We start from the raw sequence: 121,216 nt of genomic DNA, 5'->3' as shown, positions 1-121,216 counted from the left end.
CACAGTGGAAATGTGCAGGTATGACAATGTGTGAAAACAGGTTAAAAGTAGCTTTATTGTGGTGATGACACATGCTGGACTAAAGGATAAATAAAGCATGTGGGCATCAAGAGAAACGGTGAAAAGCTTGTTTCTCACGCTCATGTCTTTAAGAGTCTCTGCATGGACGTGCTGTAAATGCTCATTTATCTCTGAAATAAATAAAATCATCCATCACTCTCTCTGTCCACAACATCATATACAGACATGTTTTTCTTCTTACTGCAACTTCCAAACATGTCAGTTCCTCACAGTATAACACAAAACTCCAAAGTATAATCACAGCTTTGTAACCAGCAGAGGAGTCAGTAAATCATCTAAACCTACTGATACTAATGTGTCTGTTTGGCTGCTGTTACAGAAATGGTTCCTACACCTGTGATGATGACGTCAGTGTTTGACTCCAAACTGTCTGCTGTGGGGCTGTGCTATTTGACCAAAATCTCATATCCTGATATTAGACATTTATCATCCTGACGACGATATAAATCCCAAAAATCTAACATTTTCTGTAAATTCTGTGAATCTCAGGCAACTCAACTTGCATGAAGTGTTTCCAGCTGGGCGTCCTTTACCTGGAATGAGTGTTTTAACCGATGCATGAAACGATACATTTTTAGACATAAATTGTAACGGCCAATGTTTATTTTTTAGCACCTGACGGATCTTTTTTGCTTCTCATCCGTAAACTCTCTGCATACTTTTTCTACGTGAATCAATTTATTTTGAAAAGTCTTGAGCTTTATTGTGAAAGGTTCACGTGGAAAACAAACTGGCGGAGAGCGGAGCCACGCAATGGTTTTAACATCATTTTTGGTAACGACAACACTTAAAAACAGGCGCTTGTCTGTCCGTATATTAAATATAAGAGAAAGAGAGAACTTTAAGAAATGAATAAAGCCACTATAGTGGCCATTAAAACGATGAAAAAAATATTGCGTAATAGGAAACGATAGACGTTTTTATATCGTCATCCGATACATATCGTTATATTGAACAGCCCTATCCTGCTGGAATCTGCAGTATCACAGAGTCCCCAAGTTTTTAGGCTTTATTAGACGTCATATCTTGAAGCATTATAAACTCTTAAAATATTGATATGTACTGAAACACTCCACTTACTTCAAGGTATAAGCTACAAATAAGCGAAAAACAGGACGTTAAGTCTTAATGTATTTTTCCTTTCCCACAGAAAAGTGGAGGGATGGAGAAACACACATGCTGTTAAACAATATAAAACACTTGGATATCAACATGTTTGTGAGTGTGTGTAGATGATACTGCAACAAACCTTAATCATAACCTTTGTAAGAAAGTGTTTGACAGAATGAAGGATGGAGTTTGGCACTAGTCAGTGACAAAATACTTATGAGGCCCTGAAACGAGACCCAGGTTGTGGTTAAGCAAAGAGGCTGATCGATTGTCTGAAGCAGTTACAAGAGCACAAAGCTATTGACCTGACCTCATTCCACAGTCTATACCCAGGGGAAGCCACACCAAGTCTGTATGTTTTAATGAATGCTGAGCCTTTAAGACCAATTGTCTGTATGATCCAATTGGTCACCTATAACATCTCAAAGTTATAGCTGGCTTTAATCCTCAACCCGTTGATAGGCAGTCTAAACACCACATCCAGAACACCTTGGATTTTGTTGAGAGGGTACGAGGTGTTATTATGAAGGTAGATAACACAATGGACTTGTGTTCCAGTCACTGGAGCAGTGGAGGTAGTTTGTAAGAGATTACTGGATAACCCCAACCTCAGCAACAGGACCACTCTCAGCACCGACCAAGTGTGTTTGCTCTTGGTACCGTGTCTTCATTCCACCTACTTCACATACAAGGGTCAGTACTTTTATGTGAAGCATTATAAACAGCACTGTTTATAATGTTGGGAAACCTGCAGTCAGCTGAGACTGAAGGAGTCACTTGGATGAGTGAGAAAAGTTTTTCTCACTGAAAACTACATCCAGATGATCAGAATCAACTTTTTGAGAATGAAGGATGGAGGCTGTGTTTGTGTGCTTTTCCTGTGATTGATACTACAGACTGTATATTGGCAATGGCCATTGCCATGTGTTTTGATCGAGTGAAAACTGAGGTACACTGTAGGCTCATATAGAGGAGACTAACAGAGTAGCCAGAGTAGCTGGAGAGAACCCAGACAGGTGGAGGGAGAACATGCAATCTCCACACAAAAAGCCCAGCTGGTGGATTCAAACCCACAAACTTCTTTCTGTGAGGTAACAGTACGAACCACTGTACCTCTGTGCCACCCATTTGTCTTATTGTTTAATATCTGTGTAGGTTCTCAGTCATCCAGGTCATGGTTGTCTAAGGAGTTTGGAAAGAAAGTCACTAAACTTCCTTAAGTTTCTTGAAGACGTCTCACCTCTCATCTAAGAGGCTTCTTCACTTCTAAAAGCAAAGGGTGGAGAGTCCCGAGTGTTTAACCTTAGTGGGAGATTGTCCCTTAAGAGGGTTATACACCCATTTTTAATCATGTGTGTCAGGTGTGAAAAAAGATGTGCGTCATTATGGACCTAAACATTTTTGGACTAACTCACTGTATGTTTGTCTGCTCAGACGAGTGGAAAATCCGAGCTGAGGGGGCATTCAATGAAAAAACATCCGACATCTGGGAACTCAGAATTTACATTTTTTATTACTTATTCAGAGATTACCACTGGAGATTTTGGGTGAGATCAGGGTGAGAGCTTGCCTCACCCTATCATGTGACATATTATGGTCAACTGAGGAAAGAAGGTAGGTGACTGACAGCCTCTGAGAATAAAACATAATTATGAGCTGGTAAATATGTCACCTGACCTGAAACAACAGAAGGTAAGAAGCAAACACAAGAAGCAAGCCTGCATGTTTGCAGTGGACAGGAAATGTGAACACGTCACACAACTGCTGTGGTCAAAGCTACAGGAGCTGTTTGAGGTTTGTATAAAAGGAAAGGAAGCACAGAGAGGCCACAGTCAGAAGAAACACTCTGGTCTTATCTGTATTAAATGCAGCTTCTCTTTTTATTATTGATGTAAAGTCAAAGTGTTTGAGATCAGCTGAGGATCAGAGTGCAGCAGGGCTGGATGTGAGGATGGGGCACTCTTTGCTCTGCATGACGGGGTTATTGTGTAAGTACATTTGTGACATTGTTTGAATGGCACTGATTAATGAAAGTGTTTCTCATGTGTGAGAATTAGAGTGTATCACTGGTTTGAAGTGTTTATGTGAGAGTTTGAACAAAGCATATTTGTGATGTTTATGATAGTTACAGACAAATGTTGGCTGGTTCCTTGGTTCAGTTTAGTCTGGAGTATCATGTTGGATACATCGCTGCTTGTTGCACTTGACTCACTGTTGTGTACAAGTTCATATATTCATATTGTTTTACAAATATATACAATTTTATAGGGTACTAAAAATGTTATAATATTTTTTTATGTTTCAAACTTGTTACTAAATTAATACAAATACTAAATGTGCACAGAAAGATTGTGATGAGCAGTAACTGCGTCATGTGAAAATGAATCTTTAAAAATACTTTTGTTCATTTTGACTTTGATTTTCTGTCAGTTTGATCCTGATGATGTTTAATCTTTACTTTAGTGCTCGATACTCTCTTCTACATTAATGCTGAAGGTGAGAAATGTTTCTTATTCTTTTCTTCACATTTATAAAATATGTATAATTTTGCTCCGATATTTCATATTTCATTCACCATTTGAAATCACATCCTGTCTCTCTGTTTGTGCATCGTTTTATTTAAGGCACAAAATCAGTATATTAACAATGAAGTAAGTCAGATACTGTAATCACAATTTTCCTGGTTGCGATTTTGAATCAATAACAACATCATCATCAACAACAACAACAACAACAATAACAACAACAACAATAACAATAACGATAACGATACTAAAAAGTTAGAGGTTTAGGATTTTGCTGAAGAGGTGAGTTTCGAGAAGTTTTTTAAGGATTCCAGTTACAGGGAATTACAGATCTCATATGGAAGAGAGTTCCCAAAGGTGGGGGGCGCTGCACTGAAGACTCTGTCCCAAAGGCATTGAGGTTTATGTGAAGGACAGAAAGCAGACTCTTGGCTTAGGACCATAGCATCAAGGGGTCCGTTCTTCGTACTTCGCTTACTACATCCAAGACCAAATCATCGCGCTAACTTTGAGCTCGCTAATCCGGTTCCCCGAACACACCTGCTGTTGACGATTAGTACAGCTGGATGAAGTAATGTGAGATCACTGGGTGGCTTAACAGGGGCTACGCATCGATAGTAGAAACATTGATCGGCAACCCTCTGATTGGTCGGCGAAAATGTCAAAAGGAGCGCGCTCGGTATTTTTCGGCAGCAGAGCAAGAACCCTTGAGTGAGGGATTTCAGGAGTTTCAGAGTTTAATCAGAACGCAAGGGAACACTGCAAAGGCTGCAAAAGCAAGGAGAGAGGGCTGGCAGAAAGTTGCTGACAAATTAAACTCGTAAGTAATTTAATAATAACAATAATAATGGAGTGGATTTATATAGCGCTTTTCAAGGCACCCAAAGCGCTTTACAATGCCACTATTCATTCACTCTCACATTGACACACTGGTGGAAGCAGCTACGGTTGTAGCCACAGCTGCCCTGGGACAGACTGACAGAAGCCAGGCTGCCATATTGCGCCATCGGCCCCTCTGGCCAACACCAGTAGGCGGTAGGGTAAATTTATTATATTATATTACATTATATCATATTATATTATATTACATTATGTCCTCTTTCACATTAGAGCCACAACAGGACCCACTAGAACATGGGAACAAGTAAAAGTGAAATATAAGAATATTCTACAGATTGGTAATATTTATCACAAAAAAAGACAGGTGGTGGTCCTGCACCCCCTCGTCAACAAGTTGGTTAAGTAAATAATACCCTCACGGGAAAATCGATATCTCTCTATGAGCACACTGTCGCGCTGAGCTAAAGGATCCTGTCTATCCCGCAATATACGCTGAATTCTGAGGACTCTCCTTATCAATCTTGCACCTTCCGCAATGGGTTGGTCGCGTAAACGGACAGGACATGGCTGCGACAGGCTTCCCAAATCCACCTTTGCTTTTATAGCCGTGGTCTCTCATCTTGATTACATGAAGTAATTTACAATTACTACTCTGAAATATGAATTACATCTGAAATAATCAAATACATGAAATAGATTGATTAATAGTAAATTTCCCTTTTTTTAGGAAATGACCTGTATGTATCTGTATGGAATCAATAAAAGGATCAAGTGCTGCATTATCTTTAGTTACATTGATGTTATTTATTTATGGTAAAACAGTGGTAAAATATCGCTGTTGCTTTCGTATAAATGAAGCGGACATACCTGCGTGGCCGCGATCTAATCTTGTTTACATAAAGTAAACCTGCTCCCGAGCAGGTTTACGCTCACGGATCTGTTGCTATGACAGCAAGTCCCGGATGAGCTTCGGAGAACCGAACGATCCAAGATCACGCGAAATCGTCAACAATCAAATCCAGCTAACTTACTTAGCGAGGTACGAAGAACGGACCCCAAGACTGTGTAGTTGCAGCAGGTCAGAGATACTAAGGTGCCAGGGCATTGAGGGATTTGTAAGTAAGCACAGAACCTTGGGGCACACAGTGGTTAACTGGAGCAGAGGTGGAGCTGAAGTCTCCCATGGTGACAAAGACAAACTGTGTTCTGTTGGAGAGGTTTGACTGAAAGCAAGAGAGCACGGTACCAGTGAGAAGACGATGATTGATTACGCAGGAAGGAAGGATGGTGTGAGGGCTGCAGAGAGGTCCAGGAGGATGAGGATAAGAACAGTCTCAGTGCTGTGTCGTGTTCTGAAGCCAGATTGGAAGAGTTCATAGAGCTCATGGTATGACATGTGTTGATGTGGTGGCCACTGCTCTTTCCAAGGATACACAGGCATGGGTACACCTGCACAGGAACACAACAGGGTCAGTCATAGAATAAAGTGATGTAATCATCATTCAAGAAACTGCTGAGTTTATAAATTCAGAAGAAAAAGATTCTCCAAACAGACGAGGAGATTGATTTAGAAACCAGCGTTTATAACAGCTGTAAATGTGCACAGTTCACTGAATGATGTAAGCTCAGTAAATCTTCTTGATTCTATCTTCAGTTCATGCGTAGACACATTTGTGTATTTGAGGATGACTTTACTTGTTTCAAGAATTTTACATTTGAATATCTGCAGCCACTTCTCGTGTTATTTGTGCTCCTTTCCCTGATACAGAAAATATTCAATCATGTGTTTCAGCTGTGAAGTGTTCAAGGATAAGACATAAAAGGCAACTACAGGGGATTATCATGTTTAAACTACAGGCAAGTGTCTCGATTAGCTGAGACACTGTTCAGTAACTGAATCGTCATAATATTAATAAATGAGTATGTTTAAAAAGTCCTCAAGAACTCATGAAAACTGTGGTCATAAATGTAAAGATGAAAATGCAAAAATAACAGCTCAACATTAATAAAATAAAACTTCCTGTTTCAATTTAAAAATGGACAGCTCACACGGACAAATAACAAACTCTGACTTTGTGTGTTTATGTGTTGATCTCAGCCTCACAGATCTGTGCAGTCACTCTGTTGTTTTATTCAGAATATTTATATGGTTTCATTTGTTTGATGAAAACACATCTTATTATTTTCAAGTCCAAATGTCACCAGGATGCAGTAAATCTTTTGACTCTTAACAGCAGCAATAAAAATCAGGACATCTTCAAAATGGCTTTATGCTTCCATCAATCTCTAACTTGATGTTTCTATGTGAACAGTTCCCATTAAGCCCACCGTGATCCTCGAGCCACCCTTGACTCAGATATACAGCAGTGAGACAGTCACTGTCAGATGTGAGATTCAGGAAAGTGATGGAAGCCATTTGATGTTTATAATGTCATCAGCCAAGTTAGAACCACCGTCAACATCTGAATACAGAATCAGCAGAGCTACAGAGTCTCACAGTGGAGAATACAGATGCTGCACTTTTACATTGTGCGGTGACATCATCACACTGACTGTATCATGTAAGTTGGACACATTTCATTTGGTAATATTGTTCTCTGTTTTATCTGTTTTATCTTAGTAGCAAAATCAGTGAGAAACAGTTTTAAATGTGGTGATAAAAAAAACACAATAATCGCCAGAGTGAAAAAAAACTTTGTAACATAAATATTAAACTCAGATGTGATGATCTCAGTTTCTTCCATATGTGCATGTGTGTGGTTTTCACCACTGCAGCTCTGAATTATGACACAATTACTTTATTTATTTGTTTTTAATTTTTATTTTAAGTTGATCAAACATGATCAATAAATACAGAATGAGCAGAGCTGCTGCCTGAAAATACAGATGCTGAAAAAAGAAAAGGCTGATCATCAACAGAGAAGAGTTCTGTTATCACATCACAGCCCTGGTTGGGGTCGGGGATAGCATACAGTATGAATAACATCTGTGTAAATTATGACTGATAAATGCTGCTGACTGTGCACTGGTTATGTATCTTTATGCATATATATTTATGTGATCATGATCCTTAAAACAAACATTTAAATAAAAAACAGATTAACAAAAAATCTGAAAATAAGAGCGACCACAATCAACTGGCCTCAGATCAGCTAACAGTGTATAGTTCGCCTGTTTCTGCATTTAGGAGTACAGTTTGATGGCAGAGCATAAAATCAGTCTCACCTGATTCTTGATTCACTCTGATAAAGTTTTCATCATGTTATATACATCCAGCGTTAGCTCCTGGCTCTCTAGCTGGCTAACAGTTAGCTGAGATACCTGTGCTGTCCTCATGTGTGCTGCTGCCAGTTGTTGATTCTCATCAAATTTGCTTTGAAGACACTTTTTTGTTCTTGTGCTGTTGGTGCCTGTTTGCATCAAGTGTGATGATCACACTGAGATCAGGGACCGACCTACCTGAGAAACCTGAGATCTATTATTGAATTCCATCCATCTTCTCAACCCATCATCCAGGGTCGTGACATATTAAGCACTTACTGAATTAAAAAAATACATAAATTGTAAATTAATAAAAATAAATTGGATTTTTTTAAATTACTATTGAGTTTTTATGTTGATCTTTATTTGTTATATAACAAAGTTTTTCCTGAAGCAACTGACGGTCTGATGTTTGTCTTTCCTGTAACTTCAACAGCAAGTAAACCCAGAGCCACACTGACAGCACAAAGTTCAGTCATACCAGCAGGGGGCAGTGTGACACTGAGCTGCTCTGTGGAGGGCTCTGCTGGCTGGAAGTTTGACTGGTTCAGACGTGATTCAGAGTTTTCTGGAGCTCAGAAAATAGGAGCTGGAACATCAGAGCACACGATCAGTATTTCAGAAGGAGGCATCTATTACTGCAGAGGAGGGAGAGGAGATCCAGTTTTCTCCACAGAGGACAGTGCTGCAGTTACAATTCAGAAACAAGGTGAGGGTGAAATTTTGTTGTGAAATAAAACGAAACATCATGATTAAACTGAAGTAACAATTGATTTATGATTTTTTTCAGTTTAATATTTGTGTTTATTTGTTTGTTAGGGAAAGTTTGGGCTGCTGTGAAACTGCAGCACAGCTGGTCTCAGATATTCACTGGTGAGACAATCACTCTCAGATGTGAGATTCAGGGAGGTGAAGGAAAGGTGTGGAAATATGAATGGACAGCACCCAACACAAACAGCCCTCCAACATCCAGTGAATACAGGATCAGCAGAGTTTCAGTGTCCCACAGTGGAGACTACAGATGTCGGGGTAGCAGTGACTATCTCTTAACAGGATGGAGTGATGCCTTCACACTGACAGTTTCATGTGAGACACCATGGAGGCTCTTAAAATATCAGCAGTTTAAAGAGGAATGTACAGAGATGACAGTTTGATAAAAGAATGATAAATCAGTGAAATCTTTAGTTTGTTAAACAGTCTAATGTGTCACATGCAGGGAAACTATTTTTTTAATTACTCTGTTAATGTTTAAAGTGTGATTAGTGCTGTAAGAAATGTATTCTTTATGATGATTTTTTTTTTTTAATGGTTTTGTTTCTTCAACAGCAAGTAAACCCAGAGCCACACTGACAGCACAAAGTTCAGTCATACCAGCAGGGGGCAGTGTGACACTGAGCTGCTCTGTGGAGGGCTCTGCTGGCTGGAAGTTTGACTGGTTCAGACGTGATTCAGTCTCTTCTAAAGCTCAGCTCATGAGAGGAAATGAAGCAAACAGAGTTATTAGTGTCTCACAAGGAGGTCTGTACCACTGCAGAGGAGGGAGAGGAGATCCAGTTTACTACACAGAGGACAGCAGTGATGTCACAGTTACAGAAACTTGTGAGATTAATTATTTTATTTCTACCAGACTAAGAGGTCATAATATGTTCTGTGCTAAGAACTTTATTCAACAACTGCAAGTTTATTAACCCTTAAATAGGGAAAGTCTTTAGTTTTCCGTTCATTAAGATTACTTGGAGAGGCGAGAAATGGAAAAATAGAAAACATTTCTCGGCCTTATTTTTGATCTTTATGTTTCTTTTTGTCTCTAACTTTTTCACTTCATTACTTAAATCACGCTGCTGTTATTGTGTATATATTTATTTATATTTCTTCATACATTCTTATATAGTTCTATATTGTGTATTTTGTTGTACAGTTATTTTATTTTCAACTTTAATTTATATATTTTATCTTATTCTTTCCCAGTTAAATTTACCCTTCATTCTAATTTGTGTTGTACAGTTATCTCCTTTTTAACCTTAATTTATATCTTATTCCTTCCTAGTAAAATTTACCCTTTTTAATTTTTCATATTTATTTCCTATCTTATTCATAGCTTTTTCCTTTTTTGTGTTCTTTAGGTCACGAGCAGTTGTCCAAGCATTTCACTGCATATCGTACTGTGTATGACTGTGTACGTGACAAATAAAATTTGAATTTGAATTTGAATTTAACTGGATATTTTTCTGTGAACAGTTCCCAGTAAGCCCACTGTGACCCTGCAGCCATCCTGGACTCAGATATACAGCGGTGAGACAGTCACTGTCAGATGTGAGATTCAGGGAGGTGAAGGAGCTCAGTGGACGTATGAATGGAGAGCAGCCAAGTTAAACACACCTCCAACATCCAATGAATACAGAGTTAAAGAGGAATGTACAGAGATGACAGTTTGATAAGAGAATGATAAATCAGTGAAATCTTTGGTTTGTTAAACAGTCTAATGTGTCACATGCAGGGAAACTATTTTTTTAATTACTCTGTTAATGTTTAAAGTGTGATTAGTGCTGTAAGAAATGTATTCTTTATGATGATTTTTTTTTTTTAATGGTTTTGTTTCTTCAACAGCAAGTAAACCCAGAGCCACACTGACAGCACAAAGTTCAGTCATACCAGCAGGGGGCAGTGTGACACTGAGCTGCTCTGTGGAGGGCTCTGCTGGCTGGAAGTTTGACTGGTTCAGACGTGATTCAGTCTCTTCTAAAGCTCAGCTCATGAGAGGAAATGAAGCAAACAGAGTTATTAGTGTCTCACAAGGAGGTCTGTACCACTGCAGAGGAGGGAGAGGAGATCCAGTTTACTACACAGAGGACAGCAGTGACGTCACAGTTGTGGAGATTTGTGAGTTTTAAACTTTCTGTTATTTAAGTTTCTCATGTGTTTCATACAAATGTAGAAATAAACATTGTGGCATCAACTCCAAAAAAACCTGCATATTTATCGCTCATTAGCTGCTGTTAGTCTTTAAATTGTGTTTTATTAAATATTTTTGGCCTCTCTTTCTAAATGCTTCTTTATCCTAAACTGACTTTAAGTGGATCCGTTTAGGATCTGTGTATTAAGCCACAGAGCCATAAAAACAAACAAACAAACAAACAAACAAACAAACAAACAAACAAACAAACAAACAAACAAACAAACAAACAAACAAAAATAAAGGTTAATCCTGAACATGTTGTTATCTGAGGTCATCAACAGCTCAGCTAACATCAAATCAGATCAGGGTCGGTAACCCGCGGCTCTTCCGCCCCTCAGCTGTGGCTCCCACAAGCTTTGGGTGAAAAAATGAAAAATAAAAGTCCCACACAACATCCCAACATCTGCAGGAGGAAGTTTACAGAGTGAGAAAAAGAAAAGTGTGTTTATAGCAGCAGCTACTGCAGCCAGAGAGAGTCTGACAGGCCCAGCTGTGAGCCACATGTTAGTATCCAGCTGTTCACTGTGTTCACCGCCTCCAGAGGAAGAAAGTGTGCTGCTGTAACCTTCCCTCGCCTCTCTCCATCTCTGCACTTTGCCATAAGTTGACCCAGAGCAGAAAGCTAGTTAGCAGCTACGAGCCAAACTCAGAACACTGAGCATCAGCCAGAGGTCTCCGTGGGTCAGAGCCGTGGATCTGGAGATAAACCTGCCGTTCTGACACTCATGTCAACATGACAAAGTCTGCTTTCCATAAGGAGACAAATTTGTGTTGAAAGTGTTACAAACACACACGACATGATCAACAAGCAATGATTTGTGACTTGAAAGCAGCTCACATTTGTGGATCTGTGTGAAGCTGGCAGTTAAATTAGACTCAAAACCCCACGTGGGCACGAGACGTGATCTGTGCGTGTCAGGTGACTCGTCCACATGTATTTAAGCTGTTGTGAGCTGTGTATTATCACCAGATATGCTGTTATTGTGCAATAAATATCTTTATGTTTTCGACCCTGAGCTGATGTATTTTATACTCAGGGCTGCCCGTGGCTGCATGAAAACAACAGAAGATGATCGCTCATTGAAATGGACTGAAGACATAATTATATACAAATAGTTTTCATGATTATTCTTCTTATTTTACAATTATTGGACCACAGCTACATTTTATTTACTTATTCTGAACTCAAACAGACCTGCAGAATGATGCTTTATTTAAAGTAGGCCTGCACAGGCCTGTGCTGTTTTTCTCCTCTTTAAAGTTTTTGTTAAAAAGTTCTTAAAAGGTAAAAAAGCTCTTCTTCTTGTTAAGACATCTTGTATTGTATTAAGTATATTTATTATCATCTCTGAATTATGGACGATGAATTTTAAAGAAAGAAATATGAAAAACAATCCAGACGTTAAAATTTGTGCCTCAATGATCAGCAGTTACTCAGGTTTGTGTCGACACATTTGTACAATAATTTGTGTGAACTGGAGACCTGAAAAGTTGCACACAAATCACTGCACACATCTGTAAATCTTACTTTCTGCTTGTGAATCATATTATACACAGTTGTACCACTTTCAAGGTAAATTTGTTGCCATAAAAACAAGGATATACTGTCCACCTTCACTCCCTGTCTCTGTAGCTGTAAGTGGTTCTTCAAAGGGAAAATGCAGCTGTTAGCTGTAATGTTAGGATTTGTAGATCACTTTATAAATGTGGAGTGTGTGGAGAACAGGCTGTGTGAGTCAGATACACCAGTGGGCCACCACACACGTGTACCACACGGTAAATAAATGTAAACACTGATTTTTAAATCCAGCTTCATTTACAGTCAAAGTGTCACCAGGATGCAGTAAATCTTTCTCCTCTGAACAACAGCAAAAAGAAAACCAGGCTTCAAAATGACTTCATGTTTCTATTTGTGTCTAACTGGATAATTTTCTGTGAACAGTTCCCAGTAAGCCCACTGTGACCCTGCAGCCATCCTGGCCTCAGATATACAGCGGTGAGACAGTCACTGTCAGATGTGAGATTCAGGGAGGTGAAGGAGCTCAGTGGACGTATGAATGGAGAGCAGCCAAGTTAAACACACCTCCAACATCCAATGAATACAGAATCATCAGAGCTACTGAGTCTGACAGTGGAGGATACAGCTGCCGGGGCAGGGGGGACTATTTCTTCACAGAGTGGAGTGATATCATCACACTGACTGTATCATGTAAGATCTTTCATCCAGATTATTTCAAATTACTTATTGTGTTAATCTAACCTTTAATTGGGAAAATGAGTCATCTGCCTATTAAATAAAATCACAAATCAGATGTTAATTTATTTTTTTTTATTCTAGTAACTTTCAAACATGATAACAGACAGTTTGTGTTTATATTACAAAACTGATCATTTAACCATTTGTGGACAGGCTGCAGTCTTCAGTGTCCATGAACAGCATCAACATGCTGGTTCAGACGTTTCTTCTCAGGGTAGATATTATTTCTTTTCTTCTTGTATAAAAATATTTTTAATGTTAGTTTTAATTCAAAATTAATGGTTAAAAACATGTTACACATGTGAACATCATAGAAAAAGCAAGTGAATGTTTCAGTTCAACAAGTGCTCCAGTCAGACATTAAACTTCAGTAACACTGTGCAGTTATGAAACTTTAATCTGAGTCAAACTGATTTAATCAGCATTAAATAAATCAATGAAATAAACATCACCCCACAGATACAACCTCAGTGAATTATGTCCAGTGTTCACTCAGTGTGGGTGTTAAACTGTGTGACTGGAGTCGTGCTTTGTGGCATCGAGAGCTCAAAACACTCCGTCAGCAACAAACTGAGTATGGATTAAAAAAGTACACTTGGTGACAGACAAACAGGGTATTTTAAAACTTTACTTATACTCGATAGCACTATAATTACTGCTTGTCAATTGAAATGCATTCTGGGATACCTGGCTGCCCCACGTCCACAGTACCACCAGTTCATCGCAGTCGATTTTCTAGTATTGATCTGTGCTGACTTACTCTACATGGTAACCAATCAGATGTTAGACAAGCTGCAGTGGCAGCGTTAAACAAGACCCTCCACAGGTTGATCACTGTTAAGTCTAATTGTTGAATGTCGCCATTGTGTTTCTTAAATTTGTATAGTCTTAGTTTAAGCAGTAGGATCAAAGCCATTCCTTTGATCCTGACCACCTCTCCAGCCACTCTGTGCTGGGGGAGGTTTTATTGTAGATACATCCTAACTTGAAGAGCTGTTTGATGTTTGGTAGAGCTTCCTACCCTTTGTATGGTTTCACTGTGTTATCTTTGGTAAACCATACATTGGGTGTGGGGGAAGACTACCCTCTTTATGACCAAGGATGTTGTTCCTGCTTTTAGGTTTTATGACCCTTTGACCACATAACACACACACACACACACACACATTCTCACATAACACACACACACACACACACATTCTCACACACACACACACATTCTCACACACACACACACACACACACTCAGTGTATACATTTACATACAGTGCCTTGTCTTTGTAACCAAAGGGGGGTTGCAAGGGGAGGTGTTTTGTAAACTATTGTTTGAAGTTTGTCAATAAAAGGCGGCGAGAGGAGGCCACCAGTGTGGTCATTTCAACGTGCTGGTCACAGACGAGAGGCCTCCCTTGCGCAAGAACTCGAACGTTGTTGCCTTGCTTTTCTTTCATGGGAATAAGTCTTAGATACAGCGGGGTCTGAGTTTAGACCCAACAATCACATTTTGGAAAGTTTGGTCTCATGAGGAACACAAACTGTTGGGTCTGTGTTTCCACAAACCCCACTAATTCTAGAGACTTATTCATCATGAAGAAAACAAGACAGTCGATCGATCGATTATTTGCGCAAGGGAGGCCTCGTCTGTGTCCACCACGAAAATGACCCCCAGATCTGACCTCCTCCTGCTACCTTTTATTGGGAGACAGTTCACACAAAACACGTCAGAACAAAACCACGCCCCCTTGGTTCTAAGACAAAGCATTTTATGTATATGTGTGAACTTCTGTAAGTGTGTGTGTGTGTGTGTGTGTGTTATGTGAGAATGTGTGTGTGTGTGTTATGTGAGAATGCGTGTGTGTGTGTGTGTGTGTGTGTGTGTGTGTCCTCCTGCTGACCAAAGGGTCGTAAACCCAGGAAGCTTACATCAAAAGAAACAGATCTTTCAGATAGGATGTATCTACAATAAAACCTCCCCCAGCACAGAGTGGTTGGAGAAGTGGTCAGGATCAAAGGAATGGCTTCGATCCTACTGCTTGAACTAAGACTGTACAAATTTAAGAAACACAATGGCAACATTCAACAATTAGACTTAACACAAACTCCATCTTTAGCAGAATTAAACTCAAAGGACTCCTGTGTGGTTTTATTTTATTGGAGACTTCATTGGAGTCTGTCAGCCTCTCTGATTGTTGAGTTTTCCTCTGTAATTAAATTTAAGATCATAGAAAACTACATAAACATGATGTTGGAACCATGTCAGCGATGGTCGCGGTGCTCGAACAATAACAGACACCATTCAGTGTAGTGTGATTTTAGACTATTATTAAAGGGAAAAGTAGAGGGGACACAAACAAACTGACCATGGATTAAACATGGATAAAGTACTTTGTATTTGTAACATTTGTCTTTGAATAGATGAAGAATAAATCAGAGGGAATCTGTAGTGTAGTTGTGCATGAAGACAGTCTAATGTGTCACATGCAGGTAAATGTTTTCTGTTTGGTGCTAGAAGCTAAATGACTGAGTGAATGTGTAAAGTTTGATCATTACTATTAAGCACTTACTGAAAAAAACAACAAATTGCATATTTCTAAAATGATTCTTGAAGTTTTTTACTTTCTCTTTAAAATCTTTATTTATTGTAACACAGTTTTTCCTGAAACAACTGACAGTCTGATGTTTGTCTTTCCTGTAACATCAACAGCAAGTAAACCCAGAGCCACACTGACAGCACAAAGTTCAGTCATGCCAGCAGGGGGCAGTGTGACACTGAGCTGCTCTGTGGAGGGCTCTGCTGGCTGGAAGTTTGACTGGTTCAGACGTGATTCAGAGTTTTCTGGAGCTCAGAAAATAGGAGCTGGAACATCAGAGCACACGATCAGTATTTCAGAAGGAGGCATCTATTACTGCAGAGGAGGGAGAGGAGATCCAGTTTTCTCCACAGAGGACAGTGCTGCAGTTACAATTCAGAAACAAGGTGAGGCTGAAATTTTGTTGTGAGATAACACAAATTAATGATTAAATGAAAGTAACACATAAATATGATTTTTTTTTTTTATTCCTTGTTGATTTTTTTTTTTCAATTTAATATTTGTGTTTATTTGTTTGTTAGGGAAAGTTATGGCTGCTGTGAATCTGCAGCACAGCTGGTCTCAGATATTCACTGGTGAGACAATCACTCTCAGATGTGAGATTCAGGGAGGTGAAGGAAAGGTGTGGAAATATGAATGGACAGCACCCAACACAAACAGCCCTCCAACATCCAGTGAATACAGGATCAGCAGAGTTTCAGTGTCCCACAGTGGAGACTACAGATGTTGGGGTAGCAGTGACTATCTCTTAACAGGATGGAGTGATGCCTTCAGACTGACAGTTTCATGTGAGTTGGACCATGATTCATGCTGACATTTCATGTTTTCATGTTTACATCTGTCTTAACAGGAAAACTCCAACAATGATCCAGCTGTCTGCAGGCAGCTCAGGACAACAGTTTTTCTCACTGTGCAAACAGAAAGGAGAGACACCATGGAGGCTCTTAAAATATCAGCAGTTCAAAGAGGAATGTACAGAGATGACAGTTTGATAAGAGAATGATAAATCAGTGAAATCTTTAGTTTGTTAAACAGTCTAATGTGTCACATGCAGGTAGGGATGGGAATTGATAAGAATTTATTGATTCTCATTGGCTCCACTTTGAGAGTCGCCACCATCTCTAAGCAGAATATCAAAGACATTCATGCAGATTAGAGGCTGTGAGGTCAAATGTTTGTGCATGTTGGAGGTATTTCCCCTCTTTGTTGGGATCAGTGTTGGGATCATTTCTCAAAAAAAGTAAAGCAAAAAAGTTCTTACACAAAACCAGCACAAAGAAACTTTAAAGCGGTCGTCATGGTGATTTTACTGTAGAAACATGAACAACTTTTTTTTTTTTTTTTTTTTTTTTTAAACTTGAATGAGGAAAATAAAAGAGAGAAAGAAAGAGGGGGAAAAAACAGCGGGGAAGAGGGACGGGGATAAAGGGCAAAAAACAAAAACCAACAAAATAAGCAGACAAAAAATACATATATCAATCACCTGGATCACCTGTTGAGAAAGAAAAAAGAAAACAAGCAGAAGAAAACGAGAGTAATAGAATAAACAACATCACGATGATCTATGGGAATATAACAGTAAATACTAAATATTAAACATTATTGTGCAGCACGTAAGATCAACAGAACACAGTGTGCTTTGAGGTAGGAGCCAAAAAGGGTGTAGTTTGTGTGTTTGTGAGCACCCGTGTGTACACCTGTGAGCATGGACGCGCTTGTATTTAAAAGGTTCCTTCATGTAATGATCTGCTAGAGGGTGTGGGGGGGCCACAGCCCCGTCCTCCAGGGCATGAAGCAGGTATGGAGGAGATCAAAACTCCAGACATCCAGAGGCCCCCAGAACACAAGAGACCAAGGAAGACCAACAGAGGGGCAGCCGCGCCACTGTCCCAGAAAGAGCTGAGGAGAGTCCCAGATGAGGGGTCACTCAGCAGCCGCGGAGCAGAAGCCAGGGGGAGTTGCAGTGACGCGCCCGTGAGCTCCGCCGGCAGCCAGCTGTGCCTGAGTGACCGAGCCCCAGGCCGAGAGGCCGGGGGCACCCCACCTCCGAAGTGGCCCGAGCGAGCCCCAGGCTCCAGGCCCTGATAAGCAGCCACCAAGGAGTGAGCCGGTGTGTACCTTGGCGCCCATCCCCAGACACAAAGAACCACCAACGCACTGATGTCTGAGGGCGTCTGCCACTGGCCTGAGATGTCCCCAGAGAGATGGCGTCTGATACCCAACCTGACATATAGACACAGACAAACAGGCACACACAGATACAAACATCCATTCCCACCCTCATGCTCTCATATGCAATTACTCAACACTCACCCAACGTGGAGACAGACATAGAGAGACACTGTACACACGATCACACTCCCCAAGCGCACTCTATACCCCGGGTAGGTACCCTAGCCCCTGGAGGGGGAAACTGCACCCAGACCCAGGTGGTGTTACCCTTTTCTCTGCGGTGGGGAGAGGCAGACCGCCCCGACTCCGCAGCAGCAGGGAGGCCCCACACTCCAGACCGCAGTCGGATGGCCAACTCCTCCTCCTAGCCCCCCCGCTCCAGCAGGTCGCAGAGAATGGGGGTGAGAGAAAACTCCAAACCTCCCTCCACCCGCTCATTGTAGTGTTGATGCATGTGTGTTCTAAGGTGCCTTTAAAACCCAGGAGGGCATGGAGCTACCTGCCAGAGAGCAGCAGGTAAGCGCATAGTCCCTCCTGTTAGCCCTCAATGTCTACGTGTATTTAAAATTGAGAGGTGGGCAACAACGCCAGGGGTGAGGTGTACAACCGATTGTAATTTGGAGTCCGTCTAGCGTGCCCACCCCCAAGATCCTATATGTATGTGTTATAAGAGTGTGAGTAATATGAATGTCTAAGTTGTGAGATAAAATTGAGGCACAGACAGCCAGAAGGGGATCCGGAGGGGTGGGGGGGTGCCTCCCCTGCACCCTGGTGACACAAGGCCCTGCATGTGTGGGTGATTGTCTCCACATCCACGCTGGAGACTGCGCCACCATTTTCCTCTGAAAGCGAGAGTTCATAAATTGGATCGATAAGCAGGCAGACTAACAATTCCCAGGACTTGGACAACTGTAATCCAGTTCTCTACTCCCATCCCATTACTAATTACTGTTTGTGTTTGTAGATAAATTAATCAGTGAATGTTTAAAGTGTGATCAGTACTGTAGCAAGTTTATCCTTGATTATGTTTTAATGTTTTACTTATTTTGTTTCTTCAGCAGCAAGTAAACCCAGAGCCACACTGACAGCACAAAGTTCAATCCTACCAGCAGGGGGCAGTGTGACACTGAGCTGCTCTGTGGAGGGCTCTGCTGGCTGGAAGTTTGACTGGTTCAGACGTGATTCAGTCTCTTCTAAAGCTCAGCTCATGAGAGGAAATGAAGCAAACAGAGTTATTAGTGTCTCACAAGGAGGTCTGTACCACTGCAGAGGAGGGAGAGGAGATCCAGTTTACTACACAGAGGACAGCAGTGACGTCACTGTTACAGAAACTCGTGAGTTTAATTGTTTTATTTCTACCATACTAAGAGGTCATTATGTAATGTGTGCTAACAACTTTATCTAATAGCTGTGAGTTTATTAACCCTCAGATAAGTTTTCTGCTCATTAAGATTACTTGGAGAGGTGGGAAAATAGAAACATTTATTGAACTTTGTTTTTGATTTAAGTCCACAATTGTGAGATTAAGGACTCACCCTCACAGAGAATGTGCTCTCCAAAAAACATCAACAAAACAATTCAGACCTTTAAAAAATGTATTTTAGCTACAAAAGTTCAGATTCCAAAGAAAAATGAGATCTTGCAGTGAAAAGTTTCAGATTTTGTTTTAATAACAAACAACAATACAATTGTTTCTTTGTTACAGTGTTGATGTAAATACCAGCCGTACCTGCAGGTGTAAACATGAGACTGTGCTATAACAATGTAAACACTGTATACAGTGGGGCAAAAAAGTATTTAGTCAGCCACCGATTGTGCAAGTTCCCCCACTTAAAATGATGACAGAGGTCAGTAATTTGCACCAGAGGTACACTTCAACTGTGAGAGACAGAATGTGAAAAAAAAATCCATGAATTCACATGGTAGGATTTGTAAAGAATTTATTCGTAAATTAGGGTGGAAAATAAGTATTTGGTCACCTCAAACAAGGAAAATCTCTGGCTCTCACAGACCTGTAACGTCTTCTGTAAGACGCTTTTCTGTCCCCCACTCGTTACCTGTATGAATGGCACCTGTTTGAACTCATCATCTGTATAAAAGACACCTGTCCACAGCCTCAAACAGTCAGACTCCAAACTCCGCCATGGCCAAGACCAAAGAGCTTTCGAAGGACACCAGGAAAAGTATTGTAGACCTGCACCAGACTGGGAAGAGTGAATCTACAATAGGCAAGCAGCTTGGTGTGAAAAAATCAACTGTGGGAGCAATCATCAGAAAATGGAAGACATACAAGACCACTGATAATCTCCCTCGATCTGGGGCTCCACGCAAGATCTCATCCCGTGGGGTCAAAATGATCATGAGAACGGTGAGCAAAGATCCCAGAACCACACGGGGGGACCTGGTGAATGACCTGCAGAGAGCTGGGACCAAAGTAACAAAGGTCACCATCAGTAACACACTACAACGGCAGGGAATCAAATCCCGCAGTGCCAGACGTGTTCCGCTGCTGAAGCCAGTGCATGTCCAGGCCCGTCTGAAGTTTGCCAGAGAGCACATGGATGATACAGCAGAGGATTGGGAGAATGTCATGTGGTCAGATGAAACCAAAGTAGAACTTTTTGGTATAAACTCAACTCGTCGTGTTTGGAGGAAGAAGAATACTGAGTTGCATCCCAAGAACACCATACCTACTGTGAAGCATGGGGGTGGAAACATCATGCTATGGGGCTGTTTTTCTGCCAAGGGGACAGGACGACTGATCCGTGTTAAGGACAGAATGAATGGGGCCATGTATCGTGAGATTTTGAGCCAAAACCTCCTTCCATCAGTGAGAACTTTGAAGATGAAACGAGGCTGGGTCTTCCAACATGACAATGATCCAAAACACACCGCCCGGGCAACAAAGGAGTGGCTCCGTAAGAAGCATTTGAAAGTCCTGGAGTGGCCTAGCCAGTCTCCAGACCTCAACCCCATAGAAAATCTGTGGCGGGAGTTGGAAGTCCGTGTTGCTCGGCGACAGCCCCAAAACATCACTGCTCTCGAGAAGATCTGCATGGAGGAATGGGCCAAAATACCAGCTACTGTGTGTGCAAACCTGGTAAAGACCTATAGTAAACGTTTGACCTCTGTTATTGCCAACAAAGGTTATGTTACAAAGTATTGAGTTGTATTTTTGTTATTGACCAAATACTTATTTTCCACCCTGATTTACGAATAAATTCTTTACAAATCCTACCATGTGGATTCATGGATTTTTTTTCCACATTCTGTCTCTCACAGTTGAAGTGTACCTCTGGTGCAAATTACTGACCTCTGTCATCATTTTAAGTGGGGGAACTTGCACAATCGGTGGCTGACTAAATACTTTTTTGCCCCACTGTATGAGAGTTGTGTTGGATCTGATTGTTCAGTGTTCAGCATGGTGATGGCTGAGGGATCAAAGCTGTTCCTTAGTTTGTTAGTTTTTGTCTTTATGGCTCTGAAATGTCTGCCTGAAGGTAGACGTTCACACAGTGCATGACCTGGGTGAGATGGATCCTGAAGGATTTTCTTCGTGTTCCTGAGACTGCGGGAGCTGTGCAGGTCTTCAAGTGAGGGCAAAGGATGGCCGACTATCCTCTGGGTGACCTGTATAACCCTGTGGAGCTATTTCCTCTGTGCAGCTGTGCTATACAGTTCTTCATGTAGCACAGTATGCTATCAAAAACCGGCTACAGGTCAGGGTGTTTGAAAATATCTCAGTGCATCCTGATGAAACAATCCTGCCTCTGGCCTGGTTTTGACTGTCTTTGTGCTGATTGTAGCTATTTTACTAAGTGGGATGTGGCCGTGATCAAAAACAGTTATCAGTGGTCAGACTGGCCCGAGGTGTGGTTTAACCCTGTAGCCTGTTTGAGGTTGATTTTTTTTCACTCACGTTACTCTCATGTTTTAAACAGCAGAATTTTTATGTTTCTATTTGTCTCTAACTGGATATTTTTCTGGGAACAGTTCCCAGTAAGCCCACTGTGACCCTGCAGCCATCCTGGACTCAGATATACAGCGGTGAGACAGTCACTGTCAGATGTGAGATTCAGGGAGGTGAAGGAGCTCAGTGGACGTATGAATGGAGAGCAGCCAAGTTAAACACACCTCCAACATCCAATGAATACAGAATCATCAGAGCTACTGAGTCTGACAGTGGAGGATACAGCTGCCGGGGCAGAAGGGACTATTTCTTCTCAGAGTGGAGTGATATCATCACACTGACTGTATCATGTAAGATCTTTCATCCAGAGTATCTAAATAAGGAAAAAGCACTTCTTCTTTCTTACAGCTTTATAACTGTCTTTCATGTTGGTCAGTAAAATGTTTAGTTTTTATTCCAACAACAAAAACCTGAACAGCAGCTTTTTATTCACAGTGAAGAGAACAAAACATATGAGAGTAACTTCTCTGCTGTGCAGCTCTAATACATGAAAGATGAAATGCAGAACAAATGCTGAATCTGTCTCAGCTGCTCCACCACATCCACTAAGAAACATTAAATCCACTGATTGTTCCTCATGTGTGTTTTTAACTTAGAAATGCAGCAAATTAAATATGAAAGATTAGTGTTGTGTTTGTGTGATAGTTGTACAGTTTGTTGTAGCTTCACCATTAAAGTTATGTGATATTTATTATTGACATATTTCCACCAAGTTATTTCAACTGGTTTGATTCAGTCATTGACTTTTGTTCTTTTTCTAAACTGAACTGCAGATAAACCAAAGGCCAAACTGAGAGCTGATAACACAGCTGTTCCAGTAGGGGGCAGTGTGACCCTGACCTGCTCTGTGAACCCATCATCATCATCTGGATGGAAATACTACTGGTACAGAGATGAGAAATCCTCTGAAGCCCTGACCACACAAGATGCAGTTTTCCACTCAAATGGACAAATCAGTGTCTCACAGGAAGGACTCTACAGGTGCAGAGGAGGAAGAGGAAACCCAGTTTACTACACAGAGGACAGCCAGTCAGTCAGGATTGGGAAAACTGGTGAGTTTAACATGAAGTCAGATAAATTCCTGATTAAGGAGGAAGATGAAGAACAAAAGGCATTAACATTTTTGACATTCATGTGTTTTTATTGTACTTTCTTGAACAGTAACAGCCTCAAACAGGCCTGTTGTGACTCTGTATCCAAACTGGTCTGAGATATACAGAGGAGAGACGATCACTGTCAGATGTGAGATCCATGGAGGAGACACTGAGTGGGATTATGAGTGGGAAACAAACAGCATGATAAAAGCTCCAAATCAAAATGAATACAGGATTAGATCTGCTTCATCATCCAACAGTGGAAACTATCGCTGTAAGGGCAGAATGAAAAGTTCACAGCATGAAACAACAGAGTGGAGTGATTCAGTCACACTGACAGTTTCTGACAGTAAGTAGAGTCATAGTTCATTTAACCTGGAAATAGAAACAGTTTGTAAAAATGTGTTTTTATTAGTACATGTTGAGATATTTGACATGTTTAGATAGTCTCACTCTTAAAGTTCATCATAAATATTTGTGAGTCAACATTTTAGCGACATTGAATTCAGAGTTAAGAGACGAAACATTGAGAGAAAATCTTTGTTGATCAGATGAACCCCGTCCTGTCCTCACTGTGTCTCCATCATGGCTGAGTCCTGGAGCCTCAGTAACTCTGAACTGTGAGGTTGAACATCCGTCTGCAGGATGGAGCTTCTACTGGTATAAAGCTGTTGCTGATCTATCAGAGAAATCCTCCAGTTATGAGCTGCTACCTGATGGCAGTGGGACTGCACAGGACTCCTACATCATTCATGGACAGACACACACAGCAGGATATGTGTGCAGAGCTGGAAGAGGAGACCCAGAGTATCACACTGATCACAGTCAACCAAAGTTTGTCTGGTCTGCAGGTCAGTTTGATTCTCTCTGTCCTTTCAATGAAGATATTTTGTGTTGTAACCTTTATTCAAGAAGTGTTCAATAAGATTGACCTCATTAAAATCATTTTGATATTTTGAATTGTAACATCTGTGAGCTTTGTGTCTTCACTGCATGTTGTTCCCAGATGTTCATTCAGCAGCGTCTCTCACAGTGAGTCCTGACAGAGTGCAACACTTCACCTCTGACTCTGTCTCACTGACCTGTGAGGGAAACTTCACTGAGTGGAGAGTGAGGAAGTTCTCTGAGGACGGCCGACTCTCTGACTGTAGGAGAATGACTGGATCCACATGTGACATCAACACATCAAAGTCAGATACTGCAGTGTACTGGTGTGAGTCTGGATCAGGAGAGTTCAGCAGTGCAGTCAACATCACTGTACAGAGTATGTTATTATACATTTACTACTTGGATTTGGATGATTTAGACGTCACATGAACATTTGTTCCAGCTTTGCTGTATGTGAAGTCATTTCATGTGGGAAAAATAAAACACATACAGCAGTTTTTAAACACACAAGATCAGATCTTCATGATGAACATTTGTACAATCTGTTCTTGTTATTGTTTGTCAGCTTTTTCTCAAAGTGTGCACCAGCTGATGTGACTGAAACAATTGTGTGTGGTTGTGTCACAGATGATGGTAATGGTCCTATCCTGGTGAGTCCTGTTCATCCTGTGACTGAGGGAGCTTCTGTTAGTCTGAGCTGCAGTTTGAGAACACAAAAAATACTTTCCAATGTGTTTTTCTATCACAATGACAAACTTATTCAAAATGATCTCCGAGGGGAGCTGAAGATCTCTGCAGTGTCAAAGTCTGATGAAGGTTTCTACAAGTGTCAGTACTCAGGAAGAGAGTCAGCACAGAGCTGGATGTCAGTTAAAGGTGAGCAGGATCAAAACATACATTTTTGTAAATGAGTTTAATGACTGAGAAGGAACATTAGATTGTCTGATTTAATTCTCAAAGTCACCTGGCTCCATTTTATGAATGTATTTATTTATAAGATTATAATTTATTAATAATTAATTTCTGTTTGTGTTACAGTAACCATGTCAGGAGCTGACAGCTCTTCATCTCCTGTGTGGTTGATTGTTGGACTGGTTTGTGGAGTCTCTCTCATTATTATTCTCCTGCTCTTGTTGTATCGCTGCAGACAGTCCAAGTGTAAGAGCCTCTTTTCTATTTTTATTATTATTCATATTACATTAGGAATCTTTCAGGGTTACTAAACTAAATGACAACTTTGTTGTAGAAATTAAACTCAGTACAAATCCAAATTTAAATAAAAGTTGGAAACCACATTTCTACAATTCTTAGAAAAACAAACTATGAGGAAAGATGTGACAAAACAAAGGAAAACTGAGGCAGTTTATAAAACACATGATAATGAGATGATGAGTAACAGGTGTGAACTCAGCTGGTGATAACTAACGCCTCTTTTCCATTAATAATTACTCAGATCGACTGGTTTTCCATCACGCTCAAGTACCACCTAATGTGTGTGGTCATCGTCATAGTGACGTGGTCGAGCACCCCATGACTTAATTAGTATTTGTCATAAATGATTCAACAAAGGTGAACATCACGGCGATGATTTACCTGCAGTGTTGGGGAGTAACGGAATACATGTACCTCCGTTACGTATTTAAAATACAAAATATGAGTAACTGTATTCTGTTACAGTTACCGTTTTAAAAGGTGGTATTCAGAATACAGTTACTTTGTTGAAATAAATGGATTACACTGCGGTACTTTCCTGTTTCATATTGTCGCGGGTCAGGACTGTTTGGGTTTTGTTTGACAGCTACGTTCTGTTGTTCCAGGTGCCATGGTTACAGGGTGACGCTCTCTCTCTCTGCGTGTTTCTTGGGTGAGAGAGCGCCTTTTTGTTGTTGCTGTTGTTGTTGTTGTGCTAAGCTAATAGGCAGAATGCTACAGGTATAGCTCTAAAGAATGTAGCCTCATGGGCAGTGTAGTCCGTGCTGCAGGGAGAATGGACGGCCACACCCGTTATGTGTGAGCAAGGGAGGGAGAAAAAGGAAAGGTACGAGTTGTCATCGAGCAAAAACGGGAGCTGGAAGCATGTAAATATAATAATAACCACTGCAGCCAAGAAGAGTGCCTGACAAGCCCAGGTACGCTATTAAGACTCGACTGTACACCGTGTTCGTGTTTTCCTCCGAAACAATAAGTTCCATTGAAGCAGCCTTTCAACGCCTCTCTCTGTCTCTTGCAAGAAAAGTTAACCCAGACAACAAAGTAAAGCTATTTTTCGGCTACGAGCCGACACGGACCCCGCCGTATTAGTCAGAGGTCCCTTTACTACAGTTCGGAGCCGCGGACCTTCAGTAATAGTAATAAATCACACAGCAATAGTACATTCACGTAGTCAAGTCAAGTTTATTTATAAAGCACATTTAAAAACAACCAAGGCTGACCAAAGTACTGTACAATAAAATACAAATATAAAATACAATAAAACGCAAGTACATAAAACACCTCACTGATAAAACAATAAATTAAAACAATAAGTTAAACCTTGCTAAAGGCCAATGAGAAGAGGTGAGTTTTAAGAGCAGTTTTAAAAGTTCCTAGGCTTGTGGAGAATCTGATGTGAGGAGGTAAACTGTTCCACAGTCTGGGTGCAGCCACAGCAAAAGCCCTCTCTCCCTTAGTCTTTAATCTGTATGTTACACACTTGAATTAAAATGAATTGAAACCAGTGTGGCTTTGTGAGTTCGCCTTTACTGCATCTGCAAATATATACATGGACATAGCACAGCGTTACACACTTTTGCAGTCTCACATAACGCTTATAGGCGCACTGCCTTATGGGTAGTGTTTAAACTCAAATCACTAATATTTCTTACAGTGGAACAATGAAATAAACATAAACACAAGGTAGTGTGATCCACCAGTCTACATCTGCTGTGATTACAGCCCGGTACAGGTATAAATCCACAAAAGTGCCACGAGGTTTCCACACAAACTAATGAATCAGATCTAGCTGCTAATCGTTAGCATCACAGCTAATTCACATCGCTACCAATAACTTATACACTAATGACACATAGTGGGGATTAACGGCCAACTTTCCCACATTCTCTGCAACCCCGTGGACTCATCTGTAGACACATTTTAAGTTATTTACCATCTTGTATCTGCTTACCTGCAAATATATACATGGACATAGCACAGCGTTACACACTTTTGCAGTCTCACATAACGCTTATAGGCGCACTGCCTTGTGGGTAGTGGCTGGCTTCTTTACTCCCGCTAGAGCTGCTCATTTTAGGGGATACTCCCTCTTGTGGTGTAACGGAGGAATAACTACGCTTCCTGCACTATGTCATTTTTGGAGACTGGGGCACACATTATTTTACCACAATCAAAGAAAATACAGATGTGAACAATCAGACCATTTAACTAACTACAATATTGTCACTAAAGATTATGGGGGGTGTCTTGTTTTGTCCACAATGTCTTTCTTGTCCTTACACTCTCCCCTCAAAAAGTTAATGGCGTCCCGACATTCTACCAATATCAGTCCTTATGTGGCAACTATACATTGCTCGTAGGAGGCTACATCCCTTTAGGAGTCAGAGTTCAGCATCACTGCTAGCCACAGTGAAACACATGACATGTATCTCCCCTTCATGTCATATGTCGCAGCAGGTGTTATTGTGCACGATAACAGTCCACTGCTTTTCCATCCATATCACGGGTATCTGCATCTTTACTGAGTAAGGTGCTCTCACCTGGACATAACCTCGCTACATGACATGGGTGCCATTCTCATTACAGGTCATTCCACTGTCTTCTTTATAGCTAACAAAACAGAATTAATATTTCTATCCTTCTAATAAGCATTAATAAAAACCCAAAAATGTAACTGTTATAACTGCTTTACTGCAATATGTAACATATGACTGTGTCTGAGGTATTTATTCAAGTGCTAACGTTGGCTGTCCTAACTTGTGGTAAGTAAACATTAGCTTTTGTTTTCTCATTCTGAAAGGATACTTTTTCACACTGGCAGGTGACTGGTCAGTGTCCTCTTGGTCACTGCACTCCATCTCGAGCTGGTGCGTCTGCTCTGTGTCTTTAATGTCCTCTTGTGCCTCTGTATCCTCGTCATGCTGGTCGCGTTGGTGTTCTATATCATTCACGCCCAGATTCTCTTCTTCGCAATCCTCCTGGTGTTCCCTGTCATTGTCATCACAGAGATCCTCCCTACTGCCTGCTCCACTTTCTGCATTGAACTCTGATGCTTCTGTCCACCAGGACTGTCTACCACGTTCCCCTTGTTCTGTTGCCAGTCCTCTGATTGCCCTCCAGTCATCTTCATCCTCCGAACTGTGCTCTTGCTCATGCCGCTCATGTCTGTCCTTGTTGTTTTTCTGTTTTTGCTTTCCCAGTTCTGCATGTGAGTTGACTTTTCCGGCTGGTAAGAAGTCACACAGCAGCAGGAGGTTCCTGTGGACGACTCTGACACGTCCCTTGCCATTTTCTGGCTTAATCTCATATACTGGGCTCTCCTTATGTTTCCTTTGTGTCACCTGAAACACCTGGTCCTCCCAGAAGGATCTCAGTTTCCCTGGTCCTCCCTTCTCACCAAAATTCCGGACCAGTACTCTGCACCCTGGGTACAGCTCTGCACCATGTGTTTTTCTGTCATAGAGCACTTTTCCCCGTCGACTCTCCTTACAGGCTGTCGCTGAGGCCAGTTTGTAAGCGTCCTGCATGCGAATCTTCCACTTCTCAGCATAGTCTTGATGAGAAGGGCTTTGGTCATTAGCTGTGAGACCAAAAATCACATCAATGGGGAGTCTGGGGTTTCTCCCAAACAAGAGGAAATAAGGTGCATATCCAGTAGCCTCGCTGCGCGTACAGTTGTACGCATGGACCACCTTTGCCAGGGATGCCTTCCAGTCTGCTTTTGCCCCCTCTGGGAGGTTCCGAAGCATGGCCAGCAGTGTCCTATTGAACCTTTCTACCTGACCATTTCCCTGGGGGTGGTATGGTGTGGTTCTGGACCCCTTGACTCCACTGTATCCCTCCAGCTTGGCAAAGAGTTTGTTTTCGAACTCTCTTCCCTGGTCATGATGGAGCCGTGTGGGAAAACCAAACTTCAACACAAAGTCTCCAAATATTTTCTCTGCCGCTGTTTTGGCACTTTTATCTCTGCAGGGATAAGCCTGAGCAAATCGTGTAAAGTGGTCCATGGCCACGAGGATATACTCATACCCTCCCTTACATTTCTCCAAATGTAGAAAATCAATGGAGACCAGCTCAAACGGGTACGTTGTAGTGATATTGATCAGTGGGGCTCTGGTGGGCTTGTGGGGACGCTTGTTTTTTAGACAACTACACACCTGTGTTATGTAGTGCTCCACGTCCTTCTGCATGTGAGGCCAGTAAAAGCGATCCCGAATGAGGGCCAAAACTCTCTCCACCCCCAAGTGACCCATGTCTTCATGTAGTTCTTTATAAATGAGCGAATGGAACTTCTTAGGCAGAAGTAGCTGTGTTCGGCTGAGTGTTTTCCTGTACAGTAAACCATCATTATCAAGGTGCAGTTTCTGTTTTTCCCTTGCCAGAGCAGCGATCTCCTTGTTGCCTGCCTGTTTTCTGCCTTTTGGCCACCGATTAGAGATGACATACTTCAGGACTTCCCCGATCACAGAATCCTCTTTTTGTGCATCTCTTAAGTTTGCCTTAGGGATTTCCAGACCTGACATCCCTACCTCCTCACTTTGCTCTTCTACCACAGTTGAGATGTTTAACGGGCAGAGCCAGGGTTCACTTCCCTGCAGCTGAACAGCCAGAGCCTGAGTCACGCTGTTTAGGACCTCAGGTGTCACTGCTTCTGTACACGTTTGTATGTAGTGTTCCATATCCAAGGGCATTCGTGAGAGACCATCTGCATCCCTGTTAGCTCTACCAGGTCGATACTTGATGGAGAACTGGAAGTCAGCGAGTTCAGCCACCCATCTGTGTGTGGTTGCATTCAGTTTTGCCGTTGTCAGCACATATGTGAGGGGGTTATTGTCAGTGTAGACAATGAAGGGTGGTGAATAGTAGAGATAATCTCTAAACCTCTCACATATGGCCCACTTCATGGCAAGAAATTCCAGCTTCCCTGAATGGAGGTGGTAGTTCTTCTCTGGGGCAGTAAGGGTCCTAGACCCATATGCTATAACCACTAGCTTCCCATTTTGTCTTTGGTAAAGCACAGCTCCAAGTCCCTCCTGTGATGCATCACAGTGTAAGATGAATGGTTGCTCAAAGTCAGGATAACCTAAAACGGGGGGCTGAATGAGGAAGTTGACGAGCTGACAGACCACCTGATGATGCTCAGCTGACCATACCACTGGGTGAGAGGATGGTAGCTGACCCCCTTGATTCTTTGTCTTTTTGTTGTCTTTTGACGCCCTGACTCTCCCTTCCCCTGGCTTTTCTGAGGAGAGCAGGTCATAGAGTGGCTTTGCAATGCGCGAAAAGTTAGGAATATAGTTGCGATAGTATGAGATGAATCCCAACAGCTTCCTCACTTCCCCAATGGTGGTGGGGTTCCTTTGTTTTAAGGCTTGGACAGGCGCAATGTCAGCGGGGTCCATGGTGTGACCATCTTGAGTTACCAACCTCCCCAGGAATCTCACCTGATTTTTGAACAGTTCACATTTCCTGGGTGTTAATTTCACTCCATGGCTCTGATAACGCTGCAGGACCTGCTTTAGATCATTTAAGTGGTCCTCAAATGCTTTTGAATGAACAAGGTTGTCATCCAAGTAAGGCAGACATGTGTCGTCCCGCAGCCCTGCAAGGCATTCTTCCATCGACCTCTGAAACTCTGCCGGTGCAGACGACAGCCCAAAAGGAATTCTTACCCATTCATACAATCCCCAGGGTGTGATGAATGCTGTGAGAGGGCGACTTGACTCTTCCAGGAAGCCCTGGTGATAAGCCTTCCCTTGGTCTAAGACCGAGAACCAGGAGCTTCCTTTCAATGTGTTGAGCATATCCTGTATGCGTGGTATGGGATGGCGGTCCGGGATTGACTTCGTATTTAGCTCCCTATAGTCGCAGCACAAGCGGAGGCCGCCATCCTTTTTTCGCACACATACAATGGGGCTGGAGTAGGGGGATATTGATTTCTTTATCCACCCTCTATTCAGCAAGTCTTCCAAATATTCTTTTACTTCTTTATGAAGTGGCTTAGGCACTGATGTATATGTTCGGCGAACAGGTGTGGGGTCGCTGAAGCGGATCTTAAGCTGCAGTGAGGGGATATTGCCAACATCGTGTTCATCACGAGCAAAGGCATTACTCTCCTCCCTTAATAGCTGCCTGATCTTCAGCTGCTGTGCCGGAGAGAGATGGTCGAGGGGAACTGGGGGGTCTCAAACACCTTCACTGTTGCTTCTTGTTCTGTTTTCCTGTTCCCCAATTTGGCTAGCTGGAGGTGTAGCTGTTGCTTCTACAGTAGATCTTGTTGTTCCCATTTGTTCTATTTCCACTGTCACTGTGTTTGCTGGGTAAATAGTTCGAACCCTCTGAGTTTGTCCCAAAACAGTTCTCGGAGGCAGTATGATCTCATAAGCTTTGGTATTAGTGACTGGGAGGCTCATACGGGACCAGCTGCCTTGCTGTAAATGGACAACGCCCTCTTGCACCTCCAATCCCTCTGACGTCTGAGGGTAGGGGCTGGGCTCGAACAGTACATCCTGACCTGCTGGGAGTGGGCCTGCTCTCACACTACACTTGACCACTCTTGTCTGACCAGGTGGGATACTCATTAATTCTCTCCCAGTTTTCACTCTGCCCTCACCTAGCCCGTCGTCTCCACTCTTCATCACCTTTATAAAGACCTCAGCTTTCTTACAGTCAATGGAGAATGCTGTGCTAACAGCTTCTGTTACAGCATGAGGTGGCTCTATTCCCCTCTCTAGCATGTATTCAATCACGTTGAAGCCAATTATTGGCTCCTCCGCCACCCCGTCTTCCTGAGCTACTAATACTGGCACGAGAAGTTCTAACTGTGCAGCCTCTTCTGTGGGCAACCTGAATTTGATTTCAACCCACCCGGAAAATGGGATTGGCGTCTGGTTTACTGCCCTCCCATCTAATATACCAGGCCCAATGATTTCAGTTAAACTCCTAACTTTGAGGTGTGGGATGTTCTGTTGTCTCCATTTTTCATTTATGAGACAAACCTGTGATCCCGTGTCCCACAACGCTGCGGTTTTTACTCCCTCAAGCAGGCAGGTGATCAGGTGCTTCCTCCCTATAAGATTGAGGAGCTGGGCTCTTCGTTTTGGGGAGAGGAGGCTGACGGAGACCGCTTCATTCCTCTTATCTGGTGTGGCGGCTGCTGCTTTTGTCTCCAAATGTTTTATACTGTCCGTCAAGAGTTTGTGAACATCTTGTTGTTGCTCACCTTGGTTTAGTAGCTGAAAAGAGGGTGACGGGCGTGGGTTCACTGTGCTAGCTGACATACCAATCTGCTCTGCCCTGTCTGGAAGTTTTCTCCGGGTGCGGCATCCCCTAGACAAATGCCCACTTTGTCCACATTTGAAGCAGTGGTCGCAGTTTTCTCCTCTATTGCTGTCCTGACAATCCCTGCAGCCACGTTTGAGGCTTGGGCGGTGTAAGGGAGAAGGTCGGTGCGACTCACGAATCACTCCTTTTATTTCAGCTATTTCCCCTTTTAGTTGATTGATGATATCAAACAGCTCAGTTTCCTTGCGTGTCACTGTTGCTGGTGCTTTAGCAGCTTTACCTTTTGTCGAGGTGGAGAATTGCTGGTCTTGCCCACCCACTGCACCAACTGCTGCCTCTTGCACTGACTGTGCCTCTGCTTTTATCTCTCTTACTTTCATTTCTCGGGTGGTCTTTCTGAATTTTTGTTGCCTCTCCCACTCAAGGCTGGCCGCTTCATTTGTCTTTGCAATCAGCACATCGTCAGTGACTGCTGGATCATCCAGGTAGGGTTTGATCTGGTATTTCACATTGTCGCTAATCAGACCTGTGCCAACGGCTCGCAGAAACTTTTTCTGAATCAGTTCGACACTGTATTGTTCATCTGTCCCTGGCTCCCTTGATGATGCTAGGAGTCTTTCTTTCAGCTCGATTGCCCTAAATAGAAAGTTCTGTGGGGACTCATTACTTCCTTGAGTGATATTTATCAGCCGATGATAGAGGTCAGTAGAGCTATCCTCCTTGTAGTGTCCCCTCAGTATGGTACGAAGCTGCATGAGGGTGAGGTCTGTTTTAATCTCCAACATATCACGGAGACTTAGGCCTGGGCTTATGGCCCTAACAACAGCTTCAATAATTTCAGCTTCGCTGTGATTCTTTTTAAGTCCCATTTCGATTTGATGAATCAGGTTGGAGTATGACAGTTTGTCTTTCTGACCCCGTTCCCCAATTTGGCCACTGATTCTAAATTCCCTGCGTATAGTCACTTCAGGGGGCTGTGTTGCTGGTGAAGCAGGTAACGGTGATGGACGAGTAGGTAACTGTGCAGCCAGACCCTGACTAGTTTCTTGGGAGGCCATTCTGTCTGTCAATCTTGCCATTTCTTCCTCTAACCTTTTTGTTGAGGTTTGAAAACTTAGTTGCAATGCTGCATATTGTTCTTGTAGACTGGCCAATGCAACCGCATCCCTACTGACACTCTCTTCACGTTCCTGTGTAGGGTCATCTCTTTCCTTTAATTCTTTAACAGTTTTAATTAATCTGTCCAGGAATGTGTGTGCTACTTCCTCTTCCTCCACTACAATAATTGTTTCAACTGCTTCACTTATTGTTCTGATCAGCGTGTGCTTCTTTGTCTGTTTTCCGATTGAGATTTTAGCTTGTAAACACACTTCTTGTAGTTGATCTGACCTTAACTGTAGCAAGCTCTCACTTAGCTGGTCTTGCAGTTGCTCCAACTCCATACTGTGGGTGACGATTCTGTAATCTCACACTGCTTCTCAGTAGCACCGCTGATCCCACCGCTGCCACCAAATTTTGTTGCACACTTGAATTAAAATGAATTGAAACCAGTGTGGCTTTGTGAGTTCGCCTTTACTGCATCTGCAAATATATACATGGACATAGCACAGCGTTACACACTTTTGCAGTCTCACATAACGCTTATAGGCGCACTGCCTTATGGGTAGTGTTTAAACTCAAATCACTAATATTTCTTACAGTGGAACAATGAAATAAACATAAACACAAGGTAGTGTGATCCACCAGTCTACATCTGCTGTGATTACAGCCCGGTACAGGTATAAATCCACAAAAGTGCCACGAGGTTTCCACACAAACTAATGAATCAGATCTAGCTGCTAATCGTTAGCATCACAGCTAATTCACATCGCTACCAATAACTTATACACTAATGACACATAGTGGGGATTAACGGCCAACTTTCCCACATTCTCTGCAACCCCGTGGACTCATCTGTAGACACATTTTAAGTTATTTACCATCTTGTATCTGCTTACCTGCAAATATATACATGGACATAGCACAGCGTTACACACTTTTGCAGTCTCACATAACGCTTATAGGCGCACTGCCTTATGGGTAGTGGCTGGCTTCTTTACTCCCGCTAGAGCTGCTCATTTTAGGGGATACTCCCTCTTGTGGTGTAACGGAGGAATAACTACGCTTCCTGCACTATGTCATTTTTGGAGACTGGGGCACACATTATTTTACCACAATCAAAGAAAATACAGATGTGAACAATCAGACCATTTAACTAACTACAATATTGTCACTAAAGATTATGGGGGGTGTCTTGTTTTGTCCACAATGTCTTTCTTGTCCTTACATGTACCTGGGAACATCTAAAAGCATCAGGTCTGCTGACCTCAAAGATCTCCTGGGGCGGTAAATGCTAAGAAGCTCTGCCAGGTAAGGAGGTGCAGTACCGTTAAGAACCTTAAAAACCAGCAGTAAAATTTTAAAATCAATCCTAAAAGCAACTGGGAGCCAGGTAGTTGTAAACAGCATGATAATATATTAAGTAATCCAAAGTATTCAGAATACGTTACTGTCATCGAGTAACGTAACGGAATACGTTACAGAATACATTTTGGGGCATGTAATCTGTAATCTGTAATGGAATACATTTTAAAATTAACCTTCCCAACACTGTATACCTGCTGCTCGGTCTGTGGCTTTCTATAGACTCGGGGGCCACGGTGTTGCTTGTGTAGCCATTTCCGGGTTGCCGGGTTTCAAAAATGTCCTTTTTGTTTTTTATCAACAAGACGCTCTCATAACTCATCGAGTGATGCCACTGACCAGTCAATCGGTGGCATGTACTCTATTGACGTCACATTTTGGGATCACCTCGGATCACTTGGAACTCCGGCTGAGTAAATACTAAAATAGTACTACTGGATCTGATGGAAAACCCTGAAAACTGTGTTTTAGTTACTAATGGAAAAGAGGTAACAGAATGACACAAGATACAGGGGAGAATAAAACAGGAAATGACTGACACTGAGACCTGGACTAAGACACATGAGACCGTAGACAAATCATGGAAAGAGATAAAGAACAGAGTGAGAATACACAAGGAGATAAACAACCTCTCATTAACTAAAAAATAAAAAGATAACTACAATGTAAACATAACATTATAAGAGAAAGCCCTAATGTCAACAATAAAAAAAATATTAAACCAGAGAAACCAAAACACCAAAACCCGGGTCAACCATTCAAGGACCTTAAAGGAAGCACAGGCAGGAAGACACCTGCTAGACACTGTTGCCTGTCTCCCTACTGTCCCTGCAGCTGACCCTAGGACGCTTGTCTCCCCCACATGTGGTCTTTCCAGATCTCCATTAACTTTTACATGTCTTAGATTCAGTTTGTGCTCAGTTTTTTATTAAAATTCAGTTGGACAAACATCCAAATAACCAACTGACTACATGCACAAAAGATCAGAAACAAACAGGATTTTACAACCTGATTGTATCTTTAACTCGACTGAAAGAATCCACAAATGTTGTTGTTTCATATCAGAACAACACAAAAAGTAACACCATGATGGGTTCATGCTCTGAAAATATCTGACAGTCCTGTTGTTGATTTAAACACAACTAATGAAACTCTGTAAAAGGTTTTTCTGTTTTTTCATTTATCTTTGAAAGATCTGTCATGTTGGTTTTCATGTGTGAGCCACTGAAACACTGGTGCAGTACATCATGTGAAAAGCACAGAGCAGCTAGAGATGAAACAGCCTTTTAATTTAAGGAAACTGGCACCATGTCATTGGTTTACAATTGTGTAACTAAAATATGAACATTTCAGGTGCAGATAAACCTCCAGATGTCATTTACTCTAATATTGAACTGGAAAACTTTGGAAATAAGTGTGAGTACACAAAACATACAATGTAGAAAAAAAGCCTGGAAAGTTTTTGAAATATTTAAAAATGTGGCTCAAGAGTTGGGAGTTTGCCTTGTAATTGGAAGGTTGCCAGTTCGAGCCCCGGCTTGGACAGTCTCAGTCGTTGTGTCCTTGCGCAAGACACTTCACCCGTTGCCTACTGGTGGTGGTCAGAGGGCCCGGTGGCGCCAGTGTTCGGCAGCCTCGCCTCTGTCAGTGCGCCCCAGGGTGGCTGTGGCTACAACGTAGCTTGCCATCACCAGTGTGTGAATGTGTGTGTGAATGGGTGGAAGACTGAATGTGTAAAGCGCTTCGGGGTCCTTAGGGACTAGTAAAGTGCTATACAGATACAGGCCATTTACCAAAAATGTATTAAATGTTTTTCTTTTGTGGATTCGATCATCTTAACAGGGAAGCATCATAAACCAGAGCAGAGTGCTGTTTACACTAATGTGAAGACGGGAGCTGCAGGTACAGTCACAACAGTCTCATTCAGTGTTTGTACTTGAATGTGTCATCACATCATTATATTGCAGGTAATTATAGGTCAACATGGAGTTTAGTTATTCACTTACTAATCAGTGTTTCAGCTTTACTGAATCACAGCATCCACAGATTCTGACCCAGACCTCAATCACAAAACACACACATGCAAAGCTGAAGTGTCACAGGCAACAAATGATTTTTACTTAGATTTCTTTCACTTTAGTTGCAAAAAGTTTAAATTCCATGTGTATCCAACATGTTTGTATCATATCTGTGCTGAACAAATGTGTCCTGAGCTCTGACGTCTCTTTTAGAGGACAGTCTGATGTATGCTGAGGTCAAACAGCCCAAAAAAGAAAAAGCCAAGAAAAACAAAGGTGAGCAAAGTCTGCCATCATCTCCACTGAATGTTGTTCAACATGTTTATCTGCTCCTAAAATGTAAATCTGTTTATATTAATATTTGTATTTAGGTTTTCATGCGTACTAATTACTTGGTTAATAAAATCTAGTTCTATCTTTGCATCAGTGGAGACATCCAGTTTCCTCCTGGTTAATGATATTATTGTTTTCAATGATCTTCTCTTCATTCACAGGAACATCAAGTCCTGCAGCTGATGCAGCAGTTTATTCTGAAGTCACATCAGGAAGCTCTCTCAGTAATTCTGCTGCCATGCAGGCTGATTTATTCTTCACATTATTAAATGTCTTCAGCTCATAATATCTTTACATGTTGGAAATCACTTTGTCTTTTTGTCCTTGTCTTACAGGTCAGTGAGGAGAGCTGTAGCAGCAAAGCCAAGAAGAAGCTTTTTATGAAGCCACTCTTGCTCCTCTGCTGCCCAAATATCAGACATGCTCAGCTTTATGTACAGTTACAATATTACATCATAATATCAGACATATTGCTCTCTTATAGCATAAAACAAATGCAGGTGTATTCGTGCTCTTTATATTCAGTTATTTGTATAAAGATTTTGTAATAAACCTTGAATGTATCTAACATGTTCCAACAGCAGTGAGAACAAAGTGTGAAATATGTGATCTTTAGTATCTGACAGCACAACTTAAAGTCAGTGTTTGCAGTGTTTCACAAGTAAATACTGATATGGGCACCAACAAATACTTTAACTGTGTTTGTCCAAAGATCTCGTACATTATATAAATAAGAATTATTTCTTATTAAACGTGCATATATGTATATTTTTGTTTCTGATCATTCTGTGCTTTTGTAGTTTGAAGGAGAAATAAAATCTTTTCACATTTGAACATTTTATCTTAGATTTTTGTTTCCTGTATGAGATTATTCACAAAGTAACAAAACAACCACTTAAACAGTTTGTAATGGTGTTGTCATGGAAACCTGAAATAAACAGATGCATTATCTGCAAAGCGGTCACTAAGAGTTCAGAGCATGACAGCAGTCTGCATGTATCTGACACAGAGGACTGAAGTAGAACATTTACAGAGAGAAGCTCTCTGTGTGCTGCTGTCACAGGATGCAGTTAAAGGAAAAGATAACTTGTACATGTGATGAATCTCATATGAAAGATGGAGACAGAACATCACAGAGAACTAAAGCTCTGCATCAATCGTGGTCAGCATGACTGAAAGAAGTAGAAGGATTAAACCTTTCCATTACGCTCCCTTTTGATCATTAACTGATCGCACAAGAATTTAAAAATATGACACAAACACAAACATTTAGTCACAGTAAGGTGGAGGTACAGGTCAGGCTCCTGCTCAGTCAGGTAAACTAAACCAGCTGGGTTGAGCTAGCTCAGTGTTTTCCCCTGAAGTCAGCATGATGGTGATAAACACTGCTGGTCATATGCTCTAACACAGCAAGTATGTGCTGTAGATGGTTTTCTCTCTTCACTAGCAATCATGACCTTGTCCTAGAAAGTAGGTGAACAACTATAACTACACTGGTGACTGTTTTTATTTCTTCTATTTTCTTTTTGTCTGAAAGAGAAAACAAAGAGGTCATCAGTGCAACTCTGAGTATCTGTATTTCTATCCTGTAACTGTCAAGATGCAAGTTATTATACATGTGTATGTAAATGTATCAATAACAGTTACCAGGGTGCCGCCTGGTGGCATTACCTGAATATGCTCTGCATTGTCTATTCTATTCTCCACATCAGAAAGCCTAGTTATTCTATTTTCAATTCATTGCTACCCAACACCCCATGCAGGAGACTCTGACAGCACTGAGCAGCTCCTTCAGTGGCAGGCTGCAGCACCCACTGAGTGGGACGGAGAGATTTCGCAGGTCTTTCCTCCCCACTGCTGTCAGACTCCACAACAAAGACTTTTGCAGCTGATCAAACACACACATGTGCAATAAGACTAAGTGCAATACTGTTTTCTGACAAAGTTATATTTTTACTCAGTTGTATATAGCATTTGTATTCTATTTTTATCCTATTGTATATTTTATTTTATTCTATTCTATTCTATTCTGTACAGTTGTGTACAGTATATTATTCTTATTGTTTTCCAGTGTTCTCTAATTTTTGCTAATTAAATATATAACTGCTGAAATGTGTTTTCCCTTAGTGTGTTATTTATTGTGCTGCTTAACCTCAGTTAAAGACGTGAAAACATTTTGAGCTGTTGAGCACCAGTGCAAGTTGTTTTTGATCCATGTTTGTGTCTCTGAATTCATCTTTTGAAAGGTTTTCCACATTGGGAATGTTTTATGTTTTTAATTTATGTAAAACTTTTAAAACATTGAAATAAAACTCCAATAAATGCACACATGAAGTCATTTTTTTATTCAAGCAGCAACATCAAACAATAATAAAACATCAAACTGCAAAAGTGACAATACAGAAGAACATTTTAGTCCTTCCGAGCAGCTACAATGCATCTGTGTGTGAAAGACAGTTTTTGGTCCTTGTCTATTCTGCTACATGCTTATATTTATCTACTGGCAGACCTTGTGGTTTGTTTCACCATGAAAGGAGGAAATGCAGCCTGTGGTTTCAGCCTAAAGTCTTCAGCTTAGCAGATGTCTTGTTTTATGTTATCAGCTCACAGCAGAAAGTTAACAAGGAATTCAGACAAAGAGCACAGTGGAAATTTCACTTTTACCTTTGTGTGCATGACACATGTTTATATGACCTGCCTGTACTGAAATAATAGCAATAATTTCCACTGCTACATTAAAGTATGCATGGCAGTGTGTGAAAACAGACAAAAATAGCATCATTGTGGTGATAAGACAGTAAAGGAAAAAGAAATCTTTGTGGGCATCATGAGAAAATGTGAACAGCTTGTTTCTCACGCTGAAAAGCAGCTGCCTTTAAGTCTCTGTATGGACGTGCTGTAAAAGTTCATCTATCTGTGAATTAAATAAAATAATTTCTATTTCTACCCACAAAATCTTAACTTGTAACATATGATGGGTTTGTAAACAAACATTAATACTTCACTCATATTTATCTGTCTGCTGGACTCTGCAGTTACATTAAGCTGCTCCATCCAGGAGGAGTTTGGTCTGTGATGGAGAAGCTGAGCCTTTCAGTAAAATCAATATTATCGTTCTTCATTAAACAATGTAATAGATCTGTAAATCAAACCAAAGTTAAATTATTCAAAACTAATAACTGAAAACAAAAAATTAAGAAGTTTTAACAACAAGCTTACATTTCTGTATGTTTTTCTGTAAGTACAAGTCAGGTACTTCAGTACTTGTTTTTTCATTGGAAAAAAAAAGAAAAAAGAATTTCTTGGATACGAAAAGGAAAATATATAAAATGAATTTATACAGAAGCTAGCTAAGAAAAAAACGACAAAATTAAAACTTTGTTTCAGAGGATTGAAAGACACTTGTGTATCACAAAACAAGAAAAAGTTTGAACATGAACACGTCACACAACTGCTGCAGTCAAAGCTACAGGAGCTGTTTGAGGTTTGTGTAAAAGGAAGGAAGCACAGAGAGGTGATAGAAGGAGGAGCTGAATATAAACTCTGGTCTTATCTACATTAAGTGCAGCTTCTCTTTGTTCTGCATTTATTATCAATGCAAAGTCGAACACGTTGAGATTAGATGCAGATCAGCGTGCAGGGCTGGACGTGAGGATGGGGCACTCTTTGCTCTGTTTGCTGGGGTTATTCTGTGAGTACAATACACACCTTTACTGTTTGAATGGCAGCGATGAAGGAAAATGTTTCTCACTGGTGACAATTACAGTGTATCACTGCTTTAACCTGTTTACCTGACAGCTTCAACCAGAGGCGGAGGCAGACATTTGATACACCCGGGGCTTAGCCCTAAAGGGTAGTATGATGCATGTGGGATTGGGGGGGGGGGTGGTTAGAAATGACTGAAAGATTAATAGGCTCTGTTTTGAGTTTTGTTAAAAAAAGAATCACTTCATATAGGGAAAAATATATATCACATGTGCAGGACACCTTAAACTAGTTTTTTAATTAAGCAGCAAGGCAGAACAGAGTCGGGCCTGTATCAAGACACAGGGACTAAACCCCAATTCAACCAGACCCAGAACTGATCCAGAATTAAAACAGGACTACAACAGTTCAAAATCAGGACTACTTAGGATTTAACCAAAACAGAACCAGAACTAGATGATAGTAGCACTAAAAATCTTCATAGACCTGCACTACACTTATTTTTTAATTCTACCAAAGAACACTATTTAGATTGAGAAAAGTTTATATAATTATTTAGCCTTGTTGTGCAAACAAGCCTGCATAACTTAATAAATATAGAATTTGAAAAATAACAAACCTAAAAAGAAACACTAGGTACGAGATACATGAGGACCTATGATACGGTGATACTTTTGGTAAACAACCATTTGACTAACATGTGTCTCACCTGCTCTTGTTCATCTCTGTTCTGTCCTCATTCTCCTCTCTCTCCCTCTCTGTTCCTCTCTCTCCCTCTCTGCTCCTCTCTCTCCCTCTCTGTGCTGACAATCAAACCAAACACCAACATCATCAAATATACAGTTGTAACCAGATATTTACAAACTCTTCAGATAAAAACACTTTTTAAATTGTAACATCAAATCAGACTAAATGTTTATTTTTTTTAGATTGATAAATATAAAAACATATTTGTTAACTTTAAGAGTAAAGAGAGAAACTATCTGTATTTCTTAATTGTAAATGGCACCAAATTGTATTCAAACTTGAGCCACACTTATGGAGCTCCACAGTTCTTTTCCTGGTGTTTTGGTTGATATCTCTTGATTTTCCCATGTTGAAGAAACAGGCTCTGTGTTTTGCCTTATATGCATCCACAGGTGTGCCACCAGTTTACTCACATGGACTCTACGAACCTATCAGAAGCTTCTTCAGCTCAGAATGGAATCGTCTGGAGTTTTCTTATTAATGAACAATAAACTTAGTGTATATGTACTCCTAAATTTGATGAAAGTGATAAAAATAGAAGCTCTGTCTCTTTATTCTGGCATTTAACTAATTCAAAAGATATTTCAATATTTATTCATCCAAAACAAAACAAGTTTACTCTAAATTGATGTTCTACAGTAAAAAAAATGTTCTTGTGTTTTCCATAAAGTGTATGTAAATATCTGGTTTCAACTGTGAATATACTGCTGTGTGCTGAAATTCTTCTTGTTTTGCATAGAAATATACTGAACAACACACAAAGCATAATATACAAAATAACATCTACCAGAGTTTTTTCTTTGAAAGAAGCCCCTTATGTCCATTCTTGTATATCAGTGCATTACTGAAACCGATTTATTTAGCCGTGGAGGGAAACAACTGAAAATATGAAATAAACACACATGTAAGCTAAGACTCTCTAAAGAAACAGCATTGTTGTTGTTCGGCTTTTCATTTCGCCATTTGTTGATTCGCTTGAAGAGCAAGTAACGTAATATGGGTCAAGTGATCCGTTTGACATCAATCTATCGTGATGCACCGTCATATTTACATTATTTGCACAGTATGAATGATTTGCTTTGGTACCTGGTCAAACTTCAGTTCTCCTCTGTCTGCCTGGCTGCGCTTCTCCAACAGCACACTCGCAGGCAGCAGCTCCCCCCGCCCCCTCGCTCAGTCACTTTGTGTCTGAGCTCGGATCATACCAATATTAGGTGGGATTTACGCACAGTTGTAAATTCCCACAGTGTGCGCTATGTGCTTCGAATATTGTGTGTAGTTTTTGTTTTATACAGTTGTATAAAACAAAAACTTCTGGGGCTTCTGAAAAAACAACCCGGGCTTAAGCCCAGTAAGCCACCCCCCCGCTCCGCCACTGGCTTCAACACAGCAGACTAGATTTTTTTTTCATGTTTTCAGCCTGTTTGACAGCTAATAGAAACACATAAATTAGGTGATGAGCAATAACTGTGCCATCTGAAAACTTACCTTTAAAAAGCCTCAGTTTATATATTTGTTGTGATTTTGTCAGTCGCATAATGTCTGATGATGTTTCATTCATTATTTTAGTGCTCAGTACAGTCAACCATGGAAACACTGAAGGTGAGAAATAGTTTTTTTCTTCCTCTGTTGCTCTAAATGACGTCCTCTGTGTTATATTTTGTATCATAAACCAAACATTTCATTGAGATTATTGGTTAAAATGCTAATATAACCATGTTAAGTGTGTGAGCACTCAAGCACACACCCACGATACAAACTGTATATTTACTGAACAGCTGTGGTTTCATACATGTGGATTTTCTTTTCATGCATGTTTATCTGATCTGAAAACATCAACAGTGTGTGTAGTGAAGATTATGTCACTGAGTTATGCTGTTGGCATGTATGCTGGATTATATAGTGGGATATTTTGGATTACCTCTTGGAGTTGTAACAATGCTAATAATGAAAATCTACACATAGGTGGCATATTAAAGTAAAACCAAGATGAAATATGGTAACCAAATGCTGCTCTGAGCTCAGCATAGAGTTTGTTACCTTCATACTCCCTCATTTGGTGTTTTGATTGGAAGCTGTCTAACACGTCACTCCAAAGTCTCTGTAGATGTTCAGTGTGTTGAATTGTGTATCTGCAAAAACTCAAACTAATGATTCACTTTATTTAAGCATTCAGAGCAACAATTTTATAGTTTTGATCTTTTTCTAAATTACAGAACTTGGAGTGAAGGCCACTCTGACAGCAGACAGATTAACCATACCAGCAGGGGGCAGTGTGACACTGACCTGTGATGTGAAGTAGGGGTGGGCAGTGGCGTCGTTAGGCCTATTTTAGGGGTGCTTAAGCCTCCCTAAAATATTCTTAAGCCCCCCTAAATAATTTGGTGTTTAGTTTTTTGTTGTTTTTTTTATTCGATTTTTTTTACAGAACTTGCAGACAAATTCAATATAAAGATGCAGGAATATGAGTTTAAAGAAATAATAATATAAACCTGTCGCTATTCACATAAATATGATCATAACTCGGTTGGTTCCTTTCACTTTACACTGTTAAGGTAGCGTCAGTGCTTCGTTATCCAATCCGTTCCAGTTGTTCACAGGGGACATCCACATTACTGAAAATCCAGTCCTCGTTTTCACTGCTACTTTACACTCCGCTCGTATATACCTGCGGACACACTAGCATACATGCGGCAAACAGCAAGAAATCATGGATATACGCAAGTTTTTCAAGAAAGTAAGTCTTCATCACTGGCTGATAGTAACAATTAGTTAGCTCCAGCTAACAACAGAGAGTCCCATGTAATTAATGAACCAGGTGCTCCCCATTTTGATAAATAAAAACCTGGCTAGCGCACTAAGTTAAATTGTTAGCATAATGTTCATTTCTGTCACTCGTTTTAGCTCTGAAAAATCGAGCTGAGCTCATTCAGGTATGGTTAGCATCAGTGAAAACAATAATAATCACTCCTCCATCCCCATTAACCCGTAGGAGTCTGGACAGAGGATCACAGAGAGGGAGAGGGGAGAGACCTCTGCTGGAGAGGTGAGTCAAAGATTTCACAGGATGGAGTCATTTGTGATGCAGACAGTCTGATTAGAATGTTATGGAACTCAATATGGATATGAAATATGAAACATTTCAGTCACGGTACAACATATAAGACCTGTTTAACTTGAGCTTTTATTTAGGAGAGTCAAGGTTAGAAAGTAGAGAGCAAAGATATATATATATATATATATATATATATATATATATATATATATATATATATATATATATATATATATATATATATATATATATATATATATATATATGTATTTAGAACAAGGTTGCTTGAAAGCCAATCAGAAACCTGGGTTAAGCACTGGACTAGGGTGGACAGCCTATCCAGCTGATGAGGCTTAAAGGACATATGGAGCTGAATGTCATCAGCATAAAAATGATAAGACAGGTTGCTAAAAGATTGAATGATACTAGCTAAAGGAAGGAAGGAAGGAAGCATATAAAAAGAAAATAGTAATGGACCTAAAACTGAGCCCTGTGGGACACCACAAGTCAGGGCAGCAGTGTTAGAGGAGAACCTATCAGTCAGCTTAAAATGTGAAACAAAAATAGATTTAATTTCTCTGACAAAAACATCGGAGTGGCAGGTGGATACATACTTGTGAAGTATACTTGTTTGGAGGTATGGAGGAGATCAAAACTCCAGACATCCAGAGGCCCCCAGAACACAAGAGACCAAGGAAGACCAACAGAGGGGCAGCCGCGCCACTGTCCCAGAAAGAGCTGAGGAGAGTCCCAGATGAGGGGTCACTCAGCAGCCGCGGAGCAGAAGCCAGGGGGAGTTGCAGTGACGCGCCCGTGAGCTCCGCCGGCAGCCAGCCATGCCTGAGTGACCGAGCCCCAGGCCGAGAGGCCGGGGGCACCCCACCTCCGAAGTGGCCCGAGCGAGCCCCAGGCTCCAGGCCCTGATAAGCGGCCGCCAAGGAGTGAGCCGGTGTGTACCTGGACGCCCATCCCCGGACACAAAGAACCACCAATGCACCGACACCTGAGGGAGTCCGCCACCGGCAGGGGAAGTGGTGGTAGGGGGAGATAGGCCTCCAAACCTTGGAGGGCCTAAGATGTCCCCAGAGAAGTGGCGCCTGACACCCAACCTGACATATAGACACAGAAATACAGGCACACACAGATACAAACATCCATTACCACCCTCATGCTCTCATATGCACTTACTCCACACTCAACCAACGTGGAGACAGACATAAAGAGACGCTGTTCACACAATCACACTCCCCAAGCGTACTCTAAGAACCGGGTCTAGGTACCCTTGTCCCTGGAGGGGGGAACTGCACCCAGACCCAGGTGGTGTTACCCTTTTCCCTGCAGTGGGGAGAAGCAGACCGCCCCGACTCCGCAGCAGCAGGGAGGGCCCGCATTCCAGACCCCAGTCGGACGTCCAACTCCTCCTCCTAGCCCCCCACTCCAGCAGGCCGCAGAGAACGGGGGTGAGAGAAGACTCCAAACCTCCCTCCACCCGCTCATTGTAGTGTTGATGCATGTGTGTTCTAAGGTGCATTTAAAACCCAGGAGGGCTTGGAGCTACCTGCCAGAGAGCAGCAGGTAAGCACATAGCCCCTCCTGCTAGCCCTCAATGTCTACGTGTATTTAAAATTGAGAGGTGGGCAACAACGCCAGGGGTGAGGTGTACACCCTGATGGTAATTTGGATTCCGTGTAGCGTGCCCACCCCCAAGATCCTATATGTATGTGTAATGAGAGTGTGAGTAATGTGAATGTCTAAGTTGTGGGATAAAATTGAGGCAGGGGCAGCCAGAAGGGGACAGGGGGGGGGGGGGGGGTAGCCTCCTCTGCACCCTGGTGACACACCCCTACTCCAAGGCCCTGCATGTGTGGGTGGTTGTGGTGGAGCGGGAAGAGGGAGGCAGCTGGAGATGGGGAGGGAAGGAAGGGAGGGGCAAGTGACCCCTCCCTGGGGCCAGCTCCCCCGCTGACCCCAGTAGGCACCCCCGTACTCCGCGACCCGCCAGGGAAACGGGGCCCAGGCCCATCCGGACCGGGGCCCAGTGCAGCAGCGCCGCCTGGCCCCACAGAGCTGAATAAAATTATTGATCTGAACTGTGCAGAAACATCAAACTTCTTCATCCTGTCATGTGATGATAGATGAGGACCTAAATGCACTTTGAGACAGACTGAATAAGAAAAAGTGAAACTTGAAGTGAACAACACACACACACACACACACACACACACACACACACACACACACACACACACACAAACAAACACACTGAGAGGGAAGTAAAACTCAACATAAGACACAAGAAACAGGGTAACAGTTAACACAGGGGAACTGACACAGGAGGATGAGACAGGAAAACACAGAGGAAACAAATTAAACTCTAAGACTAAATTACAAGAAGAACTAAAGCTCCATAAATGCTCAAAAATAAATGAAGCTCAATAAACAACTAGAGATGGCACGATACCACTTTTTTATGTCCGATACGATATCATAAATTTGGATATCTGCCGATACCGATATGAATCCGATATAGTGTGTTTTTTAATCAATAAAACAGTTTTTTAATATATTGCTGCATTTTGTATAAGCTCATACTCAAGTTTAAATAAACAACAACACTAAAGCTATTCTGTTATCCCTGTATGTAAAAAATACACTGCACCCAAAATAATTCATAGTTCAGCAAAACTGATCAATCTAATAAACTTAAACCTACTCAAACCTCCCTATTCTGGTATTTTAAAGAGTACTTAGCAGAAATATTAAGCAACCTAACTAATAGGGTTGGAAACTCCCAGCAAAAAAAAAAAAAAAAAAAATAGGGAACCACCCACCCTCCACCTCATGGTGCTAAATCGACGTAATCAACTTTAATTTGATGCAGTGTGGAAAAAAAATGCACAGAAATAAATTATTTTTCAAGAATAATTAAATAGATTCAACATCTTTCTTCAACAGAATTGCAGACTGCACAGATGGTATCTTCCCAAAGGAAAAAGTAGTATAGCTAACTAGGGTATATTAGACTTAATAGTTACTATATACAGTAATGGACTTCTATATATTTTACATCAGATTAAAACTTTGGGTGTAAGATTCAGATAATTATTTATTAAAATCTAGACATTTTAAATGAGAATAAGAAAGAAAAGTATGTCTTTGTCCCCCTTTTCCCTGTTAATGCCCTATCGGCCCCCCTGGCTAAACTTTGCTAGATCCGCCCCTGCACAGTTACCAGCCACCAGCTACTTAGAAAAGGATCCTGCACTGTAAAAAAATTCTGTAAAAATACAGTACAATCTACTGTATAAACGTGAAGGAATTTCCCGTATTAGTTTACAAGTATTTTTCTGTATTTCTCAACTACTGCAATGCATTGTGGGAAAAAAAACCTGAAAAGGAGGGAAAAGTAAGCGCAAGAGCAACCATTAGGCTTCTTTCAGGCTTCATCTGGATTTTGGACTCTGAAGTTGGAGAAACTGCCTTCAAATTTCTGTGGTAAGTATTAAAACTCATGTTTCCTTTTATTAGAATAATGTTTTTCAAAAGACTCCGCATTTTTATTTAGAAAGAATTGTTAATGTATTTGTTAACTGGTTTCGGCTGTCTCCAGACAAGTCAGGAATATTTTGCTGACTCATTTTTTAAAATAATTGTTATTTAGGTTTAACATGACTTAAGCTTTATTTTAGTTAATGTTAAAATAACTTTTACTGTGATACCACCAGTTTTGCCCTTCAGTGGCTGAACCAGTTTTCCTAAATATTATAGTTAGCTCTCTGTGTCTCTCTGGATATTACACAGCTGTGACTGCTAACTAGCTAATTAGCAAAAGTCAGCGATGTGGATAACTGGGAAAAGTGAGAACTTCATGGTCCTAGAAATTATTCTAGGACTCTAATAAGTACTGTATCAATACCTGTGTTTTACAGTTGGCTCTACTGTATACTTAAAAGGGTTTCAGGAAAAGTTACACTAACCCTAGTTTAAGCCTCAGACCTTCCTGGCTGTCGCTAGCAGATGCTAATGTTAGCCTCTGATTTGGGCTGCTAAAGTAAATACTTTTAGCTAGCTGACCAGCATAGATTATTTCGGTGGTTAACAGACTGCAGTGGTAATATTATGGAAAGTATAGTTTCACCTCAGCACATTTACAATTATGTCTACACTGAAAAAAATGTTTCGTTCAATTTACTCAATTTTTTTATGACAAGTGGTTGCACGAAATAAATTTGTTTGAATCCAGAAATATTTTTTAAGTACACTGAATTTAATTTAAGCGAGTAAAACCAACATATATTTTTAAGCTACTTTAACTTAACTGTTGTGGATACGTCTTAGTCAAATATTATTAGTAAGTCCAACTAAGGTCGTGTTAAATGTACCAGAATAATTTGTTTCCTTTACACTTATGTCCCAAACGTATATTCAAATCAATCAAATTGTTAATTTCTCTCTATTTCAATTAAGTTAAGTTTACTTAAAAAATATTGCTTACCCTGATTTGTAGTTTTTAAAAACGTCAATAATGAAAACTACAACATTCTTTCACATCATTTATTAATGCAAAATTTGTTGCAAACAGAATAAGAATCCACATCTCTAAGGGAAATTGCTGCAATTTGTATAATACAAATTACAAAACTTTTGCCTATGAACTAGTAGCTTTAAAAAGCTGTATTCAAACAAAACAGAAACAACAGACAAGAGAAATGTTAACCAATATTTCTCTTCCTCTAAAAAAGAAAAAAAAACCAAACTCCTTACATAAAAGAATAAAACACTACCAGCAGTATAATGTATCACAATTAGAAACTGATGCATCCACAAACTAACCAGTTTCAGACTTGCTGTTCTGCGATCCATATTTAGAAATTGCATTTTAATAAGGTAATTAGACTTAAAATTAAACTTGTGTTTTCCTTACTGCTTATTGACCACTGTCTTTCCATTCTAGTCCTTCCTTGAAGATTCTGAATGTTTTACATATTTTCTGACCTAACATACTCGCTTCAAAACAATTAATAGTCTTTAAAGTGTTACCAGTGTGCTGCAGTGTGGTAATCATGAATGGTTTTTTTTGTTTTTTTTATCCGGTTGAGTTAACACTGATTATACGCAGGGCAGCAGCTATTACTGAATAATTACAAAGTTGCTCTTCAAGCTACTCAAATGTACCACGCGTGAAACATTCATTATTGAAAGTTAAAATGTTCAATCGAAACATAACACAGAACAAATGATGGTTGTACAAGAGTTTCACTCCTATTCACAAGAGCACCAGTCATTGGTAATTTACATAACAGCATTCTCTTGATGTGTTATTTTAGAAATCTTCCTATCCAGTAGCAATTTTGTTCTTCAGCCCAAAGACTTTGGGGGAGAGCTTTTCACCATCGAATCCCATCAACACTTTCTAAATGAATTCATAATAGTCCTTCAATTCCTTGGGGAAGGCTAGGTTTAGTGCATAGATTACTCCAAGCATCAATGCACAAGCTTGGGCCAGAGATCCAATGTTGTCCATGACTATCTCCCCTTCAACAAATATTCCAATGTCATCATAATGTCCATTTTGTCCATCCTCCCTGTTGATGACATAAATGCCCATGGTGTGCTTCTTCAGGTCTCTCTGGATATCATCTCCTTCAATGTCCTAAACATTTAATAAAAAGGTAAAAGAAAAAACAATTAACTCTACAATTAAATTCCAATCTAGTCGTTTGTGTGTGTGTGTGTGTGTGTGTGTAATACACACACACACACACACAGATATCTATCTAAAAAGTGTGTGTATAGATGACTTGCTTACAATGACTTAAATGACTTACAAAGAACTCCCGAATAAGGCTTCCGTCCTCTTCACCAAGGTAGAGGCAAAGTGCCCTGAGAACTGCTTCCCTTTTCACTTTAACATCACTTTCAGCCTGTTTAAAGAGAGTTGCTGATTAAACCAATTTGGAAAAAAGAACAATGTCTGACATTCGCAATAAGTAAATTTTATCATATGTCAGTTCAAACATAGTAAATAAAATTTATATATGAAATTTCAAAATTTTGATTGCTTGGCTGGACACCTAAAACGGCTTATTGGACTCACCAGTGACCTGCCACTTAAGACAAAAGAAATCCAAATAGAATTTGCAATATTCAGATTTACCTCTTGCATGATCTGCAAGTGGTGGGCAAGTTTCTGCCCAGAAACACCGCCCTTCTTCTGGAAAACTGTCATCAACTGAGGTGTAATTCTGTCTAACTGTGCCGCGAAGGTCATCTCCAGTTGAAGTGTTGTAATACACTGGAATTCAGCATTTACCTGTATCTCACACACACACACACACACACACACACACACACACACACAAAAAGAAGACTGGTGCTTAATCATTGGTATGATTATTTTGTTATTTCTTCATTAAATGCTACAATGCAATTGCCATCACTTCATAAAGCATGATTATCATATGGGTTAGTATACAGTGCATGAAGGATGTTACTACTGTTAATCAAAGAAGAAATGAATGGCATCAGTCCATTTAACGGGTTTAAAGGGTTTTAAAAAGCAGATATTTGTCTGTTTCAGGTGGTTGGCAACACATTTTCCTGTGCTCTTTGTCCACTGGTGGGAGTGTCTCACCTGTGAGGTCAGCGGGGCAGAACTCTGCCATCAGCAACAGAGAGCAGAGAAAATTTAGATGTGCAACTAAAAACATGCTTGCCATGTAAGCCCCAAACATCTCTGAAATTGCTCTGCAAACTTCAGAGTACTTATACTTCAGGAGTCCTGTGGGTACCGTAAAGACTCATGTATGCAAACAAACCACATTTTTTTTTGCAATCTGATCCTTTTTCTCTTGGCTGTTTCCTTCAGGGATCACCACAGTGAATGATCCACCTCCATCTAACCCTATGCTCTGCATCCTCTTAACTCACAAGAACTAAATTCCTGTTTTTCATTTCACTTTCGCAAGTTTTTTTTTTCTTTTGTCCTGGATAAAAGAAATTTAATCATATATATTAATTGATATTAATTAATATCAATATTAATAATCACAAGAACCCTTAAGATGAGATAGATAAACTTGTCCCTGCAATACTGTGACAAATACTGTTGTGATAAATATGTAAGGAATTTGCATGTACTTACCAAAATAACACCATCTTCTTGAATAAACAGTAGTAACACATAAGGGGAAGAAAATCTGCCAGAAAAGGAAGACAAATAAAAAAAAAAAAAAAAAACTTTAGAAAGACAAACAATTACCGTTTCCAAGCCATTAGTGCATTACTTCATGATACTCCCTTGTAACAAAACAAATCTTACTTGTGCCTCTGTGCAAACTACAGATGGCACGATACCACTTTTTTATGTCCGATACCGATATCATAAATTTGATTATCTGCCGATATGAATCCGATATAGTGTATTTTATAATAAATAAAACTGTTTTTATAAATATTTTGCTGCATTTTGTATAAGTTCATACTCAGTTTTAAAAACAAAACATTAAAGCTATTCTGTTATACCTGTATGCAAAAAATACACTGCACCCAAAATATTTTATACTTCAGCAATACTGATCAACCTAAAAAACTTACACCATCCTCCTTATTCAGGTATTCTAAACAGTACATAGAAATATTAAACTAACTAATAGGACTGCCAACTCCCAGCAAAAATATTAGGAAACCACCCCGCACCCTTCGCCTGATAATGCTTAATTGATGTAATCTACTTTAATGCACAGAAATCAATTATTTTTCTATAATAATTTGATTCAACATTTTTCTTCAATACAGTTGCAGACAGCGCAGACAGCGTACCTTCCCAAAGGAAAAAGTGCTATATGTACTACTATTACTAGGGCATATATTAGACTTAATATTTACTACATACAATAATGGATCTCTATACATTTAACCAGATCACCACTTTGGTAGTAAGATTTAGAATAATTATTTATTAAAAGCTAGACATTTTAAATGAGAATAAGAAAGAAAATTATGTCTTTGTGTCTCCCTTTCCCTGTTAATGCCCTACCTGCCCCCTGGCAAAACTTTGCTAGATCCGCCCCTGCACAGTTACCAGATGTCAGCTACATAGAAAAGGATCCTGGTGTTATTTGTCTCTCATAAACAGTTCATAACTTCCTTTCAACTCATTCATGTGACCTAAAATGTAAACCTGTTTCTTCATTACCTGTTCAGCTCTAATGATTCAGTAAAAACTTCTCCTGGTTTCACCTTCATGTTTCCTTCTCACCACATATCCAAACTATCATGACCAGCAGCTATTACGGCTGTGGCTCCAGAAAACATAAGCGGATACTAGAAGTAATATTAAAAAAATTCTAGCAACAGCTTATCAAGCTTAAACGTGCTGCTGTTGTTTATCTGCCGTTTTCCTCTTTCTAGCGCAAACTGGGTGACTAACAAATGAGAGAGACTAGCGACAGAAAAGCCGATCAGCTGATAATCGATCAGTTTCATGATTGAAGTAGCAACAGGAGAGGGAGGGGGGAGAATGAGGGAAGAAGTTTTAGCTGTTCAGCATGAAGACACCGAATAACTCCAGCTTTGTGTCTTTTTTCATTCTAGCTGAAGTATAAAACAAATCGCTTCCTTTCCCCCACAATACAAAACTCCGACAGCCAGTCCAGCTGTGGCTCCATACATCGGTTGTTAAGCTCAACATGGAAATACTATGCAAACATACAGAGATGAACTTACACACTTGCTTTACTTCTCTGTGTTAGTTTTCTCTGAGATTAAATGCAGCGGTTTGGAAGCACGTAGCGAGGCTTTAAATGCTAAACCAGACCGCTGACAGGTCTCGCACTCAACAGCTCTATCAAGTGAAGCAACTTCTTTTCTGAGTTAATTTCAGTTCTGACAAACATCACTCTCAGTGCCTTTTGATCTCACATTTTTGGCAACCACTGAGTTATTCTCCTCCACAGTTTACAACCATTATTTGTTTCTGCACAAAAGACGTTGTGCAACGCCAATCCTACTTATTTCCTACTGCACCCCTGACTGTGCAGGCGCGTTCAGAAGCCCCCTCCCCCGCCCGACTATTCCTTAATGCCAATGTTGTGGCGGGAGGGACGATTTCTCAACTTAAAACTGCAGGCGACTGTACAGTGAACTTTACAGCTAACTACAGAGAAATTGCCTCGTTCCATAATTTGTTAGTACAAAGTGTGCCACAAGAACTAAGCTAAAAACATATGACATTTTAACGCATCAATACAATTACTCTTTTAATAGAGCAGTAGCTAATAGAGCACATAGCTAGCTTAAGTCAAATTCATGACAAAGTTCAGAGGTGTACAACTACTTAGACTTCTTTCTCCATGTGCACACGTCTTAAAGAGTCAACATGCTTTGACTGAGGTAAAAAAAATAAAACAAAAACGACCGTAAAAGGTTTACTTACCGAAGCTAGACCACCTTTATATGAAGTTGTGCGATTAACTTGAGCCCGCTTGCAGCACACAAAGAGTCCGCTTCTTCAGTCCGCGTGCAAAATGGTGGCCTGTCCTAACTAGAGATGGCACGATACCACTTTTTTATGTCCGATACCGATACCGATATCATAAATTTGGATATCTGCCGATACCGATATGAATCCGATATAGTGTTTTTTAATCAACAAAACTGTTTTTTAAAATATCTTGCTGCATTTTGCAAGTCTGCAAGTTCATACTCAAGTTTAAAACAACAACTACACTAAAGCTATTCTGTTATACCTGTATACAAAAAAAATATTTCATAGTTCAGCAATACTGATCAATCTAATAAACTTAGACCTACACCATCCTCCCTATTCTGGTATTTTAAAGAGTACTTAGCGTAAATATTAAGCAACCTAACTAATAGGGTTCCAACTCCCAGCAACAACAAAAATAAATAAATAAAAAATAGGGAACCACCCCTCACGCTCCACCTCATGATGCTTAATCAACATAATCAACCTTAATTTGATGCAGTGTGAAAAAAAATGCACAGAAATCAATTATTTTTCAAGAAATATTAAATAGATTCAACATCTTTCTTCAACAAAATTGCAGACTGCACAGATGGTACCTTCCCAAAGGAAAATGTACTATAGCTTACTAGGGTATATATATTAGACTTAATAGTCACTATATACAGTAATTGACTTCTATTCATTTTACATCAAATTAAAACTTTGGGTGTCAGATAATTATTTATTAAAAGCTAGACATTTTAAATGAGAATAAGAAAGAAAAGTATGTCTTTGTGCCCCCTTTTCCCAGTTAATGCCCTATCGGCCCCCCTGGCTAAACTTTGCTAGATCCGCCCCTGCACAGTTACCAGCCGTCAGCTATGTAGAAAAAGATCCTGGTGTAGAAAGTAATATTAAATAAATTGTAACAACAGCTTATCAAGCTTAAACGTGCTGCTGTTGTTCAGCCGCTGGTTTGCTCTTTCTGGCGCAAAGTGGACCAAAAACAAACAAGAGAGACTCACGACAGAAAAGCCGATCAGCTGATCATTAGCAGTTTCACGATTGAAGTAGCAGCCGGAGAGCGAGAGGCAGTCGCTCGTTAAGCTTAACGTGGGAATGCTTTACAAACATTCAGAGATGGACTTACACACTTGCTTTACTTCTCTCGGGGATAACTTTGTCGGAGATGAAATGCCAGGTTGCTAGCGAAGCTCCAAATGCTATCCAGACCACCGACAGGTCCCGCATGCCACAGCTGCTCTATCACGTGATGCATACTGCTCCGACGTTCTGAGGCGAGTTACGGCGTGTTGCAAGTTTTGTGAGGTGCTTTCGTGATATTTAATGGATCGGATTACAATTTTTATTTTTCTCCGATATCCGATCCAGTAATTTAGGTCAGTATCGGACCGATACCGATACGTAATATCGGATCGGTCCATCTCTAGTCCTAACGCATGCGCAAAATGGCCCAGCAGGAGGCTATGAAAAACATACTTAAGCATTTTGAGCTACATTTAATTAACTAAAATTAATTGGATTAAAACGCAGGGAATGTATTCTGGAGTTACTCGAATTATATATGTAGACAGGAATTACTCATTTGAATTGAAAAGATATACCAAAATATAATATGCTATATTTAAAAGGAGACAATATCACTTTTTTCAGTGTATTTTGTAGCACATAGAAATGTTTAGTTAATATTTACAGACACACATTTTCCCTGTAACTGTGTTGTTACTCCAACATTTATTGAAAATGTATTTTATGAAATGCTGAGCAGCATTTCTAGTATGTGGAATATTTTTGTCACCCCACTGTGCTAATGTGATTAAATACTAATAATGATTACTAAAAAAAATCAATAATAAATCAATAATAACTATTTCTTGATTGAACTATAATGTAAGCGCAGTTCTGGTGTGCAGGGGCTTTATATGCCTTATCTATATCAAGCTTTTAGCCAAATATAAGCAGAGATATTTGTATCTTTCTTAAAAATCCAGATCCTTACAGATTATTTGAGAAATGGATCAACAGCTATCACTACTTGAAGCACTCTGCAAGTCCTGCAATGGAAAAATATCCCTTATTTCACCTTTGATCACACACTTTGGTTTTCCAGTGCAGAGCAATGGCCAAGAAAAGGACAGACTTCCCCGAGTGGAAAAAAAAGATGAAGATACAAGCTGGTGATGATCCAGAGCAGCTGGTCTCAGGAAATGAAGAAAAACCGTGATCACCTTCTCTACAGAAACAAGGTGAGTTTAATGTTGTGGTTGATTTAGTTTTTCAAGGTATGTATGTTACTTTAATTATAAACTGCTTTTGTTGCAACAGAATGGTGTTATGTGTATGCAACTCTACGTGAATTATAATCCTTTGTAGGGCTGTGTGATATGACCAAAATCTCACATCCCAATGTAAGACATATCTCTCCTGATAACGATATATATCACAAAATAGTGCATTTTCTGTTAATTCTGTGATTCTCGGGCAACTCAACTTATGTGAAATGTTTTCAGTTGGGCGTTGTGTACTTGGAGTCGAGTGTTTTGACCGATGCGTGAAACTATACATTTTTAGACATGAGTTTAAACGGCCGCCATTTTCTTTCTGAGTATTTATTACATGGCGTGCTGCGAGGAAAACCCTTTTCTAACGTTTGAGTCTACGGATTATTTTGAGCACCTGACAGCTCTTTTTTGCTTTTCATTCGTAAACTCTCTCCATACTCTTTCATGTGATTCTTGTGTAGGTGGTTAAAGAGGTTTGTCGTGTTTGAGTGGTGGTGGGGACCAATTTGTGGCATAATTTGCATAGTACAGTTTTCTGGGGCGTGTCAGATTTTTCATAACCAAACCATGTCCATGCTACAGAGGTAGCCCCTCATTTAACAATAAGGTCCTCGATTTCTTTTGACTGGTCCTTCTGTTTGGAGCTAGCTGGTTCTGCCTCATCCTTGCTGGCCATGCTGGTATTCTCTGTGCCTTCATCTGCGTGGTGACTGTAAGTGCCATTTATAGTTACTTGATGTTTTTATTTGAGGTAATTTGTTTGATGCATATTCTGAAATTTTATGTTTGAGAATAATGTATATCATTTCAGTTTATTTTGAAAAGTCTCAACAGACACTTGAGCTTTATTGTGAAAGGTTTATGTGGAAAATAAACAAGCGGACAGCAGAGCCACGCACTGGTTTTACCGTCATTGTTGGTAACGAAAGTACGCGTAAAAACAGTCACTTGTCCGTCCATAGTGTGGTTATTGTAAGTATAAGAGAAAGAGAGAACTTTAAGAAATAATATAGCCACTACAGTGACCATCAAAATCATGAAAAAAATATTGCCGTAAACAGTTTATTTTGCAACACCACAAAACAAACAATAGTGTATAATATGAAACAATAGACATTTTTATATCGTCATCTGATATATATCGTCATATCGCACAGCCCTAATCCTTTTTTTTGCTTATGTTGTTTATGTTCTAGGTAAAAAAAATTATAAAAATACAAACTTTTTAAAAATGTCTTGTTGTTTCTCTTTTTTTCCTTAGAATAAATTGCGACTAGTCTCAATGGCTGAGATGGAGGAGCAACCAGTGTTGGGACTAACGCGTTATTAAGTAACGCGTTACAGTAACTACGTTATTATTGTGGTAACGAGCACGGTAACTAGTTATTATGCCAAAATCAGGAACGCGTTACTCGTTACTGGGATTTAGATAGGGTCGTTACTCGTTACTTCGTGTGGTGGCATCGCGGAGTTTCCACAGATTCAGTAACATTAGCAAGTGGTGGAGGCAGCAGGTGGATGAAGGAAAAGGGACGCAGAAGGAAAAGAGACCCGAGGCGGCCGCCGGTCCAAGTGTGAACTGAACTTCAGGTAAGAAGTTATGACCTGCAGTCTCTCTGGGTCAGATATGAACCAAGTTTAGGTGGAGTTTATTTTCGTTATTCTGACTTTTTCCGTACTGCGTGCTAGCTAGCATGACGGAGTTTCTACACAGCTGGGTGGTGCTATGAAGTTAATGATGTTGAACCTTATTTTGTTCATAAGTTATTAGAGTTGCCAGCCGTCCCGTCTGGTATTCAGAGAAAATATTACTTATTTCTTATTGAGGTGAAAAGGAACAGTTTGTCCCGTAATTCAGCTACAATGAAAAAGGCACAAAGCTGGAGTTATTCTGTGTTTACGCTGCACAGCTGCCTCTTCTTCTCTCATTCTCCCCCCTCCCTCTCCCGTTTCTACTTCAATCATGAAACTGATCAATGATCAGCTGATCGGCTCTCTTGTTTGTTTATCGCCCACTTTGCGCCGAAAGAGGAAACCAGCGGATGTCGCGCTAAACAACAGCAGCACGTTTAAGCTTGATCAGCTGTTGTTAGAATTTATTTAATATTAATTTTAAGTATCAGCTGATGTTTGCTGGAGCCACAGCTGTAAAAAAAAGCTGCTGGTCATGATATGGTTTGGTTATCTGGTGAGAGGGAAACATGAAGATGAAACCAGGAGATGTCCTTACTGGATCATCAGAGCTGAGCAGGTGATGGAGAAACAGGTTTACCTTTTAGGTGACATGAATGAGTTGAAGGGAAGTTATGAACTGTTTCTGAGAGACAAATAACCCCAGGATCCTTTTTTAGGTAGCTGACAGCTGGTAACTGTGCAGGTGCGGATCTAGCAAAGTGTGGCCAAGGGGGCATGTAGGGCATTAACAGGGAATGGGGGGCACAAAGAAATACTTTTCTTTCTTATTCTCATTTAAAATGTCTAGCTTTTAAAAAATAATTATCTGAATCTTACAACAAACGATTGATAGATTGATGCATATATACCATCAAAACAGTGAACATCACTGTCACAACAGTGTTTGTTTTCATTCAAAGGCTTTATGATTTTTCCTATAATGGTGGGCCAGTTTCTAGTCAAAATGCCCGGGCCAATTTTCTGTCCCAGTCCAGCCCTGTATGCAGCTCATCTGCAGTCTGGTGTTACCTACATCTTCCTATTCAGAAGGCAGAATTTCTGAGTTCTGAGTACAATCGAAAGCACCACGACTGCAGTTTTTGTGTTGGATGTAAAAGGCGCACATGACTCTGTGACGTAGGCTAGAATCATGGCAGCAGTCAATGACGGTCCAGGCGTGGGATTTCTCTCGTGGAAATATGCAAGTTATCATATCCTTTCTATTGGTAGGTGGCACAGTGCACTTGTGGCAAGTAAGCAAGCTAGAAGACTGGCAAAGTTATGGAAGAAACACATTAACAAGAGAATTCTGAGTAAAACCAAAGTTACTTTCCCTAGTAACTAGTTACTTTGAAAGTAACGAGTAACTTGAAGTAACTGAGTTACTTTTGAGAGAAGTAACTAGTAATGTAACTAAGTTACTATTTTAAAGTAACTTACCCAACACTGGGAGCAACACAGCGACACGTTAACCCCGACTGCTGCAGTTCCTGTATGAACTGAGCAACTCTGGAAATCCAAGGAAAAGCTGAGTGTATTTTACTTAAAGCTCAGATGGACCTTGATGTACTAACATGCAGGCTGCATTCAGGACTTTGTCACACTGGTATATGAAGAGTGGTAACAAGACTTTGTAGTAATTTGTCTTACTATTGTCTTATTTGTTGTGATTTAGGGTCTGTGCGCACAAGCAGAGGTTTTTGTGTGTAACCTCGTTTTCAGAGCCTTGTCTAACATTTAATGGTCATGAAATATGTCAGACTTTTTCCTCTACTTAAACAGCTAAGAGCACTTGAACACCGTGGAGAGAAAGGTGTGCATTAAGGATTTTGAACTATGATGTTTAAGTGTTGTCACTGCTGAGGATTCGTGGACACAGATCCTTATTCACTACGCTGCTGTTTACAGTTTAACTTTTCATCAGAACAAGCACTTCTAATTGTACTTTGCTCCTCACTGACAAAACAAGTCCAGTAAATACACTTTTATCTTTAGGTTTGGGATCTGTCTTAATTTATTTTGTGTTGTAGTTATCATATGGGGAAAAGTCCTGTGGTTATCCACCTGTCCTGTTCGAATAAACCCAAAGTTCAGGAACATCTTCTTTAGATCTGTTCAGTTTTATTCATGTGGTACCACTTAAACAGTCAACAAATTTTGACTCAAGTATGTTATATTGTAAGGTAAAGAGCCCAAAGAGTTAATCTCAGACAAATGTGAATTACATTCACTTCATTAATGAAGTGAATGTAATTGTAATGCGATTCAGTAATCAAAGGTGTTTGGCTATAACTGACTACATGTGTATACTGTATCATAAGTGGACAGACATGGATGTAAACCACACCTTAACCATTTGGCTGAGGCAAAACTACCACAAGGCAGTGATTCTAACTAAAAGCTACTCTGGATATTATTAAATGTGAACATGTCGTTAAATATGACATTTTTTGTTTGTCAGGTGTCCTGTTTGAAGAAAACACTTGGTAGCCACTTGAATGAATGTAAATAAACACATTTACATGAGGGCAACCTGATTTCAAGGAAATAAAAATGCTCAAATTTGAAAGCTTGTGAGTTATTTTGTTCATGTATCAGCTGCTTAGTAGTTTTATGACAAGATGGATGCTGTCATTATATTTTAGTATAGTTTTAGAGTTGAGGAGAATAAAAGAATATTTAACATTAATTGTACCAATGTTGTTGTGTACGAAGCACAAATTAATTTAAGTTTTAATTTATGAATTTTTGAGCACGTGGTGTACTAGGTTGTAATTGCATAGAAATGTACGTTTAAGGATATAAAGAACTATATTTAATGAGTTACAGTGAAAAGAAGTGCTTGGAAATAGTAATATAAACAGAAATTTCAATTTTTCTATTAATGGAAAATATCAGTTAATGATACAGAAAATATACTGTGAATAAACAGAATTTTCCGTTTTATAGCTGAAGGAAATGTCCTTAAATAGTATAGAGAGTATACTGTAAATCTACAGAATTTTCCATTTTATCATTTACAGAAAAGTCCGTCAAACTTCCGTAAAAAAACAGAAAATATACTGGCAGAAAATTACCAGGACATTTTCCGTTTTTTTACGGAATATTTTTTTACAGTGTGGTGTACAAAGTAATATTAAATAAATTCTAACAACAGCTTATCAAGCTTAAACGTGCTGCTGTTGTTTAGAATCAGAATCAGAATCGGAAAGGGGTTTATTGCCAAATGTTGAGCAGGTTTACAACATTAGGAAATTGCTGCGGTGCTTCAGTGCAAACATAGTGTCATAGATAGCACTTAAATAGACATGAAAAAATAAAAGTAGGAATAAGAATTAAAAGTGCTACGTAGAAAGATATGTGCATGAGATATACATGAGATATATACATGAGAATAAGAATTAAGAGTGCTACGTAGATAGATATATACATGAGTGCAGGTGGTGATCAGTGCCAAACATGGAATGATGCAGTGACACAGCGTAGGGTCATGTGTTAGTGGCGGGGACAGTCATACGGTTATTGTTCATGTGTCCAACAGCAGAGGGGAAGAAACTGTTCTTATGGCGAGAGGTTCTGGTGCGAATGGACCGGAGCCTCCTGCCTGAGGGTAGCAGGTCAAACAGACTGTGTCCAGGGTGAGAAGGGTCAGCTGAGATCCGAGCTGCACGCCGCAATGTCCTGGAGGTGTACAGGTCCTGCAAAGATGGGAGTCTGCAGCCAATCACCTTCTCAGCAGAGCGCACAACATGCTGCAGTCTCTGTTTGTCCCTGATAGTGGCTCCAGCGTACCACACGGTGATGGAGGAGGTGAGGATGGACTCGATGATTGCAGTGTAGAACTGCATCATCGTCCGTGTTGGCAGGTTGAATTTCTTCAGCTGCCTCAGGAAGTACATCCTCTGCTGGGCTTTCTTGATGACGGAGGTGATGGTGGGCTCCCACTTCAGGTCCTGGGTGATGGTGGTACCCAGGAAGCGGAATGAGTCCACAGATGTGATGGGGGTGTCAGTCAGGATACAGTAGATGAAAATATAATAAAATATAATAAAATAAAATAAAATAGGAAAATAGTAAAGAGCAAAATATTAGAGAGACGTGGTAAAAGAGAAAAGATAAGATTAGCCGCTGGTTTTCTCTTTCTGGTGCAAAGTGGGCCAAAAACAAAGAAGAGAGACAGACTCGTGACAGAAAAGCCGATCAGCTGATCATTAATCAGGTTCACGATTGAAGTAGCAGCAAGAAGAGGCACTCGCTCCATATATCGGTTGTTAAGCTTAACGCGGGAATGCTTTACAAACATTCAGAGATGAACTTCCACACTTGCTTTACTTCTCTCTGGGATAACTTCCTCGGAGATGAAATGCTGGTTTGGTAGTGAGGCTACAAATACACACAGCCGCTCTATCATGTGAGCACACTGCTCCGACTGCTACGGTTATGAGCCGAGTTACGCCATGTCGCAAGTTTTGTGAGGTGCTTTTTTGATATTTAATGGATCGGATTGCATTTTTAATTTCTCTCCAATATCCGATCCAGTAATTTACGTCAGTATCGGACCGATACCGATATGTAATATCGGATCGGTCCATCTCTATAAACAACACTACAAACATGAACAAACAACAAATTCAACCTAAAAAAAAAAAACCCAGAAAACAAAATCAGACCTTGAATCTGACACACTCCAGATTTCTGCATCCTCTTTATTTTCATCAAATATTCATTTGATGTTTTGATGGTAAAAATTGAAATTAGAAGCTCTCTAATATGTAACTTCACTAACTTTCAGTTGTGTTTGGCTATTTTTTAATTACAGTTCACTTACCTTTTTATATTTATTTATTATTCAATATATGAACAGTGTATGAGCATACTGTTATAGAGTTTGTTACCTTTAAATGTGACATGAATGAAGGAAAAGACACTGACTGGAAATACAAAATCAACAAGGATGGTCGAGAATTTCTTGCCTACAACTTCTACATGGACTACAGATTAGAAATTAATTCTACAAGTCAGGGTGGTGAATATCAGTGCTTTGGTCGCAGGAAGAGCTCACGTTATACAAAGATCAGTAATACTGTCTCTATAACTGTATTAGGTAAGTCCTCAATGACCAATAATATGATTATTTGTGTTGAAAATCATCTGAATTATAAAATTCTGAATACATTTAATTAATGTTGTCATTGAAACTATTTTTTTCTGGTGCATTAAAACTTGAAACTTTAAGAAGAACTACTGTATTTTACTGGTTACTTTGCTCACAGTATACACAGTACAGCAATACCCACAGACTGTCATTTATTATTACTGCATTTGTGTATTTTAATGTATAACAAGAATAACTGTGGATTAAATTAATTTTAAATAAGGAGAAGAAGAAACATCAAAAGCTTCATAAAATCTAAGGTGATGATGTTTCTGTTATCTAAACCTGAAACTAGGCAGATCCCTCTGAACCCATCATTGTGTTTCCTTCAAGAGTGAACTGCAGTAGTTTATATTCAGTGTGACTTCTTCAGGCCTGAGATTGGACAAACATGTATACTGTGTTTATTTAGAGATCTACAACCTGAATTACTGCAGCTCTGTCACCATGTTGAGACAGAAAAATGGCAAAAAATTTGAAGCATCTTAAACTGCAGAAAAAAGAAAAAACTATAGTGATGAAATTTGTAGATTTTATTTTGTGGGACTTTAAATCACATGAAAAAATCTTTTAAAATGTAGGATTTGTTTTTATTTATTTTACCTTCATAATGGATCAGGTGTACATTTCCTTCCATTTTTTTTATAGCTCCAGTCATAATAGAAGATAAACCAATTAAACCCAGGGCCACACTCACAGCAAGAACTACAATCATACCAGTAGGGGGCAGTGTGACACTGACCTGCTCTGTGCAGAGCTCTGATGGATGGAAATATGAGTGGTTCAGACGAACCCAAACAACCTCTGAAGTTCAAATCAGAGATCAACAAAACAGAGATATCAGAGTATCTGAAGGAGGAATCTACAGCTGCAGAGGAACAAGAGGAAACCCAGTTTACTACACTGATAGAAGTGATGATGTCACCATTGAGAAAACCTGTGAGTTCAGTAATTTAGTTTGAAATATACATTCACTCATGATTATCAAACGTACAATGTTGAGTTTTCTGTGTTGATTTCATGTTTCTATTTGTATCTCAACTGTTAATATGTGTAAACAGTTTCCAATAAAGTTGTTGTAAAACAACAACCCAACTGGCCTCAGATATTCAGAGGTGAGACGATCACTCTGACATGTGAGGTGGAGGAAGGAGGTGAAACCACTGAGTGGGAGTATGAATGGAGAGGACCCAGGACACCCACACAGTGGACACACAATAATGATGTGACATTCAGAGTTTCTGAGTCCAGCAGTGGAGACTACATGTGTAAGAGTCGACGCAGAGATGACTCATATTCTTCAACAGAGTGGAGTGAAGCCTTCACATTGTCAGCATCAAGTAAGTCATGTTTGTTGTGTGATCTCCATTTGACAAATGTCATACTGGTCAGAACAGGATGAATTCAATGGTCTACAAAGCATGTTACATTGTTAGTCAGACAAAGAGCTGCAGCTGATAGTAGCCTCATTGTAGACAGTTTGTCACCACTTTGTGTCATGAACTTTCAGCTGGTATAGAGACGCCAATGCTGACCTGCTGCTCCATCACCTGAGGACAATAATGACAGAAATAAACAGTATAAAAATATTGTGTTCTTCAAACGTCCTCAAGAAACAACAACAAATCTACAATTTTTATAAAAATCATTTTGGCTTATGATCTCATCAAATACTGCTGTTTGTTACAATTGATTTAAAACACACACATGACTGGGTTTAATACAAAAAAGAAAAAAAGTTTTTACAATCTAAAGTTTTTGATATTATTTCTATTAAATTCATTGATTTGCTTGTTCGCCTCAAGTTCAGTTTATGAAAGCAAATCATACTCATTCCGCTTTATTTCAAATAACTAAACAACAGAAATGCTAGAACATTTTACTTAAAGCTGATATTTTAAGGTCTTATATTGTATTATGACTTTGTATGTAATTTTCATTCCTTTAAACTAAATTTCTTTCTGTGAATCAGCTGTTTTTCAAGGCAAGGCAAGGCAAGTTTATTTGTATAGCACAATTCAACAACAAGGTGATTCAAAGTGCTTTACAGAGACATTAGAAACAAAAACAAATAAAAAGCATGATTTAAAATTGATTAAAACAATCAAACAAACAAACAAACTAATTAACAAACAAACAAACAAACAAAACAGTATATAAATTCAAAACAGATCAAATCAGAACAGTAGATAAAATCAGTAGTTAAAATGTTAGTTTTGAAATTTAAGCATAAAAGTGTGGATTTGGTGCTTTATTCAAATGCAGCTGAGAACAGGTGAGTCTTCAACCTGGATTTAAATAAACTGAGTGTTTCAGCTGATCTGAGGCTTTCTGGGAGTTTGTTCCAGATATAAGGAGCATAAAAGCTGAATGCAGCTTCTCCGTGTCTGGTTCTGACTCTGGGAACTGATAAAAGACCGGATCCAGATGACCTGAGGGATCTGGATGGTTCATACTGGGTCAGGAGGTCACTGATGTATTTTGGTCCTAAACCATTCAGAGCTTTATAAACCAGCATCAGAACTTTAAAGTCTATCCTCTGACGGACAGGCAGCCAGTGTAAAGACCTCAGAGCTGGACTGATGTGGTCCACTTTTTTGGTCTTAGTGAGGACTCGAGCAGCAGAGTTCTGAATGAGCTGTAGTTGTCTGATTTTTTTTTTACTCACTTTAACTAAAAAAAAAAACTCAGGTAAACAGTGGAAGCCCAGATGTCCCGGTTTTACAGCTGGTCTCAGATCAACTAACAGTTAATAGTTCACCTGTTTCTGCATTTAGGAGTACAGTTTGGTGGCAGAACATAAAAACAGTCTCACCTGATTCTTGATTCACTCTGATAAAGTTTTCATCATGTTATATACATCCAGTGTTAGCTCCTGGCTCTCTAGCTGGCTAACAGTTAGCTGAGATACCTGTGCTGTCCTCATGTGTGCTGCTGCCAGTTGTTGATTCTCATCAAATTTGTTTTACAGACACTTTTTTGTTCTTGTGCTGTTGGTGCCTGTTTGTAACAAGTGTGATGATCACACTGAGATCAGGGACCGACCTACCTGAGAAACCTGAGATCTATTATTGAACTCCATCCATCTTCTTAACCCATTATATGTATTATATGTGAGCTAATTAGCACTTACTGAATTCAAAATATTGGAAATTGCATATTGATAGAATTTTTCTTTATTTCTACAAAATCTTCATTTGTTATATAACAAAGTTCTTCATGAAGCAAGTGACAATCTGATGAATTTTTTCCTGTAACTTCAACAGCAAGTAAACCCAGAGCCACACTGAGAGCACAAAGATCAATCATACCAGCAGGGGGCAGTGTGACACTGAGCTGCTCTGTGGAGGGCTCTGCTGGCTGGAAGTTTGACTGGTTCAGACGTGATTCAGTCTCTTCTAAAGCTCAGCTCATGAGAGGAAATGAAGCAAACAGAGGTATTAGTGTCTCACAAGGAGGTCTGTACCACTGCAGAGGAGGGAGAGGAGATCCAGTTTACTACACAGAGGACAGTGCTGCAGTTACAATTCAGAAACAAGGTGAGGGTGAAATTTTGTTGTGAGATAAAACACAAATTCATGATGATATTAAAGTAAGTATATTTTTTTAAATTTTGTTCCCTGTTGATTATTTTCAGTGTAATTTGTTTTTATTTGTTTGTTGAATAGTTCTGGCTGCTGTGAATCTGCAGCACAGCTGGTCTCAGATATTCACTGGTGAGACAATCACTCTCAGATGTGAGATTCAGGGAGGTGAAGGAAAGGTGTGGAAATATGAATGGACAGCACCCAACACAAACAGCCCTCCAACATCCAGTGAATACAGGATCAGCAGAGTTTCAGTGTCCCACAGTGGAGACTACAGATGTCGGGGTAGCAGTGACTATCTCTTAACAGGATGGAGTGATGCCTTCAGACTGACAGTTTCATGTGAGTTGGACCATGATTCATGCTGACATTTCATGTTTTCATGTTTACATCTGTCTTAACAGGAAAACTCCAACAATGATCCAGCTGTCTGCAGGCAGCTCAGGACAACAGTTTTTCTCACTGTGCAAACAGAAAGGAGAGACACCATGGAGGCTCTTAAAATATCAGCAATGTAAAGAGGAATGTACAGAGATGACAGTTTGATAAGAGGATGATAAATCAGTGAAATCTTTAGTTTGTTAAACAGTCTAATGTGTCACATGCAGGGAAACTAATTAATTTTTGTGTTTGTAGATAAATTACTCTGTGAATGTTTAAAGTGTGATTAGTGCTGTAAGAAATGTATTCTTTATGATGATTTAATTTTTTTTAATGGTTTTGTTTCTTCAACAGCAAGTAAACCCAGAGCCACACTGACAGCACAAAGTTCAGTCATACCAGCAGGGGGCAGTGTGACACTGAGCTGCTCTGTGGAGGGCTCTGCTGGCTGGAAGTTTGACTGGTTCAGACGTGATTCAGTCTCTTCTAAAGCTCAGCTCATGAGAGGAAATGAAGCAAACAGAGTTATTAGTGTCTCACAAGGAGGTCTGTACCACTGCAGAGGAGGGAGAGGAGATCCAGTTTACTACACAGAGGACAGCAGTGACGTCACAGTTGTGGAGACTTGTGAGTTTTAAACTTTCTGTTATTTAAGTTTCTCATGTGTTTCATACAAATGTAGAAATAAACATTGTGGCATCAACTCCAGAAAAGACTAGAAAAACTGCATATTTTTAGGTCATTATCAGCTGTTAGTCTTTAAATTGTGTTTAATATTTGTGTTAAATATTTTTGGCCTCTCTTTCTAAATGCTTCTTCACCTTAAACTGACTTTAAGTGGACATGAAAGACTACATGTATTAAGCCACAGAGCCCTAAAAACAAACAAACAAACAAAAATAAAGGTTAATCCTGAACATGTTGTTATCCGAGGTCATCACCAAGCTAACAGCTCAGCTAACATCAGGTCAGATCAGGGTCGGTAACCTGCGGCTCTTCCGCCCCTCAGCTGTGGCTCCCGCAAACTTTGGGTGAAACAATTAAAAATAAAAGTCCCAAACTTCCTTTAAGAAGGTGGCCTGATGGGTAATGTATTCCGTGTATTCCGTGCCACAGGTTTAATGTTGTGGTGAAGACAGGGACCGCCTCTCTCTGCGGTGTGTGCGAAGCAGCGAGTGAGAGTAACATCTGCAGGAGGAAGTTTACAGAGTGAGAAAAAGAAAAGTGTGTTTATAGCAGCAGCTACTGCAGCCAGAGAGAGTCTGACAGGCCCAGCTGTGAGCCACATGTTAGTATCCAGCTGTTCACTGTGTTCACCGCCTCCAGAGGAAGAAAGTGTGCTGCTGTAACCTTCCCTCGCCTCTCTCCATCTCTGCACTTTGCCATAAGTTGACCCAGAGCAGAAAGCTAGTTAGCAGCTACGAGCCAAACTCAGAACACTGAGCATCAGCCAGAGGTCTCCGTGGGTCAGAGCCGTGGATCTGGAGATAAACCTGCCGTTCTGACACTCATGTCAACATGACAAAGTCTGCTTTCCATAAGGAGACAAATTTGTGTTGAAAGTGTTACAAATGTGCACAATATTATCAACAAGCAATGATTTGTACACATTTGTTTCACACTGGGACTTGAAAGCAGCTCACATTTGTGGATCTGTGTGAAGCTGGCAGTTAAATTAGACTCAAAACCCCACGTGGGCACGAGACGTGATCTGTGCGTGTCAGGTGATTCGTCCACATGTATTTAACGTGTTGTGAGCTGTGTATTATCATCAGATCTGCTGTTATTGTGCAATAAATATCTTTATGTTTTCGACCCTGAGCTGATGTATTTTATACTCAGGGCTGCCCGTGGCTGCATGAAAACAACAGAAGATGATCGCTCATTGAAACGGACTGAAGACATAATTATATACAAATAGTTTTCATGATTATTCTTCTTATTTTACAATTATTGGACCACAGCTACATTTTATTTACTTATTCTGAACTCAAACAGACCTGCAGAATGATGCTTTATTTAAAGTAGGCCTGCACAGGCCTGTGCTGTTTTTCTCCTCTTTAAAGTTTTTGTTAAAAAGTTCTTAAAAGGTAAAAAAGCTCTTCTTATTATTAAGACATCTTGTATTGTATTAAGTATATTTATTATCATCTCTGAATTATGGACGATGAATTTTAAAGAAAGAAATCTGAAAAACAATCTGGACGTTAAAATTTGTGCCTCAATGATCAGCAGTTACTCAGGTTTGTGTCGACACATTTGTACAATAGTTTGTGTGAACTGGAGACCTGAAAAGTTGCACACAAATCACTGCACACATCTGTAAATCTTACTTTCTGCTTGTGAATCATATTATACACAGTTGTACCACTTTCAAGGTAAATTTGTTGCCATAAAAACAAGGATATACTGTCCACCTTCACTCCCTGTCTCTGTAGCTGTAAGTGGTTCTTCAAAGGGAAAATGCAGCTGTTAGCTGTAATGTTAGGATTTGTAGATCACTTTATAAATGTGGAGTGTGTGGAGAACAAGCTGTGTGAGTCAGATACACCAGTGGGCCACCACACACGTGTACCACACGGTAAATAAATGTAAACACTGATTTTTAAATCCAACTTCATTTACAGTTAAAGTGTCACCAGGATGCAGTAAATCTTTCTCCTCTGAACAACAGCAAAAAGAAAATCAGGCTTCAAAATGACTTCATGTTTCTATTTGTGTCTAACTGGATAATTTTCTGTGAACAGTTCCCAGTAAGCCCACTGTGACCCTGCAGCCATCCTGGCCTCAGATATACAGCGGTGAGACAGTCACTGTCAGATGTGAGATTCAGGGAGGTGAAGGAGCTCAGTGGACGTATGAATGGAGAGCAGCCAAGTTAAACACACCTCCAACATCCAATGAATACAGAATCATCAGAGCTACTGAGTCTGACAGTGGAGGATACAGCTGCCGGGGCAGGAGGGACTATTTCTTCTCAGGGTGGAGTGATATCATCACACTGACTGTATCATGTAAGATCTTTCATCCAGATTATTTCAAATTACTTATTGTGTTAATCTAACCTTTAATTGGGAAAATGAGTCATCTGCCTATTAAATAAAATCACAAATCAGATGTTAATTTATTAATTTTTTATTCTAGTAACTTTCAAACATGATAACAGACAGTTTGTGTTTATATTACAAAACTGATCATTTAACCATTTGTGGACAGGCTGCAGTCTTCAGTGTCCATGAACAGCATCAACATGCTGGTTCAGACGTTTCTTCTCAGGGTCGAAATTATTTATTTTCTTCTTGTATAAAAATATTTTTAATGTTAGTTTTAATCCAAAATTAATGGTTAAAAACATGTAACACATATAAACATTATAGAAAAAGCAAGTGAATGTTTCAGTTCAACAAGCGCTCCAGTCAGACATTAAACTTCAGTAACACTGTGCAGTTATGAAACTTTAATCTGAGTCAAACTGATTTAATCAGCATTAAATAAATCAATGAAATAAACATCACCCCACAGATACAACCCCAGTGAATTATGTCCAGTGTTCACTCAGTGTGGGTGTTAAACTGTGTGACTGGAGTCGTGCTTTGTGGCATCGAGAGCTCAAAACACTCCGTCAGCAACAAACTGACCATGGATTAAAAAAGTACACTTGGTGAGAGACAAACAGGGTATTTTAAAACTTTACTTATACTCGATAGCACTATAATTACTGCTTGTGAATTGAAATGCATTCTGGGATACCTGGCTGCCTCACGTCCACAGTACCACCAGTTCATCGCAGTCAATTTTCTAGTATCGATCTGTGCTGACTTACTCTACATGGTAACCAATCAGATGTTAGACAAGCTGCAGTGGCAGCGTTAAACAAGACCCTCCACAGGTTGATCACATTTTGGCAAGTTTGGTCTCATGAGGAACACAAACTCCATCTTTAGCTGAATTAAACTCAAAGGACTCCTGTGTGGTTTTATTTTATTGGAGACTTCATTGGAGTCTGTCAGCCTCTCTGATTGTTCAGTTTTCCTCTGTAAATAAGGTGTTTACATTATTCAAAATTACATCATAGAAAACTACATGAACTTGATGTTGGAACCATGTCAGCGATGGTCACGGTGCTCGAACAATAACAGACACCATTCAGTGTAGTGTGACTTTAGACTATTATTAAAGGGAAAAGTAGAGAGGACACAAACAAACTGACCATGGATTAAACATGGATAAAGTACTTTGTATTTGTGACATTTGTCTTTGAATAGATGAAGAATAAATCAGAGGGAATCTGTAGTGTAGTTGTGCATGAAGACAGTCTAATGTGTCACATGCAGGTAAATGTTTTCTGTTTGGTGCTAGAAGCTTAATGACTGAGTGAATGTGTAACGTTTGATCATTACTATTAAGCACTTACTGAAAAAACAACAAATTGCATATTTCTAAAATGATTCTTGAATTTTTTTACTTTCTCTTTAAAATCTTTATTTATTGTAACAAAGTTTTTCTTGAAGCAACTGACAGTCTGATGTTTGTCTTTCCTGTAACATCAACAGCAAGTAAACCCAGAGCCACACTGACAGCACAAAGTTCAGTCATGCCAGCAGGGGGCAGTGTGACACTGAGCTGCTCTGTGGAGGGCTCTGCTGGCTGGAAGTTTGACTGGTTCAGACGTGATTCAGTCTCTTCTAAAGCTCAGCTCATGAGAGGAAATGAAGCAAACAGAGTTATTAGTGTCTCACAAGGAGGTCTGTACCACTGCAGAGGAGGGAGAGGAGATCCAGTTTACTACACAGAGGACAGCAGTGACGTCACAGTTAAAGAAACTCGTGAGTTTAAGCACCCCATTTAGAGTAAAAAAAATGAAGTCTAAAGTTTAAAAACCACATTATGAGATAGTTCATCCTCATCGCAGGTTTTTAATGCAAAATAATTATTTTTAAAATAAAATACTCAGAAATCCCTGTTACTGAAAACAAATGATCTCATGGTCCTGGGCCGTGTTGGCCCAGTATTCTTAGTTCTCTTGTATTTTTGTATTCAGTTCCCTGTTTAGGTTCTGTTTCCTGAGTTGCCCTGTTATGTTGTTCCCTGTGTGCTTTCCCTTTGTGAATCTCACCCCCTGTGTGCCCCTCTATGTATTCATGAGCCCTTGTCCCCTTTCGTGTTTTATTCCATGTTTTCCCCAGCCTGTTATGTCTGTGTTCTCCCCGTGCTCTCTCCTCCTGTCTGAACCTCTGTGTACTTCCTGTTTGACTCTGCCCGTCTCCCGTCAGTGTTATGTTCACCCCGCCCTGTCTCGTTATGGTTATCTGTGTCAGCTGTGTTCCCCGTGTGTTCCCACTTTCCTCGTTAACCCTCTGTGTATTTCTGTCTGCGTCTCCCTCTGTTCGGCGTCGCGTTCTCCCTCATGTTGTGTGTTATTCTCCCCGTGGTTCCTGGTACATCTCATGTTTAGTTTTTCCAGTTTAGTTCAGTACTGTTTTGTGTTTCACCTTTAAGCCAGCATCAAAACCGTGATCTTTAAGTTTATCCCCGTGTCTGTGAGTCTGCATCTTGGGTCCTTCTCCTGCCTGCCACACAACGAACCATGACAAATGAAGTGTCCTGCAGAGTAATCAGTGATGATAATGATGTCTAACGTTATTGATCTGAACAGGAAATTTTATATAACTCTCAAGGCTGCAACAGCAGTGGTGTGGAAGGTGAGAGAAAGGGCTGAAGAGCAGGCACTGACTAATGACTTATTGGGAGAGAGCTGTATTTACAGTCGTGAGATACAAACAGAAGCAGTGCAGGGACAAAAGAAATACCTAAACTGGGAAAACTAAAAATCATACAAAGGAACAAAAAACCTGGGACAAACCCAGTACATGACACATAAAGACCTGAGATATGGAACATGGAGCCTGGAATGCAGAAGGACAGGGGGGATAACAGGCACACAAACCAGCAAGAAACAGGACAACACTGATCTTAAATACACAGGCAGTAATGAGGGAGTGAGAAACAGGAAGGAAGCACAGCTGGGTATAATTAGAGATGAAGCAAGAGGAAAGCAAAACTAGACACACTGCACACAGGATGGGCTATCAAAAATGTTTTTTTAAAAAAATAAATAAATAAATAAATAAAAAGGAAGCATGACATTCATAAAGATGCAGAATAGACACTGAGACATGAAACACAGGGAAGACGTAGAGACAGAGAAACAAGACAAGCATTTGACACATGGAGACAAAAAGGAAAACAAGGATACAGAACAAAACCTTCACTAGAGACATGACAGCAAGAACACAGCGAAAGGCACAGAACAGAACAGGAAACCAGAAAATATCAACACAGAAACCCCCAGAAAACAATAATTCAAAGAATATAACTTAAACCAAAACACAAACAGTGGGTCACCAGAGCCAGGACTGTGACAACAGCACATTCATTTCAGGTTGCCAAATCTGCTTTCTTTAGGATTTAAAATGTAATATAGTTTAAGCTTTGACGTTGACATGTTTTTATAGAAGTCATTTTGCTTTGACATTTCCAATCAGCTCACAGAGAAACCAACACACACACAGTCAACTACAGCTTATCAAAATGTCAAAGTACTCGAGCACTACGGCTGCAACTGTTCATCGAGTAATTCTCATAAAACGATTATAAAAAAATCTTTCCCCTTTTTTTTTGCTTTGATGCTTCGTTTAACAAACAGCTCTGTAGAGTTCAGTCGTCACCATGTGAACTCGAGTGTTTCACCCACATTTGCATCTATAAATAGACCTGCAATAGAAACATATTAAGAAGCACGCCTGTGGATAAAAAGTATGACAACACTGAACGCATGCAGCCCCCAGTTTTCCTACAAAAACACTCATAAAAAACAGCAGCAGTGATGATGATGCTGACACAGTTTAACATGCAGTCAGTCTGCACACATGTAGCAAAGAGGTGGAGCTGTTACAGAGACGGTGAGCTCAAGCTGAGTGAAAGAAAATCTGTTTCTAGTGTGTAAAACAGGAGCGCTGTTCCTGTCTTCACCATTAAAACCTTTCCTGGGAAAAAGCTCAGAAGTCCTTCATCACCTGATCAATGAACTCTGACTTGAGGAAAAGTGAACTTTTTAGCTGCTCCATCCACGGCTGTTTGTTTTACACAGGAAAAAAATTCTGCATTAAAGATGCAGAAGTCACATTAAAATATGCAGATGAACTGTTAACTTGCCCGGTGTCATGTTTAAATCAGGCAGCTCACAGAAGGCTCACAGCAGCTCTCCAACATTTTATACCAGTGATAACTGCAGCAAGAAGGGAGGAGTCTAAAGGGGGGCGTGGGGTGTACCATGACCATATTTATTCCAAGGCTTTCATTACATTATTTTTCCAATTTAAAATAAAGTAATACAAAATATTAATACAAATGCTTTAATATTTACAATTATAAATATAAAGGTTTTTTGCAGTAAAACTCAGACACTGACCTGGGGCTGTTAGGTTGGAAACTGAATTATTATTAACATCTGCATCAGCAGAACCTCGTTTACATCAATGCAAGAATTTGCCTGAAAGGACAGAGTAAACCTCATTACGCTGACTTTTTATCATTGCAACCAACACGTAGTCTGCACACTGAAATTAATTCTAACACTAATCATTCAAATAATTATGATAATAAGCTGCTGCTGGAAACAGTGATGTCTTTGTTTTTCTCAGTTCGTAACAGGATCACAGTGAAACTGCAGCACAGCTGGTCTCAGATATTCACTGGTGACACAATCACTGTCAGATGTGAGATTCAGGGAGGTGAAGGAAAGGTGTGGAAATATGAATGGACAGCACCCAACACAAACAGCCCTCCAACATCCAGTGAATACAGGATCAGCAGAGTTTCAGTGTCCCACAGTGGAGACTACAGATGTCGGGGTAGCAGTGACTATCTCTTAACAGGATGGAGTGATGCCTTCAGACTGACAGTTTCATGTGAGTTGGACCATGATTCATGCTGACATTTCATGTTTTCATGTTTACATCTGTCTACTACTCTTTGGAGTTCATTCAAAACTGAACTGGTATTTGAAGTTTGAATATTTATTTTGTTATTGTTATTTTCCCTGAACTAAAGGATAATATGATGTATGTTTTCCTGTAACTACAACAGCAAGTAAACCCAGAGCCACACTGACAGCACAAAGTTCAGTCATACCAGCAGGGGGCAGTGTGACACTGAGCTGCTCTGTGGAGGGCTCTGCTGGCTGGAAGTTTGACTGGTTCAGACGTGATTCAGTCTCTTCTAAAGCTCAGCTCATGAGAGGAAATGAAGCAAACAGAGTTATTAGTGTCTCACAAGGAGGTCTGTACCACTGCAGAGGAGGGAGAGGAGATCCAGTTTACTACACAGAGGACAGCAGTGACGTCACAGTTAGAGAAACTCGTGAGTTTAATTATTTTATTTCTACCAGACTAAGAGGTCATAATATGTTCTGTGCTAAGAACTTTATTCAACAACTGCAAGTTTATTAACCCTTAAATAGGGAAAGTCTTTAGTTTTCCGTTCATTAAGATTACTTGGAGAGGCGAGAAATGGAAAAATAGAAAACATTTCTCGGCCTTATTTTTGATCTTTATGTTTCTTTTTGTCTCTAACTTTTTCACTTCATTACTTAAATCACGCTGCTGTTATTGTGTATATATTTATTTATATTTCTTCATACATTCTTATATAGTTCTATATTGTGTATTTTGTTGTACAGTTATTTTATTTTCAACTTTAATTTATATATTTTATCTTATTCTTTCCCAGTTAAATTTACCCTTCATTCTAATTTGTGTTGTACAGTTATCTCCTTTTTAACCTTAATTTATATCTTATTCCTTCCTAGTAAAATTTACCCTTTTTAATTTTTCATATTTATTTCCTATCTTATTCATAGCTTTTTCCTTTTTTGTGTTCTTTAGGTCACGAGCAGTTGTCCAAGCATTTCACTGCATATCGTACTGTGTATGACTGTGTACGTGACAAATAAAATTTGAATTTGAATTTGAATTTAACTGGATATTTTTCTGTGAACAGTTCCCAGTAAGCCCACTGTGACCCTGCAGCCATCCTGGACTCAGATATACAGCGGTGAGACAGTCACTGTCAGATGTGAGATTCAGGGAGGTGAAGGAGCTCAGTGGACGTATGAATGGAGAGCAGCCAAGTTAAACACACCTCCAACATCCAGTGAATACAGAATCATCAGAGCTACTGAGTCTGACAGTGGAGGATACAGCTGCCGGGGCAGGAGGGACTATTTCTTCTCAGAGTGGAGTGATATCATCACACTGACTGTGTCATGTAAGATCTTTCATCCAGATTATTTTGACACAAATTTGATACATAAAAAATATAAATACAAAAAAACCCAGTACATTTTGATCACTGATCAATAAACTCAGCTATGCTTCAAATTAATTACAGCATTTGAACTAGGTAATCACAGAATTTATAACATATTATATTGTTGATCAAATGAGTTTCACCATTGAGGTTTTAGAACATGAATCACTTTTTTCCACCCAGGTCTTTAAATTTGTTGGATTCATTCAAATTTATGTTCTAAAATAAAAATGTGTTTTTATTAGTACATGTTGAGATATTTGACATGTTTAGATAGTCTCACTCTTAAAGTTCATCATAAATATTTGTGAGTCAACATTTTAGTGACATTGAATTCAGAGTTAAGAGACGAAACATTGAGAGAAAATCTTTGTTGAACAGATGAACCCCGTCCTGTCCTCACTGTGTCTCCATCATGGCTGAGTCCTGGAGCCTCAGTAACTCTGAACTGTAAGGTTGAACATCCGTCTGCAGGATGGAGCTTCTACTGGTATAAAGCTGTTCCTGATCTATCAGAGAAATCCTCCAGTTATGAGCTGCTACCTGATGGCAGTGGGACTGCACAGGACTCCTACATCATTCATGGACAGACACACACAGCAGGATATGTGTGCAGAGCTGGAAGAGGAGACCCAGAGTATCACACTGATCACAGTCGACCAAAGTTTGTCTGGTCTGCAGGTCAGTTTGAGGAATTTTGTCTCAGGTATTTTTAATCTTGATGTTGATGATTTGAAAGTCTGTAAATCTGGCTGCATGACTATCAGGACTCCTGTGAACCACACAAAAGTCAAACGTATATTTCCACTGTGATATTTTGATCCTAACATCTGTGAGCTTTGTCTCTTCACTGCATGTTGTTTCCAGATGTTCATTCAGCAGCGTCTCTCACAGTGAGTCCTGACAGAGTGCAACACTTCACCTCTGACTCTGTCTCACTGACCTGTGAGGGAAACTTCACTGAGTGGAGAGTGAGGAAGTTCTCTGAGGACGGCCGACTCTCTGACTGTAGGAGAATGACTGGATCCACATGTGACATCAACACATCAAAGTCAGATACTGCAGTGTACTGGTGTGAGTCTGGATCAGGAGAGTTCAGCAGTGCAGTCAACATCACTGTACAGAGTATGTTATTATACATTTACTACTTGGATTTGGATGATTTAGACGTCACATGAACATTTGTTCCAGCTTTGCTGTATGTGAAGTCATTTCATGTGGGAAAAATAAAACACATACAGCAGTTTTTAAACACATAAGATCAGATCTTCATGATGAACATTTGTACAATCTGTTCTTGTTATTGTTTGTCAGCTTTTTCTCATAGTGTGCACCAGCTGATGTGACTGAAACAATTGTGTGTGATTGTGTCACAGATGATGGTAATGGTCCTATCCTGGTGAGTGCTGTTCATCCTGTGACTGAGGGAGCTTCTGTTAGTCTGAGCTGCAGTTTGAGAACACAAAGAATACTTTCCAATGTGTTTTTCTATCACAATGACAAACTTATTGAAAATGATCCCCGAGGGGAGCTGAAGATCTCTGCAGTGTCAAAGTCTGATGAAGGTTTCTACAAGTGTCAGTACTCAGGAAGAGAGTCAGCACAGAGCTGGATGTCAGTTAAAGGTGAGCAGGATCAAAACATCTGATATGATTTATTGTAGATGAATTCTTCCCCCGTGTGCTGCAAATGTGTACGTTTGTTTAAGGATTTAGTTTTTTCATCAATAATGTTCAACATTGCTGTTTTATTAATTTTTTAATTAAGTACTTTGTGAATTTAGTTCAGCTTAATTTTTTAAGCTAAATCATTTATTAAAAATGAAATGTTCTTATTTACAGCTGCTGTGTCCACACCTGAGAGCTCTTCATTTCCTCTTCTGATGATCTTTAGACTAATTCTTGGATTCATGTTTATTTTCCTTCCACTGTTGTTTTGCTGCAGACGGTCCAAAGGTGAGACCTTTTTTTGTTTTTTTATGTTTTTAAAAATTAAAATAAATAAAATTAGAAATTAATTACATTAGTATAAAAGCCATAACCATGTTTAAGCAAAAGTCTTTGTCAACTACGACCCTGAAAACACACACAGCCACAAGGTTGCAGCTGAGCAGCAGCCCTTTTATTAGCCACACACATTGTTGTTTCAGCTACCGAGGCACAGGAAGCAGACACTCCTTGGTGGCTTGCTGCTCACTTCCCTCCTTGCTCGTCACTGTCAACAACATAAAACAGAACCCAAAGTCAATTACCTGGCCAGGCACACCTGTTCCTTGCCCTGCCCCGCGAGCACACTGCGTCACCCCTCCTATGCAGCAGGCCAGAGACCTGCTTCATGCGGTGGAGCCACTGCCGCGGGGCATGGCCTGAGCAGAGGGTGAATGGCCGTCCCAGGAGGTAGTAACGAAGGGAGTCGACCACCCACCAGATTGCCAGGCACTCCTCCACTGTGCTGTAGCGGGTCTCCCAGTCCGTGAGCTTCTGGCTGATGTAGAGAGTGGGACGGTCGACTCCCCTTACCTGCTGGGACAAAATGGCCCCCAGCCCTCTGTTCGAGGCATCTGTCTGCAGAATAAAAGGACACCCGCTGCACATGCTCCGCCCAGGTGTTGCTGTAGATGATAACACCATCCAGGTAGGCGGCAGCATATGCAGCGTGCAGCCACAGCACCCACTCCATAAGGTGCTGAAAGGCGGCGGGGGCTCCGAAAAAGCCAACCGAAGTGTGACAAATTGGTACAACCTGTACGGTGTGGAGAAGGCTGTTTTTCCTTAGACTCCACAGACAAGGGAATCTGCCAGTAGCCCTTGGCCAAATCCAGCGTCGTAAAACAACGAGCAGTGCCTAACCTTTCCAGGAGCTCGTCGACCCGGGGCATTGGGTACTAGTGATGGGATTTCCGGCTCTTTTTAGAGAACCGGCTCTTTCAGCTCGGCTCACTAAAAAGAGCCGGCTCTTTCGGCTCCGAACCGGCTCTTGAGGTTGTTTTGTTGCTTTAATTAATTTATTATTAACAACAATATAAAATTATGCACAAAAGGCATTACGTGAATGCACCGTCACGCCAAGCTGCTCTATGAGAGAAGTACGGCCGGGTAGGGGGGAGAACACATCAGCAATGCACTGTTGCAGTGCAGCAACATCCGCTCTCTGGGCCTGTATGAGATGGTCATCACAATGGAGGGAGGTGGGAAGAGCAGCGGTTTCAGCCTCTTTCCATGCTTTAAGGAGGTTGAGGTGGTAAATCTGTGTAGCTCCTCCCCTGTCCAACCGTGCTACCTCATAGTCAACATCCCCCACTCGCCGTGTGACCACAAAGGACCCTCACCACTTGGCAAGTAATTTGGAGCTGGAGGAAGGGAGCAATACAAGCACTTTGTCTCCTGGTGAAAATTGCCTGAGCCTAGTCCCTCTGTTGTACAGGCTTTGCTGATGCTGCTGGGCCTGGAGCAGATTTTCCCGTGACAACCTCCCCAACCTGTGCAGTTTTGCTCTCAGGTCCAGCACGTATTGAATCTCATTCTTCGCGGGGCTCGACCCTTCCTCCCAGTTTTCCTTAATCAGGTCGAGCACCCCCCCAATTCCTTCAGTGTGTGAGACATGAACGACGTGCCCATGTCAGTATTTCTTTCAGAATACCGACATGGGAGATAACATGGCGAGAGAACACAGGAGCACCTCAGGGATGTGTCCTCTCGCCACTCCTCTACTCCCTCTATACTTCAGACTGTGTGGCCACCCACGGCTCCAACACCATTGTGAAGTTTGCTGACGACACAGTGGTGTTGGGTGCTATCTCCAACAACGATGAGGCGGCCTACATGGATGAAGTGAAGAATCTGGCATCATGGTGCCAGGACAACCACCTCCAGCTGAACGTTGGCAAGACCAAGGAGCTGGCGGTGGACTTCAGAAGGAGTCAGCACAGAGACTACAAGCCCATTATCATCAATGGAGCTCCAGTGGAGAGGGTGCAGTCCTTCAAGTATCTTGGTGTCCACATCTCCTCAGACCTGATATGGGCTGCCCACATTCAGGTCCAGACCAAAAAGGCTAGGCAGTGCCTGTATCACCTACGACAACTGAGGAAGTTCAGGGTCTCTCCAAAGATCCTCAGGATTTTCTATACAGGCGCTGTGGAGAGCATCCTCACACAGAACATGACATCGTGGTTTGGGAACAGCTGTGTGAAGGACCAAAAAGCTCTCCAGAGAGTGATCCGTACAGCAGAACGCTGCTGCAGGATTGCTCTCCCCCCGCTTCAGGACACCTACACCAGGAGATGCCGGACTAGAGCAGCGCAGATACTGAAGGACCCGTCCCATCCTGGCAACAAACTGTTCCAACTTCTGCAATCTGGTAGAAGGTTCCGCATCATCCGGGCAAAGACAGAGAGACTCAAGAGGAGCTTCTATCCCCAAGTCATCCGGGCCCTAAACACACACACCCGCCCTCTCACATCACTATAATTGACTGAGACAGGACTCTCTTCCAGACACTCTAAACCAAGGCACAATGTACATTCCAAATTCCTTTAATTTTAAATATGCTTATATTGTCTATCCTGTAAAATAGTCAGATGTCTATTCATATTAATGTACAGAATTCACCTGCTTGCTGCTACTACTGCACATTCACCCAATGTGTATATATATATATATATATATATATATATATATATATAAAACACCCAGCACGCCCCTGCGGGCGGTTTATCCCTCAAGCTCGGGTCCTCTACCAGAGGCCTGGGAGCTTGAGGGTCCTGCGCAGTATCTCAGCTGTTCCCAGGACTGCGCTCTTCTGGACAGAGATCTCCGATGTTATTCCCGGGATCTGCTGGAGCCACTCGCCTAGCTTGGGAGTCACCGCACCTAGTGCTCCGATTACCACGGGGACCACCGTTACCTTCACCCTCCACATCCTCTCGAGCTCTTCTCTGAGCCCTTGGTATTTCTCCAGCTTCTCGTGTTCCTTCTTCCTGATATTGCTGTCATTCGGAACCGCTACATCGATCACTACGGCCGTCTTCTTCTGTTTATCTACCACCACTATGTCCGGTTGGTTAGCCACCACCATTTTGTCCGTCTGTATCTGGAAGTCCCACAGGATCTTAGCTCGGTCATTCTCCACCACCCTTGGGGGCATCTCCCATTTTGACCTCGGGACTTCCAGGTTATACTCAGCACAGATGTTCCTGTACACTATGTCAGCCACTTGGTTATGGCGTTCCATGCATGTCTTGCCTGCTAGCATCTTGCACCCTGCTGTTATGTGCTGGATTGTCTGTGGGGCATCTTTACACAGCCTGCACCTTGGGTCTTGCCTGGTGTGATAGACCCCAGCCTCTATGGATCTTGTACTCAGAGCTTGTTCTTGTGCTGCCATGATTAGTGCCTCTGTGCTGTCTTTCAGTCCAGCTTTGTCCAGCCACTGGTAGGATTTCTGGATATCAGCCACCTCCTCTATCTGCCGGTTGTACATACCGTGAAGGGGCCTGTCCTTCCATGATGGTTCCTCGTCTCCCTCCTCTTTCTTGGGTTTCTGCTGCCTGAGGTATTCACTGAGCACTCGGTCAGTTGGGGCCATCTTCCCAATGTATTCTTGGATGTTCGTTGTCTCATCCTGGACTGTGGTGCTGACACTCACCAGTCCCCGGCCCCCTTCCTTCTGCTTAGCGTACAGCCTCAGGGTGCTGGACTTGGGTGAAACCCTCCATGCATGGTAAGGAGCTTTCTTGTCTTTATGTCAGTGGCTTCTATCTCCTCCTTTGGCCAGCCTATTACCCCAGCAGGGTACCTGATCACGGGCAGGGCGTACGTGTTGATGGCCCGGATCTTGTTCTTACCATTCAGCTGACTCCTCAGGACTTGCCTGACCCTCTGCAGGTACTTGGTGGTTGCAGCTTTTCTAGCGGCCTTTTCATGGTTCCCATTTGCCTGCGGGATCCCCAGGTACTTGTAACTGTCCTCTATGTCTGCAATGTTGCCTTCTGGTAGTTCAATCCCCTCAGTTCTGACTACCTTCCCTCTCTTTGTTACCATCCGACTACACTTCTCCAGTCCGAACGACATTCCAATGTCATTGCTATATAGCCTGGTAGTGTGGATCAGTGAATCGATGTCTCGTTCACTCTTGGCATACAGCTTGATGTCATCCATGTACAGGAGGTGGCTGACAACTGCTCCGTTCCGTAGTCGGTATCCGTAGCCAGTCTTGTTAATGATCTCACTGAGGGGGTTCAGGCCTATGCAGAACAGCAGTGGGGACAGAGCATCTCCTTGGTAGATCCCGCACTTGATGGTGACTTGTGCTATGGGCTTGGAGTTGGCCTCTAGTGTTGTGCACCACATCCCCATTGAGTTCCTGATGAAGGCTCTTAGGGTCCCATTGATCTTGTACAATTCTAGGCATTCCAGTATCCAGCTGTGGGGCATTGAGTCATAGGCCTTCTTGTAATCAATCCAGGCAGTGCACAGGTTGGTCAGTCTGGTCTTGCAGTCTCGGCTGACTGTTCTGTCTACCAGTAGCTGGTGTTTTGCGCCTCTGGTATTCTTGCCAATTCCTTTCTGTGTCCCGCTCATGTATTGACCCATGTGCCTGTTCATCTTAGCCGATATGATGCCTGACAGGAGCTTCCATGTAGTACTGAGGCAGGTTATTGGTCGGTAGTTGGAGGGGACCGGTCCCTTCTTGGGGTCCTTGGGGATCAGGACCGTCCGACCTTCGGTTAGCCATTCCGGGTGTCTCTCGTTAACTAGCAGCTGGTTCATTTGTGCTGCCAGACGCTCGTGGAGTGCAGTCAGCTTCTTTAGCCAGTAGGCGTGAACCATGTCGGGACCTTTCTGCAACTCCGTTAGTTGGCTAACCTCCCTCCGTGCTACTTTGATCTTGCCCTCTAGCCTCCTTCTCCATGGAGGGTACTGCCCCTTGTGGCTGTTCAACTTGTAGCCAAGCATCTCACTGATCACTGCTGCCGTATTGTAGATCAGCTTGTTAGTGTCGGTAATCGTGGTTGTAGGTATTGCCCGTAGTGCTGCATTAACATCATCTAGCAGACCTTCTGAGGGTACTTCACGTAATCTTGGTAACCGGCTACGGGGGATCCAGGTTTCAAGCTTGGCCATGATCCTATTTTTCAGGTCAGCTCCTCTCGCACTCAACGATCCTTCTCCTATCGCACTTGGGGCTATGTACCCAATCTCGGGTGGGGGTGATGATATCTCCCCCCTGACCTGGCGTCCTGACTCCTCCTTGCCGTAGCATTTGTGTTGTACCTCGTCAATCTCTAGCTGTGAGAGCAGTCCCTTCTTTCGAATGTTGGAACACTGAGCTACTAGTTGTTTCGCCGTCATTGTGGATGTTGGGTATCGAAGAATCCATAGGTCCCTCATCCTATTCATGTAGCCCCTTCCGCCGGGGTTACTTGCGTAATAGCATTCCAACAACGCCCTGTTTTCGTCCCTTGCCCACCGATGCCTTCTTGTTCCAGTAGCCCACTTTTCGTCAGGGTGCCCTGGTTCCTCAACACCTGACGCGGACCTTGTTGATCCGGGCGACGTCCGAGCCGGCATGCCTTCATATTTATCTGTCTCGCTCATGTCTGCGGTAGGCTTGTTTAGCATAGGGGGTCTAGCCTTAGGACCCTTACTGGATACAGACGCCCCAGGCAGGAATCGAACTTGCGATCCTCTGTTCCAAAGGCGTGTAGTTTAACCACTACGCTATCCAGCTGCTATATATATATATATATATATATATATATATGTATATGTTCTTCCTCTACCCCCCCCCCCCCCCCCATTTTTGCACATGTCGAGGAGCGTGTCAGGCTACATTTCACTGTGTGTTATACTTGTATAACTAGGCATGTGACAAATAAAGAACCTTGAACCTTGAACCTGAAACAGTGCCTGCGCCACACTTTTCGCCGAAATGGTGCGCAGCAGCACTGCTTCCAGGTATTGTATTGCATAATCCACCAGGACCAACACAAGGCGATAGCAAGGCATAGCAAGGCATCCTAAATGCCTTGCCATGGGGTTTGAATGAGCCTCCTGGAAAATCGTTTCCTGGCAGCTTTGCGACACCAACAACTGGGTAGGGATTTCATTCGTGCGAGTGTTGTGACTCACTCAATAAAGCCGATCATTCCGTAATCGGAAGTGGGGCCATCAATATCTATCACCTGGTCGTAGGCTGAGCCTAGGGTGTCGTCCCAAGACTGCTATAGTGGAAAATCTTCCATGGAGTCTATAACGGGAGGCAGTTGGGCCTCTGTAGAGGTCCCCGCCGCCTCCTTCCCCCCAGAGTCAGTGTCGGTCGACCCCGCGTCACTGCAGACATTACATCAATTTATAGGTTGCGATTGCATCTCCACGTATTGCCCCAGGAATCTGTGAAACCCCGGCCAATTTGTGCCCAAAATTAGGGGATGTGACAGGCGCGGACTGACCGCCGCCTTTACTCTAAGTGTTTTGCCCCTAAATTTTAACAGCAGCGACACTACCGGATACTTGTGAATATCCCCGTGCACACATTTCACCTCCACCCACTCTGCCTCCAGCAATGCCCTGGCCGAACCAGAATTTGGTGAACCAGGGTCTGCATGCAGCCCGTGTCCACCAAAGTGTGGCGTATACCCCCTTGACATCTTACCGGGATGTGGTACGTCCCTCCTGGACCGGGGGCGGGTGCCGGAGCCCCGGCGACGTGGAACACCTGGCCCACTTCCATCAGTCTTATATTACATTTTTAATAAAGGTGCTGCTAATGAGCAGACTCTAAATCAGGATGACGTTCAGCAGCAAGTGTACTCCCCTCTTCTTCATGGTTAGTTTTTCATGTAGTTTCAAATATTCTGATGCTATTTGCAACAAGACTATACTTAGTAAATCTGCTGCAGCTTTTCATATAAATGTTATTCAATAATATTTGTTTTTAAATTAGGTTCACAGACATGAGCTGACTGATTTTCTCTGACCTGCAGGTGATCTTTGTGTCTATGAGACAGTCAGAAGATGTGAAAACACTGAAAATGGTAAAGTATACACTTTCATTAATATAAAGCTTGTGGAAGCTGAATGATTATACAATAACTGTGTTTAACATGAAAGTCAATAAGATTATTATTTCAGGTCCAGCAGAAGGTGATTTCACCAATGTCACATCCGTGATTCAGCTCAAAGTCATTAGGAAGACAAGTGAGTGCACAAAATTTAAAATTTAAATGCAAAATATACATTGGTAATTATTCTCACTGATAGGTTTTATTTGATGTAACGGTTTTCCAAAACAGTTTTTTATTTTGATGTAATGAAAAAAAAAACCAATGCATTTGAACGGGTAAAAACAAAGCTGAAAAGTAAGAAAACAAACAAACAATAAAAAAAACAACAACAAAGCTAAAAAGTAAGAAAAAAAAAAAACATTGAGAAAATAATAGGGAAGGGAGGAAAAACAATTACTAGGAGAGCCACAATGTGTAATTCTCGTCGAGCACTTTATGAATTACAGTCCTGGTCACCTCAGTGACGCAGGCGTCAGTTTCTTGCAGCGTGGCCTCAATGTCGCGGGCGTCTCTGAGTTCAAACAGATATGCCTGGGCAACGCCTCTGACTTGAGCCGCTGGTGGTGAAAAACCCTCTAACCGCAAACTTTGCAATAATGTGTTGGTGAAATGCCCATTCCATAATCTTTTGCAGAGTTCATCATAGTACCTGAAAAAGTAATATTTTTCCAGCGGGAAAAGACAAGAATGTCGTCTCTGCGAGGGGTGGGAGACCTCACATCCTTGACAGACTTCTTGCCAGTGTTTCTGGATTAGCGAGTTAATAAGGTACTTGACAGTTAATTTTGTAAGTTAAAAAACAGTGGTGGGGAGCAGACTCGCCGCCTTGTCGTTGTCCATGGCCGAAGGCTGTCCGCGGCTCTTGCCGGGGTGGGGATCGATGTCTTCAGGCTCTCGGAAAAGGGCCCGGCATACAGGGTCGCCCAAAGCCCAGAGCGAGGCACCGGAGACTGAAGTGTTGCCGGGGGGTCTGGTCTGGGGATTGCCAACCGAGAGCGGCGAGTTGCAGATGGCTGGGTGAGTTCCAGCCTTGAGGGGATGAGGGCGGTGGCGGAGTATCTGGAAGCATAGTGGCCGGAGACGTTGAGGCCAGATGCAGGCTCTGAGGTGGGGTAGCCAGAGCCATCGGTGGACTCGGTGGTGGAGTAGAATCAGCTGAAGATGCAGCAGAGGGGGCTCCGAAGCTATGGTGAGTCATGATTGTTTAGATGATGTGGAGAAGAAACGAACGTTGTGGTTTTTAAAAGGACTGGGAGAGGAGGAGGCGGGGGTGGGGGAGGGGTAAAGGGGCCGGATGAGGGGCGGTGCTATGTAGAACGTGGCGGCGTTTTTCCAACTAGGACCAGTTCAATTGTAGTTTTACTCAGCTTAAAAAGCTCTAATATTTTCCCACTCTTTTCGCCCACCATCTTCAACCAGAGCCGCAGGCTCTTCTGAACTTCTGGGGTGACGATGAGGGTCAAAACAGCCCAGTCAGAGGAAGTAAAGGCGATCCGTGGTGTTAGCGGGCCAAAACTTTCACCTGCTTTTAGCTCTCTAAGGCTAAAGGCGTAGCCCCAAAACCCGCCGGAGCTGAGATGGAATCTCTCCTCCATTGGATTAGCATGGGCTGGCTGAACCCTACAAAGATGCAATTGTGTGAGTTCTGTTGGCATGGCGGAGGCTCTGTAGCTAGTTACTGGGGTCTGAGAGACCACAGTGAGGTTGGCAGGTCTGGTGTCCATGTTGTTTTAAGAAAAAGAGAGAAAAGTCTTTTTTTTTCTGGGAGAAAAAAAAGAGTTAAATTTAAGCTGGAAAGTTAGATTATTTATCCTGAACGAGAGCAAGAGATTGCACCTATCGCAGATAAGGTAAATCAGACCTGTATCCGATTGGCTAACCAGGGTGCGGCGGTAGCCGCCCACTTGTTATGTGATTGGCAGCGGGGCGAAGTTAGGCACGCCTCGGAGGCGGGGTTGGTCTCCCTCTTTGAACGAAGAGCCAGAATCATTAAGGAGCAGATACAGAGCGAGTAACAAGGGGAAAAAATTGTGCGCTGGCTGTGGCTTGGTGCGAGTAAGAGGGACGGAGAACTTAGGCTGTGCGCTGAATTTGGGACGGAGCTAGTAAGAGGGCTGGTTTGAAGAAAAAAGACTAAGGATTTTTTTCAGGAGTATTGCCTGTTATCGAATATAAGGTTTTGGGAATAGAGGGTTCCCTAACAAGTTATTCTAGGAGTTTTTTGTTGCGCGTATTTGGATAAAAACACGGAGGTTTTTTTCAGGAGGTTTCCTGCTTGTTTGCCTAAGGGTTGGGTGGGAGCCGCGGTGCGCTGAATTTGAGAAAAAAGACTAAGGATTTTTTAAGGGTTTTGGGAATAGAGTGGGAGTGCCTATCGAGTTATTCTAGGTTTTTTTTGTTGTTGTGCATTTTTTGGAGAAAGACGGAGGATTTTTCAGGAGGTTTTTGCTGGGAGCCGCAGTGCGCTTATGCTTGGGGTAGTTTTTTGGGGATCGTGAGAGTTTTTTGCGACTCGGACTTTGATTCTAAATCTCCTTGTTCGGATTAAACAAATGCAAATAAATTGAAATAAAGTTTTCCAACAAGGCATGCAACCTGTATCTCCCGGCATACTGAACTAGGGCTGCCACAAACGATTGTTTTGATAGTCACCGATTATTTTTGCAATTAGTCGACTAATCAGATCATGCATCCATTGGACGTAAAATGTACAGCTTATTGCACCGGCATACATCTGCTCTTATATAACTATCATTAGCTTACAGCTTTAAGTGTTTAAGGTATGTGCTAACTAAAAATAAAGACAAGATGATAGTTTATTAAATTTTAATGAAATTTGCAGATTGTTTCGGTGAGTTTAATAAACTCCTTGCTATCTAAAATATAACGGGACACCGGAGTATATTCTCGAGCATCTCACACTTCTGATAATCAGTTGTCTGCTTGACGTTTATTCAGCTGTGTAAAAACTATAACTTTAATCTCAGCCAAACCGATTTACTCAGGAATAAATAAAATCCTAAAAAAAAAGCCAAACAATAACATTTTAAGTTATCTAAGTGACTTAAATATGTTTAACCTGAGTAGCGAAAGACGGCGGTAGGTTTGAAAACGATTTGCCCGGAGTCCGGGGTTCTCACCGGCTCTAGTGAGCTTTGCCCCCGGCTAGCTATTGAGCTAGCGGGTAACAGACGTCGGAGCGCTTTTGAAAATATGTGGTGTCTTGATAAACTGAGCAGATATTTGAGGTTTACACAGTTACATTCTTGCCTGAAAATATGTTAAATGTTTATTTTGTGACCCAGAAAGAATAATAAGAGTAATATTAAAACTAACTAGCTGCCGCCATTGTTGGAAACTGAGCTGGGCTGCGCTATGAATTCTGGGACACAGCTTCTTCTTCTTCTGGGTTTAACGGCAGCTGGCATCCTTGTACATACAGTGCTGCCATCTTCTGTTTCAGTCCGTTATTACACTCTTAAATCCTACTACTTATTCCTGCGTCTTTTGTGATCTTACAAAGCTTCAAACGACGCGTCGACTATTAAATCAGTCGTCGGCGATTTTGATAGTCGACGTAATTGTGACTAGTCGACTAATCTTGGCAGCCCTATACTGAACGTTACAAAAGCACAAGTTTAACTAAGCACTTTTACTCTGGTTTAAGACATTTTCACACACACACACACAAGCACGGACCCTGACACAGGCGCGTGCATGGGCGCGCACAGACACACAGGCGCGGGGCGCGCACGCGCGTGCACATGCACTGACCCACCACCAGATGGCGTTTTTTAAGCATAAAAAGTAAAAAACTTTTTAATGGCTTAAAATTAAAGAATGCTATTTGATATAAAAGCTTTATTTTTTAATAATCAAATTATTTTTTTTATTTTTTTGGAAATAATGAGTTATGAACTACCATAATTTGCTGAATATCATAATTTGCTGAATATCATAATTATATTAATATCCAGAGGTGGGTAGTAACGAGTTACATTTACTCCGTTACATTTACTTGAGTACGTTTTTGAAAAAAATTTACTTTTAAAGTACCTTTTTTGCACGATACTTTTTACTTTTACTTGAGTACATTTGTGAAGAAGAAACGGTACTTTTACTCCGCTACATTTGCAAAATTCGACTCGTTACTTTTAAAAAAATGATTAGTTTAACACATTAGATAACATGCCGCCAGTGGAGTTTCCGGTAACTTTTTTACCAATCAGATGTGGCTATGCAGTCACATGACCAGTTTGAAACTGTGCCGGGCAGTGCAGCCCAAACGTTTCAAAGAAGAAACATGAAAACATGGCAGAGCCAATTGTCTACGCTAGAGCTGAAAAGGATGAACACCCTTGGCCTCATATACAAAGAATGTTTCGCATAAAAGCAGTACAAAAGAACAGCTATGTCTTCAGTGTCGGTGTCTTCAGTGAGAGCCAAAACAACAACTTTTCAGCGTGAAACAACTCAACTCATGTAACCTGAGGAAGCGGTAAGTTTTCTCTAAATATCTTTTTAGCTGTAGTTAGCTGGATGTCAGTCTTATGTTACAGCAGCTGTGTTGAGCTCGAGCTGCGAGTCATATTTTCGGCGCTACGTTGTAGTGAGACAAATTTGTGGGGTTTTTGTGCAGCTTCGGCTGTCCTTTTAACTGCTCGCTGGTTAGCTAGCGTGAGCTATAAGCTAACAGTTCCACGCGCATGCAAACAGCTCGTCTCTACTGCTTTAACTGTTAAAACAGAAGGCAATACTGCGGCTAGCAGGATTTATTATGTGAAAAAGCAGCTTGTTTAGTTTAAACAGTCTGCATTAAGCTGGGCAAACACTGTGCGATTTTTTTCAGTCACGTTATTCAGCTCCTGCTCAAACTGTACAATTGAATCGCAGGGGTTAGAAATTCATAGGTCACGATGCAGGGTCTCACACTATACGGCCTGATGCTCTGATGCGACCTGAGTGCTCAAACTGTGCGTCCATAACATGAAGCTTATCATACAAAATCTGTCTCTCGCTCTCCCTCTCTCTGTCTTACAGACACACACACACACACCATCAACTTTGCTAAATTACTAATGGAAAACATTGACCAGGCAGCTGCAATTGAGCAGCAATGTCCATCCAACTCTTTTCATGGTTGTTGTAGTCGTCACAATTTTGTGAGGCCACATTGCAAAGCCTCGGATACAGAAGCGTAGAGCTGCCACCCAGCCAAAAGAAAAATAGAAAAGTGAAAAGTTCTAACAATATACTTTTCATGTTTGTACAATATACTATCATGTTAGTACAATATACCTTTCACGTTTGAACAATATAATATCACGTTATTACAATATACATAATTATCATGTTCGTACAATATAAATATTATATAGGCTACATCGCAGCTCCAGTCACGGCTTCCATCAATGTCTTTCTCATCTTTTCCCAGAGTAACAGCCAAACAGGAGGATCTATTGGCTAGCACTGCTTAGCCTTGCATGCATTCTTATTTTGAACTTAATCTGGAATTCATTGCAAACTGTTTGTGCGGGATATGAATGACAGGATTTTGTTTTTCTACAAGAGTTAGTAAAAAACATCTCCAGTGTGATCAAATCTTCTTGCTAAACATCTGCAGCTTAGCAGTGTATACAGCACTATAATGACCAGACCTAATTCTTTTGAAAACCATACATCTTTCTACAGGTCTCAACTTCATCAGACATTACCTAGACTCAGAGCTGGATGATGCCAGCACAAACAGCAGCCTAACCGACTAAGATGATGGATCCATGGGGTCAGGAAAGCCAGAAGCAGGGGAACTGGAGAGGTACCTTTCATGTCCATTCACTGGAGGTGTGGATCTATTGCATGGCGTTCCTCACATCAAGAAGCTGTTGATCAAAATCAATACAGCTCTTCCTGCATCTGTAGCTTGTGAAGGACTTCTCAGTCATGCAGGACTCCTGTTCACTGCTGAACAGTTACAGCTTCACAGCAAGAACCTTGAGAGCAAACTGCTGCTGAAGCTTAACCATCACTTCACTAAGTGAAGAAATGGCACATTTTTGCTAAATATGCAGAAATAAATGTACACCCATACAATTTATGGTAAACTGAGCTGCCTTGTATGTACATATGTTAAAGTTGCCTCGTTGTAATGTTTTCTCTGAGGCTGCTGTGTCATTTGGAGCAAAAATGAATATAAAGTTTACAGCATATCTTGTCACTGGAAATTGTTTGCACTGTTTATATATTTATATTATTTACTGTAGGTATTGGTGAAAAAAGCTTGATGTTGTGAAAAACTGAAATCTGGAAAAAATTTTCTTGATCTTTTTACATATATTCCTTTTAAAAATACTAAAATTTGTATATTTATTTATTTTTGTTTGTCTGATAGCATTTATTTATAAAATAAATCAGACATTTCAAACAGTTACTCGCTACTTGAGTAGTCTTTTCACCAAGTACTTTTTTACTCTTACTTGAGTAACATTTTTGAAGACTACTTTTCACTTTTACTTGAGTAATAATATTTTAAAGTAATGCTACTCTTACTTGAGTACAATTTTTGGATACTCGACCCACCTCTGTTAATATCATAATTTTATTTATATAATATTTTTATGAATATCATATTTTTATTACTTCCTTTATTACCCCTGAGCTCACGGATAATTTATTGGGACCATAAATCACTCGGTTTGACATAAGGGGTATAATATCACTCTGTCTCAGACTTAAGAGTCACTACCCCCATTCATTTCCCCCACATCATATTCACTGGTTGCCCACAAGTGCTCCGAGATATCCAGCAGTTCTGGAGAGTCTGGGTTCCACCTGCTAAATACAGAGAGGATTTTTTTTTTGTTAGCAGCTGCACAGTTCACAAAACACTAATGTTTAGTGTCAGATGCTTACTAAACACCTCATTGCAATGTTTCATCACTGGAATGTGAGTTTCTTCCCCAGGTCTGTACTGTTGCACTCAGTTTAGTCACAGACCCAATCATGTTATTTAGCTTTTAAAATAAAAATATGTGAGATGCTGTCGCGTATTTGACTTGACAAAGCAAGTTCAGGTGTGTGTTTATGTCTAGGTGCAAGCTTCACATACATCAGAAACAGGAAACACATTTAACCCTTTGCAACATTCTACTCACTTGTGTTACAATCAAATGATCTTTCCCTGATCTAATAACAATCAACTAATTTACATATCAATTCTCATCCCACTAAGTTGACAGGACAAGATGATAATAGCTGGTCTGCAATCTTTAATCAGTCCCACATCATATTTAGACTTGACAGGCCATCGGGCACCTCTGTGAGCAGTGGATAAGAGGAGTCTGCACGGGGTGGCCTGCACTAAATAAGGATCAACAGTGGGATCCACCAGTTCAACTGAGTGAACATAGTGAACAGTATAACAATAGACATAACTGTTTTATAAGCATTCAATTTTTAGGGAGAACAACACTTTTGGGTCCTCCCTGACCTGCCAATCGCAAGATCTGTTACAATTGTGTACAGATCTGCCCAGGTCTTCCCACCTGTAGTCAGTGGACCTAGCAGGGGAAATGTGTGGGGTGGATGCATCCATTATAAACAACCTTTTGTTCTTTAGTGAGTGAAATCGCAAGCGCAGCAAATGTAAAGCTCTAAAATAAGCATTTCACTGTTAGTTTATCATTTTCAACTCTGTACCACTCCTTCTCATGTCTCACATCAGGGCCCTGCGAAGCACAGTGAGAAGTGCAGTGCAGGCTGTCAGCAGCCAAAACAGGCATCTGGAGGCATGCAGTCACGTGCTGTTTATAAAAAAGCAAAAACAAAAACAACAAACAAACAAACAAAAAAAAACTTTCAGTGAGTGGCCCTGCCCCCAGCTTCCATGCATACACGAAGGCAGGGGTCACAGGGCTGTATTTAACCATTGCATAGTCACATTCTGACTGTGTGATTGTAATGCCATCATGGCAGGAGATCAAATTTATGTTTAATTTACACATTAAGTAAATTTACTGGACATGAGTCTGACCATGGAAAACTGTTTTAACTTTTGGCCCTGTCCGTCAATACAGGACAGGGGAATGGTGAAATTTTCCCTTTGAACATGCCCTGTTGCAGAGACAGAGTGGGAGTACCTTCTAACGTTGGCTGGAATTTCAGGGAGGGTGAGAACATAACACAGAGTGGCTCCGGAGTCTACAAGAAATTCCACCTTCTCACCACACACAGACATTCCATGCATAGGCAGAGATTTATAAGCTTAAATGTACATATGTGCCCTTTGGATTGCATGAAATGCGTTCAATGTGTATGTGTGGAGCATTTTGCGTATCAGCATGAGTACTTGTTAGCAAAGCATTCTTCATTGCATCAGCATGTGTGTGTGTGTGTGCGCATCACTTCATCCTGAGTCAGTGTGTGTGTGTGTGTTCGTGTTTTTGCATCACTTCCCTGTTCTGATGTCTTGGGCAAACCACGGCCTGAAGCGCCCCCTGGGGTCCTGCCCTCCTCCTTTCAGTTTGCTTACGACCACTGCTGCTGCTGGTCACTGCACCGTCCACCCTGGTTCTGACCCAGATTGGGGCAGTCCTTTCTCCAGTGTCCATTCTGGCTGCAGGTGAAACATGCATCTTGATCTGCGTTTTGTCTCTTCTGCAGTGGCTTTTGACCTCGATTGCTCCTTCTGCTCCTGCCACGCCACCCCATGCTGGTTTGCCACGGCCTTGTATAGTGTTAATGCAGCGTTGCAGAGGTCAGCATTCTGATGCTCTGCCTCTCTTTTGGGCTTGACGTCACAGCTCTTTCAGCTGAGGCCTGTCTGGGGATCTCCTCCCGTGTAGTGAGAGGAGGGCTTGGGTTCAGCGCCCTCCGTCTCCGCTGGGTGAGGTGCCCCTCCTGCAGCTCTGTTGGGGTTTTCGGGTTGTTGTGGTGGGTCCAGCTGCTGCAGCGGTGGGTCAGGGTCACGTCAAAGGGGGTCGAGGGGAGAGCAGGAGTCCAGGTCAGCTTCGGCTTTCTGTGATGGGGCATGAGCACAGAAAAAAAGGGTAGAGGTGCGTGAACAGGAAAATGATGTGTTGTGTGCTGTGTTATACAGAGGCGGGAGGGGCGCTGACACGGGTTCTGTGTCAGCTTTCTCCCTCTCTCCTCCTTTCTCACCTTTTTTTTTCGAAACTGCATTTGTAGGTTAATACACTCTCTGCTTATTTGTGTGTGCGCATTGTTTCACCTTGCTGTTTTTTAATGGTGACGTGGGCAAACCACAGCCTACAGCTCAATCCAGAGTCCCTTCCTCCCTTCCACCTTCAGTCCTTTGGCTAGGGGTTTGTGATGAGGACAGTCTCTCCTAAAATGTCCCTCCTTTCCACAGCTGTAGCACTTTCCTCGGCCACCTTCAGGCACCCACACCCTGGCCCTGACCCCACCTCGCCGTCCTCTGCCTCTTCCCCTCCTCTCTCGTTGGCCTGTGCTTCCTCTCAGCACGTGGTGGGGGTCAGCACTTTGTTTTCCCTTTTTTTGTTTTCTTTGCGCCTCCCCTCTCTGGCTGTAAAATCTATTGGCATCAGCTGGTTCACCTCTGCGCTGTTTGCAGGCGTATAAAGCTGGCCAGAGACGGTTGTTCAGCATTTTCATGGCATATGTGTTCTCCTCCTTGGGGTGAGGTTGAGGTGGGGGTCTTTGGTGGTTACACAACAGCAGTTGGGCTTGTTTTTGGAGGGACCACGCTCAGTTCTGGAGCTGTTATTCTTGCCGCGGTGGTTTTGGTTGCCGGGGAGGACGGGACTCCAGATCGGAGTGGCTATCATTGCTGCTTCTGCAAAATGACATAAAAAAAAACAAGGTAGTGAATCATGGCTTGTATGTGTGTGTAGTGGAGCTGCAGACTTAACAGGGCCTGTCTCCTATCCATTTCCTTTTTCTCCCCAAAAAGGCATCTCCTTAAAAGCTGCTTTTCTCTCGCGTCTCTCTGCTTCCTCCATAACACATCTCTTTTCATCATTCATCCTTAGCACACCAGCCAATTTAGCCCCTTTCTTTGTCAACATTTCTTTTTCTTTCTCACAACTTACTTCATGCCTTCTACATTTTATTTATCATCGAGTCAAAGATTTAGTTCTTTCCTTGGCCACCCGGTGGAGCGTGTGTGACAGTCCACGCCCCGGCCCTTAACTCAGCTGTGCCGACTGTCTCGGAGGATCCGGATCCCATGTTACTGGCTTAAGCGTCCTTAGCGAGGCTAGGCCTAGAACTTCCCCGTGAAATATCACGGAGGAGCACCCCGTCTCACCCATCCTTGGGCCTGACCAAACAGAGAACTTAAGTGACTTATATATATATACACAAAATACTATAGGCTGGACACAGCTCACCGGTGCAGATTCTTTTGGATGATCTCGGTGTGTCGCTGAGGACTCGCCCCACAGCTCCCCCATTTTGAAGCTTTGGTGGGACCGAGGATTGACTCTTTCCCTCGGCATGATCAGCCGTCTTTGGGGTCGTTCCTCAGCGCCCACACTCGGAGCATCCTGTTCATGATGCCAAGCTTGTTGTGGAATTTTGTAAATAAAGTCTGCAACACGGAAAGAGCTGTGGTCAAACTATTTATTACTGCGCGCAGGAGAGCCAACACACACATCAAACATTACAGTTCACAGTCATCCCAGCTCTGCCCCTGGGACGTCTCAGCTCCTCTTTTATACCCCCCCCCCCCCCCCCCCCCCACACACACACACACACACACACACACACAACTCTCTGTATCTTTTAGTTACAACAGGTTTCTGTCCCACGGGCTGTTGCTGGGCAGATAGCAACTCCCACTGTCTTTTCCCAGGAAGCTCCTGGCACCTGTCATCTTGGGAGTTTCATCCTTCTACGCCCTAACAGTTCAAGGTTCAAGGTTCTTTATTTGTCACATGCATAGTTATACAAGTATAACACACAGTGAAATTAATAGACATCTGACAGTTATAGACAGTTAGCAGATAACATAGTGAAACATCATTAAGCAAAGCTAAGCAGTTTTTTTACGAGGTCATACTGACACACACACACACACACACACACACACACACACACACACACACACACACTTTATCTAAGCATACAAAAAGGTTATACCAAATCCTACAGTGAGATTCTAAACACATAAATCCAAATGTGAGGATAAGCTAGAATTTTTCCATAACCCCAAGAAAATCAAAGGTGAGCAAAGTCTGCCATCATCTCCACTGAATATTGTTCAACATGTTTATCTGCTCTTAAAATGTAAATCTGTTTATTTTACAGTTTATATTTATGTATGCGTAAGTACTCATTACATGGTTAATAAAATCGATCATACTTTTTATCTTTGCATTAGTGGACACATCCAGTTTCCTCCTGGTTAATGATATTATTGTTCTCAATTATCTTCTCTTCATTCACAGGAAAATCAAGTCCTGCAGCTGATGCAGCAGTTTATTCTGAAGTCACATCAGGAAGCTCTCTCAGTAATTCTGCTGCCATGCAGGCTGATTTATTCTTCACAATATTAAATGTCTTCAGCTCATAATATCTTTACATCTTGGAAATCACTTTGTCTTTTTGTGCTTGTCTTACAGGTCAGTGAGGAGAGCTGTAGCAGCAAAGCCAAGAAGAAGCTTTTTATGAAGCCACTCTTGCTCCTCTGCTGCCCAAATATCAGACATGCTCAGCTTTATGTGCAGTTACAATATTACATCATAATATCATATAGACATATTGCTCTCTTTTAGTATCAAACAAATGCAGGTGTATTAGGTATTAATATTCATGCTCTTTATATTCAGTTTTTTCATAAAGATTTTGTAATAAACCTTGAATGTATCTAACATGTTCCAATAGCAGTGAGAACAAAGTGTGAAATATGTGATCTTTAGTATCTGACAGCACAACTTAAAGTCAGTGTTTGCAGTGTTTCACAAGTAAATACTGATATAGGCACCAACAAATACTTTAACTGTGTTTGTCCAAAGATCTCGTACATTATATAAATAAGAATTATATCATAGGCAGTGAATACATTTGAATGTATTTCATGTATATTTTTCTGATCATTAATAAGGTAGAAATAAAATCTTTTTACATTGAAACATTTTGTTTGATTTTCGTTTCCTGTATGAGATTATCCACAAACTAATAACACAACCACTTAAACAATTTGTATCAACATTGTCATGGAAACCTGAAATAAACAGGTGTGAGTATTATCTGCAAAGCGGTCACTAACAGTACAGAGCATGACAGCAGTCTGCATGTATCTGACACAGACGACTGTGAAGTAGAACATTTACAGAGAGAAGCTCTCTGTGTGCTGCTGTCACAGGATGCAGTTAAAGGAAAAGATAACTTGTACATGTGATATAACTTGTACATATATATATATATATATATATATATATATATATATATATATATATATATATATATATATATATATATATATATATGCAAGTCTCAAGTAAAAGTCCAAGTAAAGTCACAAGTCTGAAATTTTGAATTTCGAGTCTTTATAAAAAAAGAAAATGAAAAAAAGCATGTTGCAGTTATATGCCAAATGTAAATATTAGACCATGTAATTTTTAAATCTGTGTTTTTCTCAACACATGACAAAATAGTGAACTTAGAAAATATACACAAATTGTGAAATTGCACCTCTTTAAAATGCAGCTCAATTAAACCTAGCTCCAAGAATAATTTTCACCGACAGTTCTGAGATAAGCTGCATGTTATTCTTGGATGCGGTTGTAGGACCGGCTTTAAAATCGCATGACAAAAATATCATACATAAATAAATGATATTTTTTTAAAAATATCATTTAAAAAAAAACTGCATCACCAACGTAGCCTGGAGAACATTTGCTAGTTAGATGAAGTCAGCTATCTCATCGTAGCATATTTATATGCATATTTATAATTCAGAATCAGAATCAGAAAGGGTTTTATTGCCAAATGTTGAGCAGGTTTACAACATTAGGAAATTGCTGCGGTGCTTCAGTGCAAACATACTGTCATAAAAATATAAAAATAAGAATAAGAATTAAAAGTGCTAAGTGGATAGATATATACATGATATATACATGAGTGCAGGTGGTGATCAGTGCCAAACATGGAATGATGCAGTGAACACAGCGTAGGGTCATGTGTTAGTGGTGGGAACAGTCATACGGTTATTGTTCATGTGTCCGACAGCAGAGGGGAAGAAACTGTTCTTATGGCGAGAGGTTCTGGTGCGAATGGACCGGAGCCTCCTGCCTGAGGGGAGCAGGTCGAACAGACTGTGTCCAGGGTGAGAAGGGTCAGCTGAGATCCGAGCTGCACGCTCCAGTGTCCTGGAGGTGCACAGGTCCTGCAGAGATGGGAGTCTGCAGCCAATCACCTTCTCAGCAGAGCGCACAACACGCTGCAGTCTCTGTTTGTCCCTGATAGTGGCTCCAGCGTACCACACGGTGATGGAGGAGGTGAGGATGGACTCGATGATTGCAGTGTAGAATTGCATCATCGTCCGTGTTGGCAGGTTGAATTTCTTCAGCTGCCTCAGGAAGTACATCCTCTGCTGGGCTTTCTTAATGACGGAAGTGATGGTGGGCTCCCACTTCAGGTCCTGGGTGATGGTGGTACCCAGGAAGCGGAACGAGTCCACAGAGGTGATGGGGGTGTCAGTCAGGATGATGGGGGGGAGTGGAGCTGTGTGCTTCCTGAAGTCCACAATAATCTCCACTGTCTTCTGGGCATTCAGCACCAGGTTGTTGTGGCTGCACCAGGACACCAGACGTTCAACCTCCCTCCTGTAGGCAGACTCATCCCCGTCCGAGATGAGTCCGATAACGGTGGTGTCATCTGCAAACTTGATTAGCTTGACAGACTGGTGGGTGGAGGTGCAGCAGTTGGTGTACAGGGAGAAGAGCAGAGGAGAAAGAACACAGCCCTGAGGGGAGCCGGTGCTGATGGTCCGGGAGTCCGAGACATTCTTTCCCAGCCTCACATGCTGCTTCCTGTCCGTCAGGAAGTCAGTGATCCACCGGCAGATGGGATCAGGCACATTCATCTGGGAAAGCTTGCCTCGGAGATGGTCTGGAAGGATGGTGTTGAAGGCAGAGCTGAAGTCCACAAACAGGATCCTGGCGTAGGTTCCTGGGGAGTCCAGATGCTGCAGGATGAAGTGTAGGGCCATGTTGATGGCGTCGTCTACAGACCTGTTGGCTCTATATGCAAACTGCAGGGGGTCCAGGAGGGGGGCCGTGAGGGTCTTGAGATGGGAGAGAACTAGGCGCTCAAATGACTTCATGACCACAGATGTCAGAGCCACGGGTCTGTAGTCAGTTAGTCCAGTGATCCTAGGTTTCTTGGGGACAGGGATTATGGTGGAGGACTTGAAGCAGGCAGGCACATGACATGCCTGTAGTGAGAAGTTGAAAATGCCAGAAAACACTGGGGCCAGCTCGTTTGCACAGTGTCTGAGGGTGGCAGGAGACACACCGTCTGGGCCGGGAGCTTTTCGAGCATTCAGACTCTTAAACTGCTTCCTCACATCTGCTTCATGAATATGAAGAGTTGTGGTGGGAGGAGGTGGTGTGAAATCCTCTTTTGTGTGGGGTGAGGAGGGGGGTGTTGTAGGTGAAGTGTTTGAAGGTGGTGATGGCTCTATGGAGGGGGGAGAGGTGGGGGAATGAGTGTCCAAAGTGCCTCTATTGTTGGGGCCGTTGGAGGTGTGAAGGCTGCCTGATGGCTCGTCAAAACGGCAGTAGAAGTCGTTAAGGGTGTTGGCCAAGAGCAAGTCGTCAGTGGAGTGGGGGGTTTTAGGCTTGTAGTTGGTGATATTCCTAAAACCTTTCCACACAGAGGCCGAGTCATTCTCTGAGATCTGCTGCTGCATCTTCTCAGAGTGCTGATGTTTAGCAATGTCCACTTCTTTAGTGAACCTGTACTTGGCCTCTCTGTAGCAGTCCCTGTCTCCGCTTCTGAACGCCTTTCTCTTTTCCAGCCACAGCTTTTTGAGTTTAGGAGTAAACCAGGGTTTGTCATTGTTATAACTCACCCTGGTGCGTGATGGCACAATGCTGTCCTCACAGAAGTGGATATAGGAGGTGACAGTGTCCGTAAACTCGTCCAAGCTGTTAGAAGCAGCCTTCATTGTGTCCCAGTCTGTAGACTCCAAACACGTGCGAAGCTCCTCCACAGCCTCGTTGCTCCACAGTTTTTTGGTCCTCACGACAGGTTTGGAGAGCTTCAGCCTCTGTCTGTACGCGGGGATTAGGTGGATCATGACGTGGTCAGAAAGTCCGAGTGAAGCGCGGGGCACCGCACGATAGGCCCCGCTGATCGTGCTGTAACAGTGGTCTAATGTCCTCTCCTCTCTGGTCGGGCATTTAATATACTGCTTGTATTTGGGAAGCTCATGGCTCAGATTGGCTTTGTTAAAGTCCCCAAGAGCAATGATGAGAGAGTCCGGGAATGTCCGCTCCATGTGCAGTATCTGCTCCGTGAGTGCGCACTGAGCTGCCTGCGCATCCGCTTCTGGCGGGATGTAAACAGCGGCCAGGATGAATGAAGCAAACTCCCTCGGAGAATAAAACGGTTTGCAGTGGATGAAAAGGTATTCCAGAGAGGAAGAGCAGTGCTGAGCAATCACTGTTACATCTGTGCACCAGCCACTATTAATGTAGAAGCAGACACCTCCACCTTTGGTCTTACCAGAGAGAGAGGCCTGCCGGTCAGCGCGCAGCAGATGAAAGCCCTCCAGCTTGAGCGCGCTGTCCGGGATGTCCTCACAGAGCCACGTCTCCGTAAAACATAACACACAGGAGGAGGCAAAGTCTCTGTTCATGCTTCTCATCAGGGCCAGTTCGTCTGTCTTATTCCTGAGTGATCGTACATTGGAAAGGAAGATCCCAGGAAGAGCAGTTCGCAGTCCACGTCTCCTCAGACGCACGAGTGCGCCGGCTCGCTTACCTCTCTTTCGGCGTCTCACTTTCCTGATCAGAGTCTGCAGTAAATCTGCCGCGGATGCGACAAATATTGGAAGTAAATCCACAGGTGTTGTAGTCCTGTGGTTAAGAAGCTCTTCTCTGGTGTAAGAATATCCAGAGGAGTGCCCAGACACAGAAGTTATGCACAAAAACAAGACAGAAGTAACGCACTGAAGCACCAGGGCATCCATACGCGGCGCCATCTTGGATTATACGGTTCTTGGAGTGAGTGCATACACTCATGAAGTTTAGTAACTTCCGGTCACTGCAACAAGCCCAGGTACAGTTTACCGACGGATGGGTACAGGACCTTGAAATGCATCGTGTAGAAAGTAAAGACCATCGTACGTATCATAAATTTACCAGTCTCACAAATCGTCGTCATAAATACACATTCGTTAACCGTTTATTAATAGGCCCTTTGAGCTCAATGGTAATTAATTAGCAGTGGAAATAATTTCTGGTAGCATCACAGAAATGTAGCAGTGACAATAATATTGTATGCTGTAATCGCACTGGGCAATTAGTGATACAAAACAACTGTTTTACCCTGTGAATAAAAGTATATGTTTTTGTCAATGTACCATAATAACAGAAGCGAAACGCAATATTGTGTCAGGACAATTCACTATTTATGCACAATAAACAAAGGAGCATAGCGCGACAATTTCTGTTCAGCGCCAGACTTGCTTGTAACCAATATCACCAATTATGTTAAGAAAAATGACGCATTAATATGGAAGAAATATAGTATCATCAGAATTCAAGTATTTTTAGACACTGAATTTATGACACTGAATTTTTATCCTCCAAATTTCCCTGCAAAAATATTCACCTGCAAAAATTCACCTGCAAAAATTCACCTGCAAAAAATTCACCGGCAAAAATTCACCTTCAAAAAATTCACCTGCAAAAATTCACCTGAAAAAAATTCACCTGCAAAAATTCACCTGCAAAAGTGATGAACTTTAATGACCCAAGCCAGAGCAATCAGCACCAGATCGAGTCGAGTGGCTCTCAGCCAATTAAATTACGCTGTTTGATCACATGACACCGTTAGCCAGCAGTGTGTCTCCTAAAAGAGAGCTGTTTAAAGGTGAGTGATTAAGTTTTTCTCCTAAATAGAGATCATTACAGAACGCCTAGTCCTACTTAAAATCCCATTTATTTTTATTTATTTTTTTTATCATCTACTCGAACTAAGGAAAACGTTTGACTAACTCAAAGACAATTTCCACGCCTCCCCTGCCTGACTGCAGAGGCAGTTTTGAATTTAGGAGCGCCAAGATGGCAGCGGCAAACTCTGGCGGCTCTCCGGTGAGTATATATATTTTTTTATCTTCAAGTTTGTCTTTTGAAACCTTAATTTTATTTAAATCCGTTGCTCACGTATAAAGTACACAGACGGGGTCTTTGCTCAACTCGTCTGAGGCGTGTCTCACTAAGCGCTACATGCTAGCATCCTGCTAACCGAGCTACCCTTTACATGCTGTGCTTTAGAAAATAGGATACTTGTTAAAAAAATACTCCGCAGATATTGATAGATAGACGAACACTGCAAATATAATGTTGGAAACGAGAACGGCCTTTGGTGAAGGGGTAAAATACACCATGAATAAAGCCATAGAGTGAATGGCTGCCATGGTTGCAGAACAGCCTGATTTAATGACAAGAATGGGGAAGAGTGAGGTGAAGTGAACCACAGCCACAAAACACGGTCAGACAAGGCGGCAAAAGGGCAGTGATCTGTCCGTCAGTATGAAGTTGGTGTGTGCTTTGGTGAACAAAAACTCCAGACTGGTAGCAGGAAGATGGGAGACTCGTGTTTCACTGGAATAGTGGTGAATTAAAACATCCTTTGTTGGGGACATTTCGGTGTAAATGCATCCATACAGGCAAGACAGAGGCAGACTAGACAGTGAAGAAAACAAGGCAAACATTAGAAATATAAAAACGGAAATATAGGATGAGTCGGGGATGAGTTCCTGCCCCAAGTGGAGGAGTTCAAGTATCTCGGGGTCTTGTTCGCGAGTGATGGGAGAAGGGAGCCGGAGATCGACAGACAGATTGGGGCTGCAGCTGCAGTAATGCGGACGCTGCACCGGTCCGTCGTGGTGAAGAGGGAGCTGAGTGTAAAAGCGAAGCTCTCAATTTACCGGTCGATCTACGTCCCTACCCTCACCTATGGCCACGAGCTGTGGGTAGTGACCGAAAGAACGAGATCGCGGATACAAGCGGCAGAAATGAGCTTCCTCCGAAGGGTGGCTGGCCTCTCCCTTAGAGATAGGGTGAGAAGGTCGGCCATCCGGGAGGGGCTCAGAGTAGAGCAGCTGCTGCTCCACATCGAAAGGAGCCAGCTGAGGTGGTTCGGGCATCTGACAAGGATGCCCCCTGGGCGCCTCCTGGGTGAGGTGTTCCAGGCATGTCCCACCGGGAGGAGGCCCCGGGGCAGACCCAGGACACGCTGGAGAGATTATATCTCTCGGCTGGCCTGGGAACGCCTTGGTATTCCCCCGGATAAGCTGGAGGAGGTGGCTGGGGAGAGGGAGGTCTGGGCCTCTTTGCTTAGGCTGCTGCCCCCGCGACCCGGCCTCGGATAAAGCGGATGAAGATGGATGGATGGAAATATAGGATTAATATAACATACAATTATTTGGACAACATTTGGACAACATTTTCTGTTGTCCAAATGTTAATTCAAAATGACCCCATGAACCACATTAATAGGTTTGTACTTCATGTAATACATTATTTAAAAATCATTACATCATCATTTATAACATCAGACATTACTTAAGCATATAACATATTTTTAATAAAGAATAATGTGGTTGCCCGTGTTTATAAATTACACACTAAAGTGTAGTGATGGAGGAGAAAAGCTTTATGAGAGATTAAGTCAATATTTGCTTATACATCACTAATGCTCACTAGTATTTAAAGTGTTACTGAAGTCACAGATGTAGCCAAATCTGGGAAGCTTTTTTATTTACTGCTGTGCTGCACATGCGCAGAGCCTGCTGCAGGCTGTCTGTTGAATTCACAACGGCACCAGAGCGCCCTCTACTGACTCAATAAGACCTCAACATTGCCAATATATTTAACCTGCCACACAGAGCAGAGCTGCCAGCATTTCTTTCCTCAGAAGAACAGGGGGTGGCTGTAGCTCAGGAGGAAGAGCAGGTCATCTACTGATCAGTTCGATCCCTGGCTCCCCCAGTCTGCATGCCAAGTATCCTTGAGTAAGATACTAACCCCTAAGTTGCTCTCTGATGCATCTATGCATGCTATGAATGAGTGTGATGTTAGTTAGTAAGCACGGGGTCTCGCAAAAGTTCTGCGAGCGCTCACAAAGGTTCATCTTAGGTCATTTTAATTTTTTTTCTCTTTTTGTCACTTGCGGGGCTCCGTAATTTGCAGCTTTCATCAACCACTGCTAATCAAGTGAATGAAAGAGGTTTGAAGAAAAAAAAAACTTTAACTTTATTTACCATGAGCCCACCCGCTGGTGGGCCCATGGTAAATAAAGTTAAGTGTCAGTGTGGATATACAGATATAGGTCCTTGTCCCATATTTCCCATGTCAGACTCTGAACAGCTTCCAAGTACAATCACAGGACTGTGTTTACAGCTGGTGGCCAATAGAGGGAGACATTGATCCACTTAGAATTTATTGTATCTGTCATGGTCTCCCAGTCCACCTGGTCAATCAACACGTTGTTTCTCCTTACAAGTATAATGAACTCGATACTTTACTTTGTGTTTCTCTCCTGTACGCGCTGCTGCAATTTCACCAAAGAGGCAACCTGGCTGTCTTAAAGGTGATGAAAATTCATTCAGAACTAGTGACAATGATCATGTACCTTAATTATTAAAAAGTAATGGTACTAATATAAGTATCAGCGATACAGGCCCCTTACTTGGTATCAGATTGATACCAAATCTTGTATTATTAAACACAACTAACAAATAGTGATGTTAAATTCATTATACTGTTATTATTTCAGCACCATGGACAGCACACAAGGTTTTCACTGCATGAGCTGTGCTCTCTAACACGTGACTGTTTGTAGTGGTGGACAAATTTAGCACACATATCAACAACAACCCCAATCACAGGGCCCAGTACAATACTTCAGTCAGCGGGGCGTGATTGTGGATGCCGTGTAGGTGCATCCGCCTTCCCTTTCACGGCACTGCAAGCCCCGCCCCACCACAACCTCCATAGTCCTGAGAAGGCCACATGTGAGATAAGCAGAGCTACATGGCTGCAGCACTGTCCTTCAGTACAGCAAAGCGATATGGTTGGAGCAGCAGGAGAATCTCACTCACTGGGTTAACTGCCAGTCAGCCACAGAGAGGACCCACTAGCCACATGAACCCACAAGACTGTGGGCAAGACGCCAGAGGTGTTCTGACTTTCATCCATGTTTCTTACACAGCATGCTGGTGCTCTTGGCTTCTTGGACTTATGGGATGCAGATACTCTCTAAGCACAATTTACCACACTGACAGGTGTTGTCTACACTAGTGTATTCAGCTTTGCTGTAATGTTTCGATTCCGAGTCTCACCATGGTGCACTTTGCTGTTGTTTAAGGGGTTTTGATATTATGAAGATTAAAGGCACAACTTTACAAATCTTCATACACACACACACACACACACACACACACACACACACACACACACACACACACACACACACACACACACACACACACAGAAGAAAGAGGGGAGTGATGATGTTTCAGAATAATAGTAATTGACAAATGGCTACATATGACATGTCTAGTGGTTCAGGTCACCCTTTAATATCCCCCACCCTCCTCCGAACAGACTGTGATGACTGCATGTGTGTAAAAGACTGTTGTAGGTTTATTTTTATCTGCTGAAAATCAGACACCACAAAATTTCTGTCTGGGCCTCCAAGAAAAGAGGAAATGCAGCCTGTGGTTTCAGCCTGAAGTCTAACGTTCATCTTTCAACACAGCACAGTGGAAATGTGCAGGTATGACAATGTGTGAAAACAGGTTAAAAGTAGCTTTATTGTGGTGATGACACATGCTGGACTAAAGAATGAATAAAGCATGTGGGCATCAAGAGAAACGGTGAAAAGCTTGTTTCTCACGCTCATGTCTTTAAGAGTCTCTGCATGGACGTGCTGTAAATGTTCATTTATCTCTGAGATAAATAAAATCATCCATCACTCTCTCTGTCCACAACATCATATACAGACATGTTTTTCTTCTTACTGCAACTTCCAAACAGGTCAGTTCCTCACAGTATAACACAAAACTCCAAAGTATAATCACAGCTTTGTAACCAGCAGAGGAGCCAGTAATTCATCTAAACCTACTGATACTAATGTGTCTGTTTGGCTGCTGTTACAGAAATGGTTCCTACACCTGTGATGATGACGTCAGTGTTTGACTCCAAACTGTCTGCTGTGGGGCTGTGCTATTTGACCAAAATCTCATATCCTGATATTAGACATTTATCATCCTGACGACGATATAAATCCCAAAAATTTAACATTTTCTGTAAATTCTATGAATCTCAGGCAACTCAACTTACATGAAGTGTTTCCAGCTGGGCGTCCTTTACCTGGAATGAGTGTTTTAACCGATGCATGAAACTATACATTTTTAGACATAAGTTGTAACGACCAAGATTTATTTTTTAGCACCTGACGGATCTTTTTTGCTTCTCATCCGTAAACTCTCTGCATACTTTTTCCACGTGAATCAGTTTATTTTGAAAAGTCTTGAGCTTTATTGTGAAAGGTTCGCGTGGAAAACAAACTGGCGGACAGCGGAGCCACGCAATGGTTTTAACATCATTTTTGGTAACAACAACACTTAAAAACAGGCGCTTGTCCGTCCGTAGTGTGGTTATATTAAATATAAGAGAAAGAGAGAACTTTAAGAAATGAATAAAGCCACTATAGTGGCCATTAAAACGATGAAAAAAATATTGCTGTAATAGGAAACGATAGACGTTTTTATATCGTCATCCGATACATATCGTTATATTGAACAGCCCTATCCTGCTGGAATCTGCAGTATCACAGAGTCCCCAAGTTTTTAGGCTTTATTAGACGTTATAAACTCTTAAAATATTGATATGTACTGAAACACTCCACTTACTTCAACGTATAAGCTACAAATAAGCGAAAAACAGGATGTTATGTCTTAATGTATTTTTCCTTTCCCACAGAAAAGTGGAGGGATGGAGAAACACACCTGCTGTTAAACAATATAAAACACTTGGATATCAACATGTTTGTGAGTAAGTGTAGATGATACTGCAACAAACCTTAATCATAACCTTTGTAAGAAAGTGTTTGACAGGATGTAGGATGGAGTTTGGCACTAGTCAGTGACAAAATACTTGTGAGGCCCTGAAACAAGACCCAGGTTGTGGTTAAGCAAAGAGGCTGATTGATTGTCTGAAGCAGTTACAAGAGCACAAAGCTATTGACCTGACCTCATTCCACAGTCTATACCCAGGGGAAGCCACACCAAGTCTGTATGTTTTAATGAATGCTGCGCCTTTAAGACCAATTGTCTGTATGATCCAATTGGTCACCTATAACATCTCAAAGTTATAGCTGGCTTTAATCCTCAACCCGTTGATAGGCAGTCTAAACACCACATCTAGAACACCTTGGATTTTGTTGAGAGGGTACGAGATGTTATTATGAAGGTAGATAACACAATGGACTTGTGTTCCAGTCACTGGAGCAGTGGAGATAGTTTGTAAGAGATTACTGGATAACCCCAACCTCAGCAACAGGACCACTCTCAGCACCGACCAAGTGTGTTTGCTGTTGGAATTGTGTCTTCATTCCACCTACTTCACATACAAGGGTCAGTACTTTTATGTGAAGCATTATAAACAGCACTGTTTATAATATTGGGGAAACCTGCAGTCAGCTGAGACTGAAGGAGTCACTTGGATGAGTGAAGAAAAGTATTTCTCACTGAAAACTACATCCAGATGATCAGAATCAACTTTTTGAGAATGAAGGATGGAGGCTGTGTTTGTGTGCTTTACCTGTGATTGATACTACAGACTGTATATTGACAATGGCCATTGCCATGTGTTTTGATTAAGTGAAACCTGAGGTACACTGTAGGCTCATATAGAGGAGACTAACAGAGTAGCCAGAGTAGCTGGAGAGAACCCAGACAGGTGGAGGGAGAACATGCAATCTCCACACAAAAAGCCCAGCTGGTGGATTCAAACCGACAAACTTCTTCCTGTGAGGTAACAGTACACACCACTGTACCTCTGTGCCACCCATTTGTCTTATTGTTTAATATCTGTGTAGGTTCTGAGTCATCCAGGTCATGGTTGTCTAAGGAGTTTGGAAAGAAAGTCACTAAACTTCCTTAAGTTTCTTGAAGACGTCTCACCTCTCATCTAATAATAATAATAATAATGGATACTTTATTGATCCCCATGGGGAAATTACTTGTTTTTCTCTGCATTTGACCCATTCACTCAGTGAAGCAGTGGGCAGCCCACTAAGCAGGCGCCCGGGGAGCAGTGTGTAGGGACGGTACCTTGCTCAGGGGTACCTCAGGGTAGCCGTTAAGTGGATTCGAACCGCCGACCTTCCAATCATGGGGCGACCACTTTACCTACTGAGCTATCCCTGCCCCTAAGAGGCTTCTTCACTTCTAAAAGCAAATGGTGGAGAGTCCCGAGTGTTTAACCTTAGTGGGAGATTGTCCCTTATACACCCATTTTTAATCATGTGTGTCATCCCATGAGCCAAGGTGTGAAAAAAGATGTGCGTCATTATGGACCTAAACGTTTTTGGACTAACTCACTGTATGTTTGTCTGCTCAGACTTTCCGAGTGGAAAATCCGAGCTGAGGGGGCATTCAATGAAAAAACATCCGACATCTGGGAACTCAGAATTTAATTTTTTTTGACTTATTCAGAGATTACCACTGGAGATTTTGGGTGAGATCAGGGTGACAGCTTGCCTCACCCTATCATGTGACATATTATGGTCACCTGAGGAAAGAAGGTAGGTGACTGACAGCCTCTGAGAATAAAACATGACTATGAGCTGGTAAATATGTCACCTGACCTGAAACAACAGAAGGTAAGAAGAAAACACAAGAAGCAAGCCTGCATGTTTGCAGTGGACAGGAAATGTGAACACGTCACACAACTGCTGTGGTCAAAGCTACAGGAGCTGTTTGAGGTTTGTATAAAAGGAAAGGAAGCGCAGAGAGGCCACAGTCAGAAGAAACACTCTGGTCTTATCTGTATTAAATGCAGCTTCTCTTTTTATTATTGATGTAAAGTCAAAGTGTTTGAGATCAGCTGAGGATCAGAGTGCAGCAGGGCTGGATGTGAGGATGGGGCACTCTTTGCTCTGCATGACGGGGTTATTGTGTAAGTACATTTGTGACATTGTTTGAATGGCACTGATTAATGAAAGTGTTCCTCATGTGTGAGAATTAGAGTGTATCACTGGTTTGAAGTGTTTATGTGAGAGTTTGAACAAAGCATATTTGTGATGTTTATGAAAGTTACAGACAAATGTTGGCTGGTTCCTTGGTTCAGTTTAGTCTGGAGTATCGTGTTGGATACATCGCTGCTTGTTGCACTTGACTCACTGTTGTGTACAAGTTCATATATTCATATTGTTTTACAAATATATACAATTTTATAGGGTACTAAAAATGTTATAATAGTTTTTTATGTTTCAAACTTGTTACTAAATTAATACAAATACTAAATGTGCACAGAAATATTTTTGATGAGCAGTAACTGTGTCATGTGAAAATTAATCTTTAAAAATACTTTTGTTCATTTTGACTTTGATTTTCTGTCAGTTTGATCCTGATGATGTTTAATCTTTACTTTAGTGCTCGATACTCTCTTCTACATTAATGCTGAAGGTGAGAAATGTTTCTTTCTTTTCTTCACATTTATAAAATATGTATAATTTTGCTCCGATATTTCATATTTCATGCACCATTTGAAATCACATCCTGTCTCTCTGTTTGTGCATCGTTTTATTTAAGGCACAAAATCAGTATATTAACAATGAAGTAAGTCAGATACTGTAATCACAATTTTCCTGGTTGCGATTTTGAATCAATAACATCATCATCATCAACAACAACAACAACAACAATAACAATAACAATAATAAAAAGTTAGAGGTTTAGGATTTTGCTGAAGAGGTGAGTTTCGAGAAGTTTTTTAAAGGATTCCAGTTACAGGGAATTACAGATCTCATATGGAAGAGAGTTCCCAAAGGTGGGGGGCGCTGCACTGAAGACTCTGTCCCAAAGGCATTGAGGCTTGTGTGAGGGACAGAGAGCAGACTCTTGGCTTAGGACCATAGCATCCAAGACTGTGTAGTTGCAGCAGGGGCCCGTTCTCCGTACGTCGCTTACTACATCCAAGATCAAATGACACATCCAAGACCAAACCATCGCGCTAACCGTGAGCTCGCTAATCCGGTTCCCCGAACACACCTGCTGTTGACAATCAGTACAGCTGGATGAAGTAATGTGAGATCACTGGGTGTCGTAAAAGGGGCTACGCATCGATAGTAGAAACATTGATCGGCAACCCTCTGATTGGTCGGCGAAAATGTCGAAGGAGCGCGCTCGGTATTTTTCGGCAGCAGAGCAAGAACTCTTGAGTGAGGGATTCCAGGAGTTTCAGAGTTTAATCAGAACGCAAGGGAACACTGCAAAGGCTGCAAAAGCAAGGAGAGGGGGCTGGCAGAAAGTTGCTGACAAATTAAACTCGTAAGTAATTTAATAATAACAATAATAATGGAGTGGATTGATATGGCGCTTGTCAAGGCACCCAAAGCGCTTTACAATGCCACTATTCAGTCGCTCTCACATTCATACACTGGTGGAGGCAGCTACAGTTGTAGCCACAGCTGCCCTGGGGCAGATTGACAGAAGCCAGGCTGCCATATCGCGCCATTGGCCCCTCTGGCCAACACCAGTAGGCAGTAGGGTAGATTTATTATATTACATTATATTATCCAATATTATATTACATTATATTATATTATGTTATATTATATCCCCTTTCACATTAGAGCCACAACAGGACCCACTAGAACATGGGAACAGGTAAAAGTGAAATATAAGAATATTCTACAGAATGGTAATATTTATCACTTATATTGCTGTGGTATCGCAAGAAATAAGTGGTTATATAAATATATGAGTATACATAATAGTTATTATTCATAGATACCTACATCCTAAGTTCCTGTTATTCTTCTGAAAGAAACAGAATGAATGTGTTGTTACAATGGTAATGCCAGGAGAGGCAGTATTAGTTCTGTGTTACATTAATGTGTAAGGAAGTGGAAGAAGTGTGTGTCCTGTAGGAGGCAGTAGAAAATGGATGCTCATGTTCTGTACATGCCCTGAAAGTAAGGTTCAGTAAACCAGTGCAACGATACCCCGGTGTAAGGCTCAGTTATTGTATTTTTATTTTTTGAAGATGCAACATCTTTTTGGCGACGAGGACGTTTAGGGGGAAGGAGTTTGGGCGATCAGACTGAAAGGAAAGAGAAGAAAATAAAGTGATGGAGTCGGCTACAGGTTTGGCTAGCTTTTCAAAGAATGCAAAAGTTTTCGGCTGGAAATAGAAGGCAGTGACCTCGAAGCGGAAATGGCTACAATTGGCACGCTAGTAGCGTTCGATCCAAAGAATCAGACTTGGGATGAGTACACGGAAATACTCGAGCAGTTTTTCGCAGCTAACGGGATCGACGATGCAGAGAAACAAAGAGCGATATTAATAAGTGTCGTCGGAGCAGCGACGTACAGCTTGATGCGAAACCTTCTCAGCCCGGCCAAGACCAAAGACAAAACCTTCCAAGAGCTGGTGCTTCTGATGAAAAATCACTTCGATCCGAAGCCCAGTGAAATTGTGCAAAGGTATAAGTTCGACTCTCGCTCCCGCAAGCCGAATGAAACCGTCATGGAATATGTAGCGGAGCTGCGTCGCCTGGCACAGGATTGTAACTATGGCAACACGTTACAACAGATGTTGAGAGATAGGCTCGTCTGCAGAATTAAGGATGACCGAATTCAGAGACGTCTCTTGTCAGAAATAGATCTCACTTTTGACAAAGCTCTGTCAATTGCAGTAGCCATGGAGACTGCAAATAAAAATGCACAGGATCTGCAGACCTCAGGGGCGTCAGCAAAATGTTTCAGTCTCGCTAGAGGACAACAGGAGAGTCATACCTTTAAAGCAGAAAATAAAGAGTGTTATCGTTGCAAAGGAACCAAGCACACAGCAGCAGACTGTAAGTACAAACAAGAAAAATGTCATGCTTGTGGTAAAATGGGACACATAGCTAGAGCTTGTAAAAGCAAGACTAAACTGAACCAGAAAAAGTATGGATCGACATATGTAAAGAAAGAAAAAAAGCAGAGTTCACACTACAGTACTCACAATGTGGGCGAGAAAGCAGATAACAACAAAACTGATAGCTCTGAAGATGACTCTTTTATGTTGAACTGTGTCAAGTGCAGTCAAGGGCACAACAGAAAACTGTTCAAGTTAGGGCGTGGCAGTGCGGTACACTTAAGAAGAGTAGACCCCTACACTGTGGATATGCAAATTGATGGGAAAAAGGTGAACTTTGAAATAGACACTGGATGTTGCCTAACAGTCATGAACGAAGCAACATTCAGAGAAACAGGGAAAGACAGCAAGCCCCCCAGCCTGCAGCCCATCAAAATCAAGCTCGAAACTTATACAGGGGATCCTGTTAAGGTGATTGGTGCAACACGACTCAGCGTCAAATACAAGCAGCAGAAAAAACATCTGCCGCTGGTGGTGGTCGAAGGCGACGGCCCCAGCTTGCTAGGTCGAGCTTGGCTCGAGGAAATTAAATTGGACTGGGGTGAAGTGAAAAACAGTCCTAACAACAGAAAGCTGCACTAAGTCAAAACAACAGAAAAAACACTTCAGCAAGTGTTAAGTAAACATGAGAATGTGTTCAAAGAGGAGTTGGGCACCCTGAAAGGAATGAAAGCTGCTATTCATGTGAAAAGTGATGCCACCCCACGCTTCTTCCGTCCGCGTTCTGTCCCCTTTGCTATGCGAGCAAAAGTCGACGAGGAAATAGACCGACTGTTGAAAGAAGGCATCATCTCGCCAGTGAAATATGCTGAATGGGCGGCACCAGTAGTGCCACTCCTGAAGCCCACAGGGACAATAAGACTGTGTGGGGATTACAAGCTTACTGTAAATACCGTGGCTTCACTGGAGCAGTACCCCATACCCAGAATGGAGGACTTGTTTGCCACACTGTCCGGGGGTAAGCAGTTCTCAAAATTAGACATGAGCCACGCTTACCAGCAAATCCTCTTGGATGACGAATCGAAAAAGTACGTGACAGTAAACACATCTCGGGGGCTGTTCACGTATAACAGATTGCCTTTTGGAGTGGCCTCTGCTCCAGCAATATTCCAGAGGACCATGGAAAGTCTTTTGAAGGGGATACCTCATGTAGCAGTGTATTTAGATGACATCTTAGTGACTGGAGTGGATGAAGTAAGCCATCTACAGAACCTGGATGAGGTGTTGACCCGGTTGGAGGAAGCTGGGTTGAGGTTAAAGAGGTGCAAGTGTGCCTTCATGCAAGAGAAAGTGGAGTACTTGGGGCACATAGTGGACGCCCAGGGGCTCCACCCAGTGGAAAACAAAGTTAAAGCAATCATGGACGCACCTACCCCCACAAATGTCACTGAACTGAAAGCATACTTAGGTTTGCTCAATTACTACAACAAATTCCTTCCAAACCTGGCAACCCTGTTGGCACCCTTACATGAACTTTTGAGACACGAGGTACGGTGGACATGGCAAAAGAGACAAGAGGAAGCATTCCAGAAATCTAAGAACCTGTTGAACTCAGCAGAGGTGTTAGTTCATTATTCTGCTGACCGTGAGTTGGTTCTCTCATGTGATGCATCCCCATATGGCGTAGGCGCCGTATTGTCACATAAGATGGAGGATGGAAGCGAGAGACCTTTGGGGTTCATGTCACGCACACTCTCTCCTGCTGAGAAAAAGTATTCTCAGCTTGACAAAGAAGGTCTAGCTGTGATATTTGGCATCAAGAAATTTCACAAATACTTGTATGGCCGAGTTTTCACGATTTACACAGATCATAAACCCCTAATCTCACTGTTCAATGAAAAGAAGCCTATACCTCAGATGGGCTCACCAAGAGTACAAAGATGGGCCGTGACATTGAGTGCTTACGAGTACAACATCAGGTACAAGCCAGGAAAACATCATGAAAACGCGGATGCGCTCAGCCGGTTGCCGGTCCCAGACTCAGCACCTGAGCAAGAGATGGCTGAGCAGGTTTTGATGATGCATGTACTGGATGACACATTAGTGGACACTGCACAGATCAAACGATGGACAGCTAAGGATGTCTTGTTGTCCCAAGTCCACGAGTACACCTTAAAAGGCTGGCCAACTGAGACCGATGCCTGTTTAAAGCCGTATCGACAGAGAAAGCTGGAACTGAGTGTGAGGGATGGTTGCGTGCTCTGGGGAGCCCGAGTAATTATTCCCACCAAATGCCGGGAGAAAATATTGAAACTCCTGCACCAGACTCATACAGGCATGTCGAAGATGAAAGGCTTGGCAAGGTCGTATGTATGGTGACTAGGGATGGATGAGAACATTGAAAGAGAAGTGCAGGCATGTGAGGAGTGTCAGAAACACTCCAAGTCACCACCTACTGCACCATTACACCCTTGGGAGTGGCCGGAGTCACCATGGTCCAGAATCCATGTGGACTATGCAGGGCCTTTCCTCGGGGAGATGTTTCTAATCATTGTGGATGCTCATTCCAAGTGGATGGACATTTACCCTGTGAAATCCTCTACATCACAGGTAACTATAGAGAAACTGCGCCAGAGTTTCAGTGTGTTTGGACTACCTAAAATGTTAGTTTCAGACAACGGAACATGTTTCACAAGTGCTGAATTTGAGTCATTCATGAAGCAGAATGGAATTGACCATGTAAGATCAGCACCTTTCCACCCTTCTTCAAATGGGCTGGCTGAGAGGGCGGTCCAGACCTTTAAGGAGGGGATGAAGAAAGTCAAAGGTGATACCTTACAAACCAGACTGTCCCGATTTCTGTTCAGTTATCACCTGCAGAGTTGATGATGTCACGGAGACTCAGATCAGTTTTGGACTTGCTCATGCCTGATGTGAAAACAAAAGTGCAGCACAAACAATTGAAACAGAAAGAAAATCATGACACCAAGAAAAGACTGAGAAGTTTCACACCAGGAGACAAGGTCTTCATCAGAAACTGCTCCTATGGCCCGAAGTGGATTCCCGCAGTCATTGTGAGAGCATCGGGTCCAGTGTCTTACATTGTTACCATTGGATCAGGTCAAACTGTGAAGCGGCACGTGGATCAGGTGAGAGCAAGAGTGGCTGACACTGTTCCCAGTACGCCAGACAGGGAGGTGGAGCCATTGCTTGACAAAGAATCAGTGCCTGAGTGCTGCTTGCCATTGGAGTTGGACACATCGCCACAACCTCCGGCAATGGAGTTGCCTTATGCTCCGGAGACTCCAGCTCCCGGAGACTCCTCAGTGACACCCGTGTTGCGACGTTCCCAGAGAGAGAGACGTCCACCAGAGACTTTAAAGGACTTTGTTAGGTAGTGTGAGATCTTCCAGAAATAGAGCAACAATGCGTACCTTCCTAGTTAGAAAAAAAAAAGAGAAACATGGAAACCTATGTACAGTTGTATGGTTGCATGGTTACCTTAATTACATGTTGATTGCTTGTTAAGCATTCTTTAGATAAACGGTTATTTTGTAAGTCAAGGGAGTTGTTGACTTAAGGGGGGAGGAGATGTGGTATCGCAAGAAATAAGTGGTTATATAAATATATGAGTATACATAATAGTTATTATTCATAGATACCTACATCCTAAGTTCCTGTTATTCTTCTGAAAGAAACAGAATGAGTGTGTTGTTACAATGGTAATGCCAGGAGAGGCAGTATTAGTTCTGTGTTACATTAATGTGTAAGGAAGTGGAAGAAGTGTGTGTCCTGTAGGAGGCAGTAGGAAAATGGATGCTCATGTTCTGTACATGCCCTGAAAGTAAGGTTCAGTAAACCAGTGCAACGATACTCCGGTGTAAGGCTCAGTTATTGTATTTTTATTTTTTGAAGATGCAACAATTGCTTTTCGTCTCTTGGAAAGAGACCCTGGAATAATCTGTTTGTTTGTTCATAACAGCAACCAAGAAAAGGGCAGAGCACAAAAAGACAGGTGGTGGTCCTGCACCCCCTCGTCAACAAGTTGGTTAAGTAAATAATACCCTCACGGGAATATCGATATCTCTCTATGAGCACACTGTCGCGCTGAGCTAAAGGATCCTGTCTGTCCTGCAATATATGCTGAATTCTGAAAACTCTCCTTATCAATCTTGCACCTTCCGCAATGGGCTGCTCGCGTAAACGGACAGGACATGGCTGCGACAGACTTCCCAAATCCACCTTCGCTTTTATAGCCGTGGTCTCTCATCTTGATTACACGAAGTAATTTGCAATTACTACTCTGAAATATGAATTACATCTGTAATAATCACATACATGTAATAGAATGTTAATAGTACATTTCCCTTTTTCAGGAAATGACCTGTATGTATCTGTATGAAATCAATAGAATAGAATAGAATAGAATTCAACTTTATTGTCATTGCACATGCACAGGTACAGGGCAACGAAATGCAGTTTGCATCCATCCAGAAGTGCTTTAGTGATATAGATATATTACAATAAATATTAGCAATAATATAGATATGTGAGTATATTACAGAAATGGGTCTATTATGGTATGTTATAATGTACACGGTATGAAGTATGTTGTGAATATTCTATAACTATAAGTATGTACAGGCTGTAGTGAGTACAAGCTATGTACAGATTATGAACAGGATATAAATATGAAAAACTATACAGAATATGAAATAAATAACTTTACAGAATCTGGGATATACAGCTATACAGAAATGGGAACTATGCAAGTTGTAAACAGTTGTAGGATTAAAAATTATCGAATGTACAGAATGATTATTTACACAGAGCTATACAGTAGTGCAGTTAAGATAAGTGAGGGTGTAGATAGTTTCTACAGAGGCTATATAAAGTGCTAGTGGTTGTGAGTGGTGGTTCAGTCCATGTTATTATTGTGTTTGAGGGTACAGTTGTCCATTGTGGGTGTGTGTATGTTCAGTCCATGAGTTTAACGTGGGTCAGATGTCAGGAGGCAGAGTTCAGGAGTCTGACAGCTGTGGGGAAGAAGCTGTTCCGGTACCTGGTGGTCTTAGTCCGGAGGCTCCTGTGGCGCCTCCCAGAGGGCAGGAGGGTGAAGAGTCCATGTGATGGGTGACTGGGGTCTTTGATGATTTTCCCAGCCCTTTTCAGACACCGCTTCCTGTAGATGTCTTTTATGGCAGGAAGTGGTGCTCCAGCGATGCGCTGGGCAGTTTTCACGACCCTCTGCAACGCCTTCCGGTCCGAGGCAGAGCAGTTCCCGTACCAGACTGTTATACAGTTGGTCAGGATGCTCTCGATGGTGCAATGATAGAAGTTCACCAGGATGTCTGAGGACAGGTGGTTCTTCCTCAGAGTCCTCAAGAAGAAGAGGCGCTGGTGAGCCTTCTTGACCAGCTTGGAGCAGTTGGTCGTCCAGGTGAGCTCCTCGGAGATGTGGACTCCCAGGAACTTGAAGCTGCTCACACGCTCCACAGCCGTCCCCTTAATGTGGATGGGTGGATGTGGGTCAGCATTCCTCCTGTAGTCCACGATGAGCTCCTTGGTCTTCTCGGTGTTAAGCAGCAGGTTGTTTCTGTCGCACCACTCAGCCAGACGATCCACCTCCTCCCTGTAGGCGGCCTCATCGTTGTCACTGATGAGGCCAATCACCGTGGTGTCATCTGCAAACTTAATGATGGTGTTGGAACCATCAGCAGGTCTGCAGTCGTGGGTGAAGAGGGAGTAGAGGAAAGGGCTCATCACACAGCCTTGTGGTACACCGGTGTTCATTGTGATGGTAGATGAGCAGCGGTTATCCAGCCGGACATGTTGGGGGCGGTTGGTCAGGAAGTCCAGTAACCATTTGCAGATGAGGGAACTGATACCCAGGTCTGTCAGTTTCCTGGTGAGTTGTGAGGGGTGGATTGTATTGAATGCTGAACTGAAGTCTATAAACAGCATTCTGGCGTAGGTGTTGTTGTTGTCCAGGTGTGAGAGGACAGAGTGCATTGCGATGGAGACTGCATCCTCTGTGCTCCTGTTCCGGCGGTATGCGAATTGGTGGGGGTCCAGGGTGGGGGGGAGACAGGATTTGAAGTGTGCTAGGACCAGCTGCTCTAAGCACTTAGTGATGGATCAAGTGCTGCATTATCTTTAGTTACATTGATAATATTTATTTATGGTGAAACAGTGGTGGAATATCGCTGTTGCTTTCGTATACATGAAGCGGACATACCTGCGTGGCCGCGATCTAATCCTGTTTACATAAAGTAAACCTGCTCCCGAGCAGGTTTACGCTTACGGCTCTGTTGCTATGGCAGCAAGTCCCGGATGAGCTTCGGGGAACCGAACGATCCAAGATCACGCGAAATCGTCAACAATCAAATCCAGCTAACTTACTTAGCGAGGTACGAAGAACGGGCCCCAGGTCAGAGATACTAAGGTGCCAGGGTATTGAGGGATTTGTAAGTAAGCTCAGAACCTTGGGGCACACAGTGGTTAACTGGAGCAGAGATGGAGCTGAAGTCTCCCATGGTGACAAAGGCAAACTGTGCTCTGTTGGAGAGGTTTGACTGATAGCAAGAGAGCACGGTACCAGTGAGAAGATTATGATTGATTACGCAGGAAGGAAGGATGGTGTGAGGGCTGCAGAGAGGTCCAGGAGGATGAGGATAAGAACAGTCTCAGTGCTGTGTCGTGTTCTGAAGCCAGATTGGAAGAGTTCATAGAGCTCATGGTATGACATGTGTTGATGTGGTGGCCACTGCTCTTTCCAAGGATACACAGGCATGGGTACACCTGCACAGGAACACAACAGGGTCAGTCATAGAATAAAGTGATGCAGTCATCATTCAGGAAACTGCTGAGTTTATAAATTCAGAAGAAAAAAAGATTCTCCAAACAGATGAGGAGATTGATTTAGAAACCAGCGTTTATACCAGCTGTAAATGTGCACAGTTCACTGAATGATGTAAGTTCAGTAAATCTTCTTGATGCTATCTTCAGTTCATGCGTAGACACATTTGTGTATTTGAGGATGACTTTACTTGTTTCAAGAATTTTACATTTGAATATCTGCAGCCACTTCTCATGTTATTTGTGCTCCTTTCCCTGATACAGAAAATATTCAATCATGTGTTTCAGCTGTGAAGTGTTCAGGATAAGACATAAAAGGCAACTACAGGGGATTATCATGTTTAAACTACAGGCAAGTGTCTCGATTAGCTGAGACACTGTTAAGTAACTGAATCCTCATAATATTAATAAAAGAGTATGTTTAAAAAGGCCTCAAGAACTCCTGAAAACTGTGGTCATAAATGTAAAGATGAAAATGCAAAAATAACGGCTCAACGTTAATAAAATAAAACTTCCTGTTACAATTTAAAAGTGGACAGCTCACACGGACAAATAACAAACTCTGACTTTGTGTGTTTATGTGTTGATCTCAGCCTCACAGATCTGTGGAGTCACTCTGTTGTTTTATCCAGAATATTTATATGGTTTAATTTCTTTCATGAAAACACATCTTATTATTTTCAAGTCCAAACATCACCAGGATGCAGTAAATCTTTTGACTCTTAACAGCAGCAATAAAAATCAGGACATCTTCAAAATGGCTTTATGCTTCCATCAATCTCTAACTTGATGTGTTTATGTGAACAGTTCCCAATAAGCCCACCGTGATCCTCGAACCACCCTTGACTCAGATATACAGCAGTGAGACAGTCACTGTCAGATGTGAGATTCAGGAAAGTGATGGAAGCCATTCGATGTTTCTAATGTCATCAGCCAAGTTAGAACCACCGTCAACATCTGAATACAGAATCAGCAGAGCTACAGAGTCTCACAGTGGAGAATACAGATGCTGCACTTTTACATTGTGCGGTGACATCATCACATTGACTGTATCATGTAAGTTGGACTCATTTCATTCAGTAATATTGTTCTCTGTTTTATCTGTTTTATCTTAGTAGCAAAATCAGTGAGAAACAGTTTTAAATGTGGTGATAAAAAAACACAGTTATCACCAGAGTGAAAAAACTTTGTAACATAAATATTAAACACAGATGTAATGAACTCAGTGTCTTCAATATGTGCATGTGTGTGGTTTTCACCACTGCAGCTCTGAATTATGACACAATTATTGTATTTGTTTGTTTTTAAAATTTATTTTAAGCTGAACAAACATGATCAACAAATACAGAATGAGCAGAGCAGCTGTTTGAAAATACAGATGCTGAAAAAAGAAAAGGCTGATCATCAACAGAGAAGAGTTCTGTTATCACATCACAGCCCTGGTTGGGGTCGGGGATAGCATACAGTATGAAAAACATCTGTA

At 41.6% G+C, this 121,216-nt stretch overlaps 4 protein-coding genes across 4 annotated transcripts in view; 3 read left to right on the top strand and 1 right to left on the bottom strand.

The window, feature by feature from the left end:
* Positions 1-5,995: 5,995 nt before the first annotated feature.
* On the top strand, positions 5,996-25,279 carry LOC146579913 (basement membrane-specific heparan sulfate proteoglycan core protein-like). Its single transcript, XM_085268030.1, has 15 exons — positions 5,996-5,999; positions 6,869-6,943; positions 8,254-8,526; positions 8,643-8,903; positions 9,144-9,416; positions 10,056-10,232; positions 15,735-16,007; positions 16,149-16,409; positions 18,855-19,127; positions 21,787-22,053; positions 23,409-23,708; positions 23,864-24,121; positions 24,373-24,621; positions 24,784-24,903; positions 25,257-25,279. Exons 1-15 carry the CDS (start codon positions 5,996-5,998, stop codon positions 25,277-25,279), a joined length of 3,087 nt encoding a protein of 1,028 aa, XP_085124156.1.
* A 17,766-nt stretch (positions 25,280-43,045) lies between these two features.
* On the top strand, positions 43,046-97,173 carry LOC146579911 (Fc receptor-like protein 5). The gene is made up of 18 exons (XM_085268029.1): positions 43,046-43,109; positions 44,500-44,553; positions 63,812-64,102; positions 64,225-64,503; positions 66,430-66,708; positions 66,832-67,092; positions 67,486-67,758; positions 69,879-70,145; positions 71,685-71,957; positions 74,835-75,101; positions 76,192-76,458; positions 76,882-77,181; positions 77,368-77,625; positions 77,877-78,125; positions 78,342-78,455; positions 85,487-85,537; positions 85,635-85,700; positions 96,994-97,173. The coding sequence occupies exons 1-18, from the start codon at positions 43,046-43,048 to the stop codon at positions 97,116-97,118; spliced, it is 3,738 nt and encodes a 1,245-aa protein (XP_085124155.1). The 3' UTR covers positions 97,119-97,173.
* LOC146579912 (uncharacterized) lies at positions 49,103-50,904 on the bottom strand. The gene is made up of 3 exons (XM_085265570.1): positions 50,720-50,904; positions 50,391-50,486; positions 49,103-50,215 (listed from the first exon to the last, which is right to left on the bottom strand). Exons 1-3 carry the CDS (start codon positions 50,831-50,833, stop codon positions 49,976-49,978), a joined length of 450 nt encoding a protein of 149 aa, XP_085121696.1. The 5' UTR covers positions 50,834-50,904; the 3' UTR covers positions 49,103-49,975.
* Positions 97,174-119,666: 22,493 nt separating the features above from the next.
* The window catches only part of LOC146579910 (basement membrane-specific heparan sulfate proteoglycan core protein-like), a 15,614-nt gene continuing 14,064 nt past the window's right edge, over positions 119,667-121,216 (top strand). Inside the window, exons 1-2 of the mRNA XM_085268028.1 lie at positions 119,667-119,670; positions 120,541-120,789. Of these exons, the coding sequence (XP_085124154.1) occupies positions 119,667-119,670; positions 120,541-120,789 (253 nt within the window). The remainder of the gene's footprint in view (positions 119,671-120,540; positions 120,790-121,216) is intronic.

The sequence above is a fragment of the Mchenga conophoros genome, linkage group LG3, assembly GCF_057382185.1.
Source record: "Mchenga conophoros isolate Kocher_MC1m ecotype Shallow Benthic linkage group LG3, M_conophoros_male_GT1.1, whole genome shotgun sequence".
Classification (NCBI taxonomy): domain Eukaryota; kingdom Metazoa; phylum Chordata; class Actinopteri; order Cichliformes; family Cichlidae; genus Mchenga; species Mchenga conophoros.
This window is presented reverse-complemented; position numbering and strand designations above follow the sequence as displayed.

Excerpts from the sequence above, each read along its gene's own strand:
- LOC146579912 (XM_085265570.1), bottom strand. The coding sequence starts at position 50,833 with ATGACCTTCGCGGCACAGTTAGACAGAATTACACCTCAGTTGATGACA. Across the intron at positions 50,487-50,719 it reads ACTTGCAGATCATGCAAGAG|GCTGAAAGTGATGTTAAAGT; the intron begins GTAAATCTGAAT and ends CTCTTTAAACAG. Across the intron at positions 50,216-50,390 it reads GCCTTATTCGGGAGTTCTTT|GACATTGAAGGAGATGATAT; the intron begins GTAAGTCATTTA and ends TTAAATGTTTAG.
- LOC146579911 (XM_085268029.1), top strand. The coding sequence starts at position 43,046 with ATGTCTGATGATGTTTCATTCATTATTTTAGTGCTCAGTACAGTCAAC. Across the intron at positions 64,103-64,224 it reads TGTCACCATTGAGAAAACCT|TTTCCAATAAAGTTGTTGTA; the intron begins GTGAGTTCAGTA and ends ATGTGTAAACAG. Across the intron at positions 76,459-76,881 it reads CATCACACTGACTGTGTCAT|ATGAACCCCGTCCTGTCCTC; the intron begins GTAAGATCTTTC and ends TTTGTTGAACAG.
- LOC146579913 (XM_085268030.1), top strand. Across the intron at positions 8,527-8,642 it reads AGTTACAATTCAGAAACAAG|TTTGGGCTGCTGTGAAACTG; the intron begins GTGAGGGTGAAA and ends TGTTAGGGAAAG. Across the intron at positions 24,622-24,783 it reads GAGCTGGATGTCAGTTAAAG|TAACCATGTCAGGAGCTGAC; the intron begins GTGAGCAGGATC and ends TTTGTGTTACAG.